Raw genomic sequence first — 121896 nt, 5'->3', positions numbered from 1 at the left:
GGCTTTTTTTCAAGCACTCTAATAAGAGAAATATGTGTGTCTGTTTCATAAAGGTGTACTAGTGTAGGCATTTACAGATGGCCATGGTATTTTCTGATCATCTTAATCAGTCATCAAACAAATTTTCTGAGTAACATGTAAGGTTTCTTTTGCATTTTGCCCAACTGCCTGGGCAATATGGACAAAGTATATGTTGGTCAGAAAAGAATACTGACAGTGTGGGCCCATGTTATGGAAGAAAATATGGGGTCGGAAAATTGCCATTACAGTTTGCATCTGCGTGTGGGTGTCTCCCCCTTTTAAAATAGTTCCAAACAATCACCCAAAACTGGTGTATTAGGGAGGCCATTCAGTGGTTCGAAGGCCAAGTCGCATATAGTAAAGGAAACTGCTGAGAGAGCACAAGTGGCTGTGTGTGTGTGTGTGTGTGTGTGTGTGTGTGTGTGTGTGTGTGTGTGTGTGTGTGTGTGTGTGTGTGTGTGTGTGTGTGTGTGTGTGTGTGTGTGTGTTCAGTGGGTAGTTGATGGGGGTTTGAAGACAAGATGAACCTTGTCCACCTTCTTGTCAGTCCTTCATCTTTTGTGTTTTGGAGTGGAGGCCTTTCCAACAACGCTGTGTGTGTGTGTGTGTGTGTGTGTGTGTGTGTGTGTGTGTGTGTGTGTGTGTGTGTGTGTGTGTGTGTGTGTGTGTGTGTGTGTGTGTGTGTGTGTGTGTGTCTGTGTGTCTGTGTGCGTTAGCGTGTGTGTTTGAGGCCACAGTGGGGGATTATTGCGGGCCCTACGGCTGGCATTGATCGATGAGGCATCTGTCCCCTGAACACTGGACAGAGATGGGAAGAGGTCAAGACAGATCTGAGTGTGCTGGCTCTACTGTAGAATACACACACAAACAAACAAACAAAGATTCATAAAATATTCAAAATGCTGCAGACATGTCAAATATTTATTATGAATGTAATTAAAATGTCTTCATTTATCAACTGGCTCATTAAAAAGAAAAAATGTATATATTTGCTGATTATGTTCTAACCTATTGTCCTGTCATAATAATGAATGAGATGTGTCATTAACGTCACAAATGAAGCTATTTAAATAATAATAAATAATAAATAAATAGCAATAGATATAACCCAACACTTTTGAAATTACTTAAATAGCATATTATGTTGTTGTTGTAGTGAATTGAAGTGTTTTTCTTTCATTTACATTTTCGTGTCACGCTAAACATATGGATTAAGAAAATCCCCCAAAATTATGAATATTGAATCGCTTTTTTAAAAAAAAATTGTTTGCTGGTGAATTAATGAAAACAGACCTTTATTTTTCACAAGGTGTATTAAAATATCACCTTTAAACAACCCAGTTTAAATAAGGCCTACTATTCTGACCACAAATAAATCCAAACTTGACCTCGGAGTTTCAAAGCAATGCTCTATGCAGCGGTGCACTCATGTCCATAGGACAGACTTAAAGAACGTGAACGAAATAATGGTTCTGAATTTTAATCAAACTTAAATAACGTTAATCAAAAAAAAAAAATGCCTACAAAGGCGATACGTTTATGTGCTTATCTATATCACCGCGTGCGTGTGTCTTCCCCTTGCGTTTTGGAGTGATATATTGCAGATAAAGTGAGTGCACGTCGGCCAGGTTGCTTTATCCATTATTTACATCAATAACAGATTTATCAAGCGGCCAAAGCGGCGGCTGCGATCGGAGATACGGGGAGGGGTCTGCGCCGCAGATCCTTCAATCCTTTTGGCTGGAGATAAGACGAGGAGGAGTGGCCGACGGGTAACCGAGAGAGCACCGAGGGGCAATAGGGAATCACTAATGAATGAGAGAATGAGAGTCAGAAAGAGAGAGAGAGCGAGAGAGAGAGCGAGAGAGAGAGAGAGAGAGAGAGAGAGACTCATCATCATCATCAAAGACGCGCTCGCTGACTAGATTAGAGAGTAGCCCAGCAGAGGAGCGCCGGGCTTCATCTCGAGATCACCGACCGTCTGCAGCGCGCCTGGCCACTCCGCGACCTCCTCTCCCCGGCCCTGTCCGTTCCAGCGCCCCGCTCCCTCTCCGGCGGACCGACTATGGGTTGTGTCGCCAACTCCACCGGGACCGAAGTGCTACTGCAGCTGGAGGCTCTCCGCAGCGCCGCGCAACTTTCGCAACTATTCCGTCTCACGGAGAAAAGAAAGGTCAGATCGAAACAATGCATAGAGGCTGCCGCAGCCACCGTGTGTAGTCTAGTTGTTGCAAATACTTAATATAAATAATAATTAAAATAATTAAAATAATAATACGTGATATTTTCATTGATTTTAGGCCTTTGCTCATTCTCGTTTTAAGAGCACTGAGTCTTGGAAGTTAGTTTCACCGGCCTCTCTCCGTGTGTGTGGCTGTGTGTGTGTGTGTGTGTGTGTGTGTGTGTGTGTGTGTGTGTGTGTGTGTGCGCTCTGCCTATCTTGTTGTAGTGACATCGTTCAGTTGGTGCAGAGCGCCCCCATGTGTTGAGAGATCACAGCTCCTGTATGCACCTTGAAGTGGTGGTGGTGCTGTGGTTTATTGGGATGCATAAAAGCAGCTGTGAGACTTTTTTTAATTGGAAAATTATTCAAGTTGATTGTGATCCATTTTGAAGTTTTTTTTCTTTAGACAAGGCTTTATGTCTAAGCTTAGTTTGGTTAATGGATTTTGGAGATGTTAGATATAAACTTGATAAGGCCTCGGCTCTGAATTGACTCGAGTATTGCCGTTATTTCTAATTCCTCAGCTCTCCATGCACAAAAAAAACCTCATAATCCAGCAGTAATTTCTGCCTGATCACACACGTTAAATTACCCCGATCAAATAAATAGTTGTGTGCAGTTAAAGAGCCGACATTTCCCGGTTTACTGCAGCTGTAAATGAAAAAATGCAACAGAGCAGCTAAGCTGTTTGATGTTTATTTTCGTTTGGTCACTGTTTAGACTAATTACAGCAGTATTTACATCGTCTGGATTTCTTCTGCATTTTCTGTCTTTTTTAAAAATATTTGTGTAATTCATCGTGAAAGAACGTAACTCTAGTTTTGGTTTTATTTAAAGTGATTTTTAAGAAGGGAACATGTTTTGGGTTTTTTTTCTATTATTTTAGCTTTTAAACATTGAGTAAATGCATTATTAAGCAAACCATTGTATTGCATCATATATTAAAATAACCCCTGACAGCGAGGCTTTTCATTAGGCCTACAAATAATTTGTGAAAATATTGTTAACAAAATATGTTTCCATAACTCTTCTGCATTCTGGATAATGCATTTCTTTTTAGACATGCTTGTCGTTTTAATGTCTTAATAACAACAATGTTAATATGTTAATATTATCAATTTCAGCAGTAGGTCCTTCCTTTAACTGCGATAATAAGTATATGGGGGTCCATACTTGTTCATTTGACGTTGACCTTAAGTTAAAGTCCCCCTCTATCTTTCTCTCACTCTCCTCAGATTTATTATAAAGCTGTCCGGGACATCGAAGCAGGGGAGGAGCTCTTAGTGTATATGAAGGACGGCATTTTCCCCGAGGGATCCATGGCACCCAACCTACAAGGTAAGATTAATGCGCGTCATTAGCGCACATTTTAAACAAACTCCAACCTGCATCCTGTGCTGCTTCAGCGGCCAACACACTCCATAACCTCGCTAATGTGACGGGGAAAAAAGACACCAATATCTCTCTCCAAGAGTTTTTTTCCTCACGAAATGTGAATTATTCGAATCATAAATTTCCAGGATAGAATTAAATCCCGCATTAAAGCATCTGGTTGAAGCCGTTTCTGGACCTGTCATTTAGAATTGGCCTGCCAATAATGAAGGCTACTCGTAAGAGTCTGGTCTGAATTGTGCCATTACAATGCTGCAATGTAATGGGCCTCTTTGCTTGTAATACTCTATTAGGGCGTCAATTGGCACTTGTCATATTCCATCCTTAGTGAGTAGAACCTTTCTGCTCACGGAAAGCCATGATCAAACGGACATTATTAGGAAGTCATATGCTTAAGAACACTTTATATGGGAGCACTCAGGATGTTTGAGCCGATCATTTTATTTGTCAAATTTCAGCCAAAGAATAATACTAATAATTATATCTAACTATTCACAAGTCAACGTTGCAGTTTGTCCCAGAAAATCTGCCTACGTTTTAGTGGCCATTAGGCCGACGTAGTGTCAGGCTCACGGACTTTGCCATGCGTGTAGTTACTTGATGCCCCTGGGAATCGACCCCGCGTTCCAAGTAAAAATAAATAATAAAAAGTTAATCAAACCTCTTTACGTTATTTTTTAGTGGTACTTTTAATATTATATAACTACAGCATTTATGGAGTAGCCTATTGTTAAATAATTGAAAAGATTCAAGTTGATTGAAACTGGCAGCCTGATATACTTTATGTTTTATAAAGCCAGTCTTTAAACCTACTTTTTTAGTTAGACATGTGTAAAATATTTGGCAAATTACAATTGATGTTAAAAAAAAGAAAAAAAATCCTTATCCCCTAACAATGGCTGTTGGTTCAGTGATGTCAAATAAAATTAAACAATACACCCTTTGTGACTAATATATATCTTGCAAATAAATGTATTTGAGTTTTGGTTTGATCTTTGCTTTCTAACTCTAATCTGCAAGATCATGTGTGTTAAATGCTCCGCTACACCTTGCTGAACACTGATGTCTGCGTATACAGTATAGGCCTACTGGATCACATTTCAAAGTGCGTCACATTTGTAGCTGCTCTCACCCGCCCGTCTTCCATTTGAGTGGGTAACCTCGTTCACTGAAGGCTACTCATACGTTTTACATGTGCCTCTACACGTCAGACTGAATATATCAAATATTTTATCTCATAATCTAGTTTGGACAGCTATTCACTGTCGATCTGGGCTTTTATTTCAGAGTTCACTTAAGCGGAAAAGGGGACGTAGTTCCACTGTATTTCTTTAAACATCTTGGTCTTATTGTGGTGAGATGCTGTTGTCAGGTAACATTGTTTTGTTGTGTTTCCAGTCTTTCTAGAACCACAGATGAAAAAAAAAAATCTGATTACTCTTGTCATGACTATAATATGGTGAAGTGAGAACAAGATGTTCGTGAGATGTTCTGCAGTTCACCAGGTTTTTCCCTGCGTGATGCGTAGTTTAAGCACAGATCTCCATGCCAAAGACAAAAGAGGGACCAGAAGCTCAGAGCAGGCTTGATTATTGAAAAGATGCAGATTGGCATGTTGTTGCAGTTCGTCAAAAAGGGAGCAGACTTGTAAATTATTTGTTCAATTCCTCTGTGTGTAGGCCTATATGTATGTGAAATATAAAAAAAGGGAGGCAGACATAGTTAAGGGAGACACTACACCTGCCAGAATGTGTGTGTCAGAGCCAAAGTATTTGTTGTAATGTGTTGGTGTGCTAGAGGGATGAAGGCAGACTCGAGAAAAAAAAAAAGTGCAACAGTTCGTCTACTGTTCGAGGATGTTTATTTGTGAGTGAGAGAGACAGAAAAGCAGCAAAGAAGGGAACAGAGAGACAGTGAAAGTCCAGCTACTGAAGGGATGATGTCTGTTTTGTCTCCATTAATTTGTGTGTGTGTGTGTGTGTGTGTGTGTGTGTGTGTGTGTGTGTGTGTGTGTGTGTGTGTGTGTGTGTGTGTGTGTGTGCGTGTGCGTGTGTGAGTGAGTGAGAGAGAAAGGTAGCATGGCTGAGTGGGAGCTTGGTAGTGCAGCCCTGCTCTCTGTGTCTGGCTTATCGGAGAAGGAATTTGAAGTAGAGGACTTGAGGAGTCCCCTGAGACCTCACCCATGCTCCCAGATTAGCTGTTAAACTGCACATAATTGTGCTTCCCTTCGTATCCCAGAGAGCTATTAGTCTCCCCTTTATAACCCCACCCCCCCAACACCACCCCACCCGCCCAGACCAGACTTACTGAAAAAACACAGGAACTGATAGACACACACGCAAGCACCTTTATTTACGAGCATCCCTCATTGAGACACATTGATACGTACTCACACCAGAGTGTCCATGCAGAGATTTTGTCAACACCTACGTTCATGTTGCAAGGGGGATTTGCAAGTACTTTTGTCATACACACACACACCTTCTCAAACTCAACAAAAAATGATTGTAGCTGTGTATGAACCACCTCTTCTTTTCCAAAACATATTCCACTCTTAAAGGCGACAGACAAAAGTATCTGAGCGCTGAGATGTTTGCGCTTCAGAGCAAATGCTCTCCATGAAATATGTGCACACTGATGTCAAAGTGAGCGCGTTAGTTTAGCATTTAAGCTCAGTGTAATGGCCCATTGACCAAAAGGTCATTTATTCTACTCCCCAAGGTTAGACACACATTGATGTTGCTACACTAATGCCCTTTTAATGTGCCCAAGAAGTTCCAGCTGGATAAACGGTCACATGCAGTAGAAAAAAAGGTGAGCCATGCACTGTAAGTCATTTTGGATAAACTAATTTAGTACAGCTTGAAATGATGGATTGGTGTGCATGGCGTGTTGGGACACCTGGGGGGCCGACTCAGGCGTTGGCTGCTCGGGTCATGGCAAAGAGGGTACGGCAGGTTGGCGCTGAAATCACCATGGGGTTGGCGCCACCGTGCCCCTGCTTACCTCTGTTCCTTGCGGCTCATTCTTTTTGGAAAACATTCATACAAACACATGCACACTCACACACACATACACACACACACACACACATTAATGTCTGTGCACAGAGACGCTCTACTGGGCTTTCCCCTGATCTGTTGAACTTGGCGTCTGACTCAGGAACTTGCTATTGAAAAAGCTGGCCCGAGTTTTATGTATTTGACCTTGGTGGTGAGAGGTATTGTAAAGGTTATCAACATGGAAGGGGAAGACCAGCCCCTATTGTTTCCCCTGTGTGCTATTACACCTACAGTCTCAAGCAAACACTTGCTTTAACAAGCAATTAACTGTGTTAATTAGGGCTGCATTTCACTGCTAATTGATTTTCATTTTATGGGTATGTCAATTGCCTGATTGTTGCTTTTATCATTTTAATGAGTCTGTTTAGCTGTAACGAACACCAAGATTTTCCTTTTTTTAGTAGAATCAAGAGTTTTATATACAGCTGGATAATTTGTTCTGCATTATCAGGAAGATGAGACTGGAGTTAACAAATAATAATTTTTTCATTTGTTTTTTGTGCAGAGCAAGGTTTTGACTTGACTCCCATAAAATGTAGTCAATTATGTTTGCATGTATTAAAAGTCAATGGACACATTTAAATCCATCCATTTCCTTCCGCTTATCCGGGGCCGGGTCGCGGGGGCAGCAAGCTAAGGAGGGTCCTCCAGACGTCCTTCTCCCCAGCAACACTTTCCAGCTCCTCCTGGGGAACCCCGAGGCGTTCCCAGGCCAGACGAGATATATAATCTCTCCAGCGTGTTCTGGGTCTACCCCGGGGCCTCTTACCAGTTGGACGTGCCTGGAAAACCTCTAAAGGGAGGCGTCCAGGAGGCATCCTGATCAGATGCCCGAGCCACCTCAGCTGGCCCCTTTCGACGCGAAGGAGCAGCGGCTCTACTCCGAGCTCCCTCCGGATGTCTGAGCTCCTCACCCTATCTCTAAGGCTGAGCCCAGCCACCCTACGAAGGAAGCTCATTTCGGCCGCTTGTATTCGCGATCTCATTCTTTCGGTCACTACCCAAAGCTCATGACCATAGGTGAGGGTTGGAACGTAGATGGACTGGTAAATCGAGAGCTTTGCCTTTCGGCTCAGCTCCTTCTTCACCAAAACGGTCCGGTACAACGCCCGCATCACTGCTGACGCTGCACCGAACCGCCTGTCCATCTCCCGCTCCATTTTACCCTCACTCGTGAATAAGATCCCGAGATACTTGAACTCCCTCGCTTGGGGCAGTGACTCACTCCCAACCCAGAGGGTGCAATCCACCGTTTTCCGGAAGAGAACCATGGCCTCAGACTTGGAGGTACTGACTCTCATCCCGACCGCTTCACACTCGGCTGTGAACCGCCCCAGTGCGTGCTGAAGGTCACGTTCTGAAGAAGCCAACAGAACCACATCATCTGCAAAAAGCAGGGATGCGATTCTGAGGTCCCCAAACCGGAAACTCTCCTCCCCCGGCTGCGCCTTGAAATCCTGTCCATGAAAATCACAAACAGGATTGGTGACAATGGGCAGCCCTGGCGGAGGCCAACACGCACTGGGAACAAGCTCGACTTTGTGCCGAGTATCCGGACACAGCTCTCACTTTGGTCATACAAGGACCGAATGGCTCGTAGTAACGAACCAGGTACCCCATATTCCCGCAGTACCCCCCACAGGACTCCCCGAGGGACACGGTCGAAGGCCTTCTCCAAGTCCACAAAACACATGTAGACTGGATGAGCAAACTCCCATGCACCCTCCAACAGACCTGCAAGGGTAAAGAGTTGGTCCGCTGTTCCACGTCCAGGACGGAATCCGCATTGCTCCTCCTGGATCTGAGGTTCGACAATCGGACGGAGCCTCCTTTCCAGCACCCTGGAGTAAACTTTCCCAGGGAGGCTGAGCAGTGTGATACCCCTATAATAGTTATTGTACTTAAAATACTAAAAATGACTTTTGACCTGCTCCTAAAGATAAAATTGGTTGGTCAAAGTTTTGATTTCTTTACTTTGGGAGGGCTTTTTCAATTTATTTTTTAGAGAAATATTTGATACAATATTTTTATGAAATATATTTCATAGGATGATACATAAGAATTCAAAGAATGGTAAAACTGGAAAATGTAGTTTTGACAACAGTAATTATTAATTATTAGGTAGACTCAGGGGAATTTAAATGGGTATCATGTATTTCAGGGAGCTTAATTTTGTGATTGCTAAATACACCTGTATTTGTGTATTTGTGTATGTGCAGACGAGCAGATGTACCGCTGTGAAGACTGTGATGAGCTGTTCTCCTCAACACTTGAGCTGCGGCGGCACCAGAAGTATTCGTGCTCCAGCAGCGGCTCCATCTTTGACTCACTGAGAGAGGACTTCAAACAGGAACGTGAGGACAGCGACGAGCCCGTCCACGAATGTAAAGACTGTGAGAAGATTTTCCCAAATGAGTACAGGTACAAAGACTCATGATAACAATTTCTATCATACTTCAGAACTCATAAAGATAAACACGTTCATCACTTACAGTGTATTTATCCTATAAGTTGGGATTTTTAGGATTTATTGATTTCACTGATGGTCTTGTGCTCTCTTTATCAAGTCTGGGCCAACATATGATAGTCCATACTGAGGAGAGGGAGTACAAATGTGACCAGTGCCCCAAAGCCTTCAACTGGAAGTCCAACCTCATCCGCCACCAGATGTCACATGACAGTGGCAAACGTTTTGAGTGTGAAAACTGTGATAAGGTACAGCATACCCGGCACGTAAGTTGTGCACTGGACACGCAGGCTTTATCTTCTTCTTCAGAAATTCTGCTGGTATTGTTTTTTAGGTTTTATTCATAGTCATTCTGAAAAAACAGCTTTTTTTTACATTGTAAATTTTAGCGTACATTGTATTTTCATACGCTTATTATCAAATTTCAGGTGTTCACAGATCCCAGCAACCTTCAGCGTCACATCCGCTCTCAGCACGTGGGGGCACGCGCTCATACATGCCCTGAGTGTGGCAAGACCTTTGCCACCTCTTCAGGCCTCAAGCAGCATAAGCACATCCACAGCAGTGTCAAACCCTTTATCTGTAAGTGAGAACTTTCAAAGTTAATGACCACCTTATTTTCAACAGTCCATTCATTTTAAACTTGTTTTTTTGGTCCACCTCACCTACTTTTTGATCCTGTTTACATGGTTTGAACCAAGTATACAGGTCCAGGGATCATCGTTCAATTGCTTTTAATTTGATTGAATAATGTAAATAATGCATTTGACCTGTTTACGTACGTACACTCTTTTATCTTATAGTCACATATAGTTTGGACTACTTCTACAATAATAAAAAGAATATATAATTTATGAAAGTGACATATATTTTTATATTTTATTAATAATTACATACACACATATATATATATATTATGCTTTTTCTTGCATATATTCAGTTGTAAGTGTAATATATATACAATTGCAGAATGAGTGGTTGGTTTCATCCACAGAAAACAGTCCATTCCTTTAGCAAAGCTATTTCATCAGCAGTTTCCATTCAGATGTATGTGTTGCTATTGATTTGGTATACAAAGTTAGAGACAGTGTTAAAATGGGTTTAACCAGGCCCTGATGGGCTGCGTCTATTTGCTCCCCCAGGCGAGGTGTGCCACAAATCCTACACCCAGTTCTCCAACCTCTGCCGCCACAAGCGTATGCATGCTGACTGCCGTACCCAGATCAAGTGTAAGGACTGTGGGCAGTTGTTCAGCACTACCTCCTCCCTCAACAAGCATCGCCGCTTCTGTGAGGGCAAAAACCATTACGGCTCTCCAGCAGGGATGTTCAACCCTGGCATCCCCTTGAGCTCCAGCCCCATCATGGCCAAGGTCAAGTCCCATCATCACCACCTTCAAGGTCTAAACCAGTCAGGTTTAGGCTTCACTGACTACTTTCCCTCCCGACCCCACCCTCATGCTGGCTTGCCCTTCTCCCCAGGAGCCCATGGCTTCCCATCCCTCCATCATGGTTTCCCAGGTATCTTCTCTCCATCACTGTATCCGCGACCACCTTTATTGCAGGCTACCCCCTTACTAAAGAGCCCGCTGGGCGGCAGCAGTCAGGAGGTGAAATTGCCTCGGAGTCCCCTAGATGCCCCTCCAATGTCCCTGGTTAGTTCCACAAACACCAATGGAGGTAACAGTTTGAATCAGCTGGAAGTCAAAGAAAAAGAGAACAAACTGGATTTGTCTTCTGGAGAAGCCAAGCCAAAATCTAAGATGGCAGACTTGTCTGATGGTAGTGACCTTGAAGACGTTAATACCACAAGTGGGACAGATTTGGACACCACCACTGGTACTGCTTCAGGTGATGGTTCTGACCTGGAGAGCGATGGAGAGAGTGAACGTGAGCGAAGTGGTAAAAGAAGGAAGCCGTCTGGGGCAATATCAAGTCAAGAAGGCCACCAGTTAGAAGACACAGACAGTGCGTTGATGTCAGCTGTGTCAAGTTCTGGAAACTTTGCTATTGATCGTCCCTTTCAGTCTTCTGCACCATCCCAGCACTCCTTCTTCCCACCGCCTGATGAACAAGCCCTGCCGCCCACCCACATAAATGCAAATGCAGCCACCACAGATTCTATCAAAGCCATCGCCTCTATTGCTGAGAAATATTTTGGTCCAGGTTTAATTGGTCTCCATCAGGAGAAGAAAATGGGTCCATTGCCCTACCATTCCATGTTTCCCTTCCAGTTTCTGCCCAACTTCCACAACTCCCTCTATCCCTTCAGCGCTGATCGAGGTGCCCTCAATCCCAGCATGTTCTTTAAGGCAGAGCCCAAGTCACCTCACGAGCAGCTGCACAAGATGATGTCTGGTGCACCACGAGCTCCTGCTTCCACAGGAGAGTCACCATTTGATCTCACTACAAAGGCCAAGGAGACCAAGTCAGCTCATCCCAGCCCAACAAACCCCTCAAACCCCAAAAGTAGTTCTGGGAGCAGTAGTGGACCTTTATCAATAGCTAGCGGGGAAGAACAGCCGTTGGACCTGAGCATTGGCGGTCGGAGCCGAGGTGGACATAATGGTGTAGTGGCTGAGCCACCAAATAGAAAAAACCACATCTTTGGAATTGGAAAGGGGGTCTCCATCAAGGACGAAACCCCAGTTGGGTTTCCACAGCTCCATTCCCAGTCGTTGCACCAAACCTCCATTGCGCAGCACCAGCAGCAACACGCACAGCCACATCAGCCACCACCCCTGCACTACGCCAAGCCCTCAGCATTCTTCATGGACCCCATATACAGGTATTTCAGCCACGATTAGACCAGAAACTGATATTTCCACATGAGCAATAATAGAGCTTTTATGTTCACACATTGAAGAAGGTGTTCAGTGTGTGGTATGAGGTTGTAGATGAACTCTGACCTTGGTACGTAACCCTCTTCCTTGTTGTTGGTCCAGCAGGGTGGAGAAGAGGAAGCTACTCGATCCTGTAGGAGCTCTGAAGGAAAAATTCCTCAGGCCCTCACCACCACTCTTCCATCCACAGGTAGGCTTACCGCACTCACACACAGACACATTTTAAATCTATGAAGGCACATGGTTCAATCTAAAGTAGAAACCGCAAAAGGTACATGAACTTTGCACAAAAACTACGGCAAGGGAGTAACAAACAGGGGAATTGACCTCCAGGTATTGCATACAGACTGATTATTCTCAGATACAATCGACTATTATTTTCAAACCATGTATTATGTGAAAATACCTCACTCCTGCCTCCCACGCTGCTGCAACCTGAATTGATAGGGCCCCATGCACCATCATTCCACAGTGTTGATGTTATTTTCTCAAGGGTTCTCTATGATTTCTTCCTTTGTTTACTGGATGGCGCCTGTGTACCTCGTCACTTCTACCTTATTCAGAAGACACAGTCTGTTATCGCAGCCCCTTTGATAATCAGTCACATTGTTCAACTGTCCCCAGACCCTCCCTACCTCTACAAGGCTTGATTACAAGGAATGATAGTATTAATAAAAGAGAGAATAATAACTGTTTGAATAGTAACAAACTGCCTCTCTTGGCCACGCTAATCTTAGTTGTGGCATTGTTTCATGCACTGGGAGCCCACAGGCCAGCTAATAACTCAACCCCCTCCAATTTTTTTCTCTGTGGCTGGCTGGCTGGCTAGATAATAGCACCGTGTCCATCAAGGACATCCTGTGTTTGTCTCCAGGAGAATGGGGGCTCTCGTTGGGGAAACTGTTTAATCTGACCTGGAAATCTGTGTCCTCTATCAACTGTGACTTTGCAAAACACTCATTTGGTGCATAGGCAGACAGATACATTTAGATAAAATGAACATGCATTTTCACATAGGGCATTATACATATATGTGCGTAGTTTGACTTTACAGAATTATATCAGAAAAGCTAACATGGATTTTTTTTTTATGGCACCTCTCGTCAGTTACATTCACACTGTACTCATAACATTGTACTTTTTCATCATTGGATGGTATGGCATCATCTTAAATTGATCAATATCCCTGGGATAAAAAGTTTCACAGGCATTTAGAAACCTCTAATACCAGAGTGTCTCAGCTGTGATCCACCCAGTGATACAAAAACAATGCCACCTCTAATTCGGTCTCATGTTGGAATCACCCTGCTCCCCCTCCACATGTTCTCAGACTGCGAATAAACAAATCGAGACGGAGTGTCTGTCCCCGTCTCTCCCGTCCTGTATTCACTAAAAAAGGAAGGATGTAAGCTGTTTTTGGCAAATAAACTCCTACATAACTGGCCCCCTTTGTTCACATGCTTGTAGCGGAGGGGAAGCGGCTATCAGTTGGGGGTATCTCAAACTATGTTGTACAGTTCCAATCAGGACTCTTGAATGCCTCATTTAGCCAGTTTGCCAGCCTGCAGCAGTAGCTTTGGCAGAAGAGGGCAAGAGGTAGAAAACCAAGCACTGAAGCTGGAGGTTAGGGTGTATGAAGGGGTGGGGGGGCACTGGAGGAATGGTACTTGAGCATTTGTGAATGTGTCATAGGTCATGGAGGTGACTCGCCTTTAGCACAATTAACAAGGCTAAACTCTGATATACTGCTTCCTCAAAGCTTCCGTCTTCTTTCTCTTTCACTCGCTCCCTGTTTTTTTCTGACATTGTGTCTTTGTTTTAAGGGCTTCCTATGTCTCTCTCTCTCTCTCTCTCTCTCTCTCTCATATATATATATATATATATATATATATATATATATAAGTAATGGCAGTAATGGCAGAATTGCTATATTAAGCTTTTCACTACAAGGTTTTCTAATTAAACCTTTAATACACAAATACTGATTTGATTGAATGAATCCAATCAACTTTAGAAAAAAAACAAAAAAATATATTGATTCTAATCAAAATATTTGATCTTACCTGTTCCCTTCTTTTCTTTTCTACCATCTCCTCAGATGTCAGCCATGGAGAACATGACAGAGAAGCTCGAGAGCTTTGGCGCTCTAAAACTGGACCCCCCGCCCAATTCGCTGCAACACGCTCATCCACTGTTCAACTTCCGCTCACCACCACCATCCCTCTCAGATGCCATCCTCCGCAAGGGCAAGGAGCGATACTCCTGCAGGTAAGTGCCCTGTGGTGCAGCATGTGAATTCCAGTGTTGAGCATATGTTTACATACGTGAACAATGCATTCTGTTACATAAAATGTTTGCAGTGACGGTAAAATACACTTAATCACCCTTTTCCCTGCCTTCCTTTACATTCTTACTTCCAGGTACTGTGGGAAAATCTTCCCTCGCTCTGCAAACCTCACCAGACACTTGCGGACACATACAGGGGAACAACCCTACAGGTATTCTATTCAAGTTCATTCATGTCATCACAGATGCTCGCATTTATTTGCCTTAGTCTGCGTATCTCACTGCTATTTTCTACACTTTAACCCGTTGTTGGCACTGCTTTTTTAGTTTTGTTTGCTTGGCTTAATCAATTTCTTTAATTCTTGTTATAAAATCACTGTGAACATGAACTATGTGTTCCTTTTGCAGGTGTAAATACTGTGACCGCTCATTCAGCATCTCATCCAATCTTCAACGCCACGTTCGTAACATCCATAACAAGGAAAAACCCTTCAAGTGTCACCTGTGCAACCGCTGCTTCGGTCAACAAACCAACCTCGACCGCCATCTCAAGAAGCACGAGCATGAGAACATTCCTGGTCAGTTTGCAACATCTATGACTCAGTTTTCTCTGAAAAAAGGGAGACCGTTATAACTCAAATAGAGTTATTAAACAGGTAGTTGGTATTTGTGTTATGTTAATGGACTGAATAATGAATGGCTGATATTACCCATTTGGAAAATGTTAAATCTTCAAATCAAAAAAGATTTAGCTTGGTGCTGAGAATGATTTGAAGTAGGAAAACCATTTAATTAAATAATTGACACTTGCTTTTCCTACTGCGTTGCCAAAAACAGCCTTTTAACCACACCGCAAGCTACTGAATATGGATGCAACAGAAACTTTTTAACTGAATGATTTCGTATTTGTGCAGTTTCATTCAAGGGATCCATGCTTCACAATTGGGCTAACATTTCTTAATTCGAAATGACACAACAAACAAGGCAATACACTTGGTTTTTACCTTATGCAACTTATTATAAACCAGTGGAGCTGTAAACTGTTCAATTACCAACTCACAAACAACTTTCTCAAATACCAAGGGATGCAATTGTTTGACTTAAGTATGTTAATAAGAAGCAGTTCATTGTTGAGTGCCCATATGTTTTGTTTCTGATGTAGCCTTGATTGTTAATTCTGAGTCAAATTGAAGTAAGCGAATAGCATCTGCTAAAATTATGGGACGTAAATTGCGAAGATACAGACTAAGAAAACATACATAACCAAAACACAAACACCGCTATTCTTATATTTAGAAAAAACACCATCCTTTGCCCTTAAACACCACTGTGATTCATCCAAGAGCAATGTTATAAAATCAGTAAGAAAAAGAACAAAAATAATATAAATTAAGGGGAAAATATTTTTCTAAACCTATAAATGCTACCTAAATATGAAGTCTAAACTAAGGTTGGAGTTTAAATACACATACACAAGTCAAGCATGTAATTTAGGAAAAAAATAAAGGTGTACCAGTACAGTTCGGTTCAGGGTCAGGGTCACATCCTCTTCTTATAATGTTAGTGTTCCAGGATGAAAACATAGACAAGATTATGGGTTTCCCTCATAGTTTGAGGGTTATGATGCCAGGGTTATGGGACCCTTGTTGCATCTCTTTCTCTCTCTTGTTTCCTGTCATCTATCCAATATCGCTGTCTGATAAAGACTAATCTAATTTCAAGTGTCTTGAAAAAAATGCATTTCCTCAGTTAACTGTGATGCAGAATGCAGAAAACAGTGGTATTCCCCTTTATACTTTTCTGAAGAAGGTTATGTCAAAACATGCAAGAATTTGTAAGAACACAAATAATATAAAAGCTTTTTGTTGAAATCTAACAACGTTTGCCTTATGTCACTGTTTCCCTACACAAAATTGCATGCACATTTGTTTGTTAAAATATGTTCAACTATGTTTTATAAAAAAAAGCACAATCTCATCCGTTTTGATATATTGAAATGTGAATAATGTTTATAATAGTGATAACCACCATAATATTTAGCATTTTCCTGAAACTTATCTATTGTGTATGTCTGATGATCATCAAACTAATCATGCTTGTGTGCGTGGTTGTGTGTGTGTGACTGCTGTGAATGTCCATGTGTGGTTATGCATGTGGATGTGTATGACTGCACGCTTTCCCCAACAGTGAGCCAACAGTCCGGGATGCTTTCCAACCTAGGAACCACCATCTCCTCCCCAAACTCCGAGCCAGACAATCATGCACTTTTAGATGAGAAGGAGGACTCGTACTTCTCAGAAATCCGTAACTTCATTTCCAACAGTGAGATGAACCAGGCCTCCAGCTCCACGGATAAGAGGTAACACAAAAACTTGCTCACATAGACCTTCAGTGATTAGATTTGATCCATGTTACCCTCAGCTCCCCGTGCCAATTCATTCTTTAACCTGATTTTAAACCTGACTGTAATCCAAACTCTAAAGCAAAAAGGTGAAATGTCCTCATTCTGACATTTTTGATATCCTTACCCTTATAAAGGCATTTAATCCTGACAGTTATGGAGAAGCAGCAACAAACACACACATTTTGTTAAACTAAAAGCAGCAGTTGTTGTGCTCAGAGTTTTTTTAGCCCCTTATTTCTCCCTGTACATGATAACATACATGCCATTACCTGGTGCACAGTGCCCTCTAGTGGCTTGAATTTGTAAGTGCTAAGTGCAACTTTTAGAAAATAGATTTAACAAAAATAAAAAACAAAGCTCTTACTGCAGCTGCTTTGACACCACCCACAACTTTTGCAGCTTTGAGGTGCTTCTTATGATCTTTGTGCACTGCATTGTGGAACAAAGGTCTATTCAAACAGAGCACAAACATTCAGGTGAATTGAGTATGCATGCTATATATATATATAGCTCTTTTCATATAGCAATCAAAACCATCAAGGGTTTTTTTTCTAGTTCTAAACATTTAAGCCATGTCTAAAACTTTACTAGAGCTGTCTTTTTGATGAATTGCAATTCATACCTGCTGTATGAAGCTATAGTTGATAAATTACTCTGCCTACCAGTAACTCTGTCAGGATTGATCTTCATATACAGTACCGGTCAAAAGTTTGGACACACCTTCTCATTCAATGGTTTTCTTTATTTTTATTTTTTCTACATTGTAGATTAATATTGAAGACATCCAAACTATGAAGGAACACATATCGAATTATGTGGTAAACAAACAAATGCTCAACAAACCAGAATATGTTTCATATTTTAGATTCTTCAAAGTAGTTGAATGAGAAGGTGTGTCCAAACTTTTGGCTGGTACTGTATGTGTTTTATTTTGCACTCTAAAAGTCATAACTTGTAAAATTATGAAAATGGTTGATCTATTTTTAAACCAAAGAGGCACCCTGTTTTTGTCGTGAAATGCTTTCAGTATAATAAGCTCATTTGGTGGGAAGCTTCAGGCTAAAAAAAGTAGGAGTTTCTTTGACTCTATACACTCTTCATCTCACTCTCATTCTCTATGTGAATTCCTTTCTGGTAGTCTCACTTTTTGTCTTTCTCCATCAGTCCCCCCTGCTACTTGTCAACATGCATTATGGCCAGCAGACCCAGTGGCAATTTAGCCCCTCTGCCATCTGGGATCAATACTGAGTCTCATCCACAACAAGTTGGCCTGACATTTTAATGTCTGTAATTATGTATTATTCATTCTGTCCACCCACCAGACAGCCTGCTGTTTATTCTCCCTCTGAGTGACTTAAGTCAAACGCCGAACGCAAACACACATTCATGGATGACTATCTGTAATCACTTTTAACCGCCCATGCAACGTATTTTCTCCCCTTTTTCAGCATCGTAGCCAGTCAAAATAAAAATCCCTGGGAGCTCTTGTTTTCACATGAAAACTTTGACCAGTTTCCAAGCTGGAGATGTTGGAGATGCTGAGACAGCACTGCTACTCTCAGGGTGGGAAGTTTAAAAGTTAGGGGGTTTAGACGACATAGAATACTAAATTATATTCCCAGCACTGTAGTCTTGAAGGACTCAGGACCTTAATCCAGGTCATAATTCGGGTTTGAACAAAAAAGCAGGCCATGGCTCCAGTTCAATGGTTTGGATAAAACTACAGTTGGTGCTGGTTCCTTGTCTGGGACTGGGCTACAGTGGCTGGCAGTTGGACTCAGGTTTAGGAATTTATCTAGTAGATCCTCTGATGATGGAGCTCTTCCCCCATCCACCCGTTATAGCCATACCCCCAGCCCGCTAACACAAACACCCAACTGAAGTGTTTAGACTAAATGACAAAACCCAGGGCCCCCCTGTCAGAGCTACGCTTCTTTCTCTGTACAGAGGCATGGACTTTTCCCCCCACCAACCAGCTCTGCAATTTGATTATGGTGATATTTAATCTAGATTGAAAGAGGAAAACTTTTCTTTCCCCTCAAAGTCCCCTTACCCGCATATACCCACCCACTGTGTGTGACCCAATCCTGTCCCTGTGCACCCCTTCCCAGAGGTAATCCTGTCTGATTTGATAAATGTCCACTGTGTGGCAAAAAAGGGGAAGGGGTAAATTTGCCGTCCCAGAGGAAATGATATCATGAGCCATGACATCGTGGTCTGGGGGGGATGGAGGGGGGGCGAGATGGGGTGCTGGCTGGAAAATGTACAGATGGCAGGTCATAATGGTGGTGTGCTGATAGCCTATTTGCAGATCAGCCATCGTCTTCCCTCAGTCACACAAAGTATGTTCCACCATTACGGGGTGTAGAGGAGCCGGTCTGAAGCGGGCCATCTCCTGCTCTGTTTCTGAGGAGCTGGTCAATTAATCATGTGCAGACCGTTTGAAAAGTGCTCCAGGCAGACTGTCAGCAACCATGTTGTTTGTGTGGACACTGGACTTGGGCTGTGCATGCTGTCAACAGATTATTTATTTTTCCCCCGCTGCTTGTGATGAGTCATGTCTTTTAGATGGTCAGGAAATGGTAACAGTCACACAGCTCAGACTGAACAGAGACCAAAACTAAAACTAAGTCTTTTTCACTTTTCAATCTGGTAAGAAATAAAAAGAGCACTCAGCAATCCAAATTTGGAAATAAGTTTTGGGTACTGATAAAATGTAAAAAGAAAAAAAAACCCAGAGATATGCTCCCTTTTAATTCCTCTATTTATCTTTCTCTGAAAAACCCTGGCTACTACATTACTCATGATTCAGATTTTTAGCGTCTTTCTCCTTAAGCCCTCACTGATTGGCTAGGTAGACTGCTCACATGATGCTTTAAGAGCCAGGAAGAACTTCAGTCTGTTTGTTTTTTGCCTTGCACAATTCTAGAAACTTAGCGTTTTGCTTTTGTAACAGAGTTTATAAAAAATGTCCACAAGGAACACGCAGCACCACAGACAGTATAAACATTACTACACATGATGTCTAAATGGCTGTTTCTTATTCTGAAATGTCACTTATACGGGAGGAGAAAGGTTGTCGTCTTAGAAACGGTTGTCAACATCACTAACACTTCCTCTCTACTTTGACCTTTGATCCCTCTGCAGATCAGACCAGGCTGAGGAGGAACGCCCACCGAGCCACAGTTTGTCCAACTCTAAGCTAGGTCTCCGGGGACTAGAGGAGGAGGAGGAGGAAGTGGAGGGCGACGATGAGGAGGAGGAGGAAGGCAGCCTGACAGAGAAGTCTCACGACGAGGCGCCTGAGTCACCGTCTCCCGTCACAACTGGAGTGTATGAGGAGGACGAGGAGGAGGAGGAGACAGAGACAGCTCCTTTAGCTATGGGCTATGAACACACTCGCAGGTATTCACCTTGTTATTTATACAGAAAATCACAAAAGTCAGTGTTAAAGGACACTTTACTATCTACACTTAATAACCATGGCATTATACCCCATATCTATTAAAAAAACTTTAAACAGAAACAGATAGTTGTATTGTTTCAATTATAACTAATGCCACTAATGAACACTAGGCAGAAGTAAATCATGGATTGATATAAATTCCCCTCAAAACAAAACAAACACAGTTTCAGCTTCAGCTTCCACTCTTCTGTCCTTTTCCTTCTCTTAATGTATTCCTTCTACGAGTCCTTTTATTGATCCTTCCTCTCCTTTTCTCTTCTCCTCATGTTTTCTTTCACTTTAACGTCCTCCTTTCGTCCCCCTCTCCATTACATATATCCCTTCCCGTCTATCTCTTCATCCATTTATCCATCCATCCGTCTATCAACCAACCCATCCATACTGCCATATTTCTGCCAACCATCCATCCATCGGTGTGCAGGTGTATAGAGGAAGGCTCTCTCTTGGACCTGGAGGGTCTGCCCAGCTTTCCCAAGAGTCTGGAGGGGTTACGTAAAGCAGCCAGTGATGAGCAACCCTTTGATGTGAAAGACATATTTAACACTTCACTAGAGTCGGAGGCATTGAAAGAGACATTATACAGGCAGGCTAAAACCCAGGTATGTGACTGGCTTTTGGAAGTCCACCAAAAGAGGGAGGGATAGGAAACACATATTGTTCTGATTAGACAGAGAAAAAGGATGAGATTAGAGCTGGCTGATAATTCAATAAGATCATTTATTCTCTCTCAATGGAATCATACTGTGACTAAATCCTGGACTGAGACATAGCGATACACAATATTTAATTATTCATCTAAATTGATGGTAACAACCATATACCTTATATTCTCAGAAAATCTGAATTGATCAGAAATCTCTTTATGGGAATAACCCAGTGTAGTTAAATCAAACTATTGCCGTTCATGCAAACATAGTCAGTGTAAAGCTTGAAATAGCTGTATTTGAGAATTTAACTCAGGCAGGACAAAAATAGGCTTTTCCATGTGGTTATTTCATATAGACTATTTATTTATTGAATCACCAAAAAAAGTGCTATTTCATGATATATATCATAATTGACATAGGATATGATCTATATTGTGAAAGAAGATTTTGGCCATATTGCCCAGCTCTAGATGAGATGGATTCTTTCATATTTTCAAATGCTTAAGGAAAGAAAAGGTTGTTGTTGAAGCTGTACCTAAAAAGTGCCTCTTTTCCTGCTCCCTCTCGTCTTTTCCTCTCACTTAACTGACTTACATATTACCTGTAACCTGCTCTTTACTTTGATCTTCAGTCTTAAAACAGTCTAATGAAGAACAAAGTTACTGGGTATATTGTCTAGAAATGATGGTATGATATGGCTTTGTATCCTGAATTGTGAAGCATTTTGTCAAGTCTGTTTTAATAAGAGCAATATAATCAATCATTAATAATCTGTTTGATGTGGAATAATGATGATTGAAATATCACCCTGATGATTGTTTACAGCATAGTTTCTCAAAGTGCTCCAAGCAAGTCAATAGTGGCCCTTAGGAACATTTTGTGCAGCCCCTGAACGTGACATAAAATGCATGTGTTATATTTTAATTGTCTGTGCTCCATTTGAATACTTTCCCTTAAAATAGTCTGCATTTAATACACTTAGCTCTGCTTCTTCTTCAAGCTGTGCTGTTACCTAAAGTTAGTGATTTAGGTGGAGAACTTGGCACTATAAGTGAAAAAAGAAGTGAAATGGAAACAATATTTTGCATCTGTGCACTTTTCCTGTTCAGCAATCATATCATATGCTGGCTCTTTAAATTGGCACTCAGTCATCAAAACTTTGAGAACATTGATAACTTTTAGAATAGAGTGTAGTATGTCACAAAAGCTGTCATAAAAATATAGTAAAGTATTTCATAAAAATAAGCATTTAAAAAAAGTCCTTGTATAGTATGAGGTAAAAATGGCATAATATAGGATGTCATTAAAGAAAGTCATCAAAAAATTATAGTATGGTACATCATACACCATGTCATAAAACAATTCACAGTATAGTCATGAAAAGAAATGTAATGCAAAAAAGAAAATGTCATAAAAACTGCCATAAAGGTATCCAAGTATAGTATGCCATAAAAATGCATAAAAAATCTCGTAGCACAGCATGTCACAAAAACTGTCAAATCATAGTTTAGTTTGCCATAAAAAGCATAGTATAGTATGCTATTAAAAAAGGTAAAGTATTCCATAAAAATATTAAAATATCATAGTCAAGTTTGTTCCCCCCAAAAAATACATATTTTAGTAAATCACAAAAAGGACATTTGAAAGAGATAAATGTTACTAAAAACTAGTTTTTGAAAGGATTGAGGTTCCTCCTGTTAAAAATCTGTTCTCCTGCAGGCTTATGCAATGATGCTGTCTCTCTCGGAGAACAACCCTTTGCACGCGCCCTCCCAGAACTCTCTGGACGCTTGGCTGAGCATGGGAGGTGGACCGTCTGAGACGAGCAGCTTTCACCCGCTCAACCACATCTAGACGAGAGAGCGAAAGCGGTAGGAAGAGTAGGAGAAACATTGGTTTCGCAAATGGATAGAACAAGAGACAGAGTGGACATGAGTAGTGAGAAACATGGACGCTAGAGAAGAATTCTGTGTCACATTCATTCTAGATAGAAATAATGTGTGTGTGTGTGTGTGTGTGTGTGTGTGTGTGTGTGTGTGTGTGTGTGTGTGTGTGTGTGTGTGTGCGTGTGTGTGTGTGTGTGTGTGTGTGTGTGTGTGTGTGTGTGTGTGTGTGTGATGTGAGTGAGAGAGAGAGAGGAGGGAGAGATTGTCCCTTGGTGAGACATCTCACAAGACTCAAAAAGAAAGCACTGCTAAGCTCCTGTTGATGTGAAGGACACAATGACTGCTTCTCAACAGCATTGAAACTCTGCATTACTCTGATCCTCCCCAAGTCCACAAGGCTCACTCCAGCACCACAGAGACCCAACGTAAGGCTCTCAAAGACACTTAATGACTAGTATGACTTTAAAGTCTGTGTACAGCGCCTACTACAAGCACTGCAGCATCAGCACTGCATTAGCACTGCATGTCCACAAGGTGTTGGTGTTTCAGACTATTGTCTCCAGGTTTCCCCCACCAATCACGGGCGAATCATGTACTGATCTTATTTCAGTTATAACTGCAGAATCAACAATAGCACCACACTAAATGTTACTTGAGGGAATAAAAGTTCCAGTAGACTGTTGATTTTTTTAATGATTACAAGGAGAATGATGTTCAATGTTCAAATGTGCACAGCAACTGGTGATTTTGATGAGCTATCTGGGACACTACCCAATTTGATCATGCTGAAAATGAATTCAAATCATACTCAAAAAATGAGGAAAGTCTTTCTCTGCTTGTTTATTTCATCGTCATTTGTTAATTTTATTTACTTCCTCTACTCTTAGATACCACAGTATTGTTTTTGTAGGCACCACAGTGCTAAATTGTTAATATAATTATTTTAGAGAAGGACCAAAATTCTATGATATTGTCATATGGTGTAAAAAATAACCTAGTTGTTCATAGCAAGAGTGGTATGTGCCAAATAACCCATAGAAAATGTTTTGTTCTCTGACAATCATTTCTTTTCCAAGGGGCTTGCATTTGCTGTCATAGTTTTTTTTTCCTCATTATTACGCTCTTACATATTTGATTTCAGAAATGTGTGTGTATGTATTTATTTTTGGTTGTTTTGTCATGACTGGAGGAGTGAAAATGAAGGCATGTCATTTCATCCCTCTTTTCTTGATACTGAAGGAATGAACTCCAGAACGTGAGGGAGATTCTGAATCTCTTTTGATGCGTTAGTGTGCCAAAATGGAAAGAACCCATGAAATTAATTGTTTTTATTTATAGTGAAAGATAGCTGTAGTTAGCTTTAGATCCTATTTGGCAATGTATCGTCCTGCAGTGTTTAGTTCTTTTCTGCTTTCAGTTCAACCATTTTACCCAGTATGCTGAATGCGTCTTGTTCGAATTGGTTCAAGTATTATGTGCGGTCAAACTTGGACAACTTTCAGAAATGTCACATTATTGAATCCGACTAGTTTCTACCACATCAAGCTCCCTTTCCCCTCTGTTTTTCATTTGATATATGTAGTATAAACCATGAATATTCTTTTTAAAATTAGTTGTCCTATATTACATCAAGTCTAACACACTCAGCAAGTCTGAATGAACATCTAGTCTTCACTGCACTGAAGCAACAGAAAAGCTGGTCATGCACGAACGAAAGGAAGGACTCATTAAACCAAAAAAAGGTAAACTTAACCATAGATAGTGTTAAAATAAACATCATAATTATGCTGGTTTGTACTTTCAAAACATGCAGAACAATATCTTCATTTTTTTATTCTGGTCAGGGAAAACAGAAGAACTTGATCATGAGTTTAACTTTATATTCCCTGATATTCTTCTAAAATCATAATAAAATCTCATTCCATTTGGTCTACTAGGTAGCTGTGCCTTTGAGGGCATGACTCATGTGTACTGTAGATAACTGTAGATAGCTGCAGGAGCAGGGGGGATGAGCATTGTTGATAATTGTTGCCTTGGTCCTCCCTGCGTACTGGGACTCACAGAACTAGGCCTGATGCTGTATTTTCAACTAGTACTTAAACCATATGGGTCCAAGCCATAAATCGATCCGGCTTAGGTCTCTAGAACGTAGAACGCAGATGCATTTTCATGCATTTGCATAGTTTCACTTAAGGTAGGTAAGCAGCTTAAGCTTGACATGGAGAGATAAGAAATTTCTGGAACAGAAGCACTGTAATTTGTATTCACAACAGCAGGTGGTAGTGTGATGCTGATGAGGACTGCTGCATCATCTCATTTTTTCTAAAGACAGAAGTCTTTTTTAAAATAATTCTACTGAATGAGATTTCATTCATGATAAACACATTGTTTTCTCAAGTCGTGGTTATAAAATGTAAAGGCTTGGGTTGCTAAGTTTTTAGTTTAGGTGACTATATGTAGTAATTCATGTCATGGACTACTGTAATAAGTACGCGCTGTGTAAAGCAAAAGAATTGAAGGCATTGAAGTATTCCATTTTGCCAACTTCAGAAAGTATTCTGGCAGATGGTCGCTGAAATATGTTTCAGCATAATAGAACATGGTTGCTGTTTTCCCCCACTGTTACAGGAGAAAGTAAAAATATACATATTGTTTCTTTTTAACTGTATAGTATTTTAAAGAATGAAAAACAATGGTGCATTTGTCTGAAGAAAAAAAAATCATTGAAAAAATATGGGTTTAAATGGATGGTGCTTGTTTTGTTTGAATCTGAGTTGTATATCGCCTATGTTATGTTTATGGAAAACAAAAAAAGATATTGTGCATGACGTGTTTAGCAGTCATAATGATGTCCATTTGTGAAATGTGTATCAAATCAAAAAATGAGTAAAAAATTTAAGAAAAAAATAAATCCGTAGATGCACTTATTGTACATGTGGTTAGTTTGGTAGGTTTGACTTCAAGTTCTTGACTGCCTTACAGATGTTTGGGCAGGTGGCTCTGAAAGACATTAGAAAAGAGTTGAGGGAGAAGACATAATGAAAAACAATACAGGATTGTAGAATAATATTGAACAATTCTGAAAATTGCAGTTCTTTTGATGCTTGTGATTATTGAAGATGTACTTTAGAGAAATTTCATTGAAAGATATGACTCTGATGTTAATTCTGTAGAATAGCAATGTATACCAAATGTAATCTTTCCAATGCTATGAAGAATTTATACATGAAATTGATATGCAATAAAACCTGTGTGCTTTTTAAATTACATTTCAAATGTGTATTTGTGAGCTGTCAGCGTCTGTCAGGTTAGGAATGACAACTTTTTTGTTTTATGTGTAGAAAAGTGGGTGCAAAACAAGCCCAGACAAGCGCGGTGAGGGTTGGGGATAAGGGTGACAGTGTCAGCGTGGGAGGCATCCAGACCAGACCATCAAAGTAATGGCCCAAAGCCCCTGATGTGGCAGCAGTGCGACTTAGAAGTTGGAATCCCCAACCTGAGGTGCAGGCCCAACTAAATTACTTCATTGTTTGTATAGTTTATTTGTATGAAGCTACTTGTTGAAAAGGGCATAAAAAAGTCTTAGTATAGTAAAGTGAAAAAAGTATTGAAAAGTCATACAATAAAATGTCAAAAAACATTATAGTATGTTTGAGAGAGCCCGACCTGTCCAGGGTGTACCCTGCCTTCGCCCATTGACAGCTGAGATCGGCTCCAGCCCCCCGCGACCCTTAACTGGATAAGCGGTTACGGAAGATGAATGAATGTTTTAAAGAGTAAAAAATAATCATTGGTATAGTTTGAGAAAAGTCATGAAAAAGTCACAGTATAGCATGTGGAAAAAGTCATAGTGTAGTATGTCAAAAAAGTACTAAAAAAGTCCTATGGTAGTAAGTCGGAACAAGTCTTAGTATAGTATGTCGATAAAGGTCATATAAAGCCATGATTGGTATGTCCAAAAAGTTGTGAAAAAGTCATAGTGTAGTATGTCAATTTCTTTTGATAAAAAGTCATAGTATAGCATGTCAAAAATACCGAAAGTATAGTATGGCAAAACAAGTAAAAAAAGTTACAGTATGGTTTATTGAAGTCATGAAAAACTCAACTTATTACACATGAGAAAAGTCATAGTGTAGTACGCAAAAGCCATAAAAAGTAATTGTATAAGATGTTGGAAAAAATTCATGAAAAATACAGTATATAGTTTGGCATGTCAAAACAAATGATATATTGTGGAAAAAAGTCATAGTGTTGTAAGTCTAAAAAATCATAAAAAGTCATAGTATATTATGTAAAAAAAAGACATTATTAAGGCAAAAAAGTTATAAAAAGTCATAGTATAGTGAGCTGAAACAAATCATAGTAAAGTATGTTGAAAAAAGTAATTGAATAGAATGTCGAAAAATTCATGAAAAATACATACAATGGTATGTCAAATTGACATAATAGTTCGTTAATAAAAGCCATAAAATGTCATAGTATAGTATTTTGAAAATATAGAAGTATAGAATAGTAGAATAGTATGTCGAAAGAAGTCCTAGTTTGGTATGATGAAAAAAGTCGTGAAAAAGTCATAGTATAGCATGCTGAAAAAATCATAAAAAAGTTATAGCGTAGTATGTCGAAAAAGTAAAAAAGAAAGTCATAGAATTTAGTTTTTTGATAGCTTTTTTTTTAAATGTCATAGTTTAGTATGTAGAAAAAAGCCATGAAAAAGGCATAGTATAGTGTCGAAAAAAGCCTTAGTATATACGTAGTATGTGCTAAAAAAAAGTATTTAAAAGTCATATTGTAATAATAATGAAATCGTCATAGTATAGTATGTCGAAAAAAGTCATGAAAAAGTCATAGTTTAGCATGTTGAAATAGGGATGAAAAATTAATAGTATATTATGTTGAAAAAAGTCAGAACAGTATTTCCAAAAAATTAATAGTAAGTATTTTAAGTAGAAAAAACTCATGAAAAACTAATTGGACAGTACGTCAATAAATGTCATAAAAAGTCTTAATACGGCAGTTAGAAAAAAGTCACAGTATAGCATGTCAAAAAATGTATAAAGTCATAGTATTATATATTGAAAAAAAGTATTTCAAAAGTCATAGTATAGCATGTCAAAAAAAGTCTTGAAAAGGTCAAAATATATTATGTTGAAAAAAAGTCATACTGTGGTGTGAACAAAAAAGTCATCAAAAAATAATTTTATAGTATGTGTAAAAAAAGTGATAAAGTCATATATACAGTAGATATAAAAAGTCTACACACCCCTGTTAAAATGCCATGTTTTTGTGATGTAAATAAATGAGACCAAGTTAAATCATGTCGGAACTCTTTCCACCATTAATGTGACCTATAACGTGAACAATTCAATTGAAAAACAAACTGAAATCTTTCAGGGGAAAAAATAAAAAATAAAAAAGTAAAATAATGTGGTTGCATAAGTGTGCACATCCTCTTATAACTGGGGATGTGGATGTGTTCAGAATTAACCAATCACATTCAAACTCATGTTGAATAGTAGTCAGTACACACCTGCCATCATTTAAAGTGACTCTGATTAATCCCAAATAAAGTTCAGCTGTTCTAGTAGGATTTTCCTAACATTTTCTTAGTTGCATCTTACAGCAAAAGCCATGGTCCGCAGAGAGCTTCCAAAGCATCAGAGGTACCTCATTGTTGAAAGGTATCAGTCAGGAGAAGGGTACAAAATAATTTCCAAGGCATTAGATATACCATGGAACACAGTGAAGACAGTCATCATCAAGTGGAGAAAATATGGCACAACGGTGACATTACCAAGAACTGGACGTCCCTCCAACATTGATGAAAAGACGAGAAGAAAACTGGTCAGGGAGGCTTCCAAGAGGCCTACAGCAACATTAAAGGAGCTGCAGGAATTTCTGGCAAGTACTGGCTGTGTACTACATGTGACAACAATCTCCCGTATTCTTCATGTGTTTGGGCTATGGGGTAGGGTGGCAAGACGGAAGCCTTTTCTTACCAAGAAAAACATCCAAGCCCGGCTAAATTTTGCCAAAACTTACATGAAGTCTCCCAAAAGCATATGGGAAAATGTGCTATGGTCTGATGAAACCAAGGTTGAACTTTTTGGCCATAATTCCAAAAGGTATGTTTGGCGCAAAAACAACACTGCACATCACCCAAAGAACACCACACCCACAGTGAAGCATGGTGGGGCAGCAGCATGCTTCAGGCTGCTTTTCTTCAGCTGGAACCGGGGCCTTAGTCAGGGTGGAGGGAATTATGAACAGTTCCAAATACCAGTCAATTTTGGCACAAAACCTTCAGGCTTCCTTTAGAAAGCTGAAGATGAAGAGGAATTTCACCTTTCAGCACGACAACGACCCAAAGCATACACCCTAATCAACAAAAGCATGGCTTCACCAGAAGAAGGTTACAGTTCTGGAATGGCCCAGCCAGAGCCCAGACCTGAATCCAACTGAACATCTGTGGGGTGATCTGAAGAGGGCTGTGCACAGGAGATGCCCTCGCAATCTGACAAATTTGGAGCTCTTTTGCAAAGAAGAGTGGGCAAATATATAAATATCAAGATGTGCCATGCTAATAGACTCCTACCCAAAAAAACTGAGTGCTGTAATAAAATCAAAAGGTGCTTCAACAAAGTATTAGTTGAAGGGTGTTCATATTTATGCAACCAGGTTATTGTAAGTTTTTTAATTTTTATTTTTCCCCCTAAAAGATTTCAGTTTGTTTTTCAATTGAATTGTTCACGTTATAGGTCACATTAAAGGTGGAAAAAGTTCGGACATGATTTATCTTTGTCTCGTTTTTTTACATCACAAAAAACCTGGCATTTTAAGGGGTGTGTAGACTTTTTATATCCACTGTATGCTGTAACAACAATATCTGTATAATAATTATTATAGTAACAAAACATTTATAATAATATTTAATATAATATAGGTCTTGCAGTTCTTGTGCCTTGTCCCGCCTTGAACCACTGCTGGGGAGTGACATTTTGGTTTCTTTGATTGTTAATTTGTAGTCATTATTCGGTTTTGTGTTGTTTGGTAGCCGATCCTGCCCCGACCTGCACAGACCAGCCATATAAGATACTCTTGATAAGCAATATGAATGAAACATTTGTATCGACCTAATCCAAATAAATACATAAAAAAAAAATTAACATTATACAATAAAAAAATAAATAATAATAACTTAACATAACAAAAAAAAAAGACATAGTATAGTGTGTTGAAAAAAGTGATAAAAAAGTAATATTAAAGCATGTCGAAAATGTCATATAAAGTCATGGTAGAGTATTTTGAAAGACGTAATCGTATAGTATGTAGGAAAAAAATCATTAAAAATCCATTGAATAAAAGTAATAGTATAGTAATTAATAAAAATATGTCATAAAATATCATAGTAATTAATAGCAAATGGATTAAAAATATCCTAAGAGTGGTATTTAAAACTTCATGGTATAGACTAATAATGTTTTAGAAAATGTCATATAACAGTTGTTGCGTAGAGTGGATATTGGACCCAAAAGCACAACTCGGACAGAAGTTTGCAAGCTTTATTTAAGAAATGCCTTGTGAGAGTTCAGCCTGAGAAGAAGACTGGCAAAGCAGGCAGAGAATGGACCGGAGGCACAGGACAATACAAGATTATACAGAGTTCAGGTTAACACAGGGATTTAACTTACTAAACCTAAAAACTTTCAGAGTGAGTTCAAAAAGGGGACCATATAAGAAACATTACATTATTATTCTGCTCTTATTAGAGCGGCTATTTACTACTCTAATAATATGTATCGTTTCTGTCATATGAATTGACTATGTTGTACATTGACATGACATATATTGCATATCTGGCCATTCTTGGAGAGGGATCCATTTTCTGTTGCTCTCCCAGAGGTTTTTTCCATTTTTTCTTTGTCATTAAGTTTCATACACAGGCTAAATACTGTAAATATTAATACGAGACTTTAATTTGCTGGTACTGATACAGTATTCATGTTTATCTAGATAATTATAGGTACTTACAAATAAAAAGCTACTGTATGATGCATTTAAAGGAACAACGGGAATGTCCCCTCTCACATTAACAGCACTAGACCGTTCAAGTTTCTCTAGAACAAAGTAATAAACAATCAGACAGTAAAAGTGAGGTGGTTTGATTGGATGGTGTGTTAATGCTGAGCAAGTCTGGTGTTTATCTTGATCCAGGTGAAGATAGAGTTGTTTAGAATTTCCTAACAGTGTGAGATGAGTCATGGGATTATTGAACATTTACACAAAATTCTAATTATTAATTAATCTAACTATTACGGCACTCCCTTGATCAAATATTAACAAACATCTGGCACAAGTATTCCCTCACTGTCTATCTCTGTTGATGCAAATCCAATAAGACATGCGGATGAAAAATGTATTCACCTTTTCTTATGAAAAAGATTATTGTTGTTATGCAGTATTGTCAATCAGCTTTCATATACAGAAAAAAATTATTACATTTTCTGATACAGGGCTGCTGTGTGCACAACGATCTTATAAGTGAGGAAAACAAAGACCTGTTTTTCTTTTACATGGTGAAAAGCAGATTACCACTGAAGGTGCTATGATGATTTTCATTGTCAAATATTCTTGCGTTCACCCAGAGATTCAAAAACACAACATCTCCGATCTCCAGAAGCAGCGTGGCGCCATTCGCAGAGTTGCCATAGTAGGACGGCTGATGCTCATATGCAATAACAATATGCTCTCCATTCTTGAACAACACAGCACTTGAAGGATGTGAAGTATGTCCATGTGCACCTATGTAGAACTCAAAATGGTAGGCTCCTCTTACTGGTGCAATGAAAAAACCTGTGGGAGAGTTATTGTCAGTGAATGTTACTGGAGAATAGTCCGTATATTATCTGGTTGAAGCACACATGGCAAAAAAAGTCAAAAGAAATATTTAAAATTGTATATTAAAGTACCTGTGTTTGGGTTGTAGGCATTTCCGATGTTTGTGAAAACGTTTCTGAAGACCAGAGGAGTGTGTGCGTTAAATGGTCCAATAGTTCCTGAGCCTGAAGCCAACAGAGATGCTGAGAAAGCCACCTGTTTGACTGAGAAAGAGAGAGAAACGCATACTCATTTTAGAAAATGATGTTATACCAATGTGATGGTAATAATGAGGACATTGACCATGAAATTAATGAGCTTATTTCTAAATTCAATATTGTTGTCGATTCAAACACACCATTCTGTGAATAATCATCATATTTAAATTATCTATAACAACAACACTGTTCAAAAAGCTAAGTTTGTCTTACCTTCATAATCTCTTTTCAGAGCCTCCACTTGGTTTTCTGTGCCATTTGTCCTGGCTTTCATGTCGATCAGCTCTGCTGCCTGTGCTGAAATAATATAAAATAGGTGCAATGTGAAATAAATTATTGTCCCCAATAAAAACAATTTTTTACAGTTAAAAGTATTTTCACTGAAAACATGGATATTGTTCAAATAAATTATTTAATACTGTTCAGAAAAAATTGGGTTCCATGTATTATTCAAATCCTGTGTAAATATAGGTAGGAAAACCAGTCTTATACTGTTCTTATTGTCTGTAATATGTTATATTAAATAAACTGAATTGAATTGAATTGAATTATATTGTTCTTATTGTCTCTGATATGTCATTTTGATTCAGCATTGCATAATATAAACATCTACCTTTTAGCTGTTGCTTCAGCTTGTCCAACTCAATCCTTTGGAACTCCAGTTCTCTCAGCTTGGCTGCATGTGCTAAAAAAAAGGGAAGGACATACTCTTTGTAAAGAATATTTTGGACTGTTCTGTAATAAAGCAGTGGTTCGTACTGTCTCACTACCTAACATACTACCGTACCTTCATTCTCTCTTTGTAAGTGCCTCATCTCCACCTTCTGTTCAGCCAACGAGGCGCTTAACTCTCTCAGTACAGCATTGATGTCTTGTGTGCAGGTCTGTTGGTGGTCAGAGACATTTGTTGGTTCTCTTCCCTGGGATTCAGTTTGCTTTCCATATGCAATAATGTTGTTGTCAGGCTCTGTTTGAAGCTGAGCTGCGGAGAGAGAGCAGATCAGCAGCAACAGTGCAAAACACATCGTCATCTCCATTCTCAAAGTGGCAGTCTATGTATCTAGTTCTACTCTGTTATTTCTGAGTTAATCCCAGCCTTAAATAATGTCCTCTGCTGATAAATCATCACTGGAAACATTTATCAGAAACATGTTACCCTTTTGATAACAAGTATTACTTGTAGCCCATTATCTGGAAAACAACACTGAGACACAATCCCTCCAATAAAATTATCTTTTTTTACCTGTAAACATTAAAGACACCATGAGATTTTGTGACCTCCCTGAGGTTGTTAAATTGCTGAGATAAGCAAAGGCTTATCAGAAACCCAAGTTAGAGGAGTAATAAAGAAAAATGTTCTCTCTTTGCTTCCTCAATAAACCGGTCAACCAGTCATGTGTGCAGTTTATGTGATCTTCACCACAGCCTCAATTTCCCCAACTGACATTACTGACACACACACACACACACACACACACACACACACACACACACACACACACACACACACACACACACACACACACACACACACACACACACACACTCCACTCACCACGTGATTGCTTGTTGCTTTTAGGTAGTATGCTTGTAATCGTATACTAGATGTTTCTTGTTATATGATATTGATTCTTGATCAGTATTGTTCCGATAAATAAACTCTGTTATATTTTAAGGAGCAGTTTTCTGTGATTATTTTGTGCATATGTGTTGTAGTAATAGCTTGTTGTGATAGTCAGTGCTTGGAGTCAACCCTTCACTGTTAAGATAAGATAAAATAAGATAATCCTTTATTAGTCCCGCAGCGGGGAAATTTACAGGATTACAGCAGCATAGATATAGTGCAAACAACGTACATAGTAGAAAAAACAAACAAGTATTTTAAATAAGCAAGTAAGAAAAATAAAAAATCCACAATAACTAAAACAAATCGTATAAATACAGACAGAATGATTACTCTATGAATGTAGAATAGTACCTTAACTACTGACATTTTGAGTGAACACTAATTTTGAGACTTCATTCACTGTTTAGTATTTGGTCCGTGATCCCCTGGGTGGTGCTCCTTTATTATTAATATACGTTCATAATCCTATTGATTATGATACATAATTACATGTTTTATACTTACTAATTACCAAGCCTGCTCCTGTCAGATCCCAACACTATTATTAAACCCTTCTAGCTTAAACTGGACATGAGCCAATAAAAACACTTAAGCAGGCTGAGGGTGTACGACTAAACATGAAGACGTCATAACCACACAATCATAGGTTAATAGGATGTGTGAAATCAGAGTGACAACCGGTCAATTCAGATTATTTAGTCTCTTATTTAGTCCTCATAGAACTGACCCTTAAGAAAAGGGTTGTCATCCACTCAAAACACCTGTTTCTGTAACGAGCACCGTCAGAACAGTGTGCCCCTTTAAGAGGAAGGAAATGAAGGGGGAAGTGAAGCAAACAGGCACTGCTTCCTCGTAGCACTCACAATCAAAACAGTGTCCGTGAGCGATGGGTGAGTCTGCACCTCCGACACGACGTGGTCTGATCTAAGCTCTGCCCCGCATTGTCAGGGACTGCTCCCCGAACATCGCTCGTCGCACCATGCTTCAGCTCAACGACACGCTGGAGCCGCAGAGTCCGGGCGTTGCGATTCTCCACCACGCAGACACCGAGGAGGGGGTCGAGGTTGCCTTCACGCCGCCGGAGGCCGGACGGAGCTTCGGACACGGAGCCTCCGTGGCCTGCTGCCCCCCGTTACAAACGCTGACGCCCTTCCATGTGCACAACCCCACCATGCAAGCAAAAGTGAAGGACTATTTCGTGTTCAGGGTAAGTGAGTCGACGCCACAACCGATTTGATTTGCTTTCAATTATACTGTATGTCAAAGTAGCCCTTTTCAATACACTCATGCTCTTGAACAATAATTGTGATGAATAAATGGGACCACTGACAGAGCCCTGCTTGAATAGCAGTGCATTGTCAAAGCTATTCAGTGGGAGAGATGGGTGATGCTGATGTCTCCTGTTGTGTGATGCTGATCTCAGCCAGGCACCATTGAGCAGGCTGTGAACGACATCAGGACTGTGGCACTCCCTTCTGAGGATGGAGAGGTGCTCAGCGTCTGGCTGCTGGCAGAGTAAGTATCCCAGCAGCATTTCACTGGTTTATTATCAGCCTGAAACATGGGGAAACATACTTTCAGACCCATCATCTGTAGATTTGTTAAACCCGCAGAGAAATGTTTTTTTTTTACAGTGAGCTGTCAGATTTTAAGGATCTTGTTTTCACTCTAGCTGCTCATCCGTATTTAAATGTTAAATGATAGTAAATGGGAGCCAAAGATTTGGTCATTTTCCCTGATTATCTTGTAGATTTACAGCACCAGTCAAAAGTTTGGACACACCTTCTCATTCAGCTACTTTGAAGAATCGAAAATCTAAAACATATTCTGGTTTGTTGAGCATTTGTTTGTTTACCACATAATTCCATATGTGTTCCTTCATAGTTTGGATGTCTTCAATATTAATCTACAATGTAGAAAAAATAAAAATAAAGAAAACCATTGAATGAGAAGGTGTGTCCAAACTTTTGACTGGTACTGTATACATTTATCTTTTTTTAACCTTGCAAAAATGTTGTAGGCCAAGTTTCGAATTGTGCTTTACAACTGTCAAAAACCAGCTGGCCAATTTGTCAATTTTGTGTCGATCTTCTGCAGAGTTGACCACTGGAACAATGAGAGGGAGAGACTTGTGCTTATAACTGATAGGTAAGTCAAAAAGTATACTTTGTTGATCCAAATGTTGCAGGAAATATAAACACAATATGACATTTGACATTGTATGTCAACACAATTTGACGTTTTTTGGTCGCCTGGACAGGTCGCTTCTGGTGTGCAAGTACGACTTCATCAACCTGTTGTGTCAGCAGGTCGTCAGGATCTCTCTCAACGCTGTAGACACCATCTCAGTGGGCGAGTTTGAGTTCCCACCCAAATCCCTTAACAAGTATGCCAGCCTGTTTTAGTCTGACAACAGCAAATAAGTATTTAGATTAGGTATATTAATGCCAGTGTAAAAATAGGAGAGTAATCTTTGAAACAGCTTAGAGTTTGAAGGTTCAAGTTATTTTTTGTTGGTAGTGTTATTGTAATTTTTTGTTGTTAAGTTAGTAATAGTATGCTTGATTTATTTTAAATTTAATAAATTATAGAGATTAAAAGCCGGATGAATTCAGATTTTTTTAAATGGGCTCTCTCTCTAAACATACATGGCTCAGCTTGGTGACTTGGTATCTGGCTGATCCTTAAAATCCCAACAGCTCTTACATCCTTGTGCTTTCCAACAGGAGAGAGGGCTACGGGATTCGTGTCCAGTGGGACAAACGTCCTCGGGCCTCGTTCTTAAATCGCTGGAACCCCTGGTCTACAGACATGCCCTACGCCACCCTCACAGAGCACCCCATGGCCCACGCTGATGAGAAGGTGGCCTCTCTCTGCCAGGTATAATGTCTCTAATTCAATTAGACTAAAATTAATTTTGAGTCATCATCTCATTATTATTTAACATTTTAAAAACATCAGAAGATTTGAAGCTTAATAAAAGGTAAATAAGGTACTTGTACATGTTTAGTTTTTTTTTGTTGGCCTCCTGCTTATTTGACAAAACAACAATGGTAAAAAACAAACAAACAAACTGCTCTAGCAGTCACAGTCCAACTGAGAACAATAGACTGACTAATTGAAAATAAAAGTCACCCTTGAGAGAAAGCCAGTTATTCATATAACATAAAAACAGTGTAGGCATGACTTTGTTTATGAACAGATATTTTGCAAAGTTGTTGTTTTTCTTGTTGGCAAGGCAACGACAACAATATTCCAGCTCTCAAGTATATCCATTATTCCACACTTGAGAGGAGCTCCAGAAGATGTTGCTTTCATTCTAGACATTGCGTGTTACAATAGATATAAACTAACATAATTGATTGGAAGTCTTTCAAGGGGTGTTTTGGTTTCATGTTCTTTTTCTTTTACTTACCAAGATGGACAACTTCAGGACCCAGCTGGTGCAGGCAGTGAAGAAAGCCTATAAGGAGCACCCCATCCCCGGTCGGGCTAACGGTGTCCTGATCCTGGAGAGACCCCTGCTCATCGAGACCTATCTAGGCATCATGTCCTTCATCAACAATGAGGCCAAGTTGGGCTACTCCATAACCCGTGGCAAGATTGGCTTCTAAAATCAACAGTTTCTCTAAATTACAACAGAGTTCAACCCATGTGTCTTTGTTACACTGCGCTGCCTGAGGGAAGCTGTCGCTCTACTACGGTGTAATGCGCAATCTGTGTGTGTAAGTTGAGCCCATGAGATGTCCAAAACTCCTTCAATTGGTGTTACAGACAAGTGGTCAGCTTCTCTTGGTAAATAACTCGCAGCTCTGCATGAATTGTCTGTTTTTTGTTGTTTTTTCCTTCAAAGAGTTGCTCGTAGATCTGCCATATCCACCAAAGCCTGCAGGAGTGTGTGCACATGTGACATAAGTTTGAGAGAAAGGAGAGAGCACATCAATGTATCACTTCTGTACTTATTCTAGATTGAGCTTTTGTAGTCTCATGCTCATTGTTTAACTTTTAAATGACAGACTGTCAAAAACAATGTGAAGTTAGATTCTGGTCGAGGGGCGTTATTTCAGGGATGTGCTTTGTTTGAGTTTGTTTCTAAAGCAGAAAAAAAACTGCCGGGAGTAGAGCAGTGATAAATACAGTGAAACTAAAACACCAGCCAAGAGTATTTTCCATAATTGCTACTTTAATATGGTTGGAAATGAAGGATTGCATTATTCAGATCACAGGGCCATAGGGTAGCTTCGCTGAATGAAATAGCCGCTGATGGATGGAGGGATTCAGTTTCAAGGTCATTTTACATGAATATTATAAAAAATGTTACCAACAGGAAAACTGTTTCAGGATCTGGGCTCCGAGCTCAACTGTGTTACTTATGAAAAAATAACAGCTATAATGCACTCGATTGTCAATGAAAATTGTTCGGTGGAGATGATAAACTACATGTTGTGACTCTCCTCTCTTATTGGCCAGTGTTCTCAGTCTCAATGCTTAAATTTGTCTATTCATGTCTTTGCTCAGAGTATCGATCTCACGTACCACATGGGGAGCTGCATTAGCTTCTAAAGCTAAATGTTGTGTGTTACAGATGTTTTATGCAACATGAACTGTTGTTATGTTTGTTAGTAAGTTACCTTAAATGTCTTGCATTCATTTGACATTTGCACTCAGCTGCATCACTCTTTGCAGTGGGAATAATCTATGGGTTACTAAATGAAATTCATGCAGACAAAGCTTTACATTAACCACATACTGTCTGTATGTATCTTGTGAACAGTTTTTTTTTTTTTTTTTCTTAAATTGCATACTATAATATAATTGTTGTACTACCAAAGTTTTTAATGCTCAACAATGCCAATGAATAATTGTGACACAAAATGCCATTTTCTGGTCTTTACTTTTGCATGTTTCCTGCACGTTGAGTTTGCATGACAGATGCTTTTTGAAGGAATATCTTCAAATAGATTTGTAAATACTATTTGGGTTTTATTTATCTGCTGTTATTTTGATGCAGTGAACTCAAGAATGCTTCTGGAAAAAAAATATTTAATTGCCAGTTGTGAATATTTTAATTGAGATTTTAACAAGAGATTAGCAACTCGATAATGCAATCATGTGGAGGCTATACAAAGGCTGGACTTATTGCTCTAGATATTTGTAGCACAGTAGCCACAATGGAGAATAATAAATGCCTACATGTTCTTGTCAGGTCCTCGGCTCTGCTCATTGTTAAAAAGTGCATTTACATTATATTTAAACGGTCAAGGACATCAACAAAGTGATTAAGACAGTTCAAGTGTCTGTACAATTCAAGCTTTTAGAAATAGGACATCATACAGACAGATGATGCTTCATGGCCAATTAATGCAGCTCTTACACATTTAGAACAGCCTGGGCCAAGTACACAAACTTTTTTGATAAACTGAAAGATTTAGATGTACAAACTTTAGCAACTCACCTTAAGGTGTTATTTATGACAAAATTTATTCAAAATAATAACACAATTTCAGGATAAAACACATACAAAATACTCAAGTACAGTGAAATCTATACAACTTTGTAAACCTCTATCTTCTCACAGTGTTCGAAACTAGTCTTTCAGTACGCATTTGGTAATTCAAAAAAATGTATCCATTCGTCCGTCGCTCAGGAGAAATGTTTTCAACTTAAAGAGAAAAGGACCATCCCAGCAACCATCCCTGAGGGCCTTAAAAACTGGGCGAGAAGCTACAATTCAGCATGTGAAAGTTGAGAATTTCAGTGTTCTCGCTACTCTTTTTGTTGTCACCTTAACACATTCTCAGACAATTGTGTATTGCCAAACAGGCTCAACCTGTAATCAAGTTATTTATTATTACAGGTCGAGGTCCTGTGCTTTTATGTTATTTACTTGTCCTCCTGGTCGGTGTCCATGTAGCACAAACACAGCTGCTCCTTCCCGAGCAGGATCAGAGAGTCTCCACTGCAGTGCCAGTTTAGTGACTGGACCAGTAAACCACCTGGCAGAATAGAGAGAGGGGCAAGTGTTATGACTACACATCTAAACATACACAAAATGGAGGTAAAATAAATCATTGTGCATAAGAATCCACATTGAACTTTGTTCAGTTTGTCAGCCCTAAAAAGTTCTATTGATTCTGAATTGGTGCTATGGCTTTTTTCTTTCTTTCTGTTGTTTCTTACTTCTCAGTAAAACACCCCCTTTTTTTAGGCTTAATCAAAATTAATTGCAGCACCACAGATGAGCATCTCAAAAAAGGTAAAGCATTCTTCTGTTTTCATTTCAATTCTATTCGCATTTTCACGTTGGCCAGTCTTGGCACACAGGAAAAGATTCAGTTGGTTTCAATCTGCAACCTCATCGCTAGATGTCGCCAGGGCCTACACACTGCAGCTTAACCTTGATCTTGCACGCATATCAATAGAATCATGTACTGTCATACAACATGTGTCCCAGGTTTGACCTCTTGCTGCCAACATGCAGAAGTTGCCTTAAGCATCTAGGTTAGGGTTAGTCATTATAGAGAGACATTAGAGTGCATTGGCCCTCTTCTTTATCTGAGAACACAATAATATAGCTGTGTATTCCAGCTGCTTGACAGTTTCAACACTTAGTGGCCGTGTTCGTTACCTTCAGTGGGGACTTGGACGGAAACGCAGCCTGCCGGGGACCAGAGATAGAGCTTGGTGTTGCCTGTACACAGTGCCAGCCGGGGGCGTCGGGGTCCCACTGAAAGCAACGCACAGCCGATGTTTGCTCAAGCACAGCCACCAGGCTCATCTTCTGCATGTCCCACACCCAGACAACACTGGCCATGTTGTCTACGGTCAAAGAAGCACAGATGTTTATAGAGCTATGAAACACTAGCATTGCAGCAAAAATAAGTTAACATGAAAATTGAAGAGCAAAAATGTAAAAACTGTTATTTACATGTAATACAGTATACACTTCCTACAGCCACCAATGGCTGAATGGTGGTCTAATGGTCTCGTTTACTTATGCAGGTCTATAGATGCATCAGTTATAAATTGAGACAGTTTCATAATCAGTTAAAAGTTTGCTAAGTAACTTTAAATTGCGATTCATAAAACCCTACTTCCCATGTCTTAACATTCCAATGTCTTAACAAAGAAAAATTGCTTTTTGACATATACAACCATTAAATCATTATTTTTAGATGCTTTCAATGCCTTTTAACACTTTTTAAGGGTCTGCGGGAACCCACTTGGGTTACCAATGACAGTAAAAGTAAACAGCTGTGAAGTTTTACCATTTTTGGTGGCTAGATAGCGACTGTCTGAACTGAATGCCAAAGTAGAGACACCAATCTTGGGGTTGGCTCGGTCTGGGTCTGGTTTGACTACAGGAATTTGGACTGGCGATGGGCAGATCTCGTCTGGAGTGGTCAAGCACAAAAAAAAATTGTAGTTTGTAGATTGACAAAATTGGTTAATTGACGTCAGTAGTTTTAATCAATTACTGCTTTTAAAAGATGACATACATTTGCTCTGGGTGTTGAACAGGGTGGTGCCAATTGTGATGTTGTGTAGTGATAAGTCGTCACTGCCAACAGCTGTCCTTTTCTCCACTTCCTTATAAACAAACTTGAAACACAACAAACAGTTCATATTAAACTGCAATACATTCAAGGCTCATCGTGAAGGCTGAAAAATACTCACTGCTTTTGTGTTGTTGATGGATGCTGGGTGCTCAAACTGTGTGATTTTCTTCCACGTGATATGATTGAGGATGCGCACCTGACATGAGGGTAATAAAGTCTTGTCATTTACTTTGTACTGATATTGATAACACAACAGATCATAATATATGATTATGTCAAATCATATCTGACTGATTACAGGTCACAACTGCATATATGAAAAGAGTTGTATAAAGCCTTTTGTGTATCAAGATGTAGCTGCGCAGAGCCTGATAAATTGCTTCAAGTTTCATCACTCTTTGATTACGGCTGAGGACTTCAAGGGTGAAAAAAAATTATATATACACAGCGGGTAAAATAAGTATTGAACATGTCACCATTTTTCTCTGTAAATATATTTCTAACGGTGCTATTGACATGACATTTTCACCAGATGTCGGTAACAACCCAAGTAATCCATACATGAAAAGAAAACCAAACAAATAAGTTCAGAAATTAAGTTATGTGTAATAAAATGGAATGACACAGGGAAAAAGTATTGAACACATGAAGAAAGGGAGGTGCAAAAAGGCATGGAAAGCCAAGACACCAGCTGAAATCTATCAGTAATTAGAAAGCAATCCTGCCCCTTGTCAGTGCAAATTAATATCAGCTGGTTCAGTCCCAACTGATGGCCTATAAAAAGGTGTCTCATTACCAAGGTGTCACACAAGAAGCATCTCATGATGGGTAAAAGCAAAGAGCTCTCTCAAGACCTTCGCAACCTTATTGTTGCAAAACATACTGATGGCATTGGTTACAGAAGGATTTCTAAACTTCTGAATGTTCCAGTGAGCACTGTTGGGGCCATAATCAGGAAGTGGAAAGAAGATAATTTCACCATAAACCAGCCACGACCAGGTGCTCCTCGCAAGATTTCTGACAGAGGAGTGGAAAGAATTATCAGAACAGCCAAGGACCACTTGTGGAGAGCTTCAGAAAGACCTGGAATCAGCAGGTACAATTGTTTCAAAGAAAACAATAAGTAATGCACTCAACCACCGTGGACGCTCACCACGCAAGACTCCATTGCTGGAGAAAAAGCATGTTGAAGCTCGTTTAAAGTTTGCTGCACAACATCAAGACAAGCCTGTGAAATACTGGGAGAATATAGTCTGGTCAGATGAGACCAACATTGAACTCTTTGGACGCCATAATACACACCATGTTTGGAGGTCAAATGGCACTGCACATCACCCCAAAAACACCATACCAACAGTGAAGTTTGGAGGTGGGAACATCATGGTGTGGGGCTGTTTTTCAGCATACGGCACTGTAAAACTTCATATAATTGAAGGAAGGATGAATGGAAAAATGTACCGAGACATTCTTGTTAAAAATCTGCTGCCATCTACCAGGATGATGAAGATGAAACGAGGGTGGACATTTCAGCAAGACAATGATCCAAAACACAGCCAAGGAAACTCTCCATTGGTTTCAGAGAAAGAAAATAAAGCTGCTAGAATGGCCCAGCCAATCACCTGACTTGAATCCAATAGAAAATCTATGGAAAGAACTAAAGATCAGAGTTCATAGAAGAGGCCCACGGAACCTTCAAGATTTGAAGACTGTTTGTGTGGAAGAATGGGCCAAAGTCACACCTGAGCAATGCATGCGACTAGTTTCTCCATACAGGAGGCGTCTTGAAGCTGTCATTACCAACAAAGGCTTTAGAAATATATTCACTGAGAAAAATGGTGACGTGTTCAATACTTATTTTACCTGCTGTATATGGGTTTGGAATAAGAGAGAAGTGACCTCTGTATCCCGTTCCTCATCTCTGCTTGAGGACAGCAGCTTTGGCTACATTAGCTACTAGCATGGCACATCTGAATCTCTGACTAAACTGTCCATGGTCACGATGCATTGTGGGTAATTTAGGTGACCGGTTTTGACAAAGTAGAAGAATTAGCAAAATAAAAAGTGTTCCTTTCTTTTCAAAACTGTCCATTGTGGGTCTGATAATGGTAGAGCAGTGTTAGTGCAATGCCATATCAGTGGAGTACTATTTTAAGACACATAGCTTTAAAATAATTAGTTGTAAGTTTTGTCATTTATAGCTATAATGTGATCTTATTGTTCAATGTCATAAGCAATCAAGAGTTTGTCCATACCTTTTCATCATAGCTGCCAATGGCCAAGAACTGGCTGCTGGGGCTCCAGGTCACAGACTTGACACCCAGCGACCACTCATAGGCACTGTAGGTTGACAGCAACCGCCCATCCAAAGAATACAGCAACACCTTGTACTGTGGGGATGATACAGACACACATGAAACAATAGTACTATTTATTTCTTCTGTTTATGTCCCCACTAGGCGCAGTCAATTGTACTTTAACAATACAATAATGGTGCCTCAGAATAACAGGGGATTCCTTCAAAAAACACTATAACCTTTTGATTTATTTAAATAAATAAATATATATATATATATATATATATATATATATACACACATATATATATATATATATATATATATATATATATATATATATATATATATATATATATATATATATATATATATATATATATATATATATATATATACATACAGTTCTGTAAATCAGATTTAACTGAATTTTTCTGTTGCTAGCAATAAATAGAAGAACATTTACAACATCTGTCAACATTTCTAATGCTGCATGTGGGAGATTTAGGGTATATTGTATTGTGACTTTTTTCCATACCAGTTCCTTTATACTTTATACTACCGTTTCATATCTCTTTCATATCTTCTTCTTGTACTAATGTAAAGAGATCAACAAAGTATCCTTTTATTTTATCTTGGATCTATTTTTATATCGGAAGTATGATGTCAAACATATCAATACAAACCTCAAAAGTCAAACTGTTAAAAATGTGGTTGTCTACTTGCTAAACTCTCAACTGACCATTCTTAGCTAGCTTGTTTGGCTTATTGTGAAACAGTAGCCTCTGTATATTTTTTTAACAAAGTTTAAAGCTATGGTAGGCAACTTTGGAGTTTCAGACACCTGCTTTTCTTTTTTTTTCAGAGCTACATTTTTTACCCGTTTAGCACGTCGACCTATAGGTAAATTTAAGTGTATGGCCTAGGTTGTTTTATGGACAAATTGAGCTGTTCAGACAGGACGCAGCAAACACTGTGGTTAGCTGCCGGGCCCAGTGTGTGTAAGCCTGGCTCCGTGGTGGCTGATTGATCGTAGAACCTGCGACATGATCTAAATGCGACAATAGCAAGGTGGTTAATCTATCCTATTCTCTATTGGGAAATCTTAAATCTGTAAAGCAAAGGACTCACCTCCAGGCAGCTATCCCACACTGCCAGCACACAGCCATTGGGAGACCACTCCAACCCTGCCAGGTCCTGTGTCTCAGTCTCAAAATGCTGTGACAGAGTCAAGTTGAATCAAATCAATTTACACTACACATTAAAAAAAAATTACTTTTCTATTTATACATTTTTCCTAGAGAAAAGGAATAACTTAAAAAATCAATCATTTTAATGTCTTAAAACTTCAATGAAAGTTTCTATGAATACTTTTTCAATGAATGAATATTTGGATTCTATGTGACAGTGAAGTGTAGTATTCTGACCATGCATCCTTTAGGTCACCTACATTTCGATTTCTTCACAGTTGCTTACTTAGCTTACTCAAATGTCAAATGTATAATCCTGGTCATAAAACTCAAGTAAAATACTTACTTACCCTGAGTAAATGCCAGTCGTCACACACAAATACACTGACATAGTCTTTACAGTCCCGGCGTTCAGCCAAGGCCATGTAGCAGCCATCTCTGCTGAAATCTATACCTGTGGGTGAATGATGATGGGAGAAAGCTTTTATCAAACCAGCTATGGTATTTCATTAGAAGTATGAGACCTCACAATGACAATTACACTGTAACAAAAAATGCAAAAATCACCAACTAGAAAAAAAAAAAAGATATGCATTAGTTAGGTGTTAACTTAAAAAGTTCAAGTTAGTACTGTATAGTCCATACAATGGATGTATCAAATAATAACATTTATAAGTAAGCGCAGCAGCAAGGAATAAATGAATACAATAACGCAATAAAACATATTTTCAACTTTGATAAAAAAAACATCTGTATATATTGGTTAGAAAAAAGCCAATTATCTATTTCTGATAACTGAAAATGTAACCTTGTGGCTTCCTGTTTATTTCATCCAATGTAATTATCTAACACTTTGGAACCATCAGGTTGGTGGTATGTGACCGTCATGGCCATATTATTTATATGAATGTTTAGATGATACACTGGTCGCAGAGGGACATAGTATTGCATGCTGAAAATGGGGAGAGTCATGGACAATCATTTTTCCCCAAGTTGCTGACAGGCCTGTTATGAGGAGCATGCCCCATTTACTGAAGAAGGCCACAGCTGTCAGCGAAGAGGACCATAGTTTGGCCTCATACCCAGGGTCGCGCCACAAGGTGAAAGAATGGCATGTGATTCGCAGGGCATGCTGAGGCAATCAGACCATCGTCCCTGCTCTCAGGTACTTCTGGTTATACATATCCACTCATAAGTCACAATTTTTTTTTTTATAAAGCAATATAATTCTCATACTGACCTTTCTGACATGCTTTGGGATACTTGATGTAAGACACAGCTTTGGTGCACAGGGACCAGACGGTGACTCTCAGCTGTCAAGGCACCAGAGGAAAGAGGGAAAAATCACTGTGGATTATCTCGCAAGTGAAAGTATGACAAGCCCCCCATACTGTCAGGCAGCGCAGAGGGCATACATACATCCAAGTTAGTGCCTGAGATATACTGGACTTTTGATGCCATATCATATACTGTATAATGTTGATGACTAAGAGTAATAGCAGTATCTGTGATAAGCTAAAATCAGACAACAATATCAGCCATTCTGATAAATCTGTTGAGTTTAGTTCAAAATAACAAATGTAAAAGAAACATCTTGGAATCGAGATGGGGCGTTGCAGCAAAAGGTGACTTTACAATCAACTTTAAGGACTGCTTGATGATTTGGACCAGATACCCTCTCTACTACACTTCTACTATTCTAAACAAGATCAATTCGCCTGCTAGCCTTGGGTAAGAGATTCTTAACTGTGGCTGTGATCTAATAATTATTGTCTATGGTGACTGGGTGTCAACAGCGACCTAATAAGAGCTCAATAACCAGGCCATTAGCCTATTGATGCCTCCAAGTGCTCCTCTACACCCAAAGACGTGTCCATCAGCAGGACAGATCCAGTATACAGTCCAGGTTTGTATGGTCCACCATGCCCTTTAACCACTGTGGACAGAGTGCCTTATGTCTTTGAAGAGGTCTATGATAAATCTCTGTGAGGGATATGAGACACTGACATGGTATCCCTCCATCATTAGATGGATGGCCCTGTTGGGCCCCGAGTGTGTGAAGTGTATTTCCACAGGGAAGGAACACATATGTGTAAGGGTTGCAGTAACTGACAGGGATCGAAAGAGATTATACCCATTAACTTAAGGCCTTGAGCAAATATTAAATTAACAGATCCAAAAACATCTTGACACATATAGGATCAGTCCATTAATGTAATGTTAGACAAGTATCACAAATGAAAGCAAGTTGCCCAGCCAGCAGGTTGTGTACATTCCCACAAATGTGAAGCAGTGCCAAAGAATAACTATCTGGCTACAAGTCGGCATAACAAAGACCATGTGCTAATGCTCAGTTTTGACAGCAGACACTCAAATACCAAGCACTTCAACAAGATTGTTGGCACTCAGCCAACAGTGAAGAATATTTGACTCTAGGACCAGTATGATATGTTGCATCTTGCCCTTCAAGAAACAAGGAGCACAAGAGTATTTAGGACACCGTTAGAGAAACTGTGGTCTGTACTACTGTAACCTTGCATTGGTGTTAAGGTGTTCAGAGAAAGCAGCAATCCCACTATTAACAATAAAAGGACAAGAATGACATTTACATACACCTTAATATGACACGTACAGAGTACAGTGGTCATTACTAACATCAAGTATCAAGGGCATGTAAGCACAACACTGGAACATTAAGGGTGTTAAATGCATGGCACTCATACCTTCCTTTACAGCTTACAGTGAGCCAATATATGTGGGTGCATTAAGCCCTGTCGGATCATGTTTTGATCGTGTGAAAATGTTTAACCAAAACACAAAAGTTGTGTAAGACTCTGGAGGAATCTTTGTATACACATAACATAACATAAAAATATAAATAAAATAACATAATAAATAATTAAAAAAATATTTTGTCAATTCAAATTTGAGCCTACCCTTAATGCTATATGTTGCATTAGAGAATGTGCAAAGCTAAAACTACTGAAGTGACTGAAGTGACAGGGCTTTCATCATAGTGTCCAGACAGATATTTGAACCGCGCAAAGTCTGTCACCTAACTGGGCTGAAGTGTCGACTCTCCTGTTTGGTCAAGACATCCAGCTGGGTAGACCCTGTAATAACACCGCACTGCACGCTTCCTGGACATCCCCTCAGACATGGTGCCATGGCAACCAGTATCAACATTGCTCAAACACACTTATACTTCTTAGATGCCTTGAACCCACCACATAGGGGATGAGTGGAGATCAAGACCCGAAAGGCAGTGTAACTTTAAACTGGGTGGAGGATGGGTAGCAAGAAGAAAATAGGTGGGATATGCTTTTCCATGTGGGGTGCTATGCAATAAGATCCTTAGTTGGTAAAGCTACACTTTAGATGAAGGATCCTCACCAAAGGTGAGCAGTAGCTTGGGGATAGGGGCTAGGGACTTGAGGGTGGCATGAAAAGGCTAAACCCAAATACAACAGCTGCTGTTGATCCATCAGAGATGTAAAAAATTCAAGTATGTGCCGTGGTTAGCATAACTGCAACTGGTGATCAGTTACAGCTGTAATTACAGACAAATACATTTTTCTATAATTTTGATCACTAAATGTACAAGGATTCCTCATTAGGAGATGGTTCCATAGTTTCTATCACATTAAAAAATGGGGTGTTTTTTTAAAAAGGGGTGGAGGGGCTGCAAATTATTGTTTTATAATTAGGCACCCTTTGAGACTGTAACAGTAATTAAGAGCTGTACAAATTAACATGTTGTGCCAAGACAATTTTCTGAAGCACCCCCAAATGGGACAATTAAAGCTAATTTCTACCACAAAATCCAATTAATATCTATAAGCAAGTATTCATGACAAGAAAACCAGTGAATTGGGGAACATTACCAACAGTGCAGCCTGTAGGAAACATCAGAACCACAATCAGTTTGAGACCAAAGTTACTGACAGCAACCTGGAATAAAACCTATCTATCAGCCATTCTTGTTGCTCGTCTATGCGAGTGAGAGAGAATGGGCAAGTGTTTCTGATGCCATATAGACCTATCTGTCAGCAGAGGATTAGACTGCAGGCATTCCCCATAGGAAGCCATCTCAAACCAATATAGCCCATTTCTCCTGTTACAGCCTCATGATTCTACCAAGGAACTGGAGCCTCTTGCAGCCCACACATAGGTATGAGTGAGCTATTGTCCCGTGTTGCATTGCAGCAGCTGCCTACATTGCAGTTTAGTCCAGTAGCATTGTTGCCAACAATGCTACATGCTAGCAAGGCTCCAGCAGTACTGGCCAAGAATGCTATTGCTAATCCAATCCCTACAATGTAAAAAAACCATTAGAGAAGTCAAGCTCAATGGTGTCCTTGGCTGGAGTTTTTCCACCCTCACTTCATCACCTCTCAGCTGGTAAAGGTGGATTAACATGGGATGTGTGAGTGGCATTTTGTGAGGTCCTAAGATAAACTATGGGAATTCAAATAGGAGACACCCTTGCGTGAAGTAGTCTCACAATACACAGTCTAGGGTTTAGCAATGACACTCTCTATTAAATCAGGGACATGGCGCCATCCGACATTTGAAAACAACTTTATTTTCAACACGTTTGCCTCAAAACACTTTGGAGTTTTTACTTGGGGCCTTTGAGGAAAAACTAAAGAGCATTTCTAGCTGCCTGGACAAGAGGTCCTTACTTGTAATACGTCTAGGGCTGCCATCCTGTTAGCACTAGGGACACAATATCCTTTGTCGTTCTGCCACTGTTACACTGTCAGTTGTGAGCTAATAAATTATTGTAAACCTGCCAATCAGAAAGATCTGACAATATTCTGCTTGGGTTTAAAAAGAAAAACACACTAACGGCTACAAATGGACAGTCAGACACATAGCCAGCTAAGCAGATTCTCACGCACACGCACACACACACACACACACACACAGGCAGCTGTCCCTAAACAAGTTAATATAGCAGCCTGTTTATGAGTGGGGCTGAAATTCAAACCTGACACCAACACCCGTCTGGCACAGCCTTAATGAAATGTTGGGCTGGGGTGAAGGTAAGTTCAGTGGACCCCTTGGCAATGTGGTAAACAGTGACTAATTTGCCTCTGTTCAATTAGTTTTTCAAACTTGACTACTAAAGGATGCTCGGTAACTTTTAGCAGTGGTCAACTTGCTGCTCATATTTAGTCAGATGATAAGGGCAGCAAGTTGAAGAACACACAACAGCACAGGCGGGAGGATGTTGTGACATGGACTACAATGAAAAGCTTGAATTAAACCATAAAAAATACCTATCAGTTATTAAAAAATCTTGCCATTAGAATAAAAGATGAGAAATAATATGTCCACAATACTATGTGTCAGGCCTTGACATTGTTTTTCTCATAGCTTTTGATCAGAAATATTGATTTTGGGTGGCTTGCTTGAACATAATTCTATTGCCGTTTTTGGTGTGACTTTAAGGTTTTACTTGCGATAGGTTGAATAATGTTCTGTGACCTTAGTATATCATTTTCCAGTGACAGAACCAGTACAGGATTACCTCAAAACAAGCTCCACAAAACATCTAAAAGAGGTGTTTTAGAGAATACTGAATTAGGGCTACAACTAACCATTATTTTCGATTCATCTACTTATTTGCTCTATTATTCGTTCAGTCTATAAGTCGGAAAACTATTTTTCACAGCCAAGAATCATCAAACTGCTTGCTTTGACACTCCAAAACACGTGAACAACTAAATGCCTGACATTTTTGCTGAAAATACCAATTAATCGATTGTCCAAATAACTCCCAATTATTTTACTGATGATCGAATAATGGTTTCAGAAAACGAATCACAGAAGCAGTTCAAATTGTTTATGACGAGTCATTTAAAAAAAACAAAAAACTTTTAATATTGATTACTTGAACATGCCTATAGTGCTCTATGCAGATGCTATATCTTAGGGAAAGAGCCTCCATTTTATTCTATTCTATTTTTTAAAGATGCAGACAGACACAAAGCAGACATGCCACAGACACTTGCACTCCCTGCACCCTTCTCCAGACCAGACACAGTTGTGTGTTGGGCCACAACACCTGTCAATGATTCCTGGAGTCAGGTTCAGCATGACACATGTAGCCCAAGACGGTGCCCCCATCATATTCCAGATAGACAGAGGGTAGCTGCTATAGCTTCTCACTCCTTACAACACAAGCTTACGATGAAGTGAATTCAAACCAGGAGTCAAGAGGCATCGTATGGAACTAAACACATCTTTATTAGTCTGGGTTTCGTTCTGCAGACTGTTATAAACAACACTCAACATCTCCTGACTCTTTTTCTTCATTGGCCTGTTTTTTGTCAGGAGGAATTATAGTCACATTGCCTTTCACATTGCGCAAGTATTTAAAGTTATGAAATTAAATATCTCAGGTGGTAAAATTGATTAAGCGTACCTTGTTAAATTGAAGGGTCAATACTGTGGTATAAAATAATTCCAAACTACTATCAAGGAATGTATTATACTTTAAAAAAAAAAAAAAAGTGTACTACATCATTCTTATGGTCACGATTAACAAAAAATAAACTATATATCCCACCATGCCTATGCCGATTACTGGCCAACATTAGCTCTTCACAGATACAGTATATTGGTGTACAGTGAAGAATTGAAGTACAGAAATATCAGACTTTTTTCAAAGCTAATATTACTAATATCAGTATCAGCCTACAACATCTAGTATCAGTCTGGGAATAATAGATTATTGATTCATTGATGTACACAGACGTTTTGGTCAAAAACACTACCAGCCAAATTTCAAGTAAAGTTACATTTTAGCTCCTTATCGTCCTTTGCTTGCCTCCAAATTGTGTGCCCTGTGATTTTATATCACTGCATTGAGACTAAAGTTTTCGCAAAATGTGAGAAACATGACCAAACATGACTATTTTGCTCAATGGCAGTAGATTTGTGGAACAATCCACAAAAGATTCATCAACACTCATATGTTTTCGTTTTAAAATGCATTACTTTTGCTACGTTTTAGCTTTCATACTACACCGGCGCTGCTCACGCCATTTTAGTTGGAAAACTCAAGGGTTGCATTTTAGTTTGTACGGGCAGAGACCCATGTTCACATCTTGATTGGCTCTCATCAGTGGAGTCACAATGTGTCCATCCCTGATTTGTCACGCCTCTACGGAATAGACGTTTGAAGGCATAGCTTGCGACTTTGAGGAGGCCTATTGACATTAACAGGGAAGACTTCCCATTTGCCATCTATGTTTTTTTCCACAAAATGTTTCCCTGTTTTAGTGTATGCTTGTGGAAGACAGGGAAAGACTTTAAGTATTAAACAAGACACTTGTATTTTCTGTAACTAAGCAACCGCAGAACAGACAATCTGCTTTCCTGTGTACATGGTGCATTCGGTACACATTCATATACCGAATGCAAATGCATTCGGTATATGAATGGTCATGTGATATGAGTTTTCAGGCATGTTATTATATGGACAGAAATGATTATTTTAAACGCTTTTGTTTATGCTTTCTTTTCAAAACACTGTTTCAAAACCAAAACGTATTAGTGTGGATGTGACTAAGAACATCATTAATAGGAGTTGCTGCCAAAGAAAATACCAGACATATTGGAAGTGCATATCTACATTGCACCCATGTTCCAGAGGTACTTGAGACCCATGTATGACAGGACGCTAACAGGAGGGGAACTATGAAATCAGGCTGAATACATGCAGCAGGTGGGCGGTGGCGGTCAAGACAGTCTCTGGTGTCTGGCTATTTTCAGGTCCCCCTTCCTTGCGGGCCAGCAACAGTTGAAACCAGACAACCATATGCATAAACACACTTTCGTGTGCATGAATGCATGCACGCACCAACATCACACTTACATGGAACTCAGTGGTGTTGAGAATGTGACGTCCGTCTGGACTCCAACGCGAGGAGACTAGTCCTATTGAACCCTCATCAATCTTACAGTGCCAGTCTGGCTGTTCAAGAGACCACACCTGAAGAGAAACACAGAGTGACAGAAGGACAGCAGTCAGCCGTCACTGATGACATCCCTCACACACATCCTGCATCTCTCTTAACTTGATTTCGAACAGTAAGAAATACTTGAGCATCAGAAACCATGAAAGACTGGCGGTGGATACCCCTTCAAAGGTAAGCTACTTGCTTTGTGATGCACATGAAACTGTCATAACACTAACATGCAAAACTTGTTTTTACCACTGCAGCTCAGGAAAAGAGTAATTATTACAAGCTCTGTTTCTCGATAAGGATGCAATTTTATAAAAAAATTATAGATATTAATTCAAAAGTAGTAACCCTATTAACCATTGAGGTCAATAAATCATTAACATAATTTGTTTTATATTTTGAGCCGTCTAAAATAAAGAGGACATGATGTAAGTGAATAAAAATATATAGTTATATTTGTATATATATATATATATATATATATATATATATAGATATATATATATATATGGTTTATTAAATGAAATGTGCCTTTGTACCGAGGAAACAAAATGTGTAATATGATCAGTGTCACTGTTCAAATTATGTAAAACAGGTTATGATTTAATTAACTGCACTTTTTGAAGTTATTCAAACTCAAAACCCTACCAGTGAAGAAACAGAATGCTTATTTTGAAGAGGAAACATTTTTTTTGCATCTCTTACCATGAGTTTAAAAGTTGTTGAGACAGAATGTGGTGAATAATTTGCATTGAGAACAGTGGCCTGTTAATAGTTCAATGCAATACATCCTGTGCAAATAAAATCCAGAGAGCACTTCATCTCATCAAAGAAATTATGGATTTTCCAAACAAAACAACAAAAACTAAAGACAAAACACGATTGGACTGTGCATCACACAGATGCACAGTCCAATCATGTTGTTTAAATTAAAGTGTCTAAATGATACCTTAAAGTATTCATCAATAATTTAGTTTTTCCATTCTTCCTCTTCACTGTCTCTACAAAGTTACTTGATAATTATATGACACAAAACAAACAAAAAAGATGTCTGCCAAAACAAAAACAGTAAATTGCGCCATCGATCAATACTGATCTAGTGTTTTGCTTAAATTGCAACTAACCATTTTTCTTGTTGATTTCTCTCTCAATTACATTTAGATGTCTTAGCTTATTGTTTGATCCATAAATTGTTAATCAAAATGTATGGGAAATGATTACCACAAGCTCCTAGAGCCCAAAGAGATGCCATCATATTACTTATTTTTACTGCCCAATGGTTTTAGTGGTAATAAAATAAATAGGCGAGACTACATAAAAAAAAAAAATGATGGATTTCAATATAACAAGAAATTAAACATATCACCAGTAACAATATTAACCTCACAGACCTACCACCTATCATTTACACTACATGGTGAGTCACATACTCAAATGACTGTCCTCCTCTGTTAGCTTACCTGTACCAGTCCCCTCTTGTACATAGCACAGAGGATAAAGAGAGAGTCAGAAGACCAGTCCATGTGGGATATCTGGTCCAGGCAGGTGTAGAGCTGTAGGATCTGCAGTGTGCTCACGTCTCGCACCACCAGCCTGTACTGCACACAGGTAGCCTGACAAGTACAGCCAAAGAGACAAGTCAGAGAGAACCAGACTTCTAACACACTTCCCTTTTTTTATATACGTGTAGCTAGCAACCTAACCATGGAAATTAAATCAGTTTTAAGTATTATTTAATTGCATTACAAAACTACATATTAGCATGAAAAAATAAAAACAACACTTACCAAATATTTCCCATCAGGGGAGACTTGGCAGAGTTGGTTGGATTGCTTAAAAACCTCAGAGAAATTCATCCTACGCAAGAAAAAAATACAATTATCATGACTTTTGTAAAAGCTTGACTGAGTTTCTTGTCACTTGTATCTCCTTGATAAATGTTTTGACACACAGCCTACTGGTGTACTTCCCAAATGTTACCACGTGATGGCGCCATAAGTCCAATAAATAAACAGTAAACACACACACGTTACATACACAGAAACACAAATAGTTATTCTCGCATGCAAGAAGAGTCACTGCATGGGTAAAGCACTACGTAAAGAGGGATTTAAAATCCAAACTCAATTTAGAGAATTTAGCTACAGGTAGCTAAGTTAGCCTAGCGGTAGCCAGGTGGCTCGCAATCAAAAGAAGTAACGTTACCTAAAGCAAAGTAAGGCAACACATAAACCCAGTCTGAATCACGACTTCAGTGCCATTGCATGGCTCTAGATAGACCGAAGACAATGACTTCAATGGTAACGGTAAAGTCAGCTGTTGGTTGTCACTGGACTCATTCAACACTCACGTTAGCATATAACGCTACTAGCAATTTAGCAGTTAGCCAACCCTTCACTATTTTCACCCTAAATGATACAACTTACCTCTAGCGGCTATTGAGTTGCTTTCGTAAATTAAATGAGACTCGAAAATGTCCACGAGCAGTTTAGAAAAGTTTTTTTCTTCGCATGATTGTGTCGGGGGCTCAGACTATTGATCTAACTGTTGCTAGTTTGTTTGTATGAGCCGACGACGACATCCCGGTGCTGTCCAATCAAAAAGGCCCTGCTGCTGTGTAGTCCCTTCTGGGAAATGTAGTTCATTATTGTTCTCTCTCTTTTCGCTGCGTATGTTTCAACGTGTGCGTGTGATGGTGTGCGCCTGTGTGTCAACTTAATACATATAAGGAACAATATAATTGTGTTCCTTAATCATTTTTGCAATTTAGCATTTTGCAAGTTAATAGAATTGGAAAGTTTATTTTTATTTTTAATCTGATCATATATCTATACTTCTTCATGTAGTCTGTGGATTGTGTTTTATTCACACTAGTCTGTCTCTTAGCCAACAGGAGAAGATAAGCAAAATTACTTTTCATATTCACCAGCTGGTAAAAAAAAAAGGTTTCCCGCTTATGTGCGCCCAAACCGCGCTACCGCCTCCCTTCCTCTCCCAGCGCAAAAAAACGCTTCACCTCCTTCTCGGTCTCCCTCAGCAAGGCTCACACTTCCCTGAACAGCATGCAAATCAGTGTTCCTCTTGTCTATGCAGTTAATCCTGTTTCTCCGAAAAGTCAATAACCTCATCCGCTGTTATCAATTCTACTGTAAAGTCGCTCGATTTTTCAGTTTTTTTTTATTGTTGCTGTTTTGTTTATGGAGGGTCACTCTCTTGGCATGTTTGATAATAAACAGGCAGGTGCTCGGAGCAACATAATTCTTGGGTATTTGGATTGGAGTAATAATAACCTTCAGGTACGTTGATTTATTTTAATGGCCTATAGTAGAATAGTGATCTTAACCTATTTAACTGATGTCATGGTGTTGTTGGTTTTTATTAGCAGGCCTACTTTGTCGGTATCTCTTGTTTTGCAAAATGTGACAAATAATCTAAATTAAAAATGAAAAAAAAAATGTGTCTACCAAAATGGCCCACATGTCTTAAGTATTAGATAAAAGGCTGGTTAAGATTCGGGATATGTAAAAGTGTCTTAGTTTAAAATCATGTTTTTTCTTTATGTGATTTTGCAGGTGGACGTGGTTTGGTTGGTGCGTATTGTTTGTTAAGGTTCTGCTTTATGTTTTGTTAGCACAGTAGGCCTATTTGATATAGGTCTAATAGGTTAAAATATATTGAAATTGTATATAATCAAAAAAAATGCAGGCCTTAAAAAGAATCCCCGACTTAAGTGTATTGATACTATCCCCAATCTGTTTTTTGATTTGTTAAAATTATGTGTGGGCTGTAGCCTATTCGGGAGAAAAAAACGAAAGATTGGGAATTATCTTTTTAACATGTAGGCAAGAGCTAGGCCTACGTATCATTATCTTATTTAAAAAGTATTCACAAAATGCTACGTTATTTATGTTAACATATCCAACCTTTAATTTTTTTTTATATGTATTGGAGTTATTTCAATAAATAAATGCTTTAGATACTCATACTTTGAATCCTCTTATGGCATATGATTTTCACTTAGGGCTGTGGAGGATCGAATCTAAAACAATAGTAAATTAATTTCCTCTCAGTTGGGACAGTGTTTTTTCTTACATGAAATGGCCCTCGGGAAGGCAGACTGTGTGTGTGTAAATTGTGGGCGCGCGGGGCGTGTGTGTGTGTGTGTGTGTGTGTGCGTGTGTTTGTGCGTGTGTAAGTTGTCATGGGTGCCGTAACCCGGGAGGGGAGACACAAAGTAGAGACAGGTGAATATCATGGAAGCACATTGTCAGATTTGAAAAGACATTTAGGCAACGAACCAGCAGAGGCCGTGCTTTGTGTATAACCTTTTAAAATAGTTTATAATAATATTAAAAGACAAATACTCATCTATTTCAACGCTTATCAATATCTATCTATCTATCTATCTATCTATCTATCTATCTATCTATCTATCTATCTATCTATCTATCTATCTATCTATCTATCTATCTATCTTTTTTTCCATAAGAAAAGGCAAACCGAAAGTTCTGAAAATCATGTCTATATTATAGGTCATAAGTAATAAATCCTAATTCTGGTCAGGATAAGAGGTGCAGACTATGTAAAAAAAACAAAAAACCGACTGTGGCCAGGTGGATCCCAATTAAGCGGCCCAAAGTGTGAAGCAGAGCTCTGAGGCCAACCCGTCTCATTCCCTCTGCTCGTCCTGCACTGATGCTTGATCAGATCCCTCGTGCAAACACACGAGCGTCTGGGATCTGACGAGGCGGCACTGAGGGACGAACTACGAATGGGACCTGGTTTGTGCGGCGGCAGTCACCTCGGGAACAGCGGGAACCTGCAGTCACAGCTGCTGCAGCGCTCCGCGGTCCTACATTACTTAAGTGACTGCGTGCGTGCATGTTGCAGGCCACTGCTGTTTTTTTATGTTACGCCAATATGATTATGTGGCATGAATTCAAACTTTATTAGACGAGCCTAAATATGTTGTAGGCTAATGGCCACATGATCAGCATGAAGAACAACACAACCTTTGATCAATAACCATGTCATCACTTTAGATGTTTACTGAGCTGCATATCTTCAATCGATTCAGTATAGGCCTACATACTGAACTGAAAAGACCCCTGAGATAAAGTTATTGTACTAATACAATTATTTAAACTGGCAGGGTCACCTTTACAAAACAACCAATTCAGAGAACATATAACACATAGCCTCTGGCTGCATTGATTCCAGAGGAGGGAGGGTTTTGCATTTATGACTATTGTGCGCTGCAGCCTATATCTTTAAAGCCATGCACCTTTGCCACACTTTTTTCTTGTGCAGTCGAGGTGTTACTAAGGAGATAGCCTATGACGCTGCTGTGGTGCGCAACTGTGAATATAGTAAACTTTGGTGGAACAAATTTGCCCGACAGGATTTTCTGTTGTAGCCTTTGTCTTCTCTGACAAATCAAACTGGTGATATGGAGTCCCCACTTTATCAGCTTTAAACGGTAGGCCTGCAGTGCAATCGCTTTTCTATTTGTGGTGACAAACGCGGATTTATTTGATAACTCGAAGTATTTTGACTCAAATCATCGCAGAGGCCCGGATGTCCCTTTGCAGGTATAGTTGTAAACTGTCTCGATACTGTCTTTATCAAAATAACACAATTTTCTGTCATTATTGATCTTCGATTATTCTGCAACGTGTGTAGACAACCATAGGGTTATTAAAACACCTCTGATATGCTATCCGCTGTAGCTCCACTTGCTATTTGCTTCGTTAGCTCCTTCTGAACACATTTGTAGGTTGCAGTGCAGGCTGTGTTATTTTGAGACGGAGGCGGAGAGGATGCTCAGACTTTGTAGAATGAGTGATGAGGCAGGCAGGTCTAAACACGCCCAAGCCCCCTGACACCATGCGCCACCTCACTGGGACTACATTGGTGTGCTCACACCTGGATGAATGTGTGTGTGTGTGTGTGTGTGTGTGTGTGTGTGTGTGTGTGTGTGTGTGTGTGTGTAAATATATTATCATCTGGCAGTTTGTTTCCAACTATTTGAATCATTCTTCTTTTCATCCTTATTCTAAATACTTGGATGTGTGTGTGCTTGTGTGTTCTACAGAGTAATCTGTCCCTCACCAGACTACCCACCCTCTAAGATGTCCCAGTCCACTGTCCCCGAAGAAGGAGGCACCTTCGAGCACCTGTGGAGCTCCCTGTGAGTGTAAACAGCTGACGACTGTTTCAATGAACATATTTTCCAAATTACATAATGGTTTTGTTAAAAATATAAAATGTATTAGGCAATAATGATAAAAAACACATGATCCTGTCATTAACTAAATTATCTAATCAATAATCGATGATAGGATTATTCAAAATGAAATACTAATCCATAGTGTGTTCTGTTAATATCATTTAGGCAAGGGATGTCCTTTTAGGCAAGGGATGTCTGTTGAGCAGACATGATCAAACAGAGTCAGAGACAAACATATGATCATCTATTCTGTGCTTTTCTTAGCACATGAAAAACTGTAATAAATATTTAAATTGTTCAACTAAGGTGCTTCAAATATTTCATTAATGTTGCACTGAACCTTCTGGGAGATTTCAGACAGAACTTTATGAGGATAACATTTTTGAATAAAAGTCTATAAATATTCTGGGATGTCCAATAGGATGTCTAGTGATCATCAAGGTTTCCCCTTTTTTTTGTAAATATATATAATAAATACAACATTGTTTCCCTGTAATAAAATAAGCAGTTTAAAAATGAAAAATTATTTTATTTAAAAAAATTATAATTAAATACAATTTAAACAATGAAAAAGATCAAGGAATAACTTTACTTTTTTTATTTGACTTCCTTTTTTTTTTCACATCATGTACCTGGTCACTTGTGCTATGTTAATTTTTTTGAAAGCTCATCCATCTTGGATCAACGTGTATCCATTGTGTTCCCAGGGAGCCAGACAGCACCTACTATGAGCTCCCTCCAGGCAGTCAGCCAGGTGAGCGGCCGGTGCCTTCCACCAGCACCCCGGGAGTCATCGCAGTGCTGCAGAGGTCTCCATGGACGTTTACCAAATGAGGGACATGAACGACAACGTGATGGTAGGAACGTGAGCTCCCATTGCAGTTCAGTTTGCATCTTTGTGGTCTTTCTTTTGCTTTTGAAAAAGCTGTAGTTTATTTCTGGGAGCTGACAGGTGTTTTCCTGCTCTGTGTCCGATCAGATGGTTTCTGTGAAACCCCCCCCCCCCCCCCACACACACACACAAAGGTATTTTCTTTTCCAATTTTGTTTGTTGTATTATCTCACTTTTTCCCTCTAGTGTTGAGGAGAATCCCTCCGATGTAGTTTCCCTCTTCTCTGCAGTCTTTTCCCTCTCTCCATCTCCCTGCTGTGCAGTCTGTTGGGACTTTGGGGTGTGTGTGTGTGTGTGTGTGTGTGTGTGTGTGTGTGGGGGGGAGGGCTAATTAAACCCCTAGCCAGGACCCCTTGCTGCTCCACTGTAGAGCCATCTGTTGGCTGGGGCGTGTCTATGCGCTTTACGTAACAAACAGGCAAATTTGTTTGCAGGTGAATGCACTTGCATATTTTTGTTCCTGTTTGGAAATTTCATATCCACAGAATTAGTGCTAACGTTTTATGAATGAAGACAAACAGCCCAGATTTCAGCTTGACCACCATGACTTTTCTCAAAAGGAATTTAAGAGCAAGTTTTTCAAGCTTTTGCAGGATCACACTTCTTGTACATTTGTTCACTCTATCCCTCTCTAACTTAACAACATGAAATAAGAAGTCTCTCCTAAATAAAGCCTATGTTTCCTTCCTCTTCTGATCTGGGATATTGGTCTATGTAATCTTTAAGTGGGCAAGCCCGGGCCTGCCGGGCCGTTTAATGAATAGTCATGTCAGAAATAAGGGGGCGGAGCCAGGAATTGTTGTTAGACACCTATGCAAGACAAGTTGAGATGGCCCAGTCAGTCAAGTGAAACAAGTGGAGGAGAGGAGAGGCAGGACATCCCCTGTATCCTCCATCATGTCCCGCTTCACAGAGTGGTCAGCTTACCGAGCAGAACTCGACACTTACAGTCACACTTGACAACAGCAGACTATAAGTCCTATGAGAGCCGGGTCACAGAGACATCGTAGGAAAACCCTCTCTTATCTTTCTGGAGACTTAAGATGCTGTGTGCAGTGGTAAGTGGAGCAGAGTAAATTGTTTATGTTCTTGCATATTTAGCACTATTTTTATGTTTGAAAATGGTGTCTTGCTGGTGTGTTAGTGAAGATGGTTTAAGTTACAGAGTGTAGAAGTATTACTTTGGCTCTTTCCAAATTGGTAGTAATCAAATAGATGAATGAGTGAATCTGCATATGCTCATGACTCAGCATGCTGTTTGAGAGCGTGTTGAAAATCAATCCTGTGTCATCTTTTTTGTTGCATGGATGTTTACTTGAGGTTTATAAAAATCCTTCAGACCTGTTGAATATATACTACACATTTGGCAAAGTTCAGGAATGGGATATGCCATTCTCAAGAGGACCACAATCATGCCCACCTATATATCCCATTCCTGCACTTTGCTAAATATTCCCAACAGGGGGCAACCTTCCTACACATCACTCCACATTTTTCCTCCTGTCCTCCTCACATCTATTTAACATTGCTGGTGTCGTTGAGACATGCTGCAGTTTTCATATGATGCCATGTCACTCCTTTATGAAGCCTAACTTCTCATTTTGATCATGTTGGCCATATGACAGCATGTGAGTCTGCGTTGTTAACTGTTTAATGAGTAGCTGTAAACAGAGGTCATTAGCGGGGTACACTCTCGTTATTCTCGGCCCATAATGTTTCACTCACCTTGACAAGTGAGGGTTGTTGTGGCTGGCTTATCTACGTTTCTAAATATTTTTAGCCTTTAAAGCTTGGCTTTGAGTGGCAGCTACCAGGATGGCTGCCCATAGGGGACATCAGATGCTGTCGGGATGGGAAGCAAGCTTAAACACTCACACACACACACACACACACACACACACACACACACACACACACACACACACACACACACACACACACACACACACACACACACACACACACACACAGTGAACACACACACACACTAACTCACACAGTGAGGTTTTAGCTCTGTTTCAACTTGTTACGGATCGAGTTTAGGTATAAAGACCAAGCACACCTGTGAGCGCACAGGTTTGTGTGACAGCGTGTACATGTTTGCATGTGTTTGTGTCAAGTGTTTTTGTGTTGTTGACGCATACACCTGGGCTTACCTTGTTCCCGTAAAGCCCCTTTGACATACGTTGTTGAAGGAGATTTCAAAGGTAGTCAGTCAGATTTAAAAGGGTGGACAGAATGGCTCTTTTATACACCTTTCATAAGAAAACACACATCCACATCAGACTGCCGACTCATTTTCATATTTTTCATGAGGCTAAACACATTAGTATCTCAGGGCCTATTCTCCACTGCCAGACATGAGAAACACTTGATTAAGGCTGCCACTAACATTATTTTGCAATATCAATTAATTTGACATTAATTTCTTAATTAATCTACTAAGTGTTTGTCTTCAAAATATCAGTAAATAGAAAAATGCCATGCACCTTCAAAATCATTCTTTAATCCAAACCAACACTCAAATGTGATAAAGAAAGCAATGAATTCTCACATGTGAAAAAACAGTGAAAGTTAATGAGTATTAATCCAATCAAAATAAGCATTAGTTGTTTTGAACCCAGCTGTCTCCTATATGATGTGTTGGGATGCATGTACCTGAGTCAATGTATAGATCCAAACACCCACACATGAGTGCATCCTCATTTAACCTACACTGTTTGCATTAAGTCTAGGTCATTGACCTGTCCTTTTGCTTTCATCTGATGAACCATGGCATGGAGTTTAGTTTACATATCCTTGTGTAACTTTGTCTCAGTTGTGTCTGTGTTTGTTGTCAGTGTCCGATGTTAAAAACACAAAGCAGAGCAGAGATTAAGTGATGCTGTGTATTGCTTACAGTTGGGGATTTATAATTTATCTGAAGTATTGCATAGGTGAAAATAATAATTTCCAGCACCTCCAGTCTAAATGAACATGAGGTGTGCAATAAGGGCCTGGGGGAAAGATAGCACTGCTTTCATGCTTTCAGCTGGCATTCTCGTGTTATCTGTTGTACTCAGTCTTCTCCAGGTGCAAAGAGAGTTAAAAAAACCAGTGAATTCATTGTTTATTTGTTAAATAATAAATGCTGCCCCTTCTTAGTTAATTTGTCATCTTATCGGTTATTTTGGTCTTAGTCAACTAAGATTTCTGTGGTCTATTAGTCGTATTTAATGCGTTTTCCATGCAGAATAATTTCGAATAAACATATGAACACAAAATTTAAATTGTTGCCGTTAAGTGATTATTTGTGAATCCGTTGATTAAATCGACTTATCGATAAGTTGACAAAATCGTATTAGTGTTGGTCAACTTAGATATAATTTTGTCGAGGACAGCCCTAGAAAGTATATTCTCTATACTTACTGTTATTGCTTGGTTTCATGTTAGATGTGGAGTATGAACCAACATTTTGTAAAAACTCCTTATTTTGAACCCTAAAACACCCATAGAGTATACAATTAAAATTAAACTTTTATTCAAATAATTTCCATCAAGTAACAAGGATTTCCTTCAAGGTGTCCAAAGACAAAAAAAAAGTTCAGCCATGACTGCTGACTTAATGCTATATTGATATACAATACTGGGTGGGTCTGACCCTTGAACTCTTGTTCTTTCATGTTTTTTCCTTCTTGCCTCTCTCTCTCCCACTCTCTGTCAGACCAGACAGTGTTTACTTAGTGAAGGCCTTCACTAGGTGTTTTGGAACGTGTGTGTACATGCGCCCCGGAATTGCTGTCTATGTCCGGGCTTGCCATAATTAGAACGTTGAACCATTTTTTGGGTTCCCATCCGTCTTTCCCTCTCTTCTTCTCTCCCCTTCTCTCAGTCTATCATTTCTCTTTCTCCACGCGAGTCCTCACCTTTCTCCCAGTCCTGGCTGTACATGTGTCTGTGTGTGTATGAGTGTGTTGGGTGTCCACTGATGGCCACCTCACTTGAACTCTCTGGTTAGGCTATGGTCCTGCACTCTCTTTGCTTTAATCTGTTTGGACGTTTTTTTGACTGAAGAGTTGACAAATGAGACTAAATCACTAGAAGATGTACTACGTGAAAAAGAAGGTAAAAAAAAATTCTTTTTTCTACTACTCATAGGGTTATTGTGTGGATTTGTGTGGCTATTTCAGTTTGAGCCGGCAATCAGTGTCAGTTATTTGACAAACATATATACAGTTCAAACAGCAGGAATAATAGCTGATGTGAAATTGGTTGGATAATACAATGTTGTTCAAAGAATGTAATGGTCTGATGTTGATAAGAACGTGGGCAGGAGGACTCACAGTACCGTAGATGGCTGGTGTGCTTTCTGACTTTTCAGTGTTTTTGTTCAAGTTGTGTGACATGAAATCAACTAATGAACATGGGTGATCCAAAAAATAATAATTACAGCACCCGCACAGCAGTTTTCTGTCAACAGTAGCTTCTAAGTTTGTGTTCAACTACGAAGGCCTCACAGAATGCATTGATTTTGACAAGTGTGTCGGCACACACACTTCAGTGCAACGAATCTTCCCTGTTTTTAAACACAGCAGAGCGGACAAGAGGGGAATGGCAGGCAATTAGGCAGATTACGCCTGTGCTTTACAACTCGTCTCGGATAGCCCCAAGGAGGCTACTGTGGGGAACTCACTGCAACTGGCACTCCCTTACACTGAATTATACACACGTCATGATTTTATTACCAAATCTCATGTATAAATCGCACAAAAAGTGGCCCGCGTTTATCACGGACACCTAGACAATTACACATCCACCCGTCCCACACACATGCCCCGTCACAGTACCTGTAACTCGCTGTAATCCGACCTCCTTATAGGCCTCCAAGCCCCTGTCTGTCCCACACCTCTACCTGTACCCTCCCTCTCTCCTCCCTCCCTCACTCTTCGCCTCCCTCACTCTCTTCCCTCTTCTTTTCTCCCCAGTCCCAATACAACTTGCTGAGCAGCAGCATGGAGAGCCTGGGGAGCCGTGCGACGTCCGCCAGCCCCTACAGCTCCGAGAACGCCTCCTCGTCGGCCGTGCCCACCCCCTCACCCTACTCCCAGCCCAACTCAACCTTTGAGGGCCTGTCACCTGCCCCGGCCATCCCCTCCAACACCGACTACCCCGGACTGCACACCTTCCAGGTGTCCTTCCAGCAGTCCAGCACCGCTAAGTCTGCTACATGGACCGTGAGTACACACACTTTCTTGGCTTTAGCGTGTAGTATGTGTGTGTGTCTGTGTGTTTGTGTGCTTCTCCGTCTCTTTCTTGGTCTCTGTCGTACTGAGTGACTACTGTGCACACACGTAAACATGCACACAAAGACATTATTTCACACACACTCACTCAAGCCAGCACATGTGCAGGCTTGTCGCATGCAAGAGAAAGTTGTGCATCATTCAGTGATTCATGTTGTCCTCTACTCACCTCTCGTAGTCAAATCTAATGTGATGAATGCAATGGGAGAGTTTGGTACGAGGTCGAAAAAGTTTGTGCCCTGTGTGTGTTTTTTCTTTTAGACTATTTAAGCACTGAATCTATTAGAAGTCGTTTTTTTTAAATCACTTAATGTCTTTTAGTTTATGTACAATTTGTGTAATGCAGGTCTATGAATTGTTGCGTAACTTTTAGCCATACTTTTTGAGATCAATGCAGTAATAACACACATATTTGGAAAAGGCTGTTAAGGTATTTCAGAATGTTTGTCATAAACTATATATGATACTGTAGTTGTATGAGTTTCTAAAACAATCAACATCCGGTATATTAATTTAATTTTGGGACATGCTACGTACTGAGAGGGCTTCCACAGGTTATTCATAGTTTTGCAACAGGGATAATATAACACATTTACATGTAGTTCTAATAGAAACGTAAGAAAATTATTCTTTTTACTTATATACTGTGTTTGCCACCAATACAAGGGAGTAGTGATAGTAGAAGTAGTTGTACACTACTGAGAGGGTACATTTTAACCATTTTATTGGGTACAAGAATAAACCAAAACAGCTGAACTTAGGGCAAGATGTAACCAAACCACACAACTACCTTTAAATAAGAAGGTGGCAATGGACAGGTGAAATGGGAGCTGTGTAATTTGTCATGAACTGATGAGAATTCTAGCGCTGGATAGGTGTCACCTCCGACTGTCACACAGTTGACCTCCCTGAAACAAGAGAACCAAGCGACAAACTGCACACCCCTCACTGGAAGTGTGTATGAGTGTGTGTAAGTGTGAGTGTGGGTGAGATTGACTGAGGGGCTCCTGCGCGGCTGTGTTTGCTGAAAGTAACCATGCATGGTGGGCTCCTTTCCTCAGCCCTCAGTGATGTAAGAAGATCCCTTTCTGGACATTAGAGTGGTGGTCTTTGACCTGCCGCTTTTCTTTCTCAGTCTCTTTCTTCCTCTGGACTTAACACACACTCATGGCTGTCCCCTCTGGCGCCTAAAGTTGCATCCTGTCTTCTCCTAAAATATATCCATCATCTCCTATCCCTCACTTCCAGTCTCTGACTCAGGTCTTTCTCACGGCCAAACTACATCAACAGAAGCCAAGGAAAACATGGAAAAAAGTATAAGCCTGTTTCACTTGAGAAATCACTGCAATTTAATGAAATCACCTGTTTCAACCTATTTGGTTAAACATGACCCTTACGACTCTGTCGTTCAAATAAACCTGCCTTATACTTTCCCTTACAGTTTACAGCTTTGAATATTCCTAATAATTTGATTCAAGGGTGTCTACAAATAGATCTTCTGTTTCTATAATCACCATGCAGTCCCATCTACCCGTTTGCAACATATAAACTCGACTTTGGTTTGCATGGATAAATGTTTAATTATCCCAATTCATGTGCCTGAACAATTCAAGTCAAAGCAGTTTTTTGTTACGAGGAGAGGAGAAACAAAGGAATTTTTTGACTGGCACACGACTTAAGATACAGATGTTGACGCAGCAGAAAAGGATTTTGAGGAAACCTGTGATTATTTGGATTGCTCTGCTATGATTAAACAGCAGGGATTAGAATGAGTGAGAGACTGGGTAATTGCTTATAGCTTTTATGGAGTTTACTGTAATGCTTTGTTTTTTATCAGAAGATGTATTTAAGTGTTTTTAAGTATACACTACGGAACAACAACACTGATGTGTGATCCTGTAGGATACTATATGATGCTATTGATATCTTACAGATGTTAGCACACTACATTTTTGCATCTGCAGCATCTACAGGACATGCAGTTGTTTCCTTTAAAAAGTTCTGAATAAAAATGAAAGCATGCAGGAGTTTAATCATGTTCATACCAAAAAAACAAGAAAACTAAGTGCACTTAAAGGCTTGCCAGGCCAGGTTTGAGGCTCACACCGTGTCGGCAAGTAGACAAAAGAGATTACGGTCAAGCCTCTCAGAATGAATACGCTTCTTTTAAATGGAGGGGATTTCCCAAAAAATAGACCAGGGGTGCAGGAGGATATGTGTGTTTCTTATGTGCATGCATGGGTCTGTGTGTGTATTTATGCAAGAATCAGTGCAAGGCCCAGGTTTGAACATGATTGAAACAAAAGAATGGCTATGTGGACCAGACGTTGATATGTTTGAATGAAGGAGTTAACAGTCTCTGGGTTTTTGCTCATTTCTTGTGGCCTCAGGTAGTGGGGAATGCCGACTGCCATAGGGGCATATTGACTATAATCAGTTACCTAGCCTCCCTTCGTCCCCACCCCTTAGCCTCCCACTAAGAACAAGTGGCATGCAGTGCTTTGGGAGATTACAAAAATGCAGCTACGTATTGCATCAAGCATTTCTCATTAAATCCCGTCTTCTCAAATTGTCAACTGAATGATTGACGGTAGGTTGGGGGCTTCATACAGCTGCCAACCAAACCAGTCCACATTGGCTTCATCAATCAAAAGTTAAACGTAGAGATGAGCAAAACCAGAAGAAGAGTTTGGACCAGAAGACACAATCCTTTTTTTCTCATCAACCATAATGTTTCCACATGCAGTAATTCCATTCAAGTCCATGTTGAGCTAGTCTGGTAATCCTCCAGTCCCCCTCCTGTCTCGTCAAGACACTGTGCATTAGTGATAATAGCTCTGAAACTCTGCTGCTCTTTTGAAGATGATTCCTTGGCTTGGACGCAGGCAAGCATCAGCGCGGCTGGAAATGAGATCTAACACCTCAGCCTTGTCAAATAATAAGACCTCTTCCCGTACACTCAGACGTGACTTCATGAGTATGTATGTGTGTGTATGTGCGCGTACAGTATGTGTCAGAAGAGGGAGGGGGTTGGACGCGCTGGGTGCGGGCTCGAGCATGCACTGCAAGCCAGCTTGTCAGAAGCTGCTCTTCCCAGCTATTAGCTTCTCTTCGTTAGGACACAGGTCCCAACACGCCCTGCAAAATGCATCCTTCCCTTTCTTTCCCAATGCATCATCCGCAGCCACATCACCATTGGCCTTCGTGCCGAGCATTGGATCTGGGAAACACTAGATAAGGAAGATTTTGCACACAAGGTGCTCAAATGTGTTTTATCAATGAAAACACATAAGTAAATACATTAAGATGTTCATAGTTTTACAATTTTGTGTCATTTGGATCAATTTGTACTGAAAATTGAAGTGATTTTTCTAGTCACCTAGTAAAATAAGTGCTTAAAGAAAGCCGCCTTCCTGATCGATATCTTAACTAAATTACTTCCTGTTCAACAGTGTACATTGTCCAGTATCAACATTGGTCAGTGGATGTTCTGGACTGTGGGATGCAACCAATAATATTAACTAATTGATCTATTCTGCTGTATGTCCCTTAACACTTTGTGTTTAAAAATGTGTGTATGACATCCTGTCCAGTAGACTTCCATGGATTGTGCCAGTCCATCCTTCATAGTATGGTGATTAGCTGATGAACACAAAAGGGAAAACCTTACAGTAAGATTCCCAATTTATTGCTGAGTGAGGCAAAATGTGAAACAAAAATGTTAGGTTTGAATGAATCATCAATTATTTCATGATTAGATCTTTAACTAAAGAGAATCAAGTGTATATAATATATTTTATTAAAGAATCAGTCGCTAAAGGTCATTAAATCTTTTCGTTTTTTCCTTGAAAGTCTCACAGAGATAAACCGTAACTTTAAAAGCAATTACCATAACCTCAAAGAAAGTGTTGGAGATCTCCATTTTTCTAAATTGATTTGAATCCAATATGATTATATAGACTGCATAGAGATCCAGCTTAGGCTGTGCGGATATGTACAGCATGCAAAATGTACGTCAGCTCTGTGTGCCTCTGTATGTGTTTCAACTTATTCAATATTGGGACAGTTAAGCAAATTTGCGGTGGGCAAGTTGTTGCTTGTGTATATGGATGACGGTCTGGCAATTATCACCTTGTCTCCAGGAGCCTGTCAGGACCTGCCTCCACTGGTCCACCACTGCGTAAGGCATGGATGGAAGGATGGATGGATGGGTGGGTGGGTGTGATTGCAATAAAAATGGTGGATTAAATAGTTAGATATAGAATTAGACAGTATAAAGTCATGATCACATCTTAACATTTTTGGATGGAAATCTGGATCTGAATGTATAGATGAGCTTGTTGTTTATCTTAAATAACATTGCACAAAATTTAGCAGTGAAACAAAAACTCCCAAATTAACTCCAGATAAGACAGAATTCCAGCATGTAAATTATGAGAAATCGGACATATCACCATCTTCTCTAGACTCTGGAGAGGTACGTTAGCAGTCCATAAAGCTTAGAGGTAGAAGGCATAGTGATTCTTTGCAAAGATTGTTTTTACAAGACATGTTTGTTACAGTTAATCTGATAGCTCATAAAATTGGCAACAGATTAATAAGATTTCTAAACATTTTTTAACATTTACAGCTTCAAGTAATACAATCTTTTCATCTTCTCTTTCTTAATTTCCTATTCTAACTTACCTTGACCATTTTTTCCAGGTCATTGACAAAGTAAATAATCTCTTTAGCCTTTAACGGCGTTTGTTCTTTTCTTTTTCTCCTTCCTTTTCATCCATTCATCCTCCTATTTGTCCTGATACAGAGCCCAGTTTATCCATCATTCAGCATCCTTTATCTGTACCAGAACATACATCAGATATTTTGCTTTTATTTATGCTGTACTTCACTTCAAACAATGACACACAAAGCTGAACTCACAGATTTTGCGTATGTGTATGAATGCCTATGCCAAGTCGCCGCATGTGCACACTAGTCTGTGTGGAGGACGAGTTGAGACGTCTCCCATGGCATCTGCACCCCGGTAGACCGAAAACAGTAATTCATACCTTTTTCATGCACTCTGCGATGTCGAAAAACATTATTAACAAACGCTGATCCCCAATGATCCCACAATTTATCAAAAAACTTTTTTGTGTGAATAAAAATCAATTTTCTTTTGCAATGGTCCATTTTTGTCTGACACAGGACTTTGTCTTGTCTTTAATATTGTCCTCTGAGCAAGTTTTTTACTTCAAAACACCTGCAGTTTTACTCTTAGTAAATGACATGACCGTAATTAGTTCTCAGGACTGTAAATGTCCTTCAATATGAACAATGAACAATATTTTTTAGTTACATTCAATAATAATTTTGAAAATCTCCTTGTTGTTTTTACATATTCTCCGAAATCTGAGTCAGTTGCTAAAAAGGATTGCATTGGAGATTTAGGGTACTATAGATTCTGAAACAATATCGCGCTGCCTGCATTTTTTACACAAGTGCATTAACCCACCATGATTTGATATCAATGACTCATGTCATGATTTATGTCATGCTGCGTACTGAAACATTAAACCACATTTCCTAGATTTTGCTTTTCAAACACCTAAGGAGGTAAAATTATTTCTGTTGTGATCATGAAGGAAAGCAAACCATCAGTGGTCATCAGTTTTGGATTTTTACTGCAGGAAAAGTCCTGTGGTCTAAATAAAGAAGTTTGCCTGGCTGTTGCATCTCAGAGAAATAATTTATTCATGGTACGGACAGGCTGTTGAGACTTGTCAGGGTAAGCTAGGTGGGAAAAGGTAGTGTGCACAGGTATTTCCATTTCCCTCAAGGGAGGGCTCATGGCTAAGCGTGTGTGTGTGTGTGTGTGTGTGTGTGTGTGTGTGTGTGTGTGTGTGTGTGTGTGTGTGTGTGTGTGTGTGTGTGTGTGTGTGTGTGTGTGTGTGTGTGTGTGTGTGTGTGTGTGTGTGTGTGTGTGTGTGTGTGTGTGTGTGTGTGTGTGGTTTGAGGGGTTTAGTAACGGTGTCACAACAAGGAATCCAAGCAGTTGTCTAGAGGCTGTCTGGTGTCTGGGAGAGTCAAACCACAGTCCCGATCATCAGTGGGAAATTTAAAGAAGTTATTACATTTCAATTTGAAGAATTTACCTGATCTTTATGCAAAAGAAAAAAACTCTTAACTGTACACTGACTGGAAAGACCCTCACTGCCTCCTGAAGGCCAACTTTGTAATACAGGCATTGAAGTTATTATATTTTCCTAGAAAGTAAAATGAACTTTTTGTGGAAAGGTAAAGATGGTTGAAGGTGGATGTAAATGCTTCTAAATTAACATGTTGTGCATTTTCTGAAAATCATTAATTATTGATGGATGATACTTTACTGACAGATCTGGTTAATAGGGTTCAGGGTTTAACTGAAACTAATCTATGAAACTCACATTTTGCATAAAAGCATTCACCAAATGCAGGCTAATATGATGAAATTTACCGCATAATAACTTTGAAAATGATGCTTGAAATGGGATTCTGATTAACCCGATGTTTAAGATGCAGATCACGTCAATGGTCAGGTTGAGTAGAGCCATTCATTCGACTCTCTCTTTGTGTTTCTTGTTTTTCTCATCCTTTTCTTACCTATCTATAATGGTAATTTTAGCAACCTGCTCTGGTCTATACAAGACTTGGCCAACTTGGGTTGTTTTTAAATGTGCTTAATAAATAAATGTAATTAATTGATTAAAATACCCATAGGCGAAATGCTGACCAAATTGCATTAACATCTTGATCTGCATGTACTGTCTTTCTGCCATAGGGTGCGCTGTTACATTTGTATTCAGGCCCGCTGTAGCAAGTCCATACAGGACAACTGTCTTCTCAGTTTTTTCCTGGAAGGTCTCAGTTTGATTTCCACAGGGAAGAATTTTGAGATTTTGTGATTGTGTTGGGGCATGTTAAGGCTTCTCCATCCCTTAACCTGGTGTCTTTGGATACATCTGTACTTGTATTTACAGACATACATGCGTGTATGCATGCGTGTTTTAATGCTTGTAAACTGAGGAATTACTGAAGATTTGGTTTTAGCACAGAGCAAATTCTCATTGAACTTCACTGTAAGTGACTGAGTTCCAGTGGTAAAAGTCGAACATTTAATGAACGCTTTTATCACGGGCTGGATACAGACTTAGAAACTTTTTTTTTATCCTTTTGAATTTTTGAACGCCAGCTGTAGCATCTCACATTACTACTAACAAACCAAGTCTGCTGGACAATAATCAGTCATTATTCTAATAACACAGAATTACCTTTACTACGCAGACGAAAAAATTGACTGCTGACGGTTTTACATCGTCTTGTGTTTTCCCTTTCCTCTTCCTTTCATGCTCTCTCTTTCCTCAAAGGCAAAATGTGTTCTCTAGTCATAATTTGATGTGATAATTACAGTACCCTGTGTTCACAACCCACTGTTTTATTATCATATTATCCACGTTTTTGCTGGCTGTCATGCTGATAAATGAAGTAATCGTTTAAATCACATGCAATTTTAATTTGAAACAAAAATTCTACCTCCAGAGACATTGTTTTTGCTAAGATGTCTGTGCACCCTTTGAGAATAACCCTTCCCTCCTTTTTGCCTCCTTAGTTTATTCGTAGCTACTATGAAAGAGCATTTAAATGAAACTGAGGAGACAAAACAATAATCAATACTTGCTTGATAACTTGATTCTTTATGTATGTTCATGTCCTAAAGTGTAAATTCGAACTCAAAATTAAAAGAGAAAATAAAAATTCCTGCAGCTTTGCAAATGTAGACATAGCTGTGATCTATTTAGTTCACACTCCCATGTGACTGACTGATAGTGATGTTCTTATAATATCCGGGGCAGACAAATCTTTCATTGTATCATTGTACGCCATGTAACAACCCACACCGCTGACTCAAGCCTCTCCTGGTATGTGCTCTTACCCCACCCAGTACTCTCCCTTGCTGAAGAAGCTCTACTGTCAGATTGCCAAGACCTGTCCAATCCAAATCAAGCTGTCCTCCTCTCCTCCTCATGGCAGCATCATCAGAGCCATGCCCGTCTACAAGAAGGCGGAGCACGTCACAGAAGTGGTCAAACGCTGCCCCAACCACGAACTAGGACGAGACTTCAACGATGGTATGATAAACGAGCCTGGTCCTTTGACCGTAACTGACTGTACCTGGACATTTTATGTCAGCAATAATATGCACCATTTTTTTTTTTTGTTGGGTCAAAAATAAGGACAATAAAGTAGGCAACATGATATTTAATAACCAAGACTGTTATGTGAGATGCTTTGCCTTAGATCAACCAACTGTCCCCTTATCTGTTCTGTCATCATTCTCTTCAAAGGTCAAGCAGCCCCGGCCAGTCACCTGATCCGAGTAGAGGGGAATAACCTCTGTCAGTACGTGGATGATCCTGTCACTGGCCGGCAGAGTGTCTTCTTGCCGTATGAGGCTCCACAGGTTGGTGGTTCATCAACTTCTGTGGCTCATAGAAACACACAATGCATTGCAACCTTAGGGACGGGACTCATGACCTCAAACTTCAGAAATTGAGGGTGAATGAACAAAATATTTGCGAAATCTACTCTTTTCATGAAGTATACCCATGAGGTGAATTTTAGTTGATTTTCATCCATCCAAACAAAGATAGCCCCATTATGTTGTAAATTTAGCCCAGATGTTTTACAAGACACACAATGGATCGGTCAAGCTCAAAGAAAGAATCCATTTCTCTGAGGTACTTCATAGGAAACATATCTATAAAAAAAAAGATGCCGGGCATGTCCATACAAGTGCAAGAGTGAGAAATCATCATGAGTGTGATCACCTGGGGAGGTTAATGCATAGTATGAGTGTCTCGCATCACATCAAAGTCTACTGCAACACTGCCATCTAGTGATGAATTACAGTACTTACTGTAAAATCTATGTGTAAAATGGGAGGTTTGCTTGTAAACAGATATGCAAATAGAAAGAAACTGTCTGAAAAAAGTATCTTTACACCAAGAAAATTTAGCATCCAATAATTTGTAGGATTCCCTGTTTTGTGTTTCAGGTGGGGACTGAGTTTACCACCATCCTGTATAACTTCATGTGCAACAGCAGCTGTGTGGGCGGCATGAACAGGAGACCCATCCTCATCATCATCACTTTGGAAACCAGGGAGTAAGTCAACAATTCATAAATTCATAAATGCTGACAGTTCAAACAAGGTTCCACTTTTCAATCAAACAAGCAATTCTCAACTATTTGCTTTTTCTTTTAAATTATTTCTGGCGCTGGGTATTTGGATTTTATGCATTTATACATTTTCTTAACAAACATGACTTGAGTATATTTCCTATCCCCAATCATCTCTCCAGTGGTCAAGTGTTGGGCAGAAGGTCGTTTGAAGGTCGGATATGTGCATGTCCTGGCCGAGACCGCAAAGCAGACGAGGACCACTTCAGGGAACAACAGGCCCTGCATGACAGTGTGTCCAAAAATGGCAATGCCAACAAGCGCAGTGAGTTGAATCAAATTGAATGACACGTTTATGTTAACTATACATTTAAATAGTCATGTGACTTTTTATATGGCTGTTAGTGTACATTCAACAAACAACCAAGATATCTTGGTCCTCAATATGAATAAGATATTGAAATGTGTCAGAAAACTGTATGATCATAATTCTGATTCTGTCGTCCGCAGACTTCAAACAGAGTCCTCCAAATATTCCCAGTCCAAATATTAACATGAGGAAGAGGCGGCATGGAGAAGAAGAGATTTACTATATTCCCGTAAGAGCCTTTCACACACTTATCATTTTACATGACACTGGTGTTAACAGTGTAATACAGACCTAAATTAGAGATGATTAAGACTTGATATATGAGATTTTAGATCTTGAAAATTGTCAAGTTCATTCACATAGCAGTATTTGGAAATATTTAATCTAAATGGCTAGTGAAGTCAATTAGTTTTTTTATTTTATAGAACCCAATATCACACACTATTTCTTGACTACAAGAGAGCATGTATCAAACACTGAAATCAAATGTGCCATTTTTTAAAGAACTGCCTTATTGTCTGTGTTGTGTTTGTGTGAAGGTTCGTGGCCGGGAAAACTTTGAGCTGCTGATGAAAATTAAAGACAGTTTGGAGCTGGTGGAGCTGGTGCCGCAGCCACTGGTGGACTCCTACAGACAACAAACACAGCAGCAACTTCTGCAGAGACCGTGAGTCAATCTAACACTTACACTATGCACAAGCACACAGACAGCTGCTGGTAAACATGCAAATATACTGTACTTATACATGTGCACACAAAAGCAAAAGGCATGTAAAAAACACACACTTTTCTTTGTGGTTTTTCAGCGGAAGTCTGTGATTCAAATAAAGGGTAGAATGTTATAGAATAAATGTCAATGTCATGAAATTTAGAGTCTTGTTGAATTTATAAAACTGACTGTTGTGTTTTTCATACTCATTAACACAAGTAACACATTCCTCTAACCTCAGTCATATTCTCCTGCTTTTCCTAGGAGCCATATAGCATCCCCCTCCTCTTACTCTCCGCTGTCCAACATGAACAAACAAAATGCCCACGGAGGCCTCAACAAGCAGCCCTCAATCAACCAGCTGGTGGGGCAGCAGCCCCAGCAACACCACACTGCCCCCACCTCCATAGCGCATATGGGTGAGTATCTATATATATGTGATTTGAATCAAATCACGTTTTGATCTTTGTGCTATTCTGGCGCTCATTATTTCATTGATCACCCCTCCCTTTCTGACAGGTTCAAACATGCTCAACAGCCACCACATGCAGGGAAATGGTGATATGAATGGTGGACACAGCAGTCAGACTATAGTGTCTGCCTCCCACTGCAGCCCGCCCCCTCCGTATAACCCTGACCCCAGCCTTGTCAGGTACCTCACCCTCCAATGACACTCCTTCTTTATCCTCCTGTAAAGGGCCAGCAGACAATCAGAGGCACTGTTGGGTTAAATTTGAATGTTGATGTCAAAAACAGCTAGTTTGTTAGACCAACCATCAAACAGGTTTTTGGGAAAGTTCCTAATTTGCAGCAATATGTGTCTAGATTAAACTGTGTCATGCGCTCAGTTTGATTTGATTATGGCTACTTTGTAGAGGCTTGCCATTACAACACAAATCTGGAAACCATTGTTGGTGCCATATTTAAGGTCCACTGGGGTAGTGGCTGCATGGAGATAATATCTATACATAATTTGAGGGAAAATGGATAAGTACAAGTGAAAAGTGTGTATTGGTATGTTTGTTTCCAAACTTTGGCTACTTTTATATAAAAACTGTCCTGCCACCAGTAGCAAGAGATATGTCTGAAAGTGTCTGTCTTGTCTTTGATAGCTGGCGAAAAGTAATTTACAAAACACTTGATGTTCTTGCCTTAGCTTGCTCCTGTTAAATAAATAAGATGTGTTAATCAGCTCCCATTCAAAAACATCATGTCTAATTAATCTGCTCATACAGCCAAGCTGGTCAAGAGTTGTAGGCCTTGACTATTGTTGCCAGAGGATTTGTTATGTCACCCAAAAGCTGTGTGTCATACACTCAAATCATACACACTGTCACTGATTATACAGCCCACCTTTGCAATGCACTACAACGAATTTTCTTTAAAAGAGTTCTGTTTAATTTAAAAGTTTTTTCCTTTTTTTTTTCTAAGATAATGTGTCAGTGCAGTCGTTTTAATACTTAGACTTTGCTTTTTCAATTTCAACTTTTTTGATACAGCAGACTTTTATGTTTATTGTACAGTTAAATTGTACAGATAGCTTTTTTTTCATTTATACTGTATGTTGCCAAAACGTTAACATTGCATGTATTTATAATAAAGGTTCTTCATCAAAGCAAGAGTGGCCTTATGAATCATTAATATAAATGCATGTTTATGGGTTTACTTCCACTGCATCTATTAAGCTGTATGGGTTCAGTACACTTGAGGCTAGATCTGTACCGTAATTCTTTCACTCAGTTTTTAACTAAACTAATAATAACTTGAATAGATAACAAGATAACTTCACAGAATGAGGTGCTTATATATTTAATTCTGTCGAAAAATAAATGCTGACTCTAATTACTAACTTAGGATAGTCTTTATTCTACTGAAGCACAGCTGCACTTTTGATCAGTGTTAATTACGTTCATTTTAGCTTTGTAGCTGTAAAGGCACAGTCTAAGCAGCCCTGCTTTTCTCCCCTTACAGTTTTCTAACCAGTCTGGGCTGTCAGAACTTCATTGAGTACTTCACCTCCCAAGGCCTCCAGTCTATCTACCATCTCCAGACTCTCTCCATGGAGGTAACCACTCTGTTCCTGCACTTGCAATCTCACAGTGAAAATAACTTTTTGTGTGTCTAGAGCTTCATAGAAAACAGAGAAAAGCGGATCAAGAAACATTAAAGGAAAGAAGAAACAAAAGTCAACATGAAACAGTTCGTCTTTTAAAAAATATACCAGGGATGGGCTTTTGGAAACAACTTGAGCATGGAAATAATTTTACCTAGTCTTACTTAAGGTACCCATGGAGTTTTTGTCCACTAGTGATGATGTAGAGCAACTTCTTGATGAGCAGGCCCCATATTTTTTGTATTTATAAGCAAACAAATGAGGATGCACATACACTCGTCCTTTACCTTCTTTGTTCGTAGTTTTTATCTACATTCTAACATTCCTCTAATGTCTAACTTGTGTTTACACCAGGATTTAGGTGCACTGAAGATACCAGAGCAGTTCCGTCTTGCCATCTGGCGAGGTCTGCAGGACATGAAACAAGTTGCTCCCCTGCAACTGCCTGCCTCCACTCATCACCATGACTACCATGGCCAGCAGCTTCTTCGCTCCAGCAGCAACATGACTGCATCTGCCATGGCGGCCATTGGGGCTGCCAGCGGGGAGCTCCAACGTCAGCGCGTCATGGAGGCTGTGCACTTTCGTGTCCGCCACACCATTACCATCCCCAACAGGTCGGGTGTCGTTGGGACGTCAGGGATGGCAGCAGCTACAGATGAGTGGGCCGACTTTGGTTTCGACATGCCCGACTGCAAGCTGTCGCGTAGCAGGCACTCCATCAAGGAGGAGTTCATGGAAAGTGATGTTCATTGAGCCTGAAGAGAATCTTTGGATCCAATGTTATTGCCAGCATTAGCCTATTTACAGAGTGAACACACGTGGATAGGGCCTTTAAGTGTGCTTTTAGGTGTTGCTGTCATTTATCAGTCAGTGATATTACAGGGAATCAAGTTCCATTTTGATCGTCGGACATTTCATTGTGTTTAATGCACTTTTCTGTGCAGTCAGAAGTTTGAACATTAGATCGCACAAAATAACATCTCAAGCCTAAATAGCAAATACCACTGTGGTAATAGCATTTTCAGGGCAATGCTAAAGACATTTGGTCTGGACTATACTTTTTGGGACTCTGATAAGTGCATGTTCATAAATGTTGTGTATTTTTTTCTGGGAAACAAAATGTTCATTAGTTGCATATCATTTTTTTACTAGCTTCCAGTACATTCATAGTTAAATAAAATTGTAGCAATTCCACATTCGCACAAATGTCACAATTTGCTAGTTTGAATTTAGTTTTTTGAAAACACAAACATTAGTTTTCAGCTGACTTATTTATTGTTATTTCCGTTTTCCTTCACTGTACAAATGTATATACTGTATCTTGTAAATGTTTTAGATTAGATGTGATTGAAAAGGGGTATTTCGATTCAAAATAGTGTATCTCCTGTTTGAAGCCAATGTCAAGAACTGAATGGTAAATCTTGTAAAAACTCAGCTATGGAAACACATAGTCATGCATATTTTTAATGGCTATGATAATGTAATGACCTTTTGATGATAAATGATAAAGTATGCCCTTATCATTTAATTGTTTAATGGGCTTTGGTATTAATAGTGTGTATTCATGAAAACGAATGGAAATCACAGTCAACACGTAATATCAGAGGTTGGACATTGCATCCATTACTTTTTTATGAAGTCATAGGAAATACTGTTATTCTTGTACAAAAACACATTGCATAACACTTGAAACAAACTATCAAAAACAGTATTATATCTTAACAGTAGGGTTTAAATCGGAATGTTGAATAATAAATTAAGAATAGCATCCCTATTTAACAAGACACTAGACAAAACTGTAGCATTTGTGTCCTTTCTGTGTATTTTGAAAAGCCTTGCAGGGCAAGGTCCTCATATATTGATTATAGCTAGTTGTGAACCTAGTATGTATCTTCATGGCACTTGTTTGTGGATATTTAGTAACAACATTCCAGTTTTATTTCTAGATTGCCATAAAGCATGATTAATCATGGTGCAATTCTAATGCTGTCAAATGTGTTGGAAGTAACTACTTGACCTTGCACCATGATAATAACTTGTACGGTTGCACCGGACTTACATCCATTTTCTTTACAAAGGCTTTCTCACTTACAAAGACACACATACTTTAGTCCACTAACCACCAACTGGTCAAAGATGAGCACTTTAATGCTTTAAAAGTATAATAATTGAGGATTTTTTTGTGCTTATGATCAGTATTATGATTTGCCAGAATGTAATTAGAAATAGTGCTTGTTTTGACGATCATTAAGACCTGTATAACTATTGCTGTCCATCAATGTCCATTAGTTTCTACAGTTGTTAAGTTTGGTGTTTTCTTTTCTCAAAATCATGGCTATTAAAATATTTGCCTTCCTTTAATGTGTCTCTTCATCAAAGTGCAAAAAGAGTTTTATTTGAATGAACATTTAAGTTAGTTATCTAGGGTATAGACTAAATCTAGGCAGCTTTCATTTATTTATTTACATTACTCGAATGGAAAAGTTCCACGCTGGGTTCGTTCATAGTCCATCTTTGTATTGATATTTTTTTAATTGTTATATATATTCTAAATTTACCTCAGTTTTGTCTTGCTTTAGTTTGTCATATTGTCTTGTATTCTGCTTTTGCTTGGTCTGTCAAAGCACTTTCTAAACTCTTTTAAAGGTGCTGTATAAAGTTATTATTATTATTATATGTATTATCATTATTATTGTGTTTCATAATAATAATACTTTTATTTAGATAACATTAAATAGTATTATAGACGGAAGTCAGTAATTTGTCGTTGCGGCGGCTGCGGCTTGAATGTATACAGATAACAGGTCTCAGTGCTGCCCTGAAGGTAGAAATGGGAGAAATGTCGCTAGATTTAAGGAGAAAGCAGATTTAAGGGTCTGGGAGAATTGGAGGAGTCGGAGGGATAACTTTGGTCCGGTAGGCAATTACATTGCAGGAGTATTTGAAGTGTTTCATCAGAGGATAAAGTGTTTCATCAGAGGATAAGCCCCTAAGTGATTTACCCGGTGATGGCTACATGGATGCTTATGTGGCCTGATGTAGACTGGTATTTGTTAGAGGTATAAAAGAAAAGAAAAAGATAAAGTTAATTTGGAAAAGTATAGTGATTTTAAACAGATTAACACAAACAGTGCTAAGAAACCTGAGACAAGTGTGTCAGGATATTGGCGCCAATCCCAGTTTAAGGAATAGGAATCAACAGAAGAACATCAGATCATCTAGGGGTTTAAACAGTGGCGATGCTGGCAGTGCTGGTTGCACTACAATGGGTGGAAAAAAATAGGAACAGGTGATGATATGCTCCGACTCATCTTCAGCCCTAGCAAGTTTAGTGTCTTTTATTTCAAACATCAGTCAAGATATAGTGTATGAAGTACTTCAGTCTGTCAAAGAGGTCATGTTAAATTCATGTGAGTTCCAGCGCATGTAGGGGTGAGTGGGAATGAGAGGTCGGATGAGTTGGCAAAGAGGGCTTTAAAGAAAGGAAACATATGCAAAATAGTATGAGCAAAGGAGAGGTCAAGGGTATATTTTGGGAAAAATCAAACAAATGTGTCAAGAAAGGTGGGACAGAGAGGATAAAAGGGAGACATCTATATCATATTCAAAAGAGTGTCAAAGTTACCAGGGTAGGTAGTTGGCACAGGAGGGAGGAAACAGTGTTGACAAGGTTAAGGTTGGGCCATTGTGCACTAAACAAAACACTGAAAATGATCGGGAAAAGGAGTCAGTTGAGTACGTAGTTTGGAGATAGAGGGAGTATGAGATGCAGAGACAGATGATGAGGAATAATATGAGGGAATTAGGGCTGCAATAATGCAAATTAAAAGGATTACTAGCCATGGGTGAGAGAGCACAGGTTAGGGTACTGTTAGCTTTCTTAAAGGACACTGGGATTTTGGTAGGATATGAGGGAAAAGCATAATCGGGTGCAAGGGTGCTTGTCAGAGGCTAGGATTTTATCGGTGTAAAACATGGAGGATAAAATATAGGTTAAAGTGGTATGTGTTCTTTTTTAATTTTCCTTTTTTGGGGGGGGGGATTGTAAGTCTATATAACAGAGGACTCCTACGCTAGCTTTAGTCCGTCTCAGATTGACCATCTTGTTGATAGTGCTGCATGCTCACTGCGAATGACACTAGACTCTATAGCTCCTCTAAAAAAGAAGCTAATAAAAGAAAGGAGGTTTGCTCCATGGTATAATCCTCAAACCCGCGATTTAAAGCAAATATCGCGAAAACTTGAAAGGATATGGCGTTCCACCAATGTGGATGAAGCGCGGTTAGTCTGGCGAGACAGTCTTAAAATATATAAGAAGGCACTCCGTAATGCTAGAGCAGCCTATTATTCAGCATTAATAGAGAAAAATAAGAACAACCCTAGGGTTCTCTTCAGCACTGTAGCCAGGCTGACAGAGAGTCACAGCTCTGTTGAGCCGTGTATTCCTATAAACCTCAGTAGTAGTGACTTCATGAACTTCTTTAATGATAAGATTCTAACTATTAGAGAAAAAATGTATAATCTACTGCCCTCAACCAGTACCGATCGATCCACAGCTGTAGAACCTGAAATATATTTAGATGGCTTTTCTCCCATCGACCTTCAACAATTGACTTTAACTATTTCTAAGTCTAAACCTTCCACCTGTCTCTTAGACCCGATTCCGACTAGGCTGCTTAAGGAAGTTTTACCTTTAATTAGCAACTCCTTATTAGAAATTATCAATCTGTCTTTACTGACGGGCCATGTACCACAGGCCTTCAAACTAGCTGTAATTAAACCTCTTCTTAAGAAACCTACTCTAGATCCAGAGGTGTTGGCTAACTATAGACCTATATCTAACCTTCCGTTCCTCTCTAAGATCCTTGAGAAAGCAGTAGCAAATCAGCTCTGTGACTTTATGCATAACAATAGTTTATTTGAGGATTTTCAGTCAGGATTTAGAGTGAATCATAGCACAGAGACGGCACTGGTGAAAATTACCAATGACCTTCTAATAGCTTCAGACAAAGGACTTGTCTCTGTACTTGTATTGCTAGACCTTAGTGCTGCATTTGATACCATTGATCACCAAATCCTATTACAGAGATTGGAGCATCTAATAGGCATTAAAGGAACCGCACTTAGCTGGTTTAAGTCGTATTTATCAGACCGATCTCAGTTTGTATATGTAAACAATGAAAGCTCGATGAAAACCAGGGTTAGTCATGGAGTTCCACAGGGGTCTGTTCTTGGACCTATTTTATTTACTTTATATATGCTTCCCTTGGGGAATATTATCAGAAAACACTCAGTAAACTTTCATTGTTATGCAGATGATACCCAGTTGTATCTATCAATTAAGCCAGACGAAACTAACCAGTTCTCTAGACTTCAAGCATGTCTTACGGACATAAAAACCTGGATGACCTGTAACTTTTTAATGTTAAACTCTGAAAAAACAGAAGTTATCCTACTAGGTCCAGATCACCTTCGAATTCAATTATCTAACGATATAGTTTCTCTAGATGGCATTGCTCTAGCATCCAGCACTACCGTTAAGAACCTTGGAGTTATCTTTGACCAGGATCTGTCTTTTAACTCTTATATAAAACAGATCTCAAGGACAGCCTTTTTTCATTTACGTAACATTGCGAAAATCAGGCAAATCCTGTCTCAAAGTGATGCAGAAAAACTAGTTCATGCATTTGTTACCTCTAGACTAGATTACTGTAACTCCTTATTATCAGGCTGCTCTAATAGGTCTCTTAGATCTTTACAGTTGATCCAGAATGCTGCAGCACGTGTTCTAACAAAAACTAAGAAAAGAGATCATATTACTCCAGTATTAGCTTCTCTGCACTGCACTGGCTCCCTGTTAAATCAAGAATAGAATTTAAAATTCTTTTACTTACCTACAAAGCTTTAACTGGTCAGGCACCGTCTTATCTTAAGGAACTTATAGTTCCATATTACCCAACTAGATGCAGGGTTACTTGTGGTTCCTAGAGTATATAAAAGTAGGATGGGAGCCAGAGCCTTCAGTTATCAGGCTCCTCTTCTGTGGAACCAGGTTCCAGTTTCAGTCCGGGGGCAGACACACTCACCACTTTCAAGAGCAGGCTTAAGACCTTCCTTTTTGATAGCGCTTATAGTTAGGGCTGGTTCAGGTTCGCCTTGGTCCAGCCCCTAGATATGCTGCTATATGCCTAGACAGCCGGGGGACTACCTAGGATACGCTGAGCTCCTCTCTCCTCTTCTCTCCCTCCTTCTTTATGTATTAATCTCCTATTTATGCACATTACTGATTTTGCTTCTTCCCCGGAGTTCTTGTGCTTTCTCGCCTCGCAGGTTCCCAGGAATCGGGGTTATATTTGGACTGTCATCGTGCCACCTACTGAGGCCCTGCTGACACCCACTACTACTACCACTATCATTATTAGTCACATTACTATTATTATTGCCTGTACTATTACGCTTATTGACTTGCTTCTACCCTGGAGTCTTTGTGCTTTCTCGCTTCGCAGGCTTCTATAAATCGTGGCTGTACCTGGACCGTGGATGTGCATCCTGCTACGGCCCTGCTGACACCGACTGCTACCACCATTATTATTATTACTAGTCACATTACTATTACTATTACCTGTACCATTAAGCATTTTAGCTTTACTTCCACCCTGAAGCCCTTTTGCTTTCTCGTTCTGCAGGTTTCCATGAATCGTTGTGGTACCTGGACCGTAGTCATGCCTCCTGCTGTGAGCCGACTGACACCCACTGCTACTTCGATTATTATTATTAGTCACATTACTATCCCTATTTTCATGGCTATAATTCTACTGTAATAATTGCTGCTGTTATTATAAGTAGTCTTATTATATGAATCATTTATGTCATATACATTGAATGTGTTATATCTAAGAACTGTTATGCTGCTCATTCTTGTCTGACACTCCAGAGCAGAAGGTGGCAGGGGAATGCACCAAAAAGCTGGATCCCAAACATTGTAAAACCAGAAGAAGAAGAAGAGGTTCTCAGGGTTCTACCAGAGCCCTTTAAAGGGACAGTGTGCAACATTTAGGGGGGTTATTGGCAAATATAAAAAATAATATTTATATATTATCTATTACAGATATTGAAAATAATATTCATTACTATATTTTAATCAGGGTACAATTACACAAAACTAGGATTCGTTATGTGTTTCTTAGCCTAGAAAAAGCCATTTATTTCTACGTAGGGAGCAGGTCCACCATCTTGCACCGCCATAGAAACATGGCGGTATATGTATACAGCAGCCCAGAACAGACATTGGCTCTAGCGGGAGCCTTTCGCGTTTTACGTTATCTGAAGGTACTCACACACATAGACACTAACACAGACACACACAAAGCACGAGCGGATAGGCCGCTGTAGTGAGTTGAACCAGGTGAAGTTCAGGGTACTCGAGTTGACGCTGACTGTGCTTGTAACTGTACGTGCAAATAAAATATTTGCAAGTAAAAAGCCAACACTTTATCAAAACATCTGTGAACATGTAAAACGAAAGTGAAACCTAATTCAGTCGGCCACCGCCACTATGGTTACCAATCACAGCACGAATGTTCGGCCAAAAGCTTTTTTTGTAAACTTCCGTGCTGGCTGAGACAAAACAGCCAGGTGGACAGAGGAGGTGAGGAATGACTGATACTGATGGATGTCTGTGTTCTTCACCTCCATCAGAAATCTTAGTTCATTTTTGACATTTTACATTTGTTTCTAGTGAGATAATAATTACTTTGTATAGTGACTTTGCTGTTGTAAACATAACTGTTGCTGCTATAGAGACAATATTTAGCTATTTAAAAAAAATTATAATATCTTCTAATTCTGTTCTGAATTTATCCATCCATCCATCCATTTCCTTCCGCTTATCCGGGGCCGGGTCGCGGGGGCAGCAAGCTAAGGAGGGTCCTCCAGACGTCCTTCTCCCCAGCAACACTTTCCAGCTCCTCCTGGGGAACCCCGAGGCGTTCCCAGGCCAGACGAGATATATAATCTCTCCAGCGTGTTCTGGGTCTACCCCGGGGCCTCTTACCAGTTGGACGTGCCTGGAAAACCTCTAAAGGGAAGCGTCCAGGAGGCATCCTGATCAGATGCCCGAGCCACCTCAGCTGAGCCCAGCCACCCTACGAAGGAAGCTCATTTCGGCCGCTTGTATTCGCGATCTCATTCTTTCGGTCACTACCCAAAGCTCATGACCATAGGTGAGGGTTGGAACGTAGATGGACTGGTAAATCGAGAGCTTTGCCTTATGGCTCAGCTCCTTCTTCACCAAAACGGTCCGTTACAACGCCTGCATCACTGCTGACGCTGCACCGAACCGCCTGTCCATCTCCCGCTCCATTTTACCCTCACTCGTGAATAAGATCCCGAGATACTTGAACTCCCTCGCTTGGGGCAGTGACTCACCCAGAGGGTGCAATCCACCGTTTTCCGGAAGAGAACCATGGCCTCAGACTTGGAGGTACTGACTCTCATCCCGACCGCTTCACACTCGGCTGTGAACCGCCTCAGTGCGTGCTGAAGGTCACGTTCTGAAGAAGCCAACAGAACCACATCATCTGCAAAAAGCAGGGATGTGATTCTGAGGTCCCCAAACTGGAAACTCTCCTCCCCCCGGCTGCGCCTTGAAATCCTGTCCGTGAAAATCACAAACAGGATTGGTGACAATGGGCAGCCCTGGCGGAGGCCAACACGCACTGGGAACAAGCTCGACTTTGTGCCGAGTATCCGGACACAGCTCTCACTTTGGTCATACAAGGACCGAAAGGCTCGTAGTAACGAACCAGGTACCCCATATTCACGCAGTACCCCCCACAGGACTCCCCGAGGGACACGGTCGAAGGCCTTCTCCAAGTCCACAAAACACATGTAGACTGGATGAGCAAACTCCCATGCACCCTCCAACAGACCTGCAATAAAGAGTTGGTCCGCTGTTCCACGTCCAGGACGGAATCCGCATTGCTCCTCCTGAATCCAAGGTTCGACAATCGGACGGAGCCTCCTTTCCAGCACCCTGGAGTAAACTTTCCCGGGGAGGCTGAGCAGTGTGATACCCCTATAATTGGAGCACACTCTCCGGTCCCCCTTTTTGAAAATGGGAACCACCACCCCGGTCTGCCACTCCACAGGCACTGTACCCGACTTCCACGCGACAGTGAAGAGACGTGTCAACCAAGACAGCCCAACAATGTCCAGAGCCTTTAGCATCTCCGGTCGAATCTCATCCACTCCTGGCGCTTTGCCGCTGCAGAGCTTTTTAACTACCTCAACGACCTCCGCCAGGCATATGGACGAGTCTTCCCCTGAGTCTTCAGACTCTGCCTCTTCCACACAGGACGTGTTGGTCGGGTTCAGGAGTTCCTCAAAGTGTTCTTTCCACCGCTCGACAATATCCCCAGTCCGGGTCTGCAGTTCTCCCCCCCTGCTGAGCACAGCCTGAGAAAAGCCCTGTTTCCCCTTTCTGAGTCGTCTCACGGTTTGCCAGAACTTCCTTGAGGCCATTCGAAAGTCCTTCTCCATGGCCTCGCCAAACTCCTCCCCTGTTCTGAATTTATGTTTTTAAAATCTTATATATCTTTTTAAAAACAATAATGTAGTCATGTAGAAGAACAGAGTATTGATACGAGTAGTACCCAGTAGTACTAAAATCCTAAAAGAAATTGATCCCTTCCTGAAGGCCACCGTAGTTCTCTGACACGCTTGAAAAGGGAGGTGCTGAGCTGAAGGGTATTTTTTGTTGGTTGCAACCTGCCACAAACTACTAGATGCAACTCAAATTTACACACTGTCGCGTTAGAGAGAGTCGCGTCAACAGAAGTTAAAAATGCTTGATCGAAGACATGTTTTGTACCAGATTTAGCTACCAGCTCATTTCCATCTGCAACCCATCTGCCTCTCCTGGGCAGAAGAGAGGAAAGCTTACAACACAGAGCAAAACCTATCATGTCAACTTCAATTGGACCAGCAACCAAGTGATGCCCATGCAGGCGTATACACACAATCACACTCGCACACACACACACTTAATAGGAATAAACATAGAACAGAATTCAAGTATGAAAGCATTACATAAACAAGTCATAAAAAGCTATAAAAACAGGTCATCAAATGTCAGATGTCAAATATATATCAAATATTGGTTATAATTGTGAAAATGTCAAGTCAATGCACACAAAATTGGTTGTTTAAAATCAATTATTTTAACCTCACAGGAAGAAACATGGTAATCTGGGCAGGTTTTCAGATTGATGGGTGATTTGTAAGTAAAAGGGAAAAGCTTGCAAAAACCCAGGAGGTGAAGACTCGGGGTTCAGGATGAGTTGGCTTTCTCCATCCACCATGTTGGTGGTTCTCGTGCAGAAAGAGAGAGACAGGGAGAAAAACACAGAGGAGAAAGGGTCAGACACACCTTTAAAGGCTTGGACAGAAAAATGCCTTGGAAAATGAGATGCCATCTTTGTTTCTCAATCATCAATTATTTTTTTTACATCACTGCAGTATGATTCCCTATGATGATGTTTAGAACCTATTCAGTATGATTACTTATATAAATAAAATGCATATTTAGTATGATTCCTTATATAATATGGCAGTATAATACACATTTAGCATTGTTCCTTATTGCTGTTTTATTTGAAAATCTCACCAAGGTCAACTCAGCGCTCCCTACATAAACCAGTAATAGAATACATGTTTAATATGAGTATTTATATAATGCAGTTGTATAACATAACTATAATACAAATATTTCTGGCCTATTTTAAACTTAACTTGTGTTTTCAATCTCTCCAACTTTCCTCTCTAATATCCATCAATCAAATAACATAGAAAGGTAATAATCAGCACTGTCAGTAAGCCTTAAATAACTCAACCCTATGTTATTTCATGTTCAGTGTCTCGAATTTGCAAATATTTATCTTCCTTATTTTGTACCGTTAACGTTCTTATTAAAGTTAATATTCCAAAGTGTATATGCTCATCCATCTCCTACATCCACAACTAAACTAAAATATGATAGTTAATATTAATATTTAAACACCCTTATCCCTCAAAAAAAAAAACCCGCATAGAATCGTTTATACTTCTTATAATACAACGTTTGATAAAATGGCATTAAGAATACGGAAACGATAACACATGGGCTGTTCTTGCCATGTTTACCGCTGCTAACTTCCGGAAACTATTGAGAGGCTGCATTGCTGTAAAGGGAACGGAGATAAAGGAACTCTCTCTGGGCTCGACTCTCCTGCCTGCCGTCAGCTCTGGCTCGAATCCTCGCGGAAGTACTGACGTGTTAACAGCGAGAAGTGGCTAGTTTAGCTAGCTAGGTAGAGCCGGGTAGTGACACAGCGGCCGTATCAGGTAAGAAATGACTGTCATGGATCATCTTCGCCATTGTTGTAAACACAACCAAGAGACGCAGACACGTTCTCAAACGAAGAAACGCACGTGGTAATCACTGTGTCGTTCAGGGAGTGTGGATGTGGCTGCTAGAGTGGTTTGATTTCTAACTGGGCTAACGTTAGCTGGCTAGCCGTTGGCAACGTACTACTGTATCGTCGGAAGTGAGTTGTCAGACTGTAGCAATCCCTGCTGGTACTTGTAGTTCAACGTTTCCCTGATCAACATCAATTGCAATGGAAATAGAGTGGGTCATAAACTACACTTTCTTGTGCCAGGTTTTGATAGGATTTAAGCTGGAGCTGAGGGAAATGTAGTCGCTTTCATTCATTTAAGGACCTATAGGGGTTAACCGAAGCTTTACGAAAACTACATAACCCATACAAGCGAGGATTTGGGCCAAAGGGCAATGTGCATTTAGATGACTAGTTAGCTATTCCTATGGCTAATTTTTGAGCTAACGTGAGTTATGTTCTTTCTGTGAAATAATGACATTGACGAGACGGTTGTAACAGTTATTGCATGTTTTGTTTCCGTCGTATCCATGATGTGCTTTTCCAAGAGAGGTTGTTACGATAAATGTGACTTATTAGCTGCCTTCCTGGTCGCCCAAGCCTGTTTGCTAGGTATGCAGCTAGCTAACGTTAGCCACAATTACTAACAGCTCTCCACGATTTTGCCTTTTTTTAAGCTAACGTTGCATGTGGAAATTACTCATTTAAAGACACTGCGATCGCTACGGTAACACAACGCGAGTCGGTAATGAAATACCTGTAACTTAACCCCGATCTGCTATGTTAAAAGTAGGGCAACCAGCTAACGTTAACGTTACACAGAACATGTAGCTATGATCTACTCTGTACTCGTCGAATCAATGGATCACTGAAGTGCGAAGTGAAAGCAGCCGAAATATGACGCCACTTGTCAGGTTTAGGTTACCATATCCAGTTTGTTAGTTTAAACAGAGCGACAACAAGATTTCCCCCATTTTCGTTATCTACATTGATATCACTTTTTTTGCACTGGTTTTATGTCTATCAGACAGCTTCCCCATCTGGACTCACTTAACTACATAACACACAGCGTCCACATTCTGCTCTTCACAGTTCCAAGGGCTTCATCTTTACAGAGCTGATCACACATTTCAGTAGGCGCGTTTACCCTCTTAACTAACCTTACTTGATTGGTTATTTGTCAATGCCTTAAGTAAAAAGCAGGCACAAAGTTTATTTAAAATTTAAGAAAACATGTACTGGTGCATACAAAAATATTCATGTCCTTCTCTACTTTTTCAAATATTATTGGGAGTACTTTCTTCACACTGGATGCTTATTATTAGCACTAGATTTTCATTACCAACGTATGTTTTTAGTTGTATAGTATAAATGTTTATTATACTAAATAAGACTTTTACATTTACTACTTACCCCTACTAAGATGTAAAACATAAGTAAAAGAGGCAATAAACAAAATGTGAAGTAAATATTAACGTGTCTTTTCTCTTCACAAAAACTTTGTTGGCTGGGAAAGGTTCTACCTTGCTGTCTTACAAACTTAATTGAACTTCCTGCTATTATACCTTAGAATGAGTGATGCTAGACTTTTGCATATTATATGAAATGTAAAGTCTGTTTAAGTCCTACTAGCCAAGTAGCCTACATCCATTCACCACTAATCAAAATGTCATCTTTGCTGGCAGAATGTCAGAAGGGGACAGTGTTGGGGAGTCAATCCATGGGAAACCATCTGTAGTTGCAGCCTTTTTCACACGGATTGGACAGGTAACATGTTTTCTATTCAGATCACAAATATGTATTTTAGGTAATTAGGGATTAAAGGATTTTATACACTGGCCTTAATACTGGATTGCATATCATATGTAAAGAGAGAGTTAGTCAAATGTGCACACCTACTTGGCCAATAAAGGTGATTCTGATTTATAAAGCACCAGTCTATCTACCTTGCTAACACAAGTTTATATATTCAGATATCTGCTTAAATGTTAAATTTGTATCAATGAAGCTGTTGGTGACTAAAGTCAGTTCTATGGAATTAATTTGTTATGCCACTGGCATTTTATCTTCAGAAGTCTTCTGCACTGGAATGTCAGAGGACCAGTGCTGCTGAACCTGTTGAATTCTTCCAATTTCCTAAACCAGACTTATTTGAAGGTTTAATCTGTCCTTTGCATGATATGCATAAAGGCGGAACAGTATTCCAGAACAGACTGTTTTTCAAAGGCTCTGCATTTTTCTTTATTCTGAGGTTGTGTATTGCTTGTTCATGAGTGATATTCTCTCCCTCTGATTCCTTTATTATATTTTTGTAACAGGTCTATCAGTCATGGCTAGACAAGTCAACGCCATTCTATGCAGTGCGATGGGCAGCCACTCTACTACTTACTGCTGTCTACATGATCAGAGTGTACATACTACAGGTAATTGTTCATTTTCAGTTTTTTTCCATTTACTATATCGTTGTGAGCCATGAGAGTTGTACATAGTTGTAATAAAAGCAACACTGCAACCAAATGTTTAACTTGTCCTGAAATTTTAACTTTTTATAAGGTGTTCAGTCACCTCTACTAATAATTTAACTAGTAGTTTGTGCTGTTGTACTGGATTGTTATCTATATCTATCTATCTTAGAGGACATTACAAGAGGATAGTGACTGTACATCTTTCTTATTTTGTACCCCAACTGTCTAATGTGCGATAAGTGTGTTTTGATAATTTGCCAACTTGCCTGTTCTGTTTCCATGAAGATGTTCTTGCCCATATGCGTGCGTAATTTTCACTAACATAAGCCGCACATTCATGTTTTCTGGATGCCCAGAAATCCTGTTAATGCAGTGATGTTTCTTATGCTGCCTTTCAGGGTTGGTATATAGTAACATATGCTTTGGGAATCTACCATCTCAACCTGTTCATTGCTTTTCTATCGCCAAAAGTGGATCCTTCACTGCTTGACGAAGGCAAGTTGAATCCATTAAATCTGATCAGCTTTTGTACAATTGTCATGTTGTGTACTTTGCAGAAGGTTACGTATGGGTTGTTAACTGGCTGTTTATTTAGGCTTTTAACTTTCACAAATTATGTTCAACATCAAAGAGCAATAAGAACACTTTTCCATACAAAACACAGGTATGCAGAATCACTTATGTTACATAAGCTTCCTTAGTGTATATATATAGCTGTCCAAAGAGATAAAAATACTATTGTAGATTTCTATCTGAGGATGGAGTTGAAATTCTTTGTATTTGGTTGGAAGTGTGCAACACTTTTTAAGATTTTGAGATGTATTGATCCAAACAAAAGAAGAGCCCAACATCCATGAAGTCAAACTTGTTAAAAGATCAATGAAATAAAATATAGTGCCCGCCATGTGTGCTCCAACAAATAATCTCTCGGAAGTTAAGTGCAGACACATCTCAGCAAAAAACTAATGTGAAGTAGTTAATTCCCCTTATTTGGCCTAATATGCTTTTCCTTTATGCATAAATTGGTATTATAGATTGAAAACATTTCAGACCAGTGTCGGTTCCAAAGTAATTGGGTCTTTTTAAGAAATTAAAACCTGAAAGTAATAATGCTTTAGATCAAATAGTGTTTTTTATGTTTTTGCTTGTACGTTGTTGGTCTTAATGCTGAGTCGTGCTTGAGGATTACACTTTTTTTAATAACTACAACACATCACCCAAAAACTCTCTCTCCTGCAGATGAGGGCCCATCCCTCCCCACCAAGCAAAACGAGGAGTTCCGCCCTTTCATCAGGAGGTTGCCTGAATTCAAATTCTGGTGAGTCCAGCTCATTGCCTGGCCACCTGTCATTGTCAGCCACAGTGATTGCAAATGATCTCCTTTGAAATTACCTGTGGTCAACATTAGTCATGCAGAGCTCCTCTCTGATAATAATAATAAATAAATAATAAATTAAAACAAAGATGTTGCCTTGAATTACCCGGTATGTATTTGCTTGTGAAGCTGTGTGATCTTGCATCCTCATCTCGACTTATTCTCTACTTCCATCCATAGATCATGCGTAGAGAAATTTAATGTAAAACTTATTTGACGCCTGGCTTGACAAACCTTCACCAGGAAAGTTCACAAATCTTTTAGCAGTTTTAGCATTATAAAAATGTATCAATGAAAGGGTCTTTGTCCTCTTGTGCACTGAAACAGGAAGAGATGCAGCTGGCATTTTCATATTGAATTAAACAATGATCTCTGGTTTCCCTCTTCATGTGGTTAAAATAAAACTGTTTTTAATAATGTGAGATAACTGTTACAGCGTTGAATAGTTTATTTATCAGTTGTTTTCAAACTCACTGCGTTAACTGAACTTGAGAAAATAAGTTACAATAGAACAGGTTAAGAAATTAAGGTTAGCCAAAAAGCTTTTGTTCATTGTGCGTTATATTAGTTTCCACTTATCTTGCACTTTCCTATATGGATTTATTTCATCTTATGAACTCAAATCCATTCCCCATTATTACAATTCCACTAGTCTCCCAACAATGCTAAATTTCCTTTAGTGTGAAGTCATACATATGCATTCAGTAAATTTCTGTGGTTACGAGGTGAGGATGTTTTGAGTTATGCTTCATTAATGTGGTTAGACTGTTTTAACTGTGGTTCTTACTTGTCTTGCCAGGCATTCGGCGACAAAAGGCATCGTCATCGCCATGATTTGCACATTTTTTGAAGCCTTCAATGTGCCAGTGTTCTGGCCTATACTTGTAATGTACTTCATCATGCTCTTCTGCATCACCATGAAAAGGCAGATCAAGGTAAAGAGTGTACATTGACTGACACATACAAGTGCACTGCATATGTTGACACTTTAGCTGTACTGGAGTCACAGTGTAATGCAAACATGGCATTGATTTGGATTACATAGAAAATCTATTGGTTGTGACAAATGCAGAGTCGAGAAGCATATCTCTTCATCACGCACCATGAACATGAGCTGTGTATGAAGTTGAAGGGATATTTTATTTGACTGCATTTAGTGTTCAGGGGTTTATGTCAAACTTTTATATGCAGAACAATTGTTTAATATTGAATATCTGAATACCTCATGTAAAGCACTAATTCCTTGTCTTTTTTAATCTACCTGATAAAACCTGCTATCCTTGATCTACTCCCACCACATGGGATTAGTAAAAATATGTTAAAGCAAATCCTAGGAATACTTGTTGCTAACTCTCCTCTTTTTCCTTCTCACTTTCTCTAGCATATGGTCAAGTACAGATACCTGCCCTTCACACATGGGAAGAGGACATACAAAGGCAAGGACGAAACAGGGAAAACTTTTGCTAGTTAGAATCTCCCACCTACCCTTCCCCTCCTTCTCATTTTAAATTTATCGGTCACAGTTAGTGGGGTGTGACAAGGGTTAGAGATTGATTTTCCTTTTTCTAAGCGGGACAGTAACATGAAAACATGACATGAAAAAAAAAAAAAAAAATGTTGATCCATGGTTCAGATGAGGATATGACCAGCATGGATCAAATTAGTCTGGGATTATTGCCTTTGTCTATCTCGGGGTTGGGTTTTTTTTCTTCAATTTTTTCTTGAGGTACCCGATCCTCATTTTAGGATTGGTCTGCTATTGTTCAGTAGTAGGTGAGACTAATTGCTGCCTTTTGCCTTTTTAACTCCATGGGGTAAGTATAAAGTCACCAAGGAGAAACCACACTGAAAAAGTTGCCGTGAAATTAGTGATTCTTTTTTTTTTTATATTATTATTTTTTTCAATAATGGTGATTCCGGTACATCTCCTTCTCCCAAGTGAAATAAATCTGCCAACTTTTGATTAATATATTGGTACCTACTTATTTGTAACAAGTTATATATTGAAAGTCAGTAGTGTTAGAAACATGACATGATTAAATGTGTAAGATGAATCTGAAGGAAATGCAATGTCTTTAAGTTGAATCATTTCATCTTTTGTCATAAAATTGTGTGGCTGCTCTGGGTCACAAGTGTCTCAGCCAGTCCTCTGTACTACATGCACAGACACGTGTACATGCAGGAAAATTAGTCACATTTTACATGAATATGCATTCATGACAGGCAGAAAAACGCCTATCATAATTCATCTCTTTAATGATTAGCCTATACTCAGCCCAAATCATTTTAGATTGATGATTATCTTGTATTGGCACCTAACACATCTTTTTGTTACCTGATTCTCACTAGCATAGCCAGTGGAGAAAGCATCATTATGGATGATTAACAGGGACCTGACTTGAATCTTAAGCCACCCACCCACCACATCATTGAATGCATTATTCAAAGCAAGTTTCACTAATCCCAACCCTTTTAGTCTCCTGTAGCCTGTGGTCTACCTTAAATCAGTTCTTTCTACTTTAGCCCCTTTGTAGAGCTGGGATACTGTGTCATTGAGCACCCCTATAAACCAAATTACTTTGCATTACTGTATGTTAGGAACAATTCAGCTTGATATGGCAAGTCAATTAATTTGTTTTAAGTCAGATCTTTAGAACATTATGTGTCATTAATAAAAATATACTTTGTCTTCGAATTGCACAGCCAGTATTCAAGGCGAATTCATAACAAAGTCTAATCTGAGATAATAGTCACGCAATTACACATCTAACCCGAATACCTTCTCTTTGAAACATTTGCCCATCTAGGTTTCAAAGCCTGGGGTCCATTTGATATATGTAGACTAGCTGTTTTAGTACTTTAAAATCTGTGTTTACTTTGAAAAACTTTATGGCAAATGTAGTCATTCCAAGCAAACTTTTGTTCTCTTTCTTTTGCAGAGGAAACATAAGAACACAGAGATTGAAAGCTTTTATTATAACAAATGAATGAAGTGGGTGGCGATCACACTCTTTTCTATAAATCTGTTGATTTGTTTTTCTCCATTTTTATCAGAATGCTGGGGATTATCTGTCATTATTAAACTTTGATCAGCATTGTAGTAAGGGATCAAGACATTTTCCTGTAAAAAGTTTGTTTCAAAGGGTTGTCAGTAGGATTTGTGTATATATATATATTTGAAAATATGGAATTTTTTGAGATTATTTTTATTTTAGTTTTTTCTTTCAACCACCATATTGTTTCCAAGTGTTTAAATCCATTTCAGTTGAAATTGATGCAAGCAGAACTGGTTAATTGGGTTCTAGATTGGATGAATTAAATGTTTCTCATAGACTGCATGTTATCGTTTTCCTGTGCTACAGTTATAAACAAAAACTTGATTTTAACAACTTAAGTGTAATTTTTTTCACTCCAAATGCTATTAAAGAGGCTGTGTCCCTTCAAACATTACATCGTTGTCTCTGCCTCATATTTTCCAGATATTCATGGAGGAGAATTTAAGGTCAAACAACAAATCTAATCAGGGCCAAAGGTGTCTGTACATTTTTATTTACTTAACTTGACTCCCTTTCAGTACAGTTAATAAATCACTTAGAATCTTTCACACACAATAAACATCCCTAGATTGATGCGATGAGAAATGGAAGAAAACGACAATCAAAAAGTGCAGATGTGATTAAAAACGCAAGTTAATAGAACTACTGTGCAAAACAGGCCACATATGTTGCTGTTTTCTACATTCACTCATCACATCAGGAAGACGATTTCCTTTCTTCGATTTTTTGTTTTGGATTAATGGAGGTCAGTGTTCCTGGGAGAACTGTTCCTGTCTCTGAGCTCTGCAGTCAGTTCCTTTGACCTCATGGCCGGGTTTTTGCTCCAATGGGCATTGACAGCTGTCAGACCACTTATAGAAACAGGTGTGTGCCTTTCCAAATCTTGTGCAATCCATTTCATTTACAGTACCAGTCAAAAGTTTGGACACACCTTCTCATTCAATGGTTTTTCTTTATTTTTATTTTTATTTTTTTCTACATTGTAGATTAATATTGAAGACATCCAAACTATGAAGGAACACATATGGAATTATGTGGTAAACAAACAAATGCTCAACAAACTAGAATATGTTTTATATTTTACATTCTTCAAAGTAGTTGAATGAGAAGGTGTGTCCAAACTTTTGACTGGTACTGTACTACGAGTGATGGGACTCCAATCAAGGTGTAGAAACATATGAAAGATGATCAATAGAAATGGGAGGCACCTGAGCTAAATTTCAAGTGCCATAGCAAATGTTCTGAATACTTAGGGACCATGTGATATATCGGTTGCTTTGTTTTTATAAATTTGCAAAAAAAACCTACAGTCCTGTTTTCACTTTGTCATTATTGGATATTTAGGGTAGATTGATCTGGGAAAAAAATATTCAAACGATTTCAGAAAACAAGGCTGCAACAACAAATGAGATGTAAAGGAAGGTGTCTACTTTTTAAATGCACTGTATCACAGGGACTGTAGGGACACCTGAGATGAGTTTTGCATACTCATTTGTTTATTCTTCTCCATTAGGTATTTCTGACTACTCGTATCCGCTCTAATTTCATAGCTCACATCAGATCTCGTATCGGTAGGCTAACTAGCACAATGAAACACTTCTTGGTTTCTCTGCTTCTCCTGGAAACTTTTCTACATGCCTTGGCTCAATGCACTGCCCCAGCCTCAGAATTTCAGCTGGAAGGAGATTATTTGTTGGCTGGACTTTTTGATATTCATCAAGATAGTTCCGCTGCTAAACAAGACAGACCAGAGGCTATCGACTGCTCCAGGTGAGTCTTACAATAAGTCTCAAAGGATATCTTTTGAGGTTGAAAATAATAAACGCCTGGTGTTAATACACGACAGATCACACACTCAAGGTTTTAGCTTTCAAGTCAGTGGATATAGCTAGTATGATTTTCCCAAAGAACTATCGAAGTTGAAGAACATCAAGTATGCATTATTGACCTCAATTCTTGTTCCATTATGATCTTGTTTTAGATATACATGCCTGTACAGGCAAATTCTCTTATTCTCTCACTTTCCTTCCTCTATCCACAGTAAACCCTTGATCCTGTCAAGTTATCGGAGGTTTCAGTTGATGAGATTCTCTGTAGAGGAAATCAATAACTCCACCAACCTCCTGCCAAATGTATCTCTTGGCTATGAGATATTTGACCACTGCTCAGATACACACAATTTTCCAGGCATTTTGAAACTCCTCTCAGTCAATGATTTTATCCAACCTTGGGCTGAACCACACAAGAAACTGTCCAAAGTGATGGCAGTGATCGGCCCTTATACAAGTACTCAGGCCCTGACTGTAGCCCCACTGTTCATGATGGATCTCATTCCTATGGTAAATTCCTATGGATACATTAAGAGATAAAAAAATGTCTTACATACATTTAAAAAAAATGATAACAGCTTTTAAATGTGTCACTAAAATAATGACAATTTCTCTGTTACTCTTAAAAGTAATATGTTCTCATCAATTTAATGTCAAATGTGTTTTAATGTGACATTTGAAAATTTGTCACTGAAAATCATTCTTTTTTACATTACTCTTTTACAGGTCAGTTATGGAGCTGGTAGTTCGGTCTTTTCAAGAAAACAGAATTTTCCCTCTTTCCTACGAACCATGCATCCCAATGGAGAACACATAGAAGGGCTTGTTAATATTGTGCAACACTTTAACTGGCGCTGGGTTGCTTTCCTTAACGTTGATGATGAATATGGAAATGATGGCCGGGAATTGTTCATAAAGAGGATTAAGAACACTGAGATTTGCCTGGCGTACACCAAAGGCCTCAATCAATATACAGATCACTCCCAAATCTTCAGACAGATAGAGGCCCACAGGATAGGTATCATTATTGTTTTTGCTCCTGAATGGACTGCTGAGGCTCTCATTGAATCAGCAATAAAACTAAATGTCACCAACAAGGTGTGGATAGCAGATGAGGCATGGTCCTTAAACAAGAAGCTCCGCAAGAAGAAAGGAATAAAAAATATTGGAACTGTAATTGGAGTTGCTGAGCAAAAAGAGACAATACCTGGTTTCAGTGATTTTATATATTCTCTCAAAAGCCAGACTCATTGTGGAAATGATCAACAAAATACATTTTGTAATCAGGTTTGCAACTGCAGTAGTCTGAGTCCAGAACAAATCCTCGCTGTGGACCAATCTTTTAATTTTCCTGTTTATTCTGCTGTGTATGCCATCGCTCATGCCTTTCACAATATCTTGGAATGTGAATCAGGCAGATGTAAGGGCAATGTTACAGTGTACCCACACATGGTAAGTATACACATAATCTGAGAATTCATTTAACTTGTTTTCAAGTTTATCTTACAGACAAGACTATTTGAAAGTGTAAAAATGTCTACCCATATCAGGTTCTCGCAGAGATGAAGAAGTCAAACTTTACACTTTTAAATCAACGTATCCACTTTGATGAGAATGGTGACCCAGCGTTCGGATCCTATTCTATAGTTTTCTGGAACCAAAGTGGTGATGCAGAGGAGATTGGCTTTTACGATTTTCAGCCAACGTTCCATTTCTCCATCAACAACACCAAAATTCAGTGGCACACAAAGGAAAAAGTAGGTTTATTTTAAATTTTTACATTATATGGATTTATTTTATATTTACATTTATATACTATATGTAAATTTAAATATACTTTGTTTTGTTTTTCCCACTTCTGCAAAGATGTGTGTGTAGTTAAGTGCATAAGCGCACATATATTTAGTAAAAGCGTTGACAGGGACAAAACATAATATCAGGAATATCAACCAATAGTGGTTGTTCATGGTGTCATTTGCAGGGACGTCTAGATGTTATGCTCAGTGTTGATTGCATGTTACAAACCCTGTTTAGAATATTTAAAGCTGTATAGACCTTAATACTGCCACTTCTCTATAATTTGTCTCCACCCTTTACAGTGTTATCGTGCACTTGTCCTTACTTGTCTGCTACATAATTGTCTTGTACAGGTGCCTACTTCACTGTGCTCCCAAGAATGTGATGTAGGATTCGCAAAAAAACAAGATGGAATCCACAAATGCTGCTTCGATTGTGAAATCTGTCCGAATGGAACTTATATCAACAAAACAGGTAAATAATTTTACATGAGAGGAAAACATTTTGTTAAAGCATTGCTGTCATTCTTGTCTTGATGGGAGCCAATTATAGACTTTTAAGCCTTTAACAGAGGTGGGTGTCTCTACAGACTGGACACTCTAAGAGAGCATGGTAACTGTCAAATATTTTTTTCAATTTAGTCCTCAGAATCCTCTGTTAGCTGAAACATAGTTTCACTAACAGGCCACCTGAAATGCAATCAGTTTTTAACTCAGCCAATCACCTTCCAGAAATATAAGTAGTTAAGTACACGAACATCCCACGCTCCATTCATTGGTTCTATACAGTTTAGGCCCATAATACAGGGATTCTGTTTTGCAGACAAAAATGCTTTTTGCTTCATTTCATGCGATGATTGAGCAGGCTAAAAATAAATATGCGTAAGATCGTTATTGTAAAAGCCTGTTGTATTGTAACTTTTGCCACTGCTCCTTTTAGAAAGGCCCCCCAAGAAAAAAAGTTGTGTTTTTTTGTTTCGATTATTAAATGGACAATGGCTCATACACGTTTGTTCCTGGCTGCCATCATTAGCCAGCACGCCAGTGAGCCTTCGGTTTCCCAGAATTGTGCCCGGTGGCAGACAGAATTGTATAGTGAAAGTCAGGGTCAAGGCCTGGTTAAGCTTGATTAACGCTTGTGGCATCCCTGAGGGTCAGGAGTGTCAGGTTTTTAACTGTACATGCACATCCAACAGTTTTTAACTACGCGAATGGGAATGGGCCTAAAAAAATGAAAACTCTGGGGTTTTGAGAAATGTCCGTTTGCTGCAAGTAAAAACTTGTAAAAGCTGAGTATAAAAGATCCAAACGTTTCCTAGTCATGATTCCACTCTCATTTTACCCGCTGACCATCTTGCGGAAAGTATAAGTGACACTTTATACTCCAAAACAAGTGTACACGGACAGCTGCGGACACCACAGAGAAGTAGTAGTTCTGTTTATATTGTCTGCTTGGAGGACACGTTCCACATATGCGCAGTAGATCTCTGCGCTACCACTTGTACTATGGTGGCCGCACGGCAAAACAGATTGGAGGTACGCCGATGTCCACACAGAGCCTACGCATTAACGCTCTAATAAAGAAATCTACTGTAGGCTACAGTTTTGCTAATTTTAGGAGAACATACAGTATCACAAATTAAACGTCGAACACAGCTTCCTTAACTGTTTGATATTTCTTTACCCAAAGAGGATTTTTCAAAAGTGAACCTCAAATTTACTATCAAATTGTGTTTCTCATGTTCAACAGAGGATCCCTACAAGTGCATTTACTGTAAGGAAACCGAATGGTCTGCAGCAGGAAGTACATCATGCAATCTGCGGGAGGTGGAGTACATCCCATTCACAGACAGCAGGGCTATACTGATCATGGTTTCAGCCTTGGCCTTGGTGGGCCTCACACTAGCCATATCCGTTCTCTTTGCTATCAACTACAACACACCTGTTGTCAGATCTGCTGGGGGTCCAATGTGCTTCCTAATTTTAGGCTGTCACAGTCTGTGTAGTCTTAGTGTGTTCTTTTATTTTGGTAAACCAACAGTTTCCTTTTGTATCTTAAGGTTCTTACCATTTCTCTTGTTTTACACGGTTTGTCTAGCATGTTTTGTTGTGCGCTCTTTTCAAATTGTTTACATTTTTAAAATAGCGGCCAAGTTCCCTAAACTCCATACTTGGTGGATGAAATATCATGGACAATGGCTGGTCATCACTGTGGCATTTGTTACTCAGGCGCTCCTACTTCTTTTTGGTTATACTTTCTCCCCTTCCAAACCCTACAATGAAACACTTGAGTACCCAGACAAAATCATACTTGGTTGTGACATTAATCTAAAAGAATTTTCTGGTCCTGTGGTTTTACTTTTATCTTTGTGCTCTCTTTGCTTTATTTTCTCCTACATGGGAAAAGACCTCCCAAAAAATTACAATGAAGCCAAAGCAATTACCTTCTGCCTGCTCCTGCTGATCCTCACCTGGATCATCTTTGCCACTGAATACTTACTTTACCATGGCAAGCACATCCAAACACTTAACGCCTTGGCAGTACTCTTCAGTCTCTACTCTTTTCTGTTGTGGTATTTCCTCCCAAAATGTCACATCATCATTTTTCAATCATACAAAAACACACAGGAGTACTTCCAAGGTCTCATTCAGAATTATACAATCAAACAGTAGTAGCTTCCAGTAAATGTGTGTCTTCTGTATACAGAAGAAGAGATGTGCTTCAGGCCTCCTGAATACTTTCAATTAAATCTGTCTGTTTTGTTGATCCCTAATTAGGTTGATTGTTTTTTTGGTTATTTTACTTAGGGATGTAAGAATCTTGCAGTTGACTATAACAATATACTGTAGCGGACATCCACCGTGACATTATAAATCTGAGTGTCAATGAGAAGATCTAAAGCTATCAACTTCCTTCAGGAACTGCTCTCATGACCTATAAGGGCACTAAGTGGTTTCTCCCTTGTGCCTGGACTATCTTAAGATAAGACTTTGGGTCATTCTTGGGGTCACTCCATGTTTTATGACCCCACCTTTCTGGGTTTTATAAGCATTCACATTCCTGAGGACAAAGATAAGCATCCAATTGTAATAAACAAGTCCAAGAAACCTTTACTTGATATTTTAGTTCTTGTCATAGTAAGTTCTTATATCATATAATCTGTATTAAAACATCTGAGTTTATAAAGTTATGGATAGTTAACTTCATGATAGCTAACTCCGTTTGCAATTCTTTTAGTTTCCTGCCATATAACCTTATCTCAACCACAGCACAGGACAACAGAGGGGGAGAGACATTTCCCCTCGCCTCTGTCTTGTTTCTCACACAAGACACTGATAAGTGCTGAAATGTTGAGCGACTTACAATAAGTGTATTCAACATAGGTATTCAAGAGAACTACTAGTCACCAGAAGTCATAAGTGCATCTCCTTTCTTAAACAAGCATCTAAGAGCATAAACCAGAGCAAAAGTACAGTGCAGAAACAAACTAATACGAATACAATAAGCGCAACAAACTAATACGAATACAATAAGTGCTACGAGGAAGGCTCAGGGTAGTACTTCTTGAAGAGGTGAGTTTTCAGCCTGCGCCGAAAGATGGGCAGCGACTCTGCTGTCCTGACGTCAGTGGGGAGTTCATTCCACCACTGTGGGGCCAGGACAGAAAAAAGCCGTGACCGGGTCGATCGGATGCGAAGTGGTCGGGTGGGGGTGTAGGGCTTGACCATGGCCTGGAGATAGGAAGGAGCTGTTCCTTTCACTGCCCTGTAGGCTAGCACCAGAGTCTTAAACTGGATGCGAGCTCTTACAGGGAGCCAGTGTAGAGAACGGAGAAGGGAAGTTGTGTGGGAGAACTTGGGGCGATTGAACACCAGACGAGCTGCAGCTTTCTGGACGAGCTCCAGAGGTCTGATGGCCGACGCCGGGGCTCCGGCAAGTAGTGAGTTGCAGTAGTCCAGGCAGGAGATGACCAGAGCCTGGATGAGCACCTGCGCCGTCACCTCAGTGAGGAAGGGGCGAATCCTCCTGATGTTGTAGAGCAGGAATCTGCAGGAGCGTGTAACCGATGCAATGTTTGCTGAGAACGACAGTTGATTTTCCAGGGTCACACCCAGATTCCTCACAGTCCAAGTTGGCATCACCACGGTATCATCAATGGTGATGGACAGGTCTCGGTGCGGGCAACCCTTCCCCGGGAGGAACAGTAGCTCGGTTTTATCCAGGTTGAGCTTCAGGTGGTGTGTCGCCATCCACTTCGAGATGTCAGCCAAGCACGCAGCAATGTGCCATGTAGCTCCGACCTGCGATGCAACAACGTGCTGAAGATTAATTCCAGCAAATATTGAGAGCAACCGACTCTTAAACTCGCCAAGATGCCCTAATGACCCCTGCTGCTACAAAGGGGGTGAAGAGACGACTCATCCTCGTGCCGAGAGAGATGAAGACGAGGAAGAACGGTTCAAGCCAAACCGAAGACATCAGAGAAAGCCGAATCAACTGCCACTGAGCGAGAGATGGAAGAGTGTTATTCAATTCAATTCAATTCAATTCAATTCAATTCAATTCAATTCAATTCAATTCAGTTTATTTTGTATAGCCCAGAATCACAAATTACAAATTTGCCTCAGAGGGCTTTACAATCTGTGCACATGCGACATCCTCTGTCCTTCCCTCACATCGGCACAGGAAAAACTCCCCTAAAAAACCCCTTTAACAGGGAGAAAAAAGGAAGAAACCTATGGGAGAACGACAGAGGAGGGATCCTTCTCCCTTCAACCAACTACAATCCTCCAACCAGATGCAGAGGCCTTCAGAGGAACAGCTAATTCGTATTAGTTGTTGCATGTATTGTATTCGTATCAGTTCGCTGCACTTATTGTATTCGTATTCGTTTACTGCACTTATCCTATTCGTAGTAGTTTGTAGCACTTATTGTATTCGTATTAGTCTGTTGCAATTATTGTTTTCGTAGTAATTTGCCTCTGCACTATACTTTTGCTCTGGTTTATGCTTTAAGATGCTTGTTTAAGAAAGGAGATGCACTTATGACTTCTGGTGACTAGTAGTTCTCTTGAATACCTATGTTGAATACACTTCCTGTAAGTCGCTTTGGATAAAAGCGTCTGCTAAATGACTGTAATGTAATGTAAATGTAATGTAACAGCTGCCATTCCATGCAGCTTTACCTCCAATCTGCCCATCAGAGCCGTCAGGTGAAACAATGCCATTTCCAGATGTTACTAGGCCAAATAAATTGAAGTCATGTTCTAAATAATCTTAGATATAAATATCTTAGACCAAAATATTTAAATTAAAATTAACTTAAAACCATTATAAAGATGCTTCACAATCTTCCCTGGTGCTTCTCGAACTCTCAGTTGCTGAACTAAATCATTTGAGCTAAATCATTTGAGCTAAATCATTTGAGCTAAATTGAATATAAAACATCACTGGACGAAGTTGATTAATCATTCAATGATATGAGTCACTGATTCTACCTGGTCACATTCAATCCTTTTTTATTTAGTTGTGATTCATTATTCTGTTTACTCTTCATCCCAATCTTTATCCTTTCCCTTTATTCTGTTTAGTAGTTTAGTAATGTAGTTTGTCTAATAAATATTTCATTTATAAAGAACTTGATCATTTGATTTGTGTGTATATGAAATAATAGGTCAATGTACACCTTGAGAAGAACTCCATAGCAACCCTGAGATTAAGATATAATTGATTAATATCACATTTTGAAGTTTTCCCTGTTTTTCCAAAATAGGGTGGAAACTTAAGTCCACCTTAACTTAGGTCCTTGGTCAAATTCTGTTAGGTAAACTAATGGTGGTAAGTTTGAGTACTATCGTTCTTTTATACTAATTTAAGGGTTTCTAAATCCTAATTGAGTTATTTAAACTAGTTACATATCCTGATATTAATTACTTATTATTTATTAAATCTGCTACCAGCAACAATGCTACAATACAGTCATTAACATTTCAACAAGAGTCACATAATGTTGTGTCACAGCCATGCTAAGGGCTCTGTGAGGATGTAAACACTTATAGGTACAGCAGTGCCATGAGCTAAATGCTAACATTAGCATGTATATATAACACACAATGCGATACATAGTGCTGCAGGGATAATGTATATTTGATGGCCAACCCGGAAGATAATGTCCCCCTGGTTCCCTTGAAAAAGAGCCAATGGGTTTTTTCCATTGAATTTTGGATTTCTGCAGAAAATAACCTCTGAAACAAACAAAACCTAGACCATGGTTGCATGACTTCACATTAATAGGATAAAGGAGTGATTATGTTTAGTAGTCTTACTTCTTAAGACATATAAAAGCTACAAAATTATTATTAAGTATTATGCTTTTACTGTAAAGGATTAAAGAAGATAATGTTTGAGGGCTCCCCAAATCTCTCTCTCACACTCACACTCTCACTGTTTAACATCACACAGCAAGAGTGTTTGAGTTGGGGGAAAATGTAGAAAGTATATTTACAGCAGTGGTAGTTTAAAATAGGGCTCCAGGCTAAAGGCATCCCATTGTCCCGGGAATGATAATGTGGTCACTACTGCTTATTTTATGACAAACTGAAACTTCTCGTGTTGACAGGAGGGGAGCTAGTTAGTTGTAAGCTGTAAGCAGCGAGTGACCAGCAGAAGTCGACTGCGTTTCCATAAACAAGCCGGGGACAGAAAAAAATCCCTGAATACTATAGCCGAGCGCTAGACACAAGAAACAAAAGTGGACGACCTGACAATACCAAGGAACTAAATAACAGATTAAACACAGGGGTGACAGCAAAGAGATTTGAAAAAGACAAAGGCAGCAAATAAGACAAAACATAGGAAGAGTGAACTTTCAAATTGAAACATGACACACTAAACATCAATGAATAAGATGAAACAAGGGAAAATGTAAACAGAAGATCCCAAACCCAGAACACAAAATCCTCTAGTGCTGATCATCTTCTAAATATAACACAGTCCGGTCTGTGCCAGACTGTGACACACAGAATAAATCAAGAGCGTAACTGTTGCATTGTGGTTTGTATGCATTCCATCAAACATTACAGCAACACCTGGCAGACTTTTCTTATGCTTTTCTTGTTCAATACCAACTACCACATATTGATTTTGATATTTAAATGTAAAGCAGCTATACAACAGTAAGAGGGTTTCAATAAAAAAAAATTGTGTCAGTGTGTGTGATTTCCGTTCTGCTTCTTAGTTTTTGGAGGTTGCTATAACACCAATGTCACCACATTGAGGCGCCACCTCACTGTGTTGCTTATAGGCTAGACTACATGCACATCTTGAATACATTGTATAACATATTTTTTTCTATTGAGTTTAAAATAAGGGCGCAAAATGTTGCATGTTTGCATGTTTTTTTGAGAATGTTGTACAGTTTCAGTAGTTTGTGTGCACAACTTCAAATGCACATTTAAAATTGAACTCATTGGATTAATAAATGAAGGCTACTTGGCCCTTTTGTATGCTACCATTTTGTCTCTATGTGTCTGTATTAATATGTCTCTGTATCTTCATGGACACATGGAGGCAAATGAGATTATATCTTAGTTTAATGTGAGTTGCATTACAAACCCTGTTTAGAATATTTAAAATCTGTGTAGGCCTTAATACCGCCACTTCTCTATCATTTGCCTGTTTGATATTGTTTAATAAAAAGAGCATGCTGTACACCTTTGAAACGGGATGCCCCAGTACGATTAAAACCTCTACCCTCATGCCACTTCATTTTACAAATAACTACAGATTAATACACCCACACTGTAACATTTCTATCCATCATATAATATTTTCCAATTGTATTTGTCCTGTAATGAATTATATCATCATTGTACAGTGATGTAATGACAACCCTGCTTTATGCAAGAGACTGATGGATACAAGAAGACGAGAGATTGAAGATGGGTTTGGTCCGAGCAAGGGCGCTGAAGTAAGGGGGTAGGAAGTGGGTCACTATACGCCCGTAGCCCAATCTGGCATTGCGACTGGTGTGATATCATCACAAGAGGGTCTCTAGTTTTAGTTATGCTTTCCTTTTGTGGCTCAATAAAGACATGTACCCACTGTGTAGTGTCGCAATGTGGGCTTATTTGACCATATCTCCTAACTACATGCAATAAACCATGCAATGTAGATACCATCAAGATGAGCACAAGACCTAAACCATAGTTTAAGTTACGTCATCATTACTTAGAGTTATATTTTCTAAAAGAGATGCACTCGATTTTTGTTCTGCCTTTCCCTAATGTTTGCAGTCTACCTGGATATCAATCTGGTCTCTCTGTGCACTGGTTTCATGTTTGTGCACCCAACAGGTACAAGTGTTGCAGTTTCCTATCTGAACTACACATAATCTAACCAGCTTCTGCGTATCTCAAAATTATGTCTTGGTAACTTGATTCTGTTTAAGTAAGACTTTAACCGTCAATCCAGATAAAAATGTTTGGGTCCTCTTTGCTGTGTCATCTCTCCTTGAGAACACTTAATCACATAATATGCTGATATATTAGCACAAAAAAAGCAGAAATTACATATATAATCATTTCAAAGCATCAGTTTGATTTTATTAAAAATACATGATGGAATGGATGGCTCATAATTTATTCCATAATGCAGGTAGTCTTGGAAACCATCTCGAAAAAGCCTTGCAGAAAGCCAATTAATTTTAACATCTGAGATCTTCTTAATTCCACGGAAGACAATCCCTGATGATTTAAAAACAAAAAAATAAACATAATAGCTTTTGGCTTCCAGCACTGGCAATGATAAAAGTTGCACAGCTTTCTGATATTACAGTTTGGAAATTTAATTATCTGGTTAATATGTTTCCTTTTTAGAGTTTTCTTGAAGTTGTATCCCAACATAAAAGTTAGGACTCAATTTGGACTACATAAGCACAAGTACTACTACTTCACCCTGATACTGATCAACCAGCAACCGATGTGAAGTGAATTTTCACACGTCCGTGTACTATTTTTTTATTATTATTATTTCAGTTTCTTTTAAATAATTATATTTTCTGCTACTACATATACTTATTTTTTGTACTGTATGAGCACTGGACAATTGTTTCCAGTGTAACCTGACTGTAAGTGGGAGGGTGGCCATCAGATCATATGTCTGTATTGGTCAGTCAGGCAAAGAAAGACAAGGAATACAAAATAAGGGTTAGGGTTTACCTAAATTATAATATACAATAATGGTCTTACGGCGCTACTAACTATTGCACTTCAAGATGAGCATCAGGGTCACATTTATTTAAATTTGTTTACCCACCTCATGAGGCTTCCATCAAACAATATATTTATGATTTTTATAATCCACCATATCCCCCTATAAACTATATCTCTCCTGTAGATGAGGGCGCATCCCTTCCTACCTAGCAGAATGAGGAGTTTCACCCTTGCTACAGGAGGTTGCCTGAATTCAAACTTTGGTGTGAGTCTAGCTCATGGCCTTGCCATCTATCATTGTCATCCACAGAGTGATTGCAAATGATGTCCTTTCAAATGACCTGTGTGGTCAAAGCTTTAGTCAAGCAGAGCTCATTTGGAAGAGGATGTAGCATTTTAGCATAAACCAACGATACCTGGTTGAATTCATTAATAAATTGTGTGCATTTGCTTGTGACCCTATGTGATCTTACAACCTCATCTGAACGTTTAATTTACTTCATCCCTGTCATACACACATCATCTCTATAGCAAAACTTTTTTTCAATATTAAAACTTTTCATTAAACTTTAGAGAATTTTTATTTAACAGGCATTAGTTATTGTTATTACTGCTGTCTGGTCCAAAGAGTGCTCTTTGGATCAGACAGTAGATCTATTTGTTGTTGCAAGTGCAAAATTTGAGAAATATTTTTTTTATTAGTAATTCACCACAGGGGTTGGATAAAATAACAAAAATGCAATCCAAAAGTAATGATAGAGTTGACACAACACCCTTCTGACAAAATCATCAACACTGTATTTATTGAAATACTAATTACCCAACTCCATTATTTTGCATAGATGTTTCAGTTTTTGTCAGACTGCATACAACAGCTGGATAAGAAAAAAGCCATATATTGGTCACAATATCACCATGGTTACCCCTGAGAGGCCACCCCATTTCTATATGGAATCCCTGACATGCGTACATAAGGAAGGGTACTCAATGTAGGCTCATTAGCAGGAGCATCAATTTGATCACGTACAACACAGCACTTAGTAACTATTTTAACTCCCTAAGTTGGCAATGCACCACACCGCATCAAAAAATAAAATCAAAACTAGACATGGATGAAACCATGATATCTTACAGTGCTACTTCACTTTTCACGTGTACCAATGCCTGTAATGATGCATTGGATTTTCTCCTTGGCAACAGAACCAATCTCAATGGGAGCAACACTTTGTCCTCGGTTTAGACATTTTGACAACATTTGGGTCAAAATAAAAGCCAAAGAAGTGCAAAACTTCACAGAATGAGCTTACACTGGAGGACATTATAGACATAAGACAGCCTTTCGTGCACCATTGAGTGGACTTGAAAGAGGGCAGAAGCCATGATGATACCCTCTCATACCTGGGGATTGGGAATGGTCAAAATCCTTCATCCTCAGGCCTTTGGGTTAGAGGTACTCGGGTGAAAGTGAAAGCGGCACAGACACCTAAAGGACCTTCCCAAACTGGGCCTTTGTGGAAGCAAGAATTATCTTCTTATCTTGCGGATATAATATCTGGACATAGCAAAGTACAGACCACTTCTGCAAAATGCTGCTTCCTTCCAAACTTAAAGGAACTCTATAGTGAGAGCTGTGTGGGGATTGCCTGCAAACAGCACTCTGACCTCTGACGTCAAAAGCTAACGTGCAGGGAGCTGAGCCGAAACGGTGCAACTAACAGCGGCAACGGCAACGGTGCTGACAGGGCTAACTGTGACTCCACTAGTGTGTATCTTTACATCGCTAAAATATTTGTTTGCTGCTTTATAAATGTTCTGAATGTCTTAAATAACTTATTTTAATAACTTTATTTTTGGCCATTTGCGGGTTTAGATCTGTGGGATGTACCTTACTTGGTTCCTGTAGAGGGAAAAAATGATCATTTAATGTATAACCTTTGTATTAAGTGTGACTCTGTGTTATACTGTTTTTGTGGCCTGCGCGAAAGCATGACCGGCTCCCTTTCCGCTTGAACTATGCTCAAACCTCTGATGTCTGGCTCCCTTTCCGCTGAACTAGACTTGAACCTCTGATGACTGGCTCCCTTTCCGTTGAACTATACTTGAACCCCTGATTTTATATATGAACTGTCTTTCTTAATACAATGCCTGATCTGTATACCACACTGACGTGCTAAATGATGGAAGGTTGAAATATAGCCTAGCCTGCACATTAACCTTTTCTTGTGTGTCTGAGACAAGAGTGTGCCTTCATTTGGGAAATTCCCTGTTCTTTACTAAGCGATGTCTTTTTGTTCTATATTAAGTATGTCTATCCCTTCATTGAATGTAACTATTGACTCTTTGTTCTTATGCATATAAAAACCCTGGTGAAGATGCACTCAGGACCGATTCCTCGGCAGTCGCTGACTGTCACTTTGTTGGTTTCGGTCCTTTTGCGCCAAAGCTTATAAATATACAAAGATAAATTTCTCTTTGTTGGTCTCCCTTATTCGGTCAACTTCCACCACAGTTCCCTTTTGAGCATAGGCCATGGGTCTAGTTATGCATAAGTTCCCTGGACACTTTATCCACCTCTCCCTCTTTAATGTGTCAGTCAAAACAAAACAGACCTTGTCGTGGTAGTATTTATTTTGGCCTTGGGATAAAACTGTTTTTCACCCTGTCAATATGTGCGCAAAATATACAGCTGGGGTCCTATGACAGCCCCCATGTGTAAAAGAGTGCTGATGAGGGAAGAGTTGATTATGTTGTTTGAAGGAAGAATGAGATACCACAACTCTGTCCATGCTACTATGCTCTTTGATATATCCAACTTTGTCCAGCACCGCTGAGTGCCAAGCTTATCTGCTTTGACCTTCTTTAGGTCTTAGTCTTTCACTAAACTAAACTAAACAAAAATGTTCCTAAATAATTAAGTATAATTGTTTTGAGTATTATTTGTTTATCTCGGCCCTCTTTATCTAGTTTTTATGGCTTGAATTAGGATCTGATCACATTTAAGGTCACATCTATGCCGAAATACAGAAAATTCTGAAGGGTTCACAAACTTTTTGTGGCACTGTAAATGGTGTATCCGTCATCTTGGCTAAAGGAAGCATCAAATAGCATCAGATTTATTCATGATAGAGGTATTTACTTGCTCATAATTGTATTAAACTCTGTGTAGTCTCAGCAGAGTCTGTGCAGCTTAAACACTTTTTGCATATTGATTTGTTTACTCTCATCCAGCCATTTAGAGGTAGGCATTTATGACATCTGCTGTCATGCATTCCCAAGTGCATGGAAATGAACTCTGGGGGTTTGTTGTTATGAGCATCGCATTGCTTAATAAAAGGCTGAGGCTTAACCCATTAGAGTTCACATCAGATTGCTAAAAGCTAGTTACAACAATGAAACATGTTCTTGCTTCTCTGTGTCTTCTTGGAGCTTTTCTAGATGCCTTGGCTCAATGCACTGTCCCAGTCTCAGAGTTTCAACTGGATGGAGATTATTTGTTAGGTGGAGTTTTTGATATTCATCATAGTGTTACCGTTTATCATGACAGACCCGAAGCCATCAACTGCTCCAGGTGAGTTTCATGATAAATAACTGATAAGAAATAACAAGCAACTAATACATTGAAATTAATAACAAACTCCTTATGTGACATTGAAGAGCCATAATTGCTAACAGAGGTCTGAAGACTGATAATGTTAAGTGTTGTCCATTCTCTGTTCACAGTCAACCTTTTATTCTCTCAAGTTATCGGCGGTTTCAGTTGATGAGATTCTCTGTGGAGGAAATCAATAACTCCACCAACCTCCTGCCAAATGTATCTCTGGGCTATGAGATATTTGACCACTGCTCAGATACAGACAATTTTCCAGGCATTTTGAAACTCCTCTCAGTCAATGGCTTGATCCAACCTTGGGCTGAACCACACAAGAAACTGTCCAAAATAATGGCAGTGGTCGGTCCTTTTTCAAGCACCAACACCCTCACTATAGCCCCACTATTCATGATGGATTTCATTCCTTTGGTAAGTTTTTAAAACTACTGTGTTTAGACATTCCTCTATAAAATCAGTCATTTCAAATAAAGTGTTAACATTTTTTTTTACTTTTTAAATATTGAAACAACTTTAAACGTTACATTTGAGAATTAATTTTCACTGAAAATTATGACAATTTCTCTATTACTCCTTTATCAGATCAGTTATGGAGCTGCTTTCTCTGCCCTTGAAGAGAAAGAAAGATTTCCCTCTTTCCTACGAACAGTGCATGCCAATAAAAATGTCATTGAAGTGATTGTTAACATTGTGCAACACTTCAACTGGCGCTGGGTTGCATTTATCAACAGTGATAACACTTTTGGCGAAGATGGCCGGGATTTGTTTATAAAGAGGATTAAGGATACTGAGATTTGCCTGGCATATACCAAAAGTCTCAACGACAACACAGATTTCTCACTAATTTTCAAACAGATAGAGGCACAGAGGATACACCTCATTATTGTTTTTGCTCAGAAATTAATGGCTGAAGCTTTCATTGAATCAGCAATAAAACTAAATGTCACCAACAAGGTGTGGATAGCAGGGGACACCTGGTCCTTAAGCAAAAGGCTCCACAAAGAGAAAGGAATCAAAAATATTGGAACTGTACTTGGAGTGTCTCAGCCAGTAGTGACAATACCTGGCTTCAGTGATTTTATCTATTCTTCCGAAAGCCAGACTCATTGTGAAAATGCGGAACAAAATATGCTTTGTAATCAGGTTTGCAACTGCAGCAGTCTGAGTCCAGAAGAAATCCTTGCTGTGGACCCATCTTATTCCTTTCCGGTTTATTCTGCTGTACATGCCATCGCTCATGCCTTACACAATACGTTGCAATGTGGTGTTGATAAATGTAATGGCAATATTACAGTGTACCCATATATGGTAAGTTTTGATAATTTGTTTACATTTATGTTTATGCCAGCTTTAACCTGTAGATAATGTAAGTATATCATCATTTAAAATATTGGCCAAATATGTTTTGACATCACATATATCAAATTAATATCGTCAAAGTATATTTAAAGCTAATATTACCAAACATTGCTTGGCATTGAAATCTCAGGCAAGACATTTGAGAGACAGGGACAGTCTACAACAGTCTCCCTTCACAGGAATATTTTAACAACTTATTTAATCAGTGTGAAATCACATAAATTAAAGGTAATTTGAACTTTGTGCACCCACGACAGGTTCTCGCAGAGCTGAAGAAGTCAAACTTTACACTTTTAAATCAACAAATCCAATTTGATGGGAATGGTGACCCCAGGTTCGGATCCTATTCTATAGTTTTCTGGAACCACAGTGGTGATGCAGAGGAGATTGGCTTTTATAAATTACACCCATCAGTCAAGTTCTTCATCAACAAAACCAACATTCATTGGTACACAAAGGGAGAAGTAAGTCAGTTTAACCTTATTATTTGCGGGGTAATGCAGTATGTCGAGACTTAAAAAATTATGATGATAAACAATTTGTCGTTTCGGTTTTTTTTCTCCCTTCCACAGGGGATTGTGCACGTGTATGCAAAAATAAAGTTTTGTTAACAACAGTGACCGTGACTAATCACTTTATGAAGGAAATAAGCAGGTGGTGGTTTTTCATGGTGAAAGTTCAGTGGATGTCGAAACATATTACTCAGTGCCAGGATGTTGGCATTAACAAATACTATTGAGAAATGTAAAAGTTGTAAATATTGTTTTGACGATCACTCCCCTTGTTTACCTCCATCCCTCACAGTATTATCTTTTCTTCCCTTGCTTTTCTTATATATTTTGTCTTGTACAGGTGCCTATTTCACTGTGTTCCCCAGAATGTGCTGTAGGATTTGCAAAAAACCCAGATGGAATCCACAAATGCTGCTTTAAGTGTGCAATCTGTCCAAATGGAACTTATATCAACATCACAGGTGAGAGGAAGAAAATCAGTAAAAAAAACTAAAAACTTTGCTTTTGATGAGCTTTAACTTCAGATTTTTGTTGAGTATTTTTTTTTCCATAGCTAAGAGGGTTTAACAATTATTTTGTGTTTATTGGACAAATCTATATAGAATTCAATCTCCACTCTGACTAATTCACTGACAATTATTCTAGATCCTAATCAGTAAAAGATGACTATGGAAGGTTTTGCTATTTTCTTATGCATCACATGGACTATGTCCTTTTTATCATGCAACATTCTTGACTTTAACAGACGATCCCTAAATTATCGTAGGAAAACATACAGTATAAAAATAAAACAAGTTTAACACTGCCTCCTTAGACGTCTGATATTTTTTGTCAACCATAACATTAGTTACGTAACCTTAATTTTATTGATAATCTGTCCTTATCTCATGTTAAACAGAGGATCCCTACAAGTGTATCAACTGTAAGGAAACCGAATGGTCTGCAGCAGGAAGTACATCATGCAATCTGCGGGAGGTGGAGTACATCCCATTCACAGACAGTGGGGCTATACTGATCATGGTTTCAGCCTTGGCCTTGGTGGGCCTCACACTAGCCATGTCCGTTCTCTTTGCCATCAACTACAACACACCTGTTGTCAGATCTGCTGGGGGTCCAATGTGCTTCCTAATTTTCGGCTGCTTCAGTCTGTGTAGTCTTAGTGTGTTCTTTTACTTTGATAAACCAACAGTTTCCTTTTGTATCTTAAGGTTCTTACCATTTCTCTTGTTTTACACGGTTTGTCTAGCATGTTTTGTTGTGCGCTCTTTTCAAATTGTTTGCATTTTCAAAATGGCCGCCAAATTCCCTAAACTCCATACTTGGTGGATGAAATATCATGGACAATGGCTGGTCATCACTGTGGCATTTGTTACTCAGGCGCTCCTACTTCTTTTTGGTTATACTTTCTCCCCTTCCAAACCCTACAATGAAACAGTTGAGTACCCAGACAAAATCATACTTGGTTGTGACATTAATCTCAAAGCATCCTCTGGTCCTGTGGTTTTACTTTTATCTTTGTGCTCTCTTTGCTTTATTTTCTCCTATATGGGAAAAGACCTCCCAAAAAATTACAATGAAGCCAAAGCAATTACCTTCTGCCTGCTCCTGCTGATCCTCACCTGGATCATCTTTGCCACTGAATACTTACTTTACCATGGCAAAAACATCCAAACACTTAACGCCTTGGCAGTACTCTCCAGTCTCTACTCCTTTCTGTTGTGGTATTTCCTCCCAAAATGCTACATCATAATTTTTCAACCCCACAGAAATACTCAGGAGTACTTCCAAGGTCTCATTCAGAATTATACCAAAACAATTAGCCAGTAGCAGATTCCGGTGAATATGCATCTCTAGAGACAGAAAAGCTTATGTGTCTCAGACCTTCTGTTAATAATTTAGCCTTTTAGAATACACTGATAGCATAATCTCTGTCTCTGTCTATATTAGATTTTTCTTCAAAAAGGTTAAAACTTATGCGTTATGCTTCTGTTTATTGTTCATCTTTATTTTGAGGACTATATAAATAAACAAAGCCTTGAAATGAGCAAGAACATGATACACTTTTAATTATTGTGGCAAGAGTTAATTCGGAAATGGTGGGCAACATGTCCCTAAATTCTGAGTATACAGTAGCCTTTATATGCTGCCTTCTTCTTACTGTAACACTTAAGATTAGTCATTTTTGAAAATACTCAACTGTGCAGGTTTCATGGCTGATTAATTCAACATTTTGGGAAATATGCTTTTTCATATTCTTGTGGGAAGTGAGGTGAGGAGATTGAACCTATTATTAAGTGGACAGCAGTATTCATCTTCTATCGTATTTTCAACAAGAAAGTGAATAGGTGTATTTCCCAACATTTTGAACTTTTTTTGAAAGATTGAGTGGATAGTAAGTTTAGTAGTTCCTTTTAAGTTATATATCCAAATATTCAGCCAAATTAGCAAGCAAATTACACATAAAGTCCCATGAGTTATAGTAATATGCCCTTAATGCAAGACCCTCTTTGCCTTCCAAGTATTGGATCATCCACACTGTTTACATGCAAAATAAATTCTCTAGTGAGGAATATAATCCTCTGCATTCACTTTATTTCAAAACCTAAACTTCTGCAATTCTGAACTACTCATCAGCTCATGAACACGGCTGTATTTACACAGGATAATGGGGCTGTTGTGTGTGGTGGAATGTATGAAGAATATACTCTATAAAATCAAAAGGTAAGGATACAAGGATAAGGTACAAGACAACTAAATCTAGCAAGAAATTAAAATAGGAAAGCAGAAACTCGTTATTTTCAGTGATGCATGACAGTAGACTTGGCAAACCATTATGTAAGGCACAGAGATACACCAGATACAGCATGAGATATGTTTTCATCTGAACCAGAATCACATTAATAAATCTAAAGACCGTTGGGCCCAGAGTTATTTATTTATAATTTTGGTATGGTTACCATACCCCTACATCACAAACCCAAAAGGCTAGTAAATATTGGTGGAATATTCTGGAGTTTGTGAAAATGGGTGGAAACATGGTCAATTAGGACCACAACAGGAGGAGTTTAACAAGCTATATAAGTGGATGCTCTAGGGAAGAGAATTCAGTGTGCTACTCCATGGACTAGGCCTCAGTTTGCTGTATTATTTATGATACACAGTAAATCTATAACTGTATTGAACCCTACGGAATCCAGTGTGTTTCCTTTAACACTGAAAGGAGTATCCATAATATCGAAAAGTATTAATGTGCTGGAGGACTGGAAGACTTCCTGTTTATATACTTATATTTACATACATTTTTTGTTTAACATTATTCTCAACACATCATGAATATACTTGCATGTCTTAAATTAACTGTCAACACATATTTATTTTATCTCTGGTTTAAAGATTTTAAGATTGTAATAAGTGGGTGCATTGGTAAAGTATAAGCAATGATTAACTTCCTTTCTAAGTTTGATGCATAACTACAATTTTCTGAGTTTATTGCCTCCATTTCCTCATGGAGTTGAAATTATAGATTTTTTTAAATGTGTCAGAATGACATTACTCAAGATTGAAATGGACAAAAAAGACAAAGAAAATAGCACTACATCTAAGAGTTAAACTTCATCTTAACATTAAAATGTTACAGTACCAGCCACAATGTTGATTATAAAGTTATTAACCTCTTGGAAGTAAAGTGCAAACACATCACAGCAATGACTGCTTGCACCAAACACTAACATGAAGTGCTGTACCCATCTCATTGATATTAACTTTTCTCAAACAGTATACTTAAACTGCTAGTATAGTTTCTGAAAAACTTTCAGAATAATGTCAAAATAATGGGGTAATTTTCTGGAAAATAAACCAAAATTGATATACCTTTTATCAGAAAGTTTTTTGGTCTTGATATGGTGTTTTGGTAAGCATATAAATTTTGAAAATGTTACAATGTTACTTCTGCACATGGTAATTGTATTACAATGTTAGTGAAAAAATAAAGATTAATTTGATTTTACCAAGCAGAACAAGGAGTTCTGCATCTGTCAGGAGGAATTCAAATTATGGTGAGAGTCCTTGCCATTTATCATGTTCATTTTCCTATTTCAAATGACCTGTGCAGGCCAATGTTAACTCGTGCATCATTTGTAAGAGGAGGTGGTTATTTTGCATAAACCAAAGACATTGGGTTGAATAAAATTAATTTGTGTGCATTTGCTTGTGAATATCCTGTTTGATCTACCAATTTCATCTGAACTTGGTGAGATCATTCTTATAGTATATCTTTCTTCTAAAAATGATGTACCAAGAAAAAACAGTTAATGTATTTGTTCAAGATAATGTATTGAGCTATGTGCCAGTGCAAAATACAGTTGTAGAAGAAAACCTTCCCAAAACACATCTGGACTCATTTTAACAAGTTTCCTTGTGTTTTCATGAAAACATGATACTTTCATCACTTTTAGATGCATTTACAGCTTTTCTGCTGCAAAAAGACGTTTCAGCCTTAAAATACCCCAAAAGTGTCTTTTCTGACAGGAAACCATACTTTACATGAGTTTCTTCAAGTAAGGGCCTCTGGACTCATTTTAACAAGTTTCCTTGTGTTTTCATGAAAACATGATACTTTCATCACTTTTGGATGCATTTACAGCTTTTCTGCTGCCAAAAGACGTTTCAGCCTTAAAATACCCCAAAAGTGTCTTTTCTGACATGAAATCATACTTTACATGAGTTTCTTCAAGTAAGGGCCCCTGGACTCATAATAACAAGTTTCCTTGTGATTTCATGAAAACATGATACTTTCATCAAAGTATGCAAAAAGACGTTTCTTCAAGTAAGGGCCTCTGGACTCATAATAACAACTTTTCTTGTGTTTTCATGAAAACATGATACTTTCATCACTTTTGGATGCATTTACAGCTTTTCTGCTGCCAAAAGACGTTTCAGCCTTAAAATACCCCAAAAGTGTCTTTTCTGACAGGAAACCATAGTTTACATGAGTTTCTTCAAGTAAGGGCCTCGGGTCTAATATCAACCAATTTCCTTGTGATTTCATGAAAACATGCTGCTTTCATCACTTTTAGATGCATTTACAGCTTTTCTGCTGCCAAAAGACGTTTCAGCCTTAAAATACCCCAAAAGTGTATTTTCTGACAGGAAAACATACTTTACATGAGTTTCTTCAACTAAAGGCCTCTGGACTCATAATAACAAGTTTCCTTGTGATTTCATGAAAACATACTTTCATCACTTTTAGATGCATTTACAGCTTTTCTGCTGCCAAAAGACGTTTCAGCCTTAAAATACCCCAAAAGTGTCTTTTCTGACATGAAATCATACTTTACATGAGTTTCTTCAAGTAAGGGCCCCTGGACTCATAATAACAAGTTTTCTTGTGTTTTCATGAAAACATGATACTTTCATCAAAGTATGCAAAAAGACGTTTCTTCAAGTAAGGGCCTCTGGACTCATAATAACAACTTTTCTTGTGTTTTCATGAAAACATGATACTTTCATCACTTTTGGATGCATTTACAGCTTTTCTGCTGCCAAAAGACGTTTCAGCCTTAAAATACCCCAAAAGTGTCTTTTCTGACAGGAAACCATAGTTTACATGAGTTTCTTCAAGTAAGGGCCTCTGGACTCAAATAACAATTTCCTTGTGATTTCATGAAAACATGATACTTTCATCACTTTTAGATGCATTTACAGCTTTTCTGCTGCCAAAAGACGTTTCAGCCTTAAAATACCCCAAAAGTGTCTTTTCTGACAGGAAACCATACTTTACATGAGTTTCTTCAAGTAAGGGCCTCTGGACTCATAATAACAAGTTTCCTTGTGATTTCATGAAAACATGATACTTTCATCACTTTTAGATGCATTTACAGCTTTTCTGCTGCAAAAAGACGTTTCAGCCTTAAAATACCCCAAAAGTGTCTTTTCTGACATGAAATCATACTTTACATGAGTTTCTTCAAGTAAGGGCCCCTGGACTCATAATAACAAGTTTCCTTGTGATTTCATGAAAACATGATACTTTCATCAAAGTATGCAAAAAGACGTTTCTTCAAGTAAGGGCCTCTGGACTCATAATAACAAGTTTTCTTGTGTTTTCATGAAAACATGATACTTTCATCACTTTTAGATGCATTTACAGCTTTTCTGCTGCAAAATGACGTTTCAGCCTTAAAATACCCCAAAAGTGTCTTTTCTGACATATAATCATACTTTACATGAGTTTCTTCAAGTAAGGGCCCCTGGACTCATAATAACAAGTTTCCTTGTGATTTCATGAAAACATGATACTTTCATCAAAGTATGCAAAAAGACGTTTCTTCAAGTAAGGGCCTCTGGACTCATAATAACAACTTTTCTTGTGTTTTCATGAAAACATGATACTTTCATCACTTTTAGATGCATTTACAGCTTTTCTGCTGCAAAATGACGTTTCAGCCTTAAAATACCCCAAAAGTGTCTTTTCTGACATATAATCATACTTTACATGAGTTTCTTCAAAGTAAGGGCCCCTGGACTCATAATAACAAGTTTCCTTGTGATTTCATGAAAACATGATACTTTCATCAAAGTATGCAAAAATGAGTTTCTTCAAGTAAGGGCCTCTGGACTCATAATAACAACTTTTCTTGTGTTTTCATGAAAACATGATACTTTCATCACTTTTGGATGCATTTACAGCTTTTCTGCTGCCAAAAGACGTTTCAGCCTTAAAATACCCCAAAAGTGTCTTTTCTGACAGGAAACCATACTTTACATGAGTTTCTTCAAGTAAGGACCTCTGGACTCATAATAACAAGTTTCCTTGTGATTTCATGAAAACATGATACTTTCATCACTTTTAGATGCATTTACAGCTTTTCTGCTGCAAAAACACGTTTCAGCCTTAAAATACCCCAAAAGTGTCTTTTCTGACATGAAATCATATTTTACATGAGTTTTTTCAAGTAAAGGCCTCAGGACTAATATCTACTAGTTTCCTTGTGATTTCATGAAAACATACTTTCATCACTTTTAGATGCATTTACAGCTTTTCTGCTGCCAAAAGACGTTTCAGCCTTAAAATACCCCAAAAGTGTCTTTTCTGACATGAAATCATACTTTACATGAGTTTCTTCAAGTAAGGGCCCCTGGACTCATAATAACAAGTTTCCTTGTGATTTCATGAAAACATGATACTTTCATCAAAGTATGCAAAAAGACGTTTCTTCAAGTAAGGGCCTCTGGACTCATAATAACAACTTTTCTTGTGTTTTCATGAAAACATGATACTTTCATCACTTTTGGATGCATTTACAGCTTTTCTGCTGCCAAAAGACGTTTCAGCCTTAAAATACCCCAAAAGTGTCTTTTCTGACAGGAAACCATAGTTTACATGAGTTTCTTCAAGTAAGGGCCTCGGGTCTAATATCAACCAATTTCCTTGTGATTTCATGAAAACATGCTGCTTTCATCACTTTTAGATGCATTTACAGCTTTTCTGCTGCCAAAAGACGTTTCAGCCTTAAAATACCCCAAAAGTGTATTTTCTGACAGGAAAACATACTTTACATGAGTTTCTTCAACTAAAGGCCTCTGGACTCATAATAACAAGTTTCCTTGTGATTTCATGAAAACATACTTTCATCACTTTTGATGCATTTACAGCTTTTCTGCTGCAAAAAGACGTTTCAGCCTTAAAATACCCCAAAAGTGTCTTTTCTGACATGAAATCATACTTTACATGAGTTTCTTCAAGTAAGGGCCCCTGGACTCATAATAACAAGTTTCCTTGTGATTTCATGAAAACATGATACTTTCATCAAAGTATGCAAAAAGACGTTTCTTCAAGTAAGGGCCTCTGGACTCATAATAACAAGTTTTCTTGTGTTTTCATGAAAACATGATACTTTCATCACTTTTAGATGCATTTACAGCTTTTCTGCTGCAAAATGACGTTTCAGCCTTAAAATACCCCAAAAGTGTCTTTTCTGACATATAATCATACTTTACATGAGTTTCTT

The 121896-nt window shown here is 39.1% G+C and overlaps 8 protein-coding genes across 11 annotated transcripts; 6 read left to right on the top strand and 2 right to left on the bottom strand.

Annotated features, from left to right (window-relative positions):
- The first annotated feature begins 1930 nt into the window (after window positions 1–1930).
- Window positions 1931–22849, top strand: prdm16 (PR domain containing 16). 2 transcript variants are annotated; one of them, XM_054608581.1, is made up of 13 exons: window positions 1931–2194; window positions 3481–3583; window positions 8919–9120; window positions 9267–9414; window positions 9595–9748; window positions 10309–11953; window positions 12111–12198; window positions 14107–14276; window positions 14429–14506; window positions 14703–14872; window positions 16482–16653; window positions 19846–20103; window positions 22531–22849. In XM_054608581.1, the coding sequence occupies exons 1-13, from the start codon at window positions 2087–2089 to the stop codon at window positions 22541–22543; spliced, it is 3309 nt and encodes a 1102-aa protein (XP_054464556.1). In that variant the 5' UTR covers window positions 1931–2086; the 3' UTR covers window positions 22544–22849. The 2 variants fall into 2 exon arrangements, with proteins under 2 accessions (XP_054464556.1, XP_054464557.1); XM_054608582.1 differs by lacking the exon at window positions 1931–2194 and adding an exon at window positions 2504–2582 and having other exon boundaries at window positions 9267–9432.
- An 8417-nt stretch (window positions 22850–31266) lies between these two features.
- Window positions 31267–32823, bottom strand: LOC129099419 (complement C1q-like protein 2). The gene is made up of 3 exons (XM_054608654.1): window positions 32580–32823; window positions 31667–31798; window positions 31267–31550 (listed from the first exon to the last, which is right to left on the bottom strand). The coding sequence occupies exons 1-3, from the start codon at window positions 32821–32823 to the stop codon at window positions 31267–31269; spliced, it is 660 nt and encodes a 219-aa protein (XP_054464629.1).
- Window positions 32824–34240: 1417 nt separating this feature from the next.
- tprg1l (tumor protein p63 regulated 1-like) lies at window positions 34241–38842 on the top strand. The gene is made up of 6 exons (XM_054608413.1): window positions 34241–34626; window positions 34843–34934; window positions 35517–35567; window positions 35680–35805; window positions 36146–36299; window positions 36839–38842. Exons 1-6 carry the CDS (start codon window positions 34399–34401, stop codon window positions 37031–37033), a joined length of 846 nt encoding a protein of 281 aa, XP_054464388.1. The 5' UTR covers window positions 34241–34398; the 3' UTR covers window positions 37034–38842.
- A 127-nt stretch (window positions 38843–38969) lies between these two features.
- On the bottom strand, window positions 38970–55054 carry wrap73 (WD repeat containing, antisense to TP73). Its single transcript, XM_054608412.1, is given in 14 exon segments — window positions 38970–39415; window positions 40048–40134; window positions 40137–40238; window positions 40688–40813; window positions 40919–41021; window positions 41097–41174; window positions 43231–43365; window positions 44404–44490; window positions 44813–44916; window positions 45703–45775; window positions 52351–52467; window positions 53902–54054; window positions 54229–54298; window positions 54868–55054. Coding segments are annotated over 13 exon segments (1347 nt in total). The 5' UTR covers window position 54298; window positions 54868–55054; the 3' UTR covers window positions 38970–39302.
- Window positions 55055–58572: 3518 nt separating this feature from the next.
- On the top strand, window positions 58573–77993 carry tp73 (tumor protein p73). Its single transcript, XM_054608411.1, is given in 14 exon segments — window positions 58573–58631; window positions 59378–59465; window positions 59468–59527; window positions 64527–64775; window positions 72808–72994; window positions 73211–73326; window positions 73921–74030; window positions 74228–74370; window positions 74556–74644; window positions 74955–75082; window positions 75389–75543; window positions 75644–75776; window positions 77096–77189; window positions 77592–77993. Coding segments are annotated over 14 exon segments (2013 nt in total).
- Window positions 77994–88416: 10423 nt separating this feature from the next.
- Window positions 88417–95965, top strand: rer1 (retention in endoplasmic reticulum sorting receptor 1). Of its 3 annotated transcripts, XM_054608984.1 has the most exons (8): window positions 88417–88622; window positions 90361–90442; window positions 90994–91098; window positions 91539–91635; window positions 92380–92458; window positions 93315–93450; window positions 93897–93951; window positions 95455–95965. In XM_054608984.1, the coding sequence occupies exons 2-8, from the start codon at window positions 90362–90364 to the stop codon at window positions 95463–95465; spliced, it is 564 nt and encodes a 187-aa protein (XP_054464959.1). In that variant the 5' UTR covers window positions 88417–88622; window position 90361; the 3' UTR covers window positions 95466–95965. The 3 variants fall into 3 exon arrangements, with proteins under 3 accessions (XP_054464959.1, XP_054464957.1, XP_054464958.1); XM_054608982.1 differs by having other exon boundaries at window positions 93897–95965; XM_054608983.1 differs by lacking the exon at window positions 88417–88622 and adding an exon at window positions 89025–89123 and having other exon boundaries at window positions 93897–95965.
- A 1194-nt stretch (window positions 95966–97159) lies between these two features.
- On the top strand, window positions 97160–101869 carry LOC129099418 (taste receptor type 1 member 1-like). Its single transcript, XM_054608653.1, has 6 exons — window positions 97160–97341; window positions 97613–97910; window positions 98127–98852; window positions 98951–99157; window positions 99551–99671; window positions 100947–101869. Exons 1-6 carry the CDS (start codon window positions 97160–97162, stop codon window positions 101867–101869), a joined length of 2457 nt encoding a protein of 818 aa, XP_054464628.1.
- Window positions 101870–111798: 9929 nt separating this feature from the next.
- On the top strand, window positions 111799–115714 carry LOC129099656 (taste receptor type 1 member 2-like). The gene is made up of 6 exons (XM_054608980.1): window positions 111799–111977; window positions 112130–112427; window positions 112599–113324; window positions 113633–113839; window positions 114228–114348; window positions 114786–115714. The coding sequence occupies exons 1-6, from the start codon at window positions 111799–111801 to the stop codon at window positions 115712–115714; spliced, it is 2460 nt and encodes an 819-aa protein (XP_054464955.1).
- Window positions 115715–121896: the final 6182 nt, after the last annotated feature.

The sequence above is a fragment of the Anoplopoma fimbria genome, chromosome 12 (assembly GCF_027596085.1).
Source record: "Anoplopoma fimbria isolate UVic2021 breed Golden Eagle Sablefish chromosome 12, Afim_UVic_2022, whole genome shotgun sequence".
NCBI classification, from domain to species: Eukaryota; Metazoa; Chordata; class Actinopteri; order Perciformes; family Anoplopomatidae; genus Anoplopoma; species Anoplopoma fimbria.
This window is presented reverse-complemented; position numbering and strand designations above follow the sequence as displayed.

Bases quoted from the DNA above. Each gene is read 5' to 3' on its own strand.
- tprg1l (XM_054608413.1), top strand. From the start codon at position 34,399: ATGCTTCAGCTCAACGACACGCTGGAGCCGCAGAGTCCGGGCGTTGCG. The intron at 35,806-36,145 runs GTATGCCAGCCT...GCTTTCCAACAG, and splicing joins CCACCCAAATCCCTTAACAA to GAGAGAGGGCTACGGGATTC. The intron at 36,300-36,838 runs GTATAATGTCTC...TTACTTACCAAG, and splicing joins AGGTGGCCTCTCTCTGCCAG to ATGGACAACTTCAGGACCCA.
- prdm16 (XM_054608581.1), top strand. From the start codon at position 2,087: ATGGGTTGTGTCGCCAACTCCACCGGGACCGAAGTGCTACTGCAGCTG. The intron at 2,195-3,480 runs GTCAGATCGAAA...CACTCTCCTCAG, and splicing joins GTCTCACGGAGAAAAGAAAG to ATTTATTATAAAGCTGTCCG. The intron at 3,584-8,918 runs GTAAGATTAATG...GTGTATGTGCAG, and splicing joins CATGGCACCCAACCTACAAG to ACGAGCAGATGTACCGCTGT.
- LOC129099418 (XM_054608653.1), top strand. From the start codon at position 97,160: ATGAAACACTTCTTGGTTTCTCTGCTTCTCCTGGAAACTTTTCTACAT. The intron at 97,911-98,126 runs GTAAATTCCTAT...ACTCTTTTACAG, and splicing joins TGATGGATCTCATTCCTATG to GTCAGTTATGGAGCTGGTAG. The intron at 99,672-100,946 runs GTAAATAATTTT...CATGTTCAACAG, and splicing joins AACTTATATCAACAAAACAG to AGGATCCCTACAAGTGCATT.
- rer1 (XM_054608982.1), top strand. From the start codon at position 90,362: ATGTCAGAAGGGGACAGTGTTGGGGAGTCAATCCATGGGAAACCATCT. The intron at 91,099-91,538 runs GTAATTGTTCAT...GCTGCCTTTCAG, and splicing joins TCAGAGTGTACATACTACAG to GGTTGGTATATAGTAACATA. The intron at 93,451-93,896 runs GTAAAGAGTGTA...CACTTTCTCTAG, and splicing joins CCATGAAAAGGCAGATCAAG to CATATGGTCAAGTACAGATA.
- LOC129099419 (XM_054608654.1), bottom strand. From the start codon at position 32,823: ATGACGATGTGTTTTGCACTGTTGCTGCTGATCTGCTCTCTCTCCGCA. The intron at 31,799-32,579 runs GTACGGTAGTAT...TCTCTTTCTCAG, and splicing joins CTTACAAAGAGAGAATGAAG to TCAAACAGGTGGCTTTCTCA. The intron at 31,551-31,666 runs GTACTTTAATAT...ACTCTCCCACAG, and splicing joins TGCCTACAACCCAAACACAG to GTTTTTTCATTGCACCAGTA.
- LOC129099656 (XM_054608980.1), top strand. From the start codon at position 111,799: ATGAAACATGTTCTTGCTTCTCTGTGTCTTCTTGGAGCTTTTCTAGAT. The intron at 112,428-112,598 runs GTAAGTTTTTAA...CTCCTTTATCAG, and splicing joins TGATGGATTTCATTCCTTTG to ATCAGTTATGGAGCTGCTTT. The intron at 113,325-113,632 runs GTAAGTTTTGAT...CACCCACGACAG, and splicing joins TTACAGTGTACCCATATATG to GTTCTCGCAGAGCTGAAGAA.